This window comes from Cebidichthys violaceus, unplaced genomic scaffold (genome assembly GCF_023349555.1).
Source record: "Cebidichthys violaceus isolate CVI_PGR_0920_01 unplaced genomic scaffold, fCebVio1.0.p SCAF_22, whole genome shotgun sequence".
NCBI classification, from domain to species: domain Eukaryota; kingdom Metazoa; phylum Chordata; class Actinopteri; order Perciformes; family Stichaeidae; genus Cebidichthys; species Cebidichthys violaceus.
The window spans coordinates 3332642-3473940 of NW_027176395.1; the positions used below are offsets into that span (position 1 = coordinate 3332642).

The window sequence follows — 141299 nt, forward strand, 5'->3', positions numbered from 1 at the left end:
GTATGCATTGAAGCTAAAAGTGGGAAACATGACAGAACCCTTCCACCTTCCACCTTCCACATAGTGGCGTGTGCCGTGTTGATGCCTGACCGGCCTCCCGGGTGATCTCGTGAACCACGGTGGGGATTGCGTAAGGCCTCTGGTGTTAGGTTGGGTGACAGCTCGCCTCTAAACAAACGGCAGCACCTCCAGCCAATGTGCTCTGCCACGGTCGACGCTGCCGTCCAGGGGTTGAGTCAGGTTGTTTATCGCCACTCGGAGCAGCCAGAAATCTGCTTAAAAGGTCATACCCCACAGTAAATACACGACACAGAGATGTTTGGTTTGCTCTGGCTTGGCAAAAAGTCAAATGTTATTTGACATTTAGTAATTGCTAAATCCTGTAGACTTTTAGTTTCCTTGGGTCTGAGGCGGACTTCGTGGTCAGGGTCCTTTTAAAGGATTAGTTTGAAAGCAAATACACTTATTTGCTTTCTTGCAGAGAGATGGATGAGAACATTGATGACACTCTTGTGCGCTGAAATATGATGCTACAGCCAGAAGGTGATTAGCTTAGCATAAAGACTGGAAATGAGGGGAATAGTTAGCCTAGCTCAGTCCACAGGTAAAAAAAACAGATCAGTCAACCAGCAAGTCAAAAGCCTACTAATTAACTTTCCTTTTTTTACCTTGTTGGTTCAATCAGCTCAAAAGTGCAAAAATGACAAGTTATTGTTTTACGTGGGATTACATTGCCGGCACTATTTCTCGAGTCTTGTCATCGCCGTGTAGTTGCCAGGCAACCAGCGGAGAATGCTGGTCCTAATAAGATAGGATTTTTTACCTTTGAACAGAGCCGGTCTAGCTGTTCCCTTTTGTAATATGCTAAGGTAAGTAAACCACCTGAACACCACATATATGTATGTGTGTGTGTGTACGTTCTTGTACTTGCTCCATAGTGAGGACCGAAACAAGTTTTTAACCACACAGCGGGGACGTTTTGGAAATCACTCACTTCTCTAAAGGCCTTTTTCAAGGGTTAAGACTTGGGTTTTAAGGTTCAACGTTAGAATTAGGTTTAGGTTTGGGGTCAGGCATTTAGTTGTGATGGTTATGGGCATGCATTATGTCATTGAGGGTCCTCTCAAAGATAGAAAAACAGGGATGTGTCTATGAATATGCATGTGTGTGTACAAAATACTATGTAGGGGGGGAAAGCAGAATCTTCAGTTGCTGGATATTATTTAATCCACACGAAAGTGATCAGGTTTCACATCTGTAACTAGACTTTAAACATAGATTAGCTCAGAAACTTCTCTACCTCCACAACACAAGAGAACAATAAACCGTGTACTGTATGTTTTAATGATGGCAGCATTTGCAATGACACTAAAGCTTCAGGTATTCCTGTTGAGCTCACCATGGTGTGACTTTTTTCACCAACTGCGCAGTTTTCAGACTTAGCCTCAAGGGAAGGAGATGCAGGATCCTGGAAAGTAGAGGATAAAGAGTCTGGTTTGTATTAGAGGCGGGAGTATTAACCACTTTATCACCGGTCAAGCGCCATGCGACCTAACAGCACCAGCAAGGAATACTGCGACATCCAGTCCAGGCCAAGAGAGAGCACCAGAACCCGATGACCGCCTGTAATAAGAGGGGCTGGACTTCAAAACATATGTAATGTAATCACCTGGTAAATGAGAACAGGGAGGCAGTGATCAGATGATGAGGATTCAGAGCCATAAACAGGTCATTATTGGAACGGCATGGGAGACAGACCGAGCTCAACGTTAATGAAAATATTCGGCATATTGTGATAACTTCATGATAACTGGCATATTTAAAGCTTTTAAATGCCTTGTCGGCTCAGTGGAAATGTGTTTGTAGAACAACACGATGCTAAAATGGCCATAAAAGATAACAATTACCCCTAATTCAGCGTTCCTTCCTTGTTGCAACATCGTACAACCGTGTTTATAATTACTTTAAATGTTCATTATCCTGAGTTAGGCTCAAAATATTGTATCATGTCAGCTGCACTCGCGTAACTCAAGCACATTTGCGCGTGCCTCAGAGGAGCAATTAAACGACAAGCAAAGCCAATTTGCCGCCGCACATGAAATTCACACAACCCAATCCTTTACACTGTCTTGCACAAATGCACATGTTTGGAGAATTACTGAGAGATAACAACCATGAATAAGTGACAAGTGGCTCCGAGGTGGGCGTTGAATAGTTGGAAGGCTGCATCAGTCGGTGAACGCAAGCCGAGTGCACTAAGGTAGCGACAGGCTGCAGAGTACTCCAGGCATTGAAAACAAGCAGCACAGGAGAAAAAAAAAATGTTTTAAATGTGATTGTCGTCAAAACACATCAAGCTGTAACTGAAAGGAAAACGCCTCCATGTCACCCATGACTGAATAACACACTGATTACTGGAAAGAAACAATTTAAAGGACATCCATGCTTTCTCCACAACAGTAGCGATACCATCCCTGAAGTCCTTTCAGGCCAGTAGTGGCATCAAGGATAGATAATCTACAATACCGTGGCAGACAGCAGAATACGCTTTCCACCTTTTTATTGCGTGCAAGCGTACAGTGCAACCTTAGTGCTTTAAAGGGCCACACCATTTCTTCATTTTATACTAACTGTTGCAACCTTTTGTTTATTTTTCCGTGAGTGTCTTGAATTGCAGCTCAGAGGACTTCTTGTATCATTTTAAGCCAAGTGGACTATATTGGCTGTGTCCCAGTAGACCTTTTACACAGTGGGTTTTTTGGCTTGTCATAGTAGGAAAAGCACAGGTTTAATTAATTCCATTTAGGCGAGCTGGTTCCAGGTTGATGGCATTGTGCATGCTGGCTCGCTGTCACTCTCCCTGAGACTCTCCATCGTTAACGAGATTAGTTTCTCCTGCGTTGCTTTCCTGCTACGACAAGACAAAGTCTGCAGTGAAGAGAGTCTATTCTTTGATTCATATTCACGGTATACACTATGCACCTTATGCCTATTGTCTTAGTAGGCCTATCACGTTTTTGCAGCTAGTATAAAAGAGTTTGCAGTTTTGCACTGACAATAAATAATTGGTGCGCCGACAGATGTCAATCAAACTGCAACTGTCAATTAAACTTCACAAAGACAAGGCAGATTTAATACGTACCTTTTGTTTTCCTACATATTTTATATTTCATGTTTTATTTGCACATTTAAAAAAAGAAAAGAAAGATCAGACAGAAAAAAAGTACATAGATATGAAATGCATGTGCAGGAAACTCACTTCAGGATTATTTAAAAACCGCACCTAAAAGATAGAACAAATATATAAAAATGAAAAAATAATAATGCAAAATAAAATGAAATATCCTTTACATGCCTAACCACATTGCAGATCATGATTAGCTGATAATGAAAAGACAGCACTATGTTAAAAAAAAAAATATATTTCTAGATATTGATATGGACATGGATAACTTGTAATTTGTCATTTCTATAAATTAGGCTGCTAGAGATAACGGCAAAAATGTTGAAGACAAAATCAAACCAAGATTATTCAATTAAATATCTTTTTGCCATCAAAGCACTTCTGAATGTTGTTTTGTACATAGACAAAGACAGTCAGTAAGCATAAGTTTATATTCCATAATTGGACTTAGCGGTATGAAACGAGTACTGTCCTAGAGATTTACAATACTTAAGAGTTACAAATAAGAAACCTTCCAATTTATGTCCCCTTCCTGCAATCAGTTAAATTGTTTGCAGCTGTGAGTGGCTTATTTTTTTTTTCCTTGTGCACCAGACTGTGAGGCACTGGCACACTCAAAGCTTTCATAAGAATGAACACTTTTCCAGAAACACACTACTCACTTAGACTTTCAATTTACACCACTGAAATCCAGGTGGTTTCACTGATTGTTGTTCTAATTAGTAACATCACCTCTTAGCTGCACTTATTAACATGTTTATCCATAACAGATCAAATGACATTGTGTGTGTGTGTGTGAAAAGGGTTGTTCGTGGTGATGAATCTACAATAGATTATTAGCCAGCTCTGCAGTTCCTCTCAGCTCTACAAGGTTTTTAGCATCCTTCGGCTCATTATTTTGTGTTTTTTTACAATGATGCTACACCTAAATTCTCTCTCCCTTTATTTTACCTCTTGGTCAAATTATACGCAATCGTGGAATTAATGTCCGGTGCTACGCTGATGATGCTCAGCTGTATGTGGCTGTGAAGGCGGAGGATCAATCCCAAATAATTAGTTAGAGGCCTGCTCGTCTGGACGTCACAGTGTTTTATGTTCCTAAATTCTGCTGAATCTGACATGCTGGTCACTGGCCATAGACACCAAGTAACGGTAACTCTCAACAACTGGGTGATTTCTCAAAATTTGATTGGCAACAATTGTGGTCTTACGTTTGATCCAACCTTCTGTTTTGATCAGCACATTAAAAATATCACCAAAATCTCCTACACAACACACTTTTTCACCTACGCAACATAGCTAAAATTGCTCCACAGCGAATGCAGAGGTCCTGCCACATGCTTAAAGTCTTGAAATGGTTCAGAAGCCTGCAGCTAAAATTTTAGGTAAAAACATGAAAATTTCTTGAAAATGAAAAAATCTTTAATTCATTAGCTCAGTATGCATATCAAATCCCTTTAAGGTGCTTTTGATGATTCGATGATTTGATGATTTTTTTCCCCCCGTTAAAGAGTTTTTTTGGGGGAGTTTTTCTTTATCTAAATCTAGGGGCTAAGGATGGAGGGTATCATATGCTGTGATATGGCGCTCAACATGTCTGGATGATGTGTAAATAGCGCATTGTATGCAAACACGTTTGCCATAGAAACATTATGACAATGTTCAGCTTGATATATTGCCCCAAAGTGGCCAAAAATAACTAATTAATACAGCTCTAAGATTTTGGTTTTAATAAAAATCTACAGACCCTCAGCACAGAAAACAAGGTTTGGAGTAATTAAGAAACAGTGTCACAATTATAAGGTTGATTTTTCAACTGTAAAATATCCTGTGCAGTATCTATCTTTTTTTTTTTTTTTTGACATAGCAAGTGGATTGTGGGTGGGAAAAATAGTATGAAATTAATTCTAAGGAAAATATTCACCTCAATGAATCGAGACAACAAATTAAATATGCCAACTGAATCTCTGGAGCTCATTTGTCACAGATGAATGAGGCAGGGAGTGCACATGGGGTTATTATTGCCAGCCAATTTAATACTAAACTGTAAGTGCAAACACTGTGAAACGTCACAAAAGGCTACGCTAATGAATCTACGGTTTGTGTGAACCCTGCCAGTTGTGACTTCACCATCCTTTGAAGGTTGGATGAATGCACAGCTCAAATGAATGAGAAATTCTTTCTTCAAGCTGCTTCGAAAGTGCTCAAACTCATTGACTGACCCACTTGCTTTCTCAGAAACCACTTTTCAAGTTTTTATTTGTTTTGTTTTTTCTAACATTCTTTTCAAAGGCAATGTTTTACATTCTGTTGTTTCACAGTCCTGCTGTTTTTTTTGTTTTTTTTTTATATATATACCAGTCACCTAATGACGAACTAATTGACACCTGCAATGCAAGGTGAATGTGATCAACTGGAATTAAGCACCTGGTAAGACCGATAACCAGCAGCACTGTGGGTCCTGAGGATTGAGAGCCACAGTATTAAAGAAACAAATCACTGTGTTAATTATCACGATGCATACTAAATGTCAGTTTTTAAATGAGGGCAAGGGGGTTTATAGCAAAAGTCAGATTCTGAAAGTCACCAAATGACGACATATCAAAGCAGTTGGGATATTACAAATGGCTTTAAGGAATAATTTGACAAATACAGTTAATTACTTTCTTACAGAGAGTATGGTGAGAAGACATACATCTTGTATTTGTTTGTTTACTATGAGGCTATAGCTAGGAGTCGGCTAGCGCAAAACTGGAAGCATGGTCCTTTAAAACCGCACAATGTTTTTCTACACTTTGACTTTGGTATGAAGTAAACAAATGAGATGCGATATGTTTATTAGTGAGCTGTAAAGGTGCTGGTATGGCATATTTGTTTTAGCTTTGGACAGAGTCAGGATAGTCTAGCTAACAAGCTAGCGTCTACTAGCTTTAGCCTCATATTTAACGGACAGAGTGCTGTTGATCTTTTAATCTCGGCAATAAAAAGACAATTACCTCATTTCCCAAAATGGCAAACAATTCCTTGGCCAGCTACTGAAATTGCAAGCTTTCAGAATGTTCTTGATTTTTCAAGAGTGTGTATTAAAACACAACACAAAGGTGGAAAGCTGCCCGAGGAACCCGGGAAGCTCCCCTCAGCCCCCAAGATAAGTTAAGAGAAATAACTAGGTGCTCCAAGATGTGCCATAAAAGTGATAAATAAAATGATAAAAAAAATCAATCCCACACTGCTCTGGGAGCCAGGAATGTGAAGCTAATACAGGAATTATACTGCGCTTCTGTCAGGAGTTGGGCTTTATATACAGTACATACATTGGCCCAGACAGGTGGACAGGGACTCCGGATCAATACTTTTTAAAACCCCACCATGTCTGCAATGACTGCTTTTACAGTGCGCCACACTGTGTCTCATGGGTCCTTCCATATGAGTTAAGTAAATGTGTCCAGGGCTTTGAATGTAATCGAAGCATTCTCGATCTCAAGGCCGCAAAGTATAGGCTAACTGCCTCTCTGATTACCCTCTACATTCATTTCATCTGGGTTAACAAATCCCGCCATTGATCCCTGTTCCACTGGGAGAGAAATGAGGCCCCAAAGGGACCCTGGGGAAATTGATCGGCCATACACAGAACGGTAAGCTGATAAAAAGCATTGAGCTCTACAGTTTTAGATCCTTTGGTTGAATTACACAATGTGACGTCGTAATTATAGCCGCTGGCAACATACACCATGTGTAGCACACGTTTCTTTGCTGTCTAGACATTGCTGTTCACCCACCACACTGCCTGTCACACTAACACATAAAAAAATTGTTCTTTTTTGGTGTTTTATGCTTTTGTTTGATCATCTGAAATTCCCTCTTCACATCCGCACACACACACACACAATATATGTTTTCATCTTGCGCCGTTGCCTAAGTTTTGATTCCTTTTTCCTCTGAATTGTGAGCCGTCACCATCAAAGCCCCAGACAGGAAATGCCCAGAAAAACAGACTACGGTGTAATCTTTTAAGTTGAAAGTCTGCGGGATGTGGATTTACGGCTGTAAACAAATCGATCCCTGTGCTGCGTACTGGCCTTACGAGCGCCAGTTTAAAATTTAAATGGGGTTGCAGCTCCCTCCAGTGTAAAGTGATGGACAGCAGTGTAACGATCATCTATTCAATCCTGCCTGGAGTCACGGCATCAACAGACTGCTGCCCCAGTGCAGCCCTAAAACAAGACAGCCGGATAAATATTCCACAGTAATGATATTTTTTTTGTTTGTTTCGGCTCTTTGTGCTTTTCAGCTTGGGTCAGAGTTCCAGCTCTAAATCGGATCACTTTAGCAATACTTTCTTCTCTTAAAAGTCTGCTCGGATTTTGGCCTTCATTTCATATTCCCCCTACTGGATTACGCCCTTCTGCCAGATTGATTTGACCGGTTATCTCACACCGAAAAAGGGTTTGGGATTTCGATAAGTGCCCCTGATTGGAATACAAGGAGGTCCTGCTTGCGGCGACCGGGGCCGACTGGAGACTGAGACACTGTGCTCAATTCAATTTACCACATTGATTGCATTCATTGCTGCCAAGGTTAGTCTGTAACCCCGTTTAATAAAGTGGCTGCGTCAGTGGCCTCGTGTTTACCTGTCTGCACAGACTGGGGAATTTGGTTTTATGACTTTTCACAACAAAGATATAAGATGCGTGTTGTATTCAGCTGTTTGGTGGACAAACCTGAATTTTGTTTTTGTTTTTAATGACTTGGTTTCATTATGTGCCACATGCTGTAGTTTTTTGTTGTCTGCTTCATTACACCGTTTATATGGCCGATTGTTGATATGACCCAATTTAACATCATCAAAAACTACAACACCTCCAACAAAATATGATCCTAATAACCTTTGTGAAGGAGTCATTTGGGGGCTGCTGTATTGGACTATATTAGGTTTGGTGTACCTAATAATCTGGCAACTGGGTGTACAGCGTGTGGACTTTTTTCGTGGCGCTCGCATGAACAGATGAATCCATTATCTGATCGTATCCATTCTTCATTCTAAATGAATGCCGATCACAAAGGATGAGCCGCATAGCGAGGCAGATGAGTTATTAGACGTCCCATCGTTTGTAATATTTACACTTTAAATAACTTACTGTGACAGAGTGATTACCAAGAGAGCACGATCAGGTCCCGAAAAATGTAATTTACTGAATTAAAACAGATGTTGGCGTTTTATTTATGCGTGTACTTTTTGGACACGCCCCCCTCGTCCTCCCAATCACAATGCTCACATGTGGTTTATTTGGCTCAACAGGCGTTAACTATAGTAATTATTTGAATTGTGTTTGTGATTCATGTTGCATTGTTAATATATAGATATGCCAAAGAAACCATTGCCTTTGTCGGGTTTCTTTTACTGGGAGGCACTTTGCGCCGTCTGCTCCAGAGAGCTGCTATAAACATACATATTAATCGCCACCGTGTTTATCATTTAAAAAAGCATCTTACACGATAGATCAGCTGGCCTTTAAAGGTTACTGCCTCGAGACTACCGCCACGGCTTCAACAAGGGCCCAATGAAGCTTCGGCAGTCACTTAACGCTTCATCAGATCAAGAAGGATCTCGTTGTAGACGCGTCGCCCGCTGACGTGAAAAATGCCGATCCTTGAGATCGTGATGACATTTTTCGTGCCGAAGTGACATTTTTAAAGGTGGCAATGGACTGAGATGGGAAGCCGGGTTGCCCAAAGTAACCTTTTCTTTCACAGTTCCTTTTTTTTTTGCTGACATTTTAAGGGATCTCGGGATGATGGGCTGGAGGTGGGCAGGTTTGGCACTTTCACTGAGGCGAACGGTGAATCTTAAGCTACTTGGAAGCCGAAGAAGGGACTTTCCTGTGTCCCTGAGATCGATTGCGTCTCCTTCAGTGTTATTTTCTACGTTCAGTGGGAACGTAGAGCATCGGTAGAAACCTATTGGATGGTCTGCTGTTAACTAAACGTCAATACCCTACAACAATACAGCACCACTGCAAGTCAAAAGTAAACCCTTTAGAACAAAGAATGTACCAGAGGTCGCAAAAAAAAAAAGTATTACGCAGTTTAACAACTAATAATTGCAAAACCAATGTTTTAATTATATTAACACTCAAATGAATATGAGTCATGAAATACTTTTCAAAGGGCGATTACGTGCAACAGTTCCAGGCAAAAAAAGAAAAGAAAGAAAAGAAGCAAAAAACAAAAGTCTAACAATCTAATCGTATGTCAGGCAAATCAAAAATAAATTAAGAGTCATTTAGGGTTACAGCAAACAAACGATGCTGCAGTAAATGGGAGAGAATATATATTTATATATATTTATATATGTCTTTTTTTTTTTTTTTTCATTTCGGGATTCCTTGACATTAAAGAGAAAAAAAATAATCAACAAAAATGTCTTTAGTAAAGTATGCAGCACTCTAAATCACCCATCATTATTTAGACCTCTCATTGTTAGTGTTTTGGGAGATTCCTGTTCATCCATTTGTCCATGTTTGTTTGTTTTTTTCAAGTGGTTCAAGTCCTGGGCAGGTTATGGAAACTTATGACAGTTGTTTTTTTTTGTATTTTTTTTTTCCTCTTTCAGATTGCATTCCGCAGAGTCTTTGCAGCAAAGTAAACATTTGAACCAACAACAAATAAGACAAGAAAATGAAAACAGAAGGCACGTCGGGCATTTCTCAAACCACAAATTTGTTCTTGGTGGTTGAACCGCTTTTGGTAGCTGTGTCTGCGTGAGACTGGTAGCCAATAGTCATCTTCAGTGGAAGCCCCAGGCGCTCCTTGTATACGCTCCTGTCGACAGGGGAAAGGACACCGTGAGAGGTTGCAGAGGATCGCCCGTATTTATCAACGCGTAGCGCTTTTGACACTGAACACACGCCTCACCCTATGTGTGTCACGGAGTCCCGGTTCTCGTAGTCGGACGTCCACACGGCTATTTTATCTCCTTTCGTGCGGATGTTGACCACCGCGCCGCAGACCTGATCGCTGCAGTCGCCGAAAGCCTCTCCGACTAAGCACAGGAGCTGGTGAAGGGACGGGGAGGAAGGAAGAGCTGCTGTCATTACATTCTACTAGAACTACAAAATCGTCCACAAATATCCAAAAACCTGTGGATGTCCGAGTCTTTTATAATGTTGAAAAGGAGGTGTGTTGCAAAACTGCCAAAGAATGCTCCTAAAACCGGAACATTATCCGCATATAACACACGTCTTAATAGGAAAATGCTCCATTAGGAATAAAAACGAATTGGGAATATCCCAATGGAATATGCCGTTTACATGAGCCATAACAAATTCTGAATATATTCAGAATAATAGCGGAATATTAGCGTGCAAGTAAATGTAGTCAAGGAGGTACCAAAATATGACATAGTGGCATTTTACAGCACTGAGAAAAATATTTAAAATTCAGCAATAATATTTGAATAGTATTCCGATATCTTTTGATCCACCCTTGTACATTTCTATATTAATTATAGTTAAGGGCAAGTCACAGCTCACACAACTGTTCATTTCCACAGTCATTAAAACGTGTACGTTTCTAGCTTAACGTATGGTCAAACAATTAGTGAGAGAAAAAAAGGAAGTGAGCCCAGAAGGACCAGCAGTTGCAGCACCGACAGTAAAGTAAGAAGTAGGAGCCGTCTGCTAACTGCCAAGCATTGCTCGCTGGACGTCTGTATCGCTGTCAGTGACCTTTAGAGAGCTCACCACAACACTGTGCGGCGTGCAGACTGAGCAGCAGGCGAGCCACATTTCACTTGCTCTCATTTGACTGTGTTGTGAACCCGTATCATCAGCTCAGCATACGGACGAGGCAACAGTATATATATATATATATATATATATATATATATATATATATATATATATATATATATATATATATATATTAAAAAAAATATGTAGTTTTTAGATAATCATAGAAGGATGACACTCAAACTATCTCATCTGTGACTCGCTGCAGGTATGAGTAATGAGGACACTGGACGGGATAGGGAGCACAGCGGCCGTAGCTGGACCTACAGTTTCCAGCCAGAAGCGGTCCAGGTCTTGTCTCCTCTGCTGCTTGTTGAGCGTGATCAGCCAGCGCCCGCCGCGCTTGTTCCTCTCGTCCTCCCACATGGGTTCGATGCCATCCTGCAGCGACGGCACAGATCGTCAGTACACGTTCCGAGCCACTGCACCGACACTCCCGACACATAAAATCGGGCTAAAGTATTGCAGCTGGAATGCTAGAAGGGTTCAGCGAGGGTAGAACCCTTCTAGCATTCTGCCCGCCTCGATAAAGTAACGGCTCTGCAGTGGCCTAGAAGTTCACTAGTTATAAAATGCAGTCATGCTTGATTATTGCTTTTCCATTTATTGTCATCACTAGGGTTGAAAAATACCAAGATTATTCAAGGTGGAAACTTTGCAACTTTGGGAATTCACAGGATTTTCTGGGAATTAATGGGAATAAATTTGAACATAAGGATTATTTGCACAGGCTGTATTTACCATGGCATATGCAGAAAGACATAATCCATTCATTTGTCAAATACATACAGTGTGAAATGTGCCATGTGAGTGAGGAAAGGTACAATGTGTGCTGTGTGCAAACGTAGGGTTTAAAGTGAACTCATTTGAAAAAAGAAATGTTTTTCAATAAAGAATAAATGGTAATAGACCCAATTAGCATGCTCAAACAAGCTACACCTCACATGGTAACAGCTAGCTAGCAAAAAACTACCGGGAAGTTTTATCAAGCTGTAACCTGTGTGCTTTGCTTTAGGCTATTGTTTTCACTCCAGTAATGGAAAACAAAATCCAAAACTCCCCAAGCTGAGCTTCCCTTGGAAATGTTCCAACCCTTTGCCACTGTAGTCATCACCTATATCTCACACGGCATCATTAGCGGCTGCTAACTGCCTCCTGCCATTTAGCCGACTGAACTTCAAAACACTCCTCTCATTGTCTATCATCACATGTGGTTAATGCTGCTGTTGTTTTGACTGAAAGTCTGTGTTGTAAATACAATCGGGTGTTCTGTCTGTGGGAGCTTCATTTGACTCGGTCGTTACAATCTTGTGTTTTTTTTTTATTTGTTATGAATAACCGGCAAAAGATGATATTTCTGTCTGAAGTCTGAATGCCGCATGTGTGGGCCTGGGCCTTTTGCTTAGTTTGCAAAAACATATTGTCTCATGATGTAAATGTGGACTTCCCCTTTGAAAGGAAGTTGGTTTATAGTCTTTAAAATTGTTCTTTTTAGTTTCATTGAGTCAACATGAGAAAGAGAAACCACCAGAGAGGATTTTGGCATGCAAAAATATTGAAAAAGCTGGCATTACCTACACTTTCATCTGTGCTTGAACTACTCACTCTGTGCTTTCACATAAATGGTAAATAAATCAAACGCACCTTGAAAAGGGAGTAATCACAGCCTGACATGAGGTTGCTTGACAATTGGATATGGTTGTAGAGTCTGAAATGCAGAGAGCACAGCATTAAAAAAAACAAAAAAAAAACATGCTGCTCAAACAGTATTTCAAAAAAGACTATCAGGACATTTTACTGCTTCAGACACTCCATAGAGGTACGGGAAAACAAAAAGACTTGGGAGGGATTTACTGCTCCTTACGCCCAGAAATCTTCCACCGTGTCAAATTTAGAGATGAGTCGCAGGTTGGCCTGCCATGTTTTGCTCTTGTCGTTCTTGAAGAACCACAGGGACCATCTGTTGGGACGAGAACAGAAGAGGAACGTGCATAAATGTAACAAGTACCCAATTAAACAAGAGGTAACCGGGAGAAACCGAGAGACAGCGATGCTTCGGAAGCCAACGAGCGACGCGTAGAAGCACCTGGAAGCTGCCGACACAAACTGCTCGGTATGTCACCGCTGTCTTTGGTCCAATTAATTGTGAACGTGGTGTCACACCCGTTTGATGCTGGATCCTCTTATGGCTCTGCAACCTGCAGCAATATCGCGTTGCGTTCAACGTTATCATCTAATCTCTGCTCTATGATCCAAATCATATCGATGACTAGGGCTGAACTGAATAGTTTGTGCTTGTGTGTTCTCAACCCACAAGTCAAAATGTAATAAAAAAAATAAAAAAATTTGATATCATCATCTCCATAATTCACAACAGGTTTTAATCTGTAAGAAATATTCTGCTTCAATCCATATATGTTGCTGTTCAGCTTTTCGGGCGGTCAAGCAGCAATTTAACAGCACCATACATTACATTTATACAACCACAATGACACTAAATCGTATTTTAAAATGTTTTTCTTATGTGTGATGACATCGTAAAATATGAAGACAGACACTGGAAACATTCAAATACCTCAATCAAAGCTGTGAATGTGAATAAAACAAAAGAAAAGCACAACGTTAACGTCTCCTATGCAGAGCAGAGCTGTGTTGAGCAGCATGTAGAGCATGGAGATGCTCAGCATCACACCCATGGAAAACAGACTGCAAACTGGTTTGTAATTAAAGAAGGGAAATTCCCTCGTCACTCGTGCTGATTAGCTGGGCCCGGGGGGGGGGGGGCGCGGACATCTCTGAATGCACAGCAGGGCCCAGACTCTAAACTATTCTAATAAATGGAATAAGTCAACTGGTACTAATTTAACGCCCTTGAATGGCATCGCAGACGCAGAACAGAAGACCTAATGAGCAAATATGACAGTTCACCGTCGGCAGGCTTGAGGTTATGGCACATTTGTGGATTCCTTGTCAACCTGTTTGGTGAAATATTGGAATGTTTGATTATCGGCCATAACCTGAGGCATGTATTGAATCTACAGGGTGTTTATTTCCCCTCTAATGCATGCTGGGATAGCCTCATGACCCGATAAAGAAACAAGCAGATCAATAAATTGTATGAATGCTAATAGGCTAATGTTCTTTGACCTGCACTAGCAGAAGTTATCCAAACTAACCTGTTATTTAAATGGTTAATTTGTGGGAATACTTTGCTGTTAGAACGCCACCGATGCATTTAAAGTCTCACAGCTGAGCTGAGAAACACCAGTGAGCTTTTTACGGCCAAACTTTTCCTTCGGCTGACTGGCTTTCTGTCGACTTTGGTTTTTCTACTTGACCCTTTAGGACATAAACATCCCTTTGGAATTTAAATATGTATAAAATATTCAATCGGTGCCCGTTTGTATTCAGCACAGAAGGGAGTTGGAATCTAGGATTGAGAGGAAAGCACGGAGAACAGTCTGGACGGGTCACCGGACCATCACAGACAATAAAAAGGGGAAATAAAGACTCCCATCCAGCAGACTGCCTTCGTGTGGAATGTGAGAGAAAACCCATTTTAAACACACAGAGAATGTGAAAACACAGAGACAGGACCGGGACCACAGGCATATAATAATCAACCATATATAATATGTTCTTATATACATCATTAAATAACTCACTAGAACAAGCCCAGAAACTAAGAAATTATCAAAACATAATCAGTCAATCAACATAGATTTGTAGATTCAAGTTGAATATGAATTCCTCTGAATCAACCGCTTAATCTATTTTTATTTGACATGTTTATACGCTGCGCTGTGCCGCACACCAGTTCTGTGAATTGTTCGGCTTCCTCCTGGTGAACACAGCGGTCGTTGTGTTTGGTGACTGGTCCATTCATGTCTCGCTCTCGCGTCCATTCAGTTGTGTGGAGGAAGGGTCGCTCGGTGCCCGAGCTATGCTTAAGGATCAAACAATAATGTGGACCGAGCTTTTCACTGAAGTGGTCAATGCAGACATTTTTTTTTTCCAGCTTCTCGTTTATACAGTGCAAACACTCACATGGAAACCTTCTCCTTTCAACGGGCACACCGCTGCTATCACCACAGCGTTATTACAGCTAAAAGCATTCACTTTTATTACCGATGAATCTGTCACTAATTTCTTTAATTAAGGTCCAAAAATGTGTGGAAAATCCCCGTGACAAGTTCTGAAAGACCATGGTGATAATCTCACACAGAACCCAAATGTCTTTTAACATTTTCAATTAGACAAAGCTGAGAAAATTATTCAATATTGAGCGTTGACGCCGATTCATTCTCAGTCATTCCTGTCACTGATTAACTGACGAATTGTGTAAGTTCAATAAAGTTGGCATTAAAACATAGAAAGTTCTGCAGACCTGAAACTTGAGTCTTTGCTTGCACAGCTTTAGAGAGGGATCATTAGATGTTACACTCACAACATCATTTTTGAAAAATTAAAACATGCGTGTTCTAATGCGTCCATCCATTTAACTCTCTAATACATCTTAAATAGCGGACCCTCACCTGTTCTGGAGGGGGTGTTTGATGTAGGACTCTGGGTTCACAATCTCTTTTCCAGTCTCCTCAGCTCCATCTTCATCAGGCTGGGTTGGACTTGGGCTGGTTTCCTAAAAGGCAGTGAGGTATAGGTGAGATACATATAAGGGTATATATATCATTGTTATTAATATTATTATAATAAAAATAACTCATTATGTAACAGTAGCATGGCATCTGATCTCTGGTGTAACAACATTCCAGCTGTTGATTACAAAAAGTGAACCCTTGTTCAGCCACGGCAGCTGATGGTGGTGACGTAGGCGTTCACTTGTGAAACCCGATATGAACATCTGGAACACATCCCACCGTGATGTGTAACTAACGTTAACTCTATTGCCAACTTTTACCCCCCGGTAACGTTACGGGTGACAAGTTACTTTGGACAGCGTTCACGTCATGCGTTTGGCACCGCTGTATCAATCCCCCAGATGTTTGCTGGTGACACGTTAAGAACGCCACGCGATTTCCACTCGTGTAACCGATCTGCCACTTTTTTTAAAAAAAGTAACGCTAAAGTGAACTAGCTAGCTACTAGCTTAGCACAAAGTATCCGCGGTGACATGACACCAACCAGCTGGACCCGGTCTTGAATTCGGCGTGCAATTCATTAAGCACATGGTGTTATTTGAGGGGGAAACTACTTTTAAAACGGCCACTTTAGCTTTCTTACCATCATCTACCGATAACTAACGTTAACTAACTAGTCAGCCAACACTGCATCGTAGAGGTCAGCAGTGAGCAGCGTCAACCAATTTTGACAGCTGCAATTTGTAGTTACAAAAACAACGTGGTGTTTATATTTGATGGCTTGTGTCATATGCCGAATTCACTAGTAGTTCACAATAGTCGTACCCGTCTTGGATAATAATTAGTCAGGTGTGTACTATTGCGGTTAACCTCAGTAATAGTTCAGTAACTCGTTTTGTAATGGCTCTCTCGCGCAAAGGTGAACGGCACGTCGGTTAGCTGTAACGTCAGCTTTCAAGTTGGGAGATCTCCACGCGAGCGTTCCTCTTTTACGCTTCGGTCGTGGCACAGCAGACCGACACACTTGAAACTAGTCAAAACAAGCAAATGTGATCGTAACAACTCTCAATTTCCTTTTAGAGAGCCCTGTTTAAAGTTATACACAAACTTTAAATGTGAACTCGGCCTGTAATTACAGCGAGAAGCCCCCTAAACGTTTAGATATGTTCAGTAGTAAGAGTACTCACCGGTTCGGCGGTCGCCATCTTAAAAAACCTCTGTTGGAAAAGTTCCTGTTGATTGGGCCGAGCCGTGCAACGTGACGGCCCCACCGCGCACTTGCGCAGTGTGCCGTCGCTGGCTGTGGCTGCTTCTACGCGACTCCACCCCTCCGGCAGACGAAGGCATGGCGAGCACCGAGGCTAGAAGGGAGTGTGAGACAGAGGGCTGCAGCAAGGACGCCAAACTCCAGTGTCCCACATGTATCAAGCTCGGTATCCAAGGCTCCTATTTCTGTTCCCAGGTACTGCTGCATTTTCGGCTTGTCCAGCCTGAACGTCGGCTGTAGCCACACACACACCTAGGCCTTCTGTATCACGAGGCTGCTAACTGTCAAGCTAGGTAGACATGTGTAACTGTGAGGTGCTTTGTAAACCGCTAATAACGCATTTGGATAACGTTAACGAATGCTTTTCTGGGTGTGGAATACACACATTGCAGAGGATGAATAATGCATGCGTTCAGTGAAACCCATCCTATACCCGCAACTGTAGGCCGAGGGGTAAAACGTTTAAGCTAGCTAACTGATGGCTGATTAGCTAAAGTGAGTCCCGGTATCGTCCCTGCTCCAAATGAAGAAGGAGAAAAAAAAAAATAGCCTATTGTGTGGAGCTCGTTTGCTGACAGCGTACAACGGTATGACATGATGTATATTTTGTTGGCACAAGGCATTTGAATAACGCGTTAGACTGACAGGAATGATGGAATTGTGGACGTGAAAGTGCCACAGAGGTAACGCTGCGTGACAGAGCATTTGTTGTCACGATGTTTGACCCTCAGACGGGTATTCTCTCTCTCTCTCTCTCTCCTGCGAGACCAAACCGCACTCACAAATCTGTCGGTTTAAAGATGGCTTTTCCAAACGACAATACCTCACACTTGGATTAAGAGAAGTTGCTTCTTTATACAGACGCGCAGCTGACCCATTGTCAATACATCTGTCTTTTCCCTTAAATACTAAGAGTGTTGTGTGACAGTTGCTGCCTTTTTTTGGGGGCAATATATTTTTTCTTTTTTTTGCCGACACAGCATTGGAAAAGTGTCTGCCAACAAAGCATTACACATTAAACTACAGCAACTGCTCTCTCAGCACAAGAGGCTCTGCAATGCTCTCCCAGTCAAAAGCTTTACATTTATAAATAGTTGGGTTGGGTGGCAGTTTGCATGATCTTGCGGGTGCCATGGTATTTGACCCTTGGAGATCTTTGCTGCGGTTGCATTTGTTTGGCTGCGCAACCTGACCCCTGCTTTCTATATTTCCCGTCTCTCTTTCTCCGCTCTTAAATGTCCGACAACATAAGTCCATTGGACGGAGCAGTACATGGTGGAGTGGGAGCTGAATTTGCACTTTGTCATTGCACATCCCCATTGAGGGTTTCTGCCTGTGTTTTCTTTTCCAGGAATGTTTCAAAGGGAGCTGGGTGTCTCACAAGTTGCTGCACAAAAAAGCAAGTATGTACGACCGACCGGCCATTCTCAGTTCTGTGCGCGAGGCTTGACTCGTCCTCAATGTATGAATAAGTTGCATGTTGTCATGACACCGAAACAAGACAACGTCATGACACCCCTTGACTGTGAACTAACGCGGCGGTGCCAGATGCTTCAGATATTCTGTGCTGTGTGTTTCTGTCAGAGGAGGACAAGAACCAGAATGAATCCCAGAACTGTGTGGAGAATGACATCAACATGGACCCATGGCCCGGCTACCGCTACACGGGGAAGCTACACCCTCACTACCCGCTGGTAGGTTCTCGCTGTTCATTTATTCAATGAAACTGGGCAAGAAGGCCCGAGTGCAGACATGCATAAGAGATGACGCCCTTTTCGTTTCCAGTCGGATGCACTCCGTGGCGCCAAACTGATTTGCACATTTTTAAAAAATTTTTGGCCTCAGTTTTTCCCGATCATTAACCGGGAAGAGATCGTGACCTTTTTTTTTTAAAAAAATGTTTCACTACGATGTTTTAAATGTCAGCTTTTCCCTTGCGACACAATTGTTAACTGAAAGGAAATAATGTCCTCGGACAGGTTACATCAACTCCCTTGAGTGGAGCTGAGGAACAGTCCCTGCTACACATCGCACCGTATAGTTAAGACAATGGAAACATCTCAGACCATATGCCATATGCTGATACCTGTCGCTGCGTATTAGTTTTAAATGTGCCGGAACAAATTGTAACACCAACTTGCCTCCTATAAAGAATGGAGGACAGCCCTAGGGGGGGAAAAAAGGAAAAGACAGAGAGTAACGGAATTATAATGAATCAATTATTTCCTTATCCATGTGCTGATTTCTGTGACTTGCATAACGTTTCTGTCGTCCCCTCGGCTCCGGCTGTAGACTCCCATGAGGCCCGTGCCCGGTGACATCCAAAGACCCGACTATGCGGATCACCCCAGAGGTACCTGTGCTTCTTCCTCAAGGAAATGTGTTTTCAGTTGATCACATTGACTCATTGTCCACTTGGTATTTTTTTTTTAAAACTGCAATTTTAGTGTTTAGTTTTGTTTAAATACATAAGAAACGCACTGGTATTGGATTGGTACAGTTCAGTTATCGAGGGAGGGAAAGAATGGCGAGCACATTCTGAGCTGTCTCAGTTTATTTCAATAGTAACAAAGTGCTCACCCATGCATGCGTCTTCCATCTTTTTTTTTTTCTTTTTTTTTGTGCATGAATACACAGATAAGCTGATACGTGTTGCGCTGTGCAAACAGGACAGTCACACATTTGCACTCTTATTGTGTGGTTTGAGCGATCGGCTGACAGCACAGCTGCAGAGTAAGATGTGTATTTTTCGGTAGGATTCGTAGTACTAGTATCATTTCACTGGATTTAGTCGGATTCAGTTTTACTACGAAATATGTTACGTGATGTCTTTGTTTTATTTAGAATTGATTTCGGAGGAGTTCTTTGTACGTACATTATGTTTTCATGCTGTTCCTCTTTTAGTATTTTAACTGTGATCGACGTCGCTCTGTTAAACAGTTGATAACGCCGCTCCCTCACACGCTGCCCACCGGCGCTTTGAGATTTATTTCAGGAGAACCTAAGCCGCTCTGCCGTCACACCGTTTTGAAGACCAGGTGTTAATTATCAGACTCCTATAATTGTAACCTGGCTTATTTACCTGGTCTGTTTCTCTGGGAGAGACATTCAGTGTGCAACCATGGCAACCTCGTCATCCCTGTCGTCTGACTGCATAGATCGGTGCTCAGGTAGTCATGGTTACGGTCTCCTTTCATTCCTCCCGTGATGCCTTCTTCTCGGGGACCGCAGCACAGTCGTTACAGCCTAATGTTCTTCAACGTGGCGCTGTTACTGAGTCAAATCTGGAACAGTTTTGTTATTTCTTTTAATTTAAATAAGACATAAAAGTGTTTTTTTTTGTTTTTTTACCTCTACTGAGCCAGAAAGGTTCTGAGGACATGACAATGTGCACACCCTGTGATTCCCTCACACCTTTTCTTCTTTCTCGAGCAGCTGTATCAAAGCGTAAGTAAGTCTAATTGATTGTTGCGCTCGCACTGTCGGCTCTGCGGGTCAGGAGGAGGGCTGTGTTTCACTCCAACACGCACCTGTCGAAAGTCCGCGTTGCTAGGCAACTGTTCGTGTTCATCCAGCGATCGTCTCGTTGAGTCCATGAATTATAGATCAGCGAAATTGTTGACGACTCCAGCGCTTTGAACAATATCTAGTTAAATACTATCCTCAATGTGCTTTTCAGTCCAGGAATTGTGATCCTGTGTAATCTCTCTTAAACAGTCCAGCGTGACGCTAAGCCGACTGCACTGACACCACCAGTACCAGTCCGGCTCCGTCCCTTTGAGTCGGCAGTGCGAGTGTCATGGTAGTCTCTGCTCAGGTGCTGCTGTAGGATCTGTGTAGGAGCAGCTAGTTAGTTGTCCATAGTACCCCAGCAGAGATGTTACCGCTGGTTTAGAAATGTGGGATTGAAGCTGAAAGGATGTCGTAACAAAAAGAGCGTTTGATTCGTAAACCATTAGAAAAAAGACCTTAACTTTTCACTGCCAAGGGACGACGGATTCAAATTTAAAAAATAATATTTTGAGCGGTCTGTGTGGGTGGAATTTATGCAGAAGTAAAATACAAAAAACATGATGTGATGGTATTTAAGTCTCTTTATTTATTTAAATTTGGAAATTTGAATACTGGTTGTAAATAAACCGTTAGTTATCACCTGGTTATTCCTCAAAGGCTCCTTAATTCTGTTTGAGGAGGAACCGGGAGGAGGCCTCCACTGACACTGCTGCTGTAGAGTCATACAGTCAGATATAGCTTTTATATGTTTGCACAGTGTAGATAATGAATAACCGAAGGCTGTATGTACAGAGTATAGTTTTCTGTTCATCACCTTTTCAGCAGGGTTGCGACTCTGGATTATTTTCATTATCAATTATTCTGCTTATTATTTTCTTGATGTCCCGTTTTGAGTCGGCTGAAAATCGCCGCGCGACTGACGCCGGGCGTCTGTCCCCGTTTCCTTCACACAGGGATCTCCGAGTCCGAGCAGTTTCTGAAGGGGACGTCGCAGATCAAGATCCTTTGTCCCGAGGACATTGAAGGCATGCGGGTAGTGTGCAAGGTAACTTTGCAGGCTGCCGCTGAATGTCACCATGTCGCCGCGGTTTGCGATTGTTTTTTTTGTATCTTTCCACCCATTTTAACGCCCGCGTGTCATTCGCAGCTGGCACGAGAAGTCCTGGACATCGCAGCCGTGATGGTGAAAGCTGGCGTTACGACGGAAGAGATCGACCACGCTGTGCACCTGGTACGCACGCACTCCAACACAATACGATCGTGACTGCGTGAAGCTTTAAGGCGCCTACACGAGGGGGAAGGGCTCCCTCATCTTCAGTACGTTCAAGCCTTCCTTTGCTTTGTCTGTTCAGGCCTGCACAGCCAGGAAGTGCTACCCTTCCCCTCTCAACTACTACAACTTCCCCAAATCCTGCTGCACGTCTGTCAATGAAGTCATCTGCCACGGCATCCCCGACAGAAGACTATTACAAGAAGGAGACATTCTCAACGGTACGCTCGCTGCACCACACGCTACATGATTTAGGGACCCTAGCTTTGTTGTTGCGTCTTTGTATTCGTTGGATTTAACCAAACAAGTTTTTAGAGTTACTAGACTTTCTTGACCGTTTCATCCCCCCAAAAAATGCATAGATTCTTCCCTTAGTTTTTAAACACCACAGCTTTTCTCACTATATTTGTATTCTCAATTTCAAAAAAAGTCTCTTGAATGTTGAGCTGAGTTTGGATGCAGGGAAATGTTTTATTTAAGAGAGTGAAGTAGGAAAAAAAAGTTCTCCTCCGTGACAAATGGTTGTACCAGCATCCTGAAATGGTGTCAGCGGGAGTTTGGCCAATTTTAGTCACTTTTATGAATATTTCCGCTAAAGCGATGTTTTCCATCCGCCACTCCCCTCAGAGCGTCTGATGGAGCACTCGCCAACAACTCATCTCTCGCTGCGTGGTGCAGACAAGACAAATTGTTTCATTAACCTTTAGCAGTGGGGATTTGCCTGTCAGATCTGCTGCTCTCCATATTTCTTCTTCAGTGGGAGAAGTCCCAGTTTGCCCACTAGCGATTCCAATTGAGACTCATTTAGTTTGGCCTGGCGAACGGGTCCGACATTTTGCCCAAAACTTCCCCCGCGATGTTTCAGGTTCTTCATGACGGTGCCCTTCTTTGTGTTAGACACAATAGCATCTAGTGTCATGCGAACACAATGGCTCTGACGCATTCACCGTCTCCCTCTTGCACAGTGGACATCACCGTCTACCACAACGGTTTCCATGGTGACCTCAATGAAACCTTCTACATCGGGGAGGTGGATGAAGAGGCGAAGAAGCTGGTTCAGACCACATACGAATGCCTTATGCAGTCCATTGACTCTGGTAAGAATCCCATTTCTTTCATTGTTACCGATGTTAGTCATAACCACCGTCACCGTCTTTGTCTAGGGTGTTATGCTCACTTACCTCATTGTATGGATGATCATCATCATCTACCTTATTGTATGGATGATCATCATCATCTACCTTATTGTATGGATGATCATCATCATCTACCTCATTGTATGGATGATCATCATCATCTACCTCATTGTATGGATGATCATCATCATCTACCTTATTGTATGGATGATCATCATCATCTACCTTATTGTATGGATGATCATCATCATCTACCTTATTGTATGGATGATCATCATCATCTACCTTATTGTATGGATGATCATCATCATCTACCCTATTGTATGATTGTATGGATGATCATCATCATCTACCCTATTGTATGATTGTATGGATGATCATCATCATCTACCTCATTGTATGGATGATCATCATCTACCTTATTGTATGGATGATCATCATCATCTACCTTATTGTATGGATGATCATCATCATCTACCTTATTGTATGGATGATCATCATCATCTACCTTATTGTATGGATGATCATCATCATCTACCTTATTGTATGGATGATCATCATCATCTACCTCATTGTATGGATGATCATCATCATCATCATCTACCTTATTGTATGGATGATCATCATCATCTACCTTATTGTATGGATGATCATCATCATCTACCTCATTGTATGGATGATCATCATCATCTACCTTATTGTATGGATGATCATCATCACCTACCTCATTGTATGGATGATCATCATCATCTACCTCATTGTATGGATGATCATCATCATCATCTACCTTATTGTATGGATGATCATCATCATCATCTACCTTATTGTATGGATGATCATCATCATCTACCTCATTGTATGGATGATCATCATCATCTACCTTATTGTATGGATGATCATCATCATCATCTACCTTATTGTATGGATGATCATCATCATCTACCTCATTGTATGGATGATCATCATCATCTACCTTATTGTATGGATGATCATCATCATCTACCTTATTGTATGGATGATCATCATCATCTACCTTATTGTATGGATGATCATCATCATCTACCTTATTGTATGGATGATCATCATCATCTACCTTATTGTATGGATGATCATCATCATCTACCTCATTGTATGGATGATCATCATCATCATCATCTACCTTATTGTATGGATGATCATCATCATCTACCTCATTGTATGGATGATCATCATCATCATCATCTACCTTATTGTATGGATGATCATCATCATCTACCTTATTGTATGGATGATCATCATCATCTACCTCATTGTATGGATGATCATCATCATCATCATCTACCTTATTGTATGGATGATCATCATCACCTACCTCATTGTATGGATGATCATCATCATCTACCTCATTGTATGGATGATCATCATCATCATCTACCTTATTGTATGGATGATCATCATCATCATCTACCTTATTGTATGGATGATCATCATCATCTACCTTATTGTATGGATGGGCTAGTTGGGGTATAATTTGATATCTGTATCAGCATTAAGAATTTCCGTACAGAAATGCTGAATATTCATTTGAATTAATTAAGAAACTGTGTCGGCATTACACAGTTTGTCCACCAGAGAGCATGAACTTTCTATCTCAACTTTGAATCTAACGTGGATGAAGTTGCAGTATTAATTCTGTAATGGGTCCTCTTTTAAAAAATGTATACATTTTGTATTAGAAATTTCCCCAATAAGTCATGATCCGATTTTTTTCAATATTTTTTACTCAAATATCTGCCCCAGAATTCCAGTGTCCATCAGACTATAAACTAAAGTGACTAAATCCGCTGCATATAACCCTCATGCTTCCTGTTATTACAGTGAAGCCTGGCATCCGCTACAGAGAATTAGGTAACATCATTCAGAAGCACGCTCAGGCCAACGGCTTCTCTGTGGTGCGGAGCTACTGCGGCCACGGCATCCATAGACTTTTCCACACCGCGCCCAATGTGCCACATTATGCCAGTGAGTAGCCGCACGTCTAAAATCTCTTGAAAGTTGACAGTTCTGACATGCTCTCCTACAACCGCATGATTTCTATGTCCATTCACCAGAAAACAAAGCAGTTGGAGTAATGAAGCCTGGCCACGTGTTCACCATTGAGCCCATGATATGTGAAGGTGAGTGCAACTGCACTTTTGTATGAATAGTGTGAACAACAATAGTGATAATTATAGGGATGATAGTCATTTTAATTGATATGAATATGACATAATTGCCTCAATCAAACAAAAGTTGTGGCAATTATACAAAACAAATCAAAAGAGAGTAAAGCAAGGCTGGATTGTAAAGTACTATATCAGTGTAAATAATAGCTGTCTATAAAAAAAAAAAAAAAAATTCAGCTTCATTGCATTCACCAGCTAATTTAAATGGTTTATTTGCCTTAAAAGTAGGTTGTGTTCTCAACCTATAAAATTGGTTTATTGATGTGTAAGTCTTAAAAAGCCGCTCTTGACGGGTGTCCAGTGACGCTCGTCCCTACAGCTCCGTTTAATTGACGCTCTGTAAGCCGTTGTCCGCGTGTCTCATCCTCAGGTGGCTGGCAGGACGAGACGTGGCCCGACGGCTGGACGGCGGTGACCAGAGACGGGAAGCGCTCGGCTCAGTTCGAACACACCCTGCTGGTGACGGAGACCGGCTGCGAGATCCTCACCCGCCGCCTGGAGGACAACGGTCGCGCTCACTTCCTCAACCAAATGTAGGCCGGACTTGAACGCACCAAGGACTGGACTTTCCAGACACTGACACCCAGCACCTCTGGGCCTCACACACACACACACACACACACACACACACACACACACACACACACACACACACACACACACACACACACACACTCGCACACACTCGCACACACCTCAAACAAGAGGCACCATCCCTTGAGCTCAGTTTCACTGCGGCTCTCATTGTTCTTTGAATTAAATATCGGTTGCTCAAATTAAATGGAAGTACTTGAATGTGTCTTATATTACACGTGGATCGCTTTATTAGTGAAAACTGTATCCTCTGAAGGAAACATGAACGTAATCATGATGGTTTAGCTTAGTGCTCGGGCTCGACATCAGGCCTGTTTTCGACCTCTGGGTCGTGTCACCCAGAGTTTCTTACTGGCTGGCTTGTTGTTGTCTGTGTGTGTGTGTGTGTGTGTGTGTGTGTGTGTGTGTGTGTGTGTGTGTGTGTGTGTGTGTGTGTGTGTGTGTGTGTGTGTGTGTGTGTGTGTGTGTGTGTGTGTGTGTGTGTGTGTGGTGCTCAGGGCAAATCCGACTAGTACGCCATGCTTTGCGTCTTTTCTCCCAACCTCTGCTAACTTCATCACAATTCTTATGAATTTCCCAGAGACGGATCGAAAAGAATCAGCAATATTAAACACAAGAAGGATGGTTCCTGGAAACTGGTTCAACAAGTCTCACAGCCTCAACAACTAGCAACTCAAAACTTCTTTCAGATCTAGAAAATAGGTTGGAAAAACGGTTCTTAAGTTTCAGCCAACAAAAATCATCCTTTGGCACTTCTTCTGCAACAGAAGCAGAGTTCACCAACAGACGTATCTAAAGGACTAGTTTGATATTTTAGGAAATACTCTTGATCGCTTTCTTTCCCATTGTTTAATGAGAAGATCTATCCCACTCTCGTGATCGTCCCTTCTATATTTAACTGCAACCAGGAGACAGTTAGCTTAGCTTAGCTTAGCATAAAGACTGGAATCAGGAGGAAACAGCTAGCCTGGGCCTTGAAAGCACAGTATTTAACACATTATACCTGAATTTTTTTATTTGACACAAAAAAATTGAGTGAAAAACATAACTCCTTAAAACCACAATTTGCAAATTTTACTTTACACTTTTCTGGATGGATTAAACAAAGACGATTTGTTGTAATAAATGTTAATAACCTGTTAGTTATTGAGCTTTCGGTGTGCAGGAAGGTGGATTTTGTTAGCTTTGGACAGAGCCAGGCTAGCTGCATTCTGAGCTATGCTACGCTAAGCTAAACTCTCCAGGTTGTAACCTCATATGTGATGCACTGATATGACGGTTGTATCACTCTTATCAATTACTTCTTAGAAAGCAAGCAAAATTGGCACATTTCCAATGATGATCTAATTTCTCTACAGGTTGGTAAATCAAATGAATCCATTGATCTAGTCCATCATGTTAGCCTGTTGGCTAATCACAGCAACCGGGGCTACTATCACTGTCCACTATCTACCTGGTGACGTGTTCAGTAGTAGCACTCTTAACTCAAGTGTCACATCCTGAATGTGGCTATTATTAGTACACAGTCATGTTTTCCAGTCGTCAGCCGTTGGTTGCTAGGAGAATCGTGACGCAACCGCAGAGCATCTGCAAAGATATCCAATATGAGAGTAACGTCACCGAGAGGGCTGAGCTCGTTGATCCGGCTTCGAGGAAGTGTCCCCTGGCGTCTCACGTTTCTGATAGCCCTGGTGTAGCAAATTGAGCCTTAATGTGTGAATCTAGTTATCAAAACATGCCGGATATCTCAATGCAGGTTAAACGATGTTGACCCCCCCCCCTCCCATCTCGATGGTCACCTTTTACCCTGACGTGGGGATTTTCCCGGTGTGAGCAGCGTTTCATTCTTTTTATTTTCAGAGGACTAATGTGATCACCGCTTCTCTGCCATCTTTGTATCTCTTCTAATGGAGTAATAAATGACTCTTCTGTAGCTCTGTGTGGGCGAGTTTGTCCTTGGATACACTGGTGATCCAAATCCCAAAAGTGGTCTAATTCACCAGCCTTTTATTACCTGGAACGACTGTCTGGCTACCTGGGAGCCTTAAAGCCTTTGTAAACTAAGTGGAGTACAATGATGGACGAAGCTGCATCTGAGATTTGATTATGACGCTGTTAGTTTACTTCAAGCTACATTGAGTGTGAATGTATCGGTAGACCTTCAGCTTCAGAAAGTTACAATGTAGGTTCTCTGCTTCTCTAAACATACATGGCTCTATTATGGGCCCATAGACATGACTTCATAGTATTGACTAATAAATGGTAATTCATGCTGTGGATAGGTTGGCAGGAGTTCAACAAGAAATTAAGTACTTAATTAAGTGTTATTGGCCATAGCGCATCAACAAACAATGGTACAAATTTGAGAATGCTTTTTGTTCTTTTCTTTTTTAGGGCAGCCATTTTGAATTGTCATGACTGAGAAGGTGCAGGTGTCATTACCAGTTTGTAGGGTGAATTCACGAAGAATGGATTGCAGCCGCTGCCCCGTCTCATGGTGACATTACAGGGAAAACACGCCCATGAAGTTTTACAGCAGTGAGCAATATGCCCATTTTTTAAACAGAGGGAACCATTCATTTGTTTACATAATAAACGTATAATATTTTTTTTCTTCATGTATTTTCAAAAATGACATGTAGGAGGGTTTTCTATTTTTCGTGACACACCTGTTATTACACCCTGTCACTGCATTCCTAAATAAATGCTTCACTGTAACATGTAATATCTTTGTGAATTGGACTGTTTTTGCAATGGGGCTCATCTGCATAGAGCGGGGGGACAGTGTCCGAAATGTGTGCTTTGTAAAAAGGCCCATCGAGAAGCAGAAATAGTTTAATGCTAATTAACCTCATACTGCTAAAAGGTCCACAGTCCTTTTTGAACCATCCATTTCAAGATGTGTCCTCAAAAGAATCATCAAAGACAGTAGAAACACTGAAGGGGAAAAACAAAATAACTTTTAGCTTCTGGGTTCCAGCTGTACTGAGCTGTTGGGGAAAACATGGCCGCTGACATGTTCCGCCTAACCGAGTATGACACAGCTGAGCGCAAGCAAGTTGTCGTAATCCTCTCAAGTCCGCTCCAGTTTGGGTCAACTTTTTTTTTTTGGGGGGGGGGGATGAAGGCGCATCACCCGAGCCCGAATACAGACGCTTGCGTTGACGGTGGAAAACTTAACTTGACAGACTAAAACCAACCTTGTTCTCCAATCCTTCAGGGAGAATAATAAAAAGGATATTTTGCATGTGTTTCCAGCAGACTTGTTTCACTTCATCTCCACTTTCAACACGCTCTCCCAACAACTTCACCGGGCTGCTCTCAAAAAGAAGCACTCGAAATCCTCGCCAATTAACGCCCATCCAGCCATGGTGCCATCTGGGTGTTCGTGGTTGTACTACCTCATTATTCATTCAGCATAGATCAAAGAATATTTCACAATAATCTTGTTGTGGTTCCTCTGTTTTTCCTTCCTTCACACGGTGTTCTCTCTGCGGTGTACGCACGTTCTTTCAGGGGGGGGAGTGAAGCGCTGATCAAAGAGGTATCTGGTTGTGTATTGTTAAAATAAAACACACTCAAACAGGGAATTGAAAGATTATTTATTGAACTGAGCAGAGTAAATGAGGAGTGAGATTCCTGTGCTCCGCTTCTAGAGCTGAAGGACGACACGGATGCTGGAAGATGAAGATCGGATTAGATTGGTCTTTTTGTTTTTTTACAGACTGAATTAGAGCTCCTATTTGTGGAAAGACCTCATAAGACCTCTGGTGGTGCACATTATTATGAAACCCTGACAAACTCATCTCAGCTTTGTCCTCAACAGAGGGCAGCAGTGACGCAAAATGCCTTTAACAGGCCGAACCCAGAGGGACACTGGATCACTGCGCACATTAACAAAAAACAAACTTCAAATATGTATCTTAAACGGAGGCTTACCATTTCCCAGCATGCATGAGATCAAAACCGTCAGTGATCTTCTCAAAGGGCAGAGTGTGAGTCACAAACTCGTCCACTTTGAGCTTCTTGCTCATGTACTCCTCCACCAGTTTTGGAACACTGTCGACACTCTTGTAGCCTGGGAAAAGTGTAAATGAGCTCATTAAAGTAGAGGAAAGTAGTGGTTGCACACAATGAAATTTTCTTTTTTGTCCATACTTGCAAGGGCACACGGCAGAATACTGAAGAACAAGCCTTTACAAAGTATAAGTGTGCATATGTGGGTTTCAGCTCCTTTCATTTTTACAAAAGAGCTTTTTTTGATGTTTGTACATTTAGATATCCAGTTTATAAAAGTTTAACTAGACTGAGGAGTGTTTGTGTGAGTGACGAGTGAATACTTACGTTACGGCCTGGCTTCAATCCAGTGTCACAAAGCAGCTATTGTAGAAAACTATTGACTGGTTTGCTCTGTGCGGTTTATGTGCTCGTTATGGGCAGTGTATCTATGCTCCCAGGGCTCTATGCTCCACAGCTCAATATCCTAAATATGACACACATTAAGGAGGCCTTTCATTTTCCTTGGTCACATGTTCAATGTATGTTTGCCTAGGCTAATATGTTGACGGCTTATAGCCTGCTGATGTTATACTCCCCAATATGCCCTCACATTAATAAATCCATAGTTGATTTTTACCATTCAAACTGCATTTTAAACGTTCTATTGCAATTTGAACTGCGAAGATAACCCTTACCAATCGCTTACAATGCAAGTCTTTATCAAGAGACTCGTGATCTCATGATGTGCCATCAGTTTGGAACTCGGTCAACACCGTTTTATTCATATTAATCAGCGTGACACCCACCACAAGAAAAGATTCAAGAGTTTACGCTACATTTATGCTAGCAGCCCCGCGAGGCTCTACTTCGGAACAGCTGTGCTTTGAGCTAAATGCTAATGCCGGCATGCTAGCCTGCTCACAATGATAACGCGTTAGCGTTTAGCAGGCATAATGTTCCCATGTTCATCGTCTTGGCTTAGCTTGTTAGCATGCTAACTTTCGCTAACTGGGGCTAAACAAAAAGGGATCGTTGTAAGTGTAGCTAGCAGGTATTTGATAGCATTGATCAGGTTACATGTTTGACTTGATGCTGGCGCAAGGTGAAAAGTCCTCAATTCATCCCGACAAGGACGTGCGCATGGCACATGGGAGAATTTGGCCTTCCTTTCTACTAGAAATCTAACTTAGGTTTAGGCAACAAACCTAATGGTTAGGTTTAGGAAAAGATCAAATGAACTGTTTTTCTGGTAGAAAGACCTGAAGGCAACCTTCTCCTGAGGGTACGTGAATGTCTGAACCAAACTGTTTAACATGGTGAATGAGGAACCTCCTCACATCAGCGTCCCAAAACAAAGCATTCTTCGGAACAACTAGCTCGTTACCTCCAAAGGCAGTGCCTTTCCAGGTGCGTCCGGTCACCAGCTGGAAGGGCCTAGTGGAGATCTCTTGTCCGGCTGCTGCCACTCCGATGATTACGCTGGTGCCCCATCCTTTATGGCAGGCCTCCAGGGCTGCCCTCTGCCGCCAAGAGACAATATCACATCAACTAGATCTAAACAGCACCTGTACTCCACCACAACCTCACCCTAATATATTTGGACTTTGCTCAATTGTGTTTATCTTACATTTATTCTTTCTTAAAGGCCTTTGGCCAGGATTTTAAGTGGAGTTGAGGTGGTTTTACCATATTTATTGGGGTCATGGGATTATTCAGCTTGCACAAGTGAATTGTTGAGTAGTGGAGCTGGTCAATAACATGGAATTATTAATTCCCCACTCACCATGATTGCCACATTGCCCACACATTCAAAGGAGTAGTCCACGCCGCCATCGGTCATCTCTACCAGGACCTCTTGGATTGGCTTGCCGTGGTCCTTTGGGTTCACCACTTCTGTGGCACCGAACTCCCGAGCGGTTTCAAACTTATCAGGGTTGAGGTCGACTCCAATAATCCTGGCTGCCCCGGCTGCTTTACAGCCCATGATTGCTGCGAGGCCCAGCGCCCCCAGGCCAAACACCGCGCAGGTGGAGCCGGCCTCCACCTGGAGGGCGAGCGACAGGAGCGGCAGATACAGGTCAGCACAGCAGGGAAAATAATAAGTCTGATGTCAATTAAAATACCCGAAGTTAATACTACATAATGATTAGAAAAGGAGCCCACACTTTTTGTATGTGCTTGCTCCTGCATGCTTCAGCTGTGTTTTTCACTGGCATCATTTAAATAATATAGGTACATGTTGGCTTATATTAAATCCATATTAAAATTGATCTCAGCAGCTCTGTGAGGCTGTACTTATGCACAGGGGTGCTTTGACCTAGTTGCTATCATCAGTATGCTAATAATGTAACATGCTGATGGTGACTAGGTATAATGTTTACCTTGCTCATCATCTTAGTCGGGAGTGTTAGCATGCTAACATTTCTTAATTAGTACTTTACACACAGTACAGCTGAGGCTGATGGGAATGTTATTAGTTTTGCAGGTACATGGTCAAATTAAGATTTGGAACTGATTAGATGAAGAGTTAATGAATCACTAATGTTATTGCATAGCAATCAATCCAAAAGTTATTTGTTACAGTTCATGGTGGCACCAAAGGAAATGTCAGCAGATCACCAAAGTCATTAGATTATGTATTCTGGGGACCATAAATGTCTGTCCATTACGTTGGTGCCAATTAATCCAGTAGATGTTCAGATAATTCACTGGGTAAGTTAAAGTTTGACTTGCTGGTTGCACTAGAGGAAAAGTCAGGGGATCACCAAAATCATTAGGCTTCATCCTCTGGGAACCGTGAATGTCAATATCAAATTTCAGGGAAATGCCTTTCATAATTGTTGAGATATTTTGGTTTAAAGCGTTGGACCGACCGACTCATCCGACTTTGCCATCCCGAGACCAAAAAAAAGTCTAATCATAATAGCAAAGCTACCGTCAAGTGACTGCAATTTTTCTATTCTTCAATCAAAATTTAAAAAAAATGGTAGCCCACCAAACCACAGTACACTACAGCGTGCAATTTACAAAGTGCAGACGTTCCTATGTTTGGTTGCTGATGAAAGGATTCAGTGAGTTTTGCGTTGCTCTGGCGATCGGCTGAGAATCCCGCCTACACTGAGGGGTACGATGACTGATCGCAGCACAGAGACATAAGGGGCGCCAGACTCACCTTGGCAGTGTTTAGAGCGGCTCCATAACCCGTGGTGATGCCACAGCCCAGCAGACACACCTTGTCCAGAGGGGCCCTGACGTCCACTTTAGCCAGGGAGATCTCAGCCACCACAGTGTACTCAGAGAATGTGCTACAGCCCATGAAGTGGAAGAGGCTCTTGCCTTTGCAAGAGAAGCGTGTTGTCCCATCTGGCATCAAGCCTTTGCCCTGAGTGAGCCTGGAGAACAAGACACAAGCGCAGATCTGACAGTTGATCAGCTGCACCAGGCAAAACTACGTTTTTTTTTAGGTAGAAGCTTTAACCCAGGACATTTACCTGATCTTTTGACACAAGTTGGTTTTGGGATTCTTACAGAACTTGCACTCTCCACACTGTGGGATATACAAGGGTATGACTGCGTCCCCTAAAACAAAAAAAATGCATGTTTCAGTTGAGCATTCACATCAGATGCAGCAACCCTTTAATGAAGTGAAAAGAAGAGAAGAGAGGGGGAACCTGTCTGAAACTTGGTGACTCCCTCTCCGACGCTCTCCACGATGCCGGCTCCCTCGTGGCCCAGCACCACAGGGAAAACTCCCTCGGGGTCGGACCCACTGAGAGTGTAGGAGTCCGTGTGACAGATCCCTGTGGCCACAATCTGAAATAAAGGGCTGTGATCTGATCCATGCTCGATGCGTTTATTACATGCTCTTAACCAAAGACAAAGATTTGCTGTAGTGTGGGGAAATCAATCAGTTTCATGAATCCAATGTTATTAGTAATTAATTTATATCCTCTGCTTAATTGTTCAGGATCGTTGATTTGTGAGAATTTCTTTAAGTAGAGGTTATATTACTTGTGTAAAGATTGTGTTAATATAAAGAGAATATATTTTTGTTCATGGTAAATTATGAATACAGTAACAATAAAGCAAATTCTTCTCTTTTCCAACATATAACCATAAATAACTAAAGGTGCAAAGTACACCATAGTGTTTGACTACACATACAATAAAGGAGGGAAAAGTGAGAAGTTATGAGCTTTCAGGTGGAGCTGGTTATCATATGGGGCAGTTTATAAACATTATGCTGTGTACTAAAGGTGTAATTACCTTTTTTTTCATAGTTGCATCATTGCCTTTAACTCATTTAAATGACGAAGTAAGAACACATTAACTGAAGAGTTTGCAGCAACATAACGGTTTTAATTCATCTTTATTAAACGAGTGTCCATAGCGAACACATCAGCCCTGTTTCATTACCTTGAGGCGAACTTCCCCGCTTTTCGGAGGTGCCACCTCCACCTCCTCCATCACCAGAGGTTTCCCAGCCTCCCATGCCACGGCGGCTTTGCACCGGACGACCTACAACACAACATCCGCGAGCTTCAGCTGGCTGATGACAACAATTCTGTGGACATTTAACGTGTTCGGTGCTGTAGTGGAGGCAGCCTTGATTCAAAGGCTGGAGGAAAACACCTTGATACTTTATTGTATTGCAGACTATAGAAAAGATTGGATCAGAGTCCATTCGCCATCAGCTCTTCTCTGTTTCTCAACGGGCTGAGAATAACATTCCCATGAAAAATAATTCTTCAAGGCAAACTTTGACCTTTCTCACCCAGATTGTGCAGACATGTTGCAACGACAGGAAGCCTCAGCTAAAGCTCAACAAGAGCCCTCCAAGAAAAACACAAAACTAGATTGTGCAACAGAGTGCGAGAGGGTTTTCTCCTTTACAGTTAAATGAAAACTTATGTTCAAAATAAATAGCAGTTTCAACTCCACCCTCCATACACCTCCCCTTGTACTCTTAACATTCCCTCTGTTCTGTAAACGCTTGACTGAGCAGAGGAAAAGTACTGGCAACCTTTGCAGCGTTTGTGTTTGTAGAACAGCTTTAATCCATTAAAACTTTTGCAGAAGTTCATTATTCTGATGTCACGGCGTGTGAGGAGAGGATAGCGTGCTTACCTTCCCTACAGTTGCCATGCTGTTTCACAAGTGCTCTCACCCTCACAAGGTTAGGTAAGAGTGCATATCTTATCTCGGTCCAGAGTAATCACCAAGGAGGGTCCTGCATGTGTGGGCTGTGGGGCTACAATCGTCATTTCCTCTTTGTAGTTGCACGTCCGTGTGTCTGTGAGAGAGATCACTCCGATAGGCTGTTCAGCATGAGCGAATCAGTGGACGAGAAGAGAAACGGAAGTGAGGAAAGATTGCGAACGAGTAAAGTCAAGAGGGCACACACAGAAGTCCCTTATCATTTTCACCTCACCTGATAATTCCCATACAGAAATATCTTTAAAACAACACAAGCGAAGTGTTGAGCGAGAGCGGTGTGAAAATGGTAGGCAAACCCTGCTTTGTTTTTCATGTATGTATCAGAACAAAGGCTTGTATATCCCCAGTCCTAGGTCTTCTGGTTTCCCCTTTCTGAAAGACGAACACCGATGATCACCCCCTGCTGGTAGGGAGAGTTATTTCCTCTCACGCTGGCGCAGAACGAGCGCTCATTGGCCGTTGGCTCTAGTCAGCTGCGATGTGTTCCAATTTATCTTTTTGGCCCAGACGCAGACGATGTGAGGGGAAACGACCGTCTGCATTTGTCGGGAATAAGGTTTCTGTATTTATTTTATTAAGAGTTGGATGGTGTCATGTACTAGGTTTGACTAGCTCTTTTGAATCTGTTGACGATGTGTGGTTCAGTTTTAAGTAAAGTGTACCTTTAATTTGTGATTCAGCCCAGGTCGTAATCATTTTTATATCATGACAGATTGCAAGACTAATCAATCACAGTGAATCTAGTGTGTAAACCTAAACGAGGGCATACACTACAGATCATAATAAGGATGAATAATTGGATAAAACCATTCGCTGAACAATCAGTGCCGCTTCTAGTGCAAACAGAGAGCAATCGTGAACTGTAATTTCTTCTCTGTAAAATCACACAATGCCAAACAACAGCTGTTATTATATGTACTTTTATGGTCTCATATAATTTTTCATTTAGTGCCCCTGTTGTTCAACTGCAATATTGTATCCTTTATTATAAATTCTTCAAGAAGCAAGCAGAAGCACTGCTCTGGGACAAATCCTGGAGCCCATCCTAGCAGAATAATCACAGTGCTGTCTGCCAAGTTAATTAAACAAACAGTGATACAATTCGGCTAGTCTGAGTAGATCTCAGGGAAAACTGACACTTTAAACAAAGTTTAATCAAGCATTCAGAGGCATGACGGGCAATGCTGTGGAACCGTAAATGCTGGGCCTGTGACACAATAAAACCAGAACAAAAACAAGAAAGCAGAAGACAGTTTCTGTTTATACCATTTATTTTGCTCTTTAAACACTTTCATATGTTTAGCTTTTGCTTCTGAACACTGCAGCTGATTCTCACAATCGAATCGAATAGTATTTTGTGCTCATAGTCAGGCATATATAGTGTGCATGATTAAAAGATCAGTTAATAATGTGCAGTGCATTATTTGTGTGACTATTATGTAGAGATTTTGTAGAATATATAATGGTAAATTACCAAATTACTTTGAAAGCAACAGTGGTCTCATTGTGGAGAAACATTCAGGACCGTCCGGATGCTGTGGAACAAAAGTAAAAGAGAAATGAGGAGACCTGCATCTTTTAATTGATCTGTGTTGTTGTTGAGTCATGAATGGAGGAGAAAGACTGGGAGTGTACATCTACCATTTGCCATGCTTCATCAGCTCAATGGCTTCATTGACCTGGTCCAAAGTCATGTTGTGAGTGATGAACTCATCCAGCTTCACCTTCTTGTCCAGGTAGGCTTTGACCATCTGAGGCACCGCATCCCTACCCTTAAAGCCTGAGACACACAATCACACATCTAGAATACAACTAACTAACTATAGAGTTGCAGAACATAAGCCCACACAGCCATTTAGTTACCAGAGTGATGGTCATATTTGTCTCACCTCCAAACAGAGAGCCCTTCCATGTGCGTCCAGAGATGAGCTGAAAGGGGTGAGTAGCAACATCATTCAAGCTCATCCCAACTATCACGCTGACACCCCAACCTCTCACGCAAGACTCCAAGGCATCGCGCTAGATGGAGAAACAGCATGGATCTTAAATATAATGAGCCAATTTACCTAAAATCTTGATGAAAATCCTTTCTATCTGCCTCACCACGACTCCCGCTTTCCCGACACATTCCACGGAGAAGTCCACTCCTCCGTCGGTCATCTCGGACAGCACCTCGCTGATGGGTTTACTGTGATCCTTGGGGTTCACGAAGTCGGTCGCGCCGAACACCGTGGCCTTCTCAAACTTCTCTGGATTGATGTCAACTGCGATGATCCTCTTGGCTCCTGCAGCCTTGCAGCCCATGACTGCAGCCAAACCCACAGCTCCCAGACCAAACACAGCACATGTGGAGCCTGGTTCTACCTACGATACAACAGAGTTCAGTCAACATGGCTCTTTAGGTCAGACATCTTAGTTCTTTAAACACTTGTTCTCCCTAGATACTTTGGTACCACTGACAATATGTTGCATTTCAGATGTCGGATGTTGTACAGAGCGGTGTGTGTACACAAACACACCTTAGCAGTATTAACTGCTGCTCCGTATCCTGTGCAGATCCCACAGCCAAGGAGACACACTTTGTCCAGAGGGGCAGCAGGGTCGATCTTAGCCACAGCCATCTGGTTAACCACAGTGTACTCAGAGAAGGTACTGGTTCCTGCAAACTGCAGCACCTTCTTTCCCTTACAGGTGAACCTGGAGTCTAATGGTGACATTTCCTGCAGACGACCAACGGACCTGAACAAGACAATGTTTTGATGTGAAAAAAACTGTCACGTATTAGAAGGTTCAATGAATATTTGCAACATGACTAAAATAATAATAATAGAAAAACCAAGATCTAAATCAGGGGTCACTAATAGGCGGACCGCGGTCCGGATCCGGACCCAGGCGCAGTTGTATCCGGACCCAGGACCTAAAACCGGTAAATAATTGAGAATTATTACATTTTGACGGAGCGCTTTTATTTTAACCGGTGCTTCTTTTCCAGCCTTTACGGCACTTGTTCAGCGGCGTAAATCACATCATGTGATGTAGCTCAGCCAATCAAATATGGGTATTCTGACAAGTTTCCTGACTCGAGTGAGATGTACACAGACGGGTAAAAAAAATATAATATCGTGGCTTTTTGACTGACATCACTTCACACCTGAATGAACTGAATTGAAAGCTGCAGGGCAATTCAGTGAAATACATTTTTCTAAAATTGAGTTTGAGTTGAAATGACATTGTAACAATGCACCATTTCCTCTAAAATCTAATCTGAAATTAGACAAATTGTCTCATGATGTGATTTGAAGTTAGCTCATGCATGTGATTTTGAAGGGCTTTAATTTTGAAATGCTACATCAGAATGTTCTGGTTCTCTCTGAGTGACACCTTGAGGTGGTCTGCTATTAAGATGCACATTTTACACAAGCTTTCTGTTATGTCAGTCATTCTTTAATCCAGCCCTTATTTTACTTGAAATGAGAAGAACATTTATTTATGTATGTCTATGTATTATTTATAATCCATCCAATTAAATTTGAAAACTGAGAATAATAATTGTTAAAATATGATTGATACTCTCTACATTTGATTTGACAATTGTTGGCTACACTGAAACGTTGTTACTACTACTAGGCTTCTTGAATATATATATGTATATATATATATATATATATATATATATATATATATATATATATATATATATATCACTAAATAGCGCAAGTTAGATATTATTGTAATGTTCCGGACCTTTTCCGAGGAGATTTTCTCTATCTGGACCTTTTGGAATGTTAATTGAATACCCCTGATCTAAACTATTTGTCCTGTGGTATCAGTCAGAAACTGAAGTTGCTACTTTCACAATCATTTGTTGCATTTTGGCAATATTGTGTTCTATCTGCCTGTTACCTGCATGCAATTTGGACTCTATGTCAGCAAGCCATTTACAATAAATTAATTATTAAATTAATTTTGCTGCCTACAACTGTTTGCCTTTGGCTCCAATCCCCGTTCTCCTGTATAACAACTGTAACAGCTATACTGATAGAGAACTGTTGAATACAATGTTTGTCTAGAAGCATTTGGACATACCTTTTGAACATACCCAGCAGGAATGAAATCAATAGTTGAGACAGAAGAGTGAATTAGTGCTTATTGAGCTCACCATCCTTTCTCACACTGGTTGGTCTTTGGACTCTTACAGAAGCGACATTCTCTACACTGGGAGATGAACAGAGGAATGACCTTGTCTCCTGAAAGACAAAAACAATGTTATAGTCACATTAATCTTCAACTTTCATTATGTTGTAAAACAATGGCACAGAGTGGCCTCAATTTACAACCCTCATACATTTTCATCAATACCTGTGAAACTGTTAATGTACGGATTAAGGAGACATATTGTTAATAGTGAACTTAAGAGGTCTGTTTCAAAAAGTCAAAACATCTTTGAACAAAACGTGACAGCTATGTCCCTTTATTCCTGAACTTTGGACAGAGTCAAGCTAGCTGTTTCCAAACTTTACGCTAAGCTAAGCTTAGCTATGCTAAGCTAAACACGTCTGAGCTCCGTACTAAACACAGACATGAGACATATCAATCTTCTCATATCACTCTTGGAAAGAAAGCAAATAAGCATTTATTCCAAAATATTGTACTATCTGAAATTGACCTGGCTGATATTCAGTGACTCCAGGTCCAACACTCTCTACGATGCCGGCTGCCTCGTGACCGAGGACTACTGGGAATCCGTCTTTATGCATACTCTCCAACAGGTGGTACAGGTCAGAATGGCACACCGCAGTCGTCACAATCTGCACCAAAGACCGAAAGCAAACAATGAAAACACAGACAGACTGATGATAATTCACTCTCTCTGGGTTCAGCAGGACTAGCAACACTTTCACATTATATTGTAATTTTTATGTAGCGTTAATATAAAACATATCATGAAATGGACCTGGTAAGTTGCATTTAGCAGGATTTTGTGATTACGGGACAATCCACTCTACATTCAGAGCCACAGCCACCCCGAAGTAGTGATAGTTAGTGGACGTCTCTCACCTTGATCCGGACCTCATTGTCTTGGGGCGGAGCTACCTCAATCTCTTCAATCACCAAAGGCTTGTTGGGCTCCCACGCCACTGCTGCCTTGCACTTGATGACCTACAGGGCAGTGAAACCGCATGAACTTACTCAGCAATGAGATATGACAAATATTTCTGGGGACTTTTAAACCATAGGGTTTAAAAAAAGCTCCAAGGGCCCAACCTTTGTTGAACTCTGAACACTGGAACTCGGAGGGTTAGGGTTAGCGCGCGCCAGAAAATAACGTAATTACAGGTCCTACAGTCTTTGGGCATATCTATGGGTTTCACTCGTTGTCTTTGTGATTGCTCACAGTTCATTTTGTTTGTACGCCCTCTGGCGTTTCGGAGAATAATGCAGCTCACAGCGCATTGAGTAGAAACGTTCTTGCTCGGAGCTTGCGCGCTGTCTGTGGAGGATTGCAGTACGGCGCCATGCACGAGTATAGACAGAACTTTTAGGAGACTAAAAAGAAACATGCTACATTAGCAAGAACAGGATATTATTTTGCAATCCTATAAGTGTTATAATTTAAGGCAAGCTTTCACCTAGAGGCCCATTTCAATGTCAGATCAACTGACTGACTGCCACATTGCAAATTAGTTTGGGTTTCATATAAAAAACATTTTTCTTATGTTCTAACAGCTAGTGGTTCCAATGTCTCTGACACAGCTGCTCCTCTAAAAGCAAACATAAAAAGCAACAGTTTAAAGTCCACACAAGTTATGTGTTATTTGAAAGATTTTTGAAGTGAATTTTGAGTTTTAAAAAGCTTCTGTGGCCATGTTATCAGTTCCTTGAGTTGCTATCCAGCTGTCAAGGCTTAAGGACTTAAGAGAGAAGTTGAACAGAATAAAGGAATGAAAGGTTAACAAGCACCACTGAGTAAATCAGTTGCCCCAGACACTTATAAAGTGATTAAATATTTTTTTTTTACATTTTGCCGAACTATTTCCTCGGCCTTGAAAACAGTTACACAAAATGGATGCTTCAAAACTGTGCTAAGTCAAAATAAGACAAGATATTTTACTAAAGCAGAGGTGACAGAGCGACAGATAGAAAGTAAGAGACAGAAAGACAGGTACTTTATAGATAACCCTCTGAACCCCAAAACGATGGAAGTGAACGGAAGGAAAAGCATGATTTCTTTAAACAAGCCCGAAAACTACACTGTTTATGTGAGCCAGATGCTGTAAAAACCGTCACAATCCATTTGAAGTAACCAGATCCTGTAAAATTGCAAAAAATAAATAAACAAAAACTAATAAAAACACCATAAAATATGTTGGATTGTACTCACCTTACCAGCTGTGGTCATTGTTGCTGCAAATATGAGAGAAAACCAGGAAGACAGGACTTAAGAGCAGCTGCAGGACAGAAATAGGGAGGAGACAACAAGAGACTCTGGTTTTGTGGTTTTGCATTACAACAGTACAAAACTATTTGGCAAACCTTCAGGGGAGATCAACTCTAAGCATCTTAACTGCCCTGGCTGCTTTCCCACTACACGTCGAGCCGGCCTCTATACCTCACCCTACTTAAACATCCAGAGGAGACATTAAGGTTCTAGATTGTTATTCTTTTGATATCCTTTATCTTCTTTGCCTTTCATATTATCCAAGACTCTAGCAAAACTGTGGACTGTGTTCAGCACAATGAGATGGAAATATGTAAAGATATAGCAGAGAAATGGCATCCCGAGCAGAGTTTGAAGTCACTGTCCTTCAGTGTGTGTTGTAATCCGAGCTTCTGTGTTTTGTCGACGTAGCCGGTCTGGCAGTGAGTGCATGTTACTCGTTAGTGCACGTGAGTTCCAGTGTGTGTCTCCCACTGGCTAGCTAATGGCTAATTTGGAGTCAATAACCTTCCAAAATTCACTCCCGCCTGCACAACGAGGACTTTCTTGCCCTGTCCAGTACCGACGCCTCAGAGAGTCAGTTTGACATGCCGAGGAGCAATAGGTTAGCTATTTGACAAGTTGGGGGTTAGAACAGGCTTTTCAACAAATGCTGTTCTGGATACATTGTTTTTTTTTAACATTGTGAAAAGACACTTCCCAACTCCTACACATTGCAAGAAATGTGTAATCATCTCAACATCTTATATTTATCTTTGACACGTCACTTTTATTGCTCCAACTCTGTCACTGTTGTGGTACATTTTCTGTCCCAGAACCTGGGAAATTAACTACCTGCAAAGAAAATGTACACAAGCATGCAGAAATACAACTTAACTTTGCACTCTGGTACATAACTTGCATAAATGATAAACTTACTCAAATCCTGGATCCCATTCTGTCCAACTGAATCACATTTAGTTATGCTTGTGTGCAGATTTTTTATTACATTGTTCATAGATTTTGTTTGGAACTGAAAAGCCCTATAAAATCTGTCCCTGACCTACTGAGCAAGTGGTGAAGTTACCTTGGTTGCCCCAGTGTGGTGGTTGCCCCATTGGCCATTGCTCCTTTATAATGAACAGACATGAAGAGTCCTCAATTACATCCTTGGGGGGCTTTTGCACAATCCATCGTTCTTTTACTTCACATTTTTATAATTATTTACTATGATCTCCACAAAATGCACCTTGATTGCCAGCCTCCAACTTCCCCTCTCAAACATACAGTCTCACATGCACATAAGATAGGACACTGACATTATTGCTTTATGCAACATTTGATTGCCTGTGTTGAAATAAGGTCTCCATTTCTGGAAATAGATAAACAGTGTTCCATCAAATTAATGCAAAACTAGATGGATGGTCTCTCTCCCTCTTGGAATGTTAGTTGAATACCCCTGCTGGAGACAGTTCAGGAACACTATACATTGTACACACTGTAGTGGACTGAATGAATAAAACTGTACCATTTCATTTAAGCAAAAGGCCACTAGAGGTCATGTTTTACAGTGATTATACAACAGCTAAGGAGCATTGTGTGGCATATAAAGTCAAACAATATATCTCAGTAGCTGGCATTGTACGATCAGTAGTAGCCATCTTGACTTTCTTCACACAGGGGCTGCATTGATTAGTAAAAATATATATATCTATATATATATATATATATATATATATATATATATATATATATATATATATATCTATATATATATCTATATATATATATATCTATATATATATATATATCCTTTCCTAGATATTTTTCCTTGAACTTTAAAAAAAATAAATAAAAAAAGACCATTCAACTGCTGAGTCTTAATTAACTAGCACCTGATTTACTGCAGTGGCACCTAGTGGTATAAAGTAGAAGACAAAACAATAGACCACAAGAGACACTTTATCATCAGCATACAACTCAACACCAGGACACAAACAAGGAAGCCATTCAGATGCTGAGACCATTTATTTTGCTCTAGAAACACTTTGACATGTTCCAGTTTTCACTTTTATGAACACGGCAGATAATCCACTGAAGAGCATCATTGAAAGCAAAACAGTGGTCTTATTGTGGAGAAACAGTCATGACCGTCCGGATGCTGTGGAACAAAAGTAAAAGAGAAATGAGGAGACCTGCACCTTTTAATTGATTTGTGTTGTTGAGTCATGAATGGAGGAAAAAGAATGGGGGTGTATATCTACCATTTGCCATGCTTCATCAGCTCAATGGCTTCATTGACCTGGTCCAAAGTCATGTTGTGAGTGATGAACTCATCCACCTTCACCTTCTTGTCCAGGTAGGCTTTGACCATCTGAGGCACGCCATCCCTACCCTTAAAGCCTGAGGCACACAATCACTTCAGCAAAGAGTATCCAGAGTAAAACTAACTATAGAGTTGCAGAACATAAGCCCACAGCCATTTAGTTACCAGAGTGATGTTCATAATTGTCTCACCTCCAAACAGAGAGCCCTTCCATGTGCGTCCAGAGATGAGCTGATAGGGGCGAGTAGAAACTTCTTTCAAGCTCATCCAGCCAACTATCACGCTGACACCCCAACCTCTCACACAAGACTCCAAGGCATCGCGCTAAATGAAGAAACAGCATGGATCTTAAATATAATGAGTCACTTTACTTAAAATCTTTAGAAAAAGAAAAAAAAATCCTTTCTATCTGCCTCACCATGACTTCCACACTCCCGACACATTCCAGGGAGAAGTCCACTCCTCCGTCGGTCATCTCGGACAGCACCTGGCTGATGGGTTTACTGTGATCCTTGGGGTTCACAAAGTCGGTCGCGCCGAACACCGTGGCCTTCTCAAACTTCTCTGGATTGATGTCAACTGCAATAATCCTCTTGGCTCCTGCAGCCTTGCAGCCCATGACTGCAGCCAAACCCACAGCTCCCAGACCGAACACAGCACATGTGGAGCCTGGTTCCACCTATGATACAACAGAGTTCAGTCAACATGGCTCTTTAGGTCAGACAGCTTAGTTCTTAAAACACTCCCTACTTTGGCACCACTGACAGTATGTTGCATTTCAGATCGGATGATGTACAGAGTGGTGTGTGTCAGAGTTCAGCCTACAACAATACATGTAACACCATCCCTGACAGTCAAGCAGACACACCTTAGCCGTATTAACTGCTGCTCCGTATCCTGTGCAGATCCCACAGCCAAGGAGACACACTTTGTCCAGAGGGGCAGCAGGGTCAATCTTAGCCACACCCATCTGGTTAACCACAGTGTACTCAGAGAAGGTACTGGTTCCTCCAAACTGCTGCACCTTCTTTCCCTTACAGGTGAACCTGGAGTCTAATGGTGACATTTCCTGCAGACGACCAGCGGACCTGAACAAGACAATGTTTTTTTGATGTGAAAAAAACTGAAAAACTATTTGAGTGTTGCTCTCACGTATTAAAAGGTTCAATGAATATTTGCAACATGCCTAAAATAAAAAAAAACAACAAGATCTTAACTATTTGTCCTGTGGTATCAGTCAGAAACTAAAGTTGCTACTTTCACAGTCATTTGTTGCATTTTGGCAATGTTGTGTTCCGTCTGCCTGTTACCTGCATGTAACTTGGTCTGCAAGCCATTTACAATAAACTACTAAATTAATGTTGCTGCCTACAACTGTTTGCCTTTGGCTCCAATCTCTGTTCTCCTGTATAGCAACTGTAACAGCTATACTGATAGAGAACTGTTGAATACAATGTTTGTCTAGAAGCATTTGGACATACCCAGCAGGAAGGAAATCAATAGTTGAGACAGAAGAGTGAATTAGTGCTTATTGAGCTCACCATTTTTCGTCACACTGGTTGGTCTTTGGACTCTTACAGAAGCGACATTCTCTACACTGATACATGAACAGAGGAATGACCTTGTCTCCTGAAAGACAAAAACAATGTTATAGTCACATTAATCTCCAACTTTCATTATGTTGTAAAACAATGGCACAGAGTGGCCTCAATTTACAACCCTCATACATTTCCACTAATACCTGTAAAACTGTTAATGTACAGATTAAGGAGACATATTGCTCATAGTGACCTTAAGAGGTCCGTTTCAAAAAGTCAAAACATCTTTGAACAAAATGTGACAGCTATGTCCCTTTATTTCTGAACTTTGTACAGAGCAAAAATAGCCGTTTCCAAACTTTACGCTAAACTAAGCTTAGCTATGCTAAGCTAAACACATCTGAGCTCCGTACTCAACACAGATATGAGACATATCAATATTCTCATCTCACTTTTGTAAAGAAAGCAAATAAGCATTTATTCCAAAATATTGTACTAGTTGAAATTGACCTGGCTGATATTCAGTGACTCCAGGTCCGACACTCTCTACGATGCCGGCTGCCTCGTGGCCGAGGACTACTGGGAATCCGTCTTTAGGCATACTCTCCAACAGGTGGTACAGGTCAGAATGGCACACCGAAGTCGCCACAATCTGCACCAAAGACCGAAAGCAAACAATGAAAAGACAAAGGATTAATACAGACAGACTGATGAGAGTTCACTCTCACTGGGTTCAGCAGGACTAGCAACACTTTCACATCATAATTTTTCTGTAGCGTTAATATCAAACTTATCACTAACTGAACCTGTTAAGTTGCACTAAGCAGGATTTTGTGATTAAAAGGACGATTTGCTCTACATTCAGAGTCACAGCCACCCCAAAGTAGTGATAGTTAGTGGACGTCTCTCACCTTGATGCGGACCTCATTGGCTTGGGGCGGGGCTACCTCAATCTCCTCCATCACCAAAGGCTTGTTGGGCTCCCACGCCACTGCTGCGTTGCACTTGATGACCTACAGGGCAGTGACACCACATGAACTTAGTCAGCAATGAGATATGACAAATATTTCTGGGGACTTTTAAACCATAGGGTGTAAAAAGAAGCTTCAAGGACCCAACCTTTGTTGAACTCTAAACGCCAGAAACTGACGTAATTATGGCCGGCACATGGTGCCTTTAGTGCGCCTCTCAATTTTTTGTACCTTGGCGCGTGCGATCACATGACGTTCACAAAGCTAATTGATAAAAAACACCATTTACATGTCTAGGGATCATACAAAGAAAGTCAAATTGTTTTTAGATGCTTTAGAAAGAGGTGGTATTAAAAGTCTTCATTTGAGTAGATATTTTGCCAAATCAAATTGTTTACAGGATATTAAACTTTTGTTTCTTTGCAGGGCTTTTACAAAGGCAATACAATAGTCCATGAATATGAGTTTACACATTGCAAATTAGTTTGGGTTTCACATAAAAAAAACATTTTCTTGTTATGTTCTAACAGTTAGTGGTTTCAATGTCCGACACAGCTGCTCCTCTAAAAGCAAACATGCATAGCGACAATTTTCAAGTATACACAAGTTATTTATTATTTGAAAGATTTTTTTAAGTGAATTTTGAGTTTTAAAAAGCTTCTGTAGCCATGTCATCAGTTCTTTGAGTTGCTATCCAGCTGTCAAAGTTCATGGACTTATTGAAAGAAGTTGAACAGAATAGAGTAAAAGGTTAACAAGCACCACCAGTAAATCAATGGTCTCAGTACTTATTATTTTGTTTACATTTTGGCTAACAATTCCCTCGGTCTTGACTATATACAGTTACACAAACTTCAAAACTGTGCCAAGTCAAAATAAGACGAGATATTTTACTAAAGCAGAGGTGACAGAAAGAACGAGACAGAAAGACAGGTACTTTATAGATAACCCTCTGAACCCCAAAACGATGGAAGGGAACGGAAGGAAAAGCATGATTTCTTTAAACCAGAGGTCTTCAACAGGGGGTCTGTGAATTTTATTTATAATTTTTTCCAAACATGAATCTGTCCATTATTTTAATAGTTCAGTATTGTATGCAAGATAACAGGTATGTTTATGCATGGCAGTGGCACCAATAGGCCATCACTCACTTTCATTTCCACATTTGTTTAAAATAAAAACATCAATTTGAATAGTTTGTATGCATGATTATCATACAAGGTATGTTTCTAAATGGCAGTGGCACAGTCACCCTACTCACTGTACCTTGCACGTTTAAAATAAAAACATGAATATATGAACCTGTGTATTATTTTAAGAGCTTAGTATTGAATGCACAATAAAAAAGGTATGTTTATACATGGCACTAGGCCCAGTTTAATATTAAACACAATTTTATACAATATAATGTATATAGTAGGGGTCCCTGCTCCATCTCTATCAGTTTGGGAGACATTGGCCTGAAAAACGTTGAAGACCCCTGCTTTAAACAAGCCCTAAAACTACATTGTTTACCCGATCCAGAAAAAAAACCCGTCAAAGTTAAATTTTTCCATCCCGTTTGACAAAAGCTTCAGTCAGAAAAAGTAACCAAAGCTAAGCTTAAAATTGTGATATTTCATCATTTTATTTTAATGTTTTATTAAAAATCTCACCCCAAATAAACCATTTGAAGTAACCAGACTTATTGCAAAAAAAATGACCAAAAAAACCCCCCAAAAAAACCACCACAAAATATGTTGATTGTACTCACCTTTCCAGCTGTGGACATTTTTGCTGTAAAGATGAGAGTAAATGAGCAAGAGAGGACTTAAGAGAGCAGTTGCAGGACAGAAGAAAGGAGGAGACAATGAGACTTTGGTCCTGTGGTTTTATATTGCAACAGTACAAATATATTTGGGGAACCTTCAGATGAGATTGACTCCAATAATCCTAACTGCCCTGGCTGCATTACAGCCCATAATTGCTGCGAGGTCCAGTGCCCCAAAGTCAACCACAGGGCGAGCCGGCCTCTATACCTAACCCTACTTAAACATCCAGAGGAGACATTGAGGTTCTAGATTGTTATTCTTTTGATATCCTTTATCTTCTTTGCCCGTTATATTTTCCAAGACTCTAGCCAAAAGGCACAACTGTGGACTGTGTTCAGCACAATGAGATGGAAATCTGATTTTTAAAACAAAATTAAATAGTTCTTTCCGACCAACACATTCTCACTCAACTCGTGAAATACCGACACTTCTGTGTTCACAAGAAACGTACAGTTTCAGCTTGTTATGAACAGCGGTGTAACGGGTGAAAGTCTTATCTTTGCTAGAGGTGCTGAACTCCAAACTCCGAGCACTAATTTAGCAGCAAACAGCTATTTTCTATGTAAAGATATAGCAGAGAAATGGCATCCCGAGCAGAGTTTGAAGTCACTGTCCTTCAGTGTGTGTTGTAATCCGAGCTTCTGTTTTTGTTGACGTAGCCGGTCTGGCAGTGAGTGCATGTTACTTGTGAGTGCACGTGAGTTCTTTAGAAGCAAAAATTAAGAGAAGAGACGGAGTTCTTGGAGTAGCAACCAGTGGGAAGTTTTAATGAGCACAAGGCAACATTCAGCAAAAATCCACTGTACCAGTTGTTACAGTTTACCCTTATAGTCTAATTCACCCCCCTTAAGTCACGTTCCACCAATCAGATCAGTCGGCCGAATCACAAACAAAGCATCCCTAATTTCTAATACGGGGCCTTGCTTAATACCTAGTTTGGGCATGTTCTTTCGAGAACATTGTACCCAACCATGTTGACAGAATGCTCTGCTCGTTGACCGGGAGTTTTCACTTTCAGGTCGCTGGCACTCATACTTTCTGAGAAACATTTGTTCATTCAACTGGATTGAGATATCAGAATCAGGCTATGGCTTTAGTTTAATTCTAAGTTATATGATGATTTTCTTCAACAGTTCCAGTGTGCGTCTCCCACTGGCTAGCTAATGGCTAATTTGGTGTCCCTACCATCCAAAATTCACTTCTACCTGCCCTACGAGGACTTTCTTGCTCTACATCAATTGCTCTGTCCAGTACCAACGCTTAACGATGCCTCAGTGAGTCAGTTTGACATGCCGAGGAGCACTACATAAGCGGCGGTATCTGACAAGTTTGGGGTAAGAACAGGTTTTTCAACCAATGCTGTTCTGGATACAGTCATGATTTTTTCATTAATGATCTTGTGCTAAATCGGGGGATCGCTGAGCCCATAGGGGAAGCTGCTGGGGTCATGCGGCTTGTGGAGGCCACAGCCCCACAAAGAAAGTTACCTGGCTGCTGAGTTCCTCTTCCTGGTCTGATGAAAGAAAGGGTTGAGGGTGGTGCCTGTTTTTATGCAAGAGGCCTGAGCCAAGGACCAAACCAAGAGCTCTGACAGCATGGGGGGATCTGGGCAGTTTTGTGTTACCTTGTGGTTCTTGTCTTTGTTGTCCTCCCCTGTATGCTTTCGTTGGTTTGGTCAGCCAGTATATAGGTTTCCCTCAGTTTCATTTTGGAGGTTTTTTGTCAATGAGTTAACGTCTTGCTTTGTTAACCTTATTCTTTAAGAGTTATGTTTTGTTGTCTTCTTTTATAGGGGCCCAGTGATGCGTGGTGAGGTTGGTGGCTGGTGAGGCACTGACTATTTCAGAGTCAGATTACAAATATATGAACCCAATAGAGTAGCTTAAATCACCATTCAATTGGCAGCTTGCACTACTGGTTGTTTTTCATATTTCAAATCAGTATTCTTCACACACACATAGGTAAACTACATAATTCCACCGGGAGCGTGTGTGCCGTGATCCGGCTGCACATGGTGTTTTATTTTGAAAAATGGCCGGATGCTCTATCCCTTTTCGGTGTCTGACTTCCTGTCTGGGTCGATCTGCTCTGTGCAGCTTGACGCAATAAACCCGACCCGTGGGCTCTCACACGCCCCCTTCTTTGAGGCAGAGGTAGTGTTTGCCTCCCCTCTGTGAATTTTCACTGCGGTTTCTGTCAGATCAGCAACACTAAATATGTTCTACACACACGTGAAATACATTACCTATTCTATGGAAAGAAAGGACATGTAATAAAAGTGTCTACAAATATTACAGTGGTGACAAACAATGAGAAAGCAAAAAGCACGCGCTCAACCCAGTTTGAGAGGGATTGCGCAATCTGAGGTGAGGTTCAGCTCGTCGCTGCCTCACCTCACATGTCTCCTCTATTTGAACAGGACATGTGCTAATTCAGCGATTTTGATTATAAAAATGATTGGAATCATACACAAATTACATTTATAGCACAGATCAGTAGAGAAATATAATTTTTTATTTTATCATTATTTGTTTTTTACTTTTCATGATGACAGGTGAGGCTCTGCCTCCCCTGACTGCACGTCCCTGTAGGGGCCCTATAACTTTGTTAATTCATTTCTTTGTAAATTATTGTTATTGGATGATTTTTGGGAAAATAAACCCACCTTTTCAATTTAAAGCCTGTTTCCTTGATAGATAATTGAGAATTATTACATTTTGACGGAGCGCTTTTATTGTAACCGGCGCGGCTTTTTCAGCCTTTATGGCACTTGTTCAGCTGCGTAAATCACATCACGTGATGCAGCTCAGCCAATCAAATATGGGTATTCTGACAAGTTTCCGGACTTGAGTGAGATGTAGATACACGGGGGAGACGAGGAAAGAGAACGAGGAGGAGGAGAATTGTTACGTGAGTCAGAGAGTTATTTCACATGACGTTCTCCAAAGAGAGAAATGTGATTTTGAAAAGCTTTAATTTTGAAAAGCTACATCAGAATGTCCTGGTTTTCTCTTAGAGAAACCTTGAGATGGTCTGCTATCAACCTGAGGTGAAATGATTTTGTAACTACGCACCATCTCCTCTAAAGTCCTACTGAAATTAGACAAATTGTCTCATGAATGTGATTTGAAGTTAGATAATGCATGCGATTTTGATGAGCTTTATTTTTGAAATGCTACATCAGAATGTTCTGGTTCTCTTAGAGAAACCTTGAGATGGCCTGCTATCAACCTGAGGTGAAATGATTTTGTAACTATGCACCATCTCCTCTAAAATCCCATCTGAAATTAGACAAATTGTCACACCTTGAGGTGGTCTGCTATTAAGATGCACATTTTTCACAAGCTTTCTGTTAAGTCAGTTCTTTAATCCAGCCCTTATTTTACTTGAAATGAGAACATTTATTTATGTATTTATAATCCATCGAATTCAATTTGAAAGCTAATAATAATTATGATATATATGGCACTCAATAGCACAAGTTAGATATTATTGTAATGTTCCAGACCTTTGCCCGAGGAGATTTTCTCAATCTGGACCTTTTGGAACGTTAATTGAATACCCCTGCCCTACACTCTGAGGTCCTTTACACATCTGACTAAACAGTTTACCAACACTTTTGTCACACTAAACAATGCTGTAGACAATTCAGTAACACGATACATTGTACACACTGTAGTGAGCTGAATGAATAAAATGCTGTACTGTTCAAGCAAAAAGCAATTAGGTCATGTGTTAGTGATTTTACAACAGCTAAGGGGCATTGTGTGGCATATAAACTAAAACAATAGATCTCAGTAGCTGGCATAGTACGATCAGTAGTAGCTGTCGTGACTTCACACAGGGGCTGTGTTGATTAGTCAAAAAAATAATGTCCTTTTCCTAGATATTTTTCCTTGAACTAAATTTAAAAAAAAAAAAAAAAAAAAGTCACGGGATCAGATGTGAAGGAATATTCATAGAGACTTCGGAAAAGGCAACCATGGTGCTGAGAGAATACCACTTCACTTACACTATGTAATTATGTGATGGCAGATGTTATTGATGTATGTCACTTTTAAATTGTGCTGCCAATAAATTATGGGACGTTATCTCTTTTACTTTCCTAAAGGCTGGTTCAGTGTAGTCTATGCTGAAGGAGATGAGAAAGGCAGCATTGAAGCACCTTTCCTCAGCATTTAGAGAAGTCGAGCAGCTCTATTTACGGTTGCCGCTTCGATACTTCCGGGTCATTTCACTCAGTTAGGAACTTTACCAAAAAAAAAAAAAGACCATTCGACTGCTGAGTCTTAACTAGCACCTGATGTACTGCAGTGGCACCTAGTGGTATAAAGTAGAAGACAAAACGATAGACCACAACAGACACTTGAACATCATCAGCATACAACTCAACACCAGGACACAAACAAGGAAGCCATTCAGATGCTGAGACCATTTATTTTGATCTAGAAACACTTCGACACGTTCCAGTTTTCACTTTTATGAACACAGCAGATAATCCACTAAAGAGCATCATTGAAAGCAACACAGTGTTCTTATTGTGGAGAAACAGTCATGACCGTCCGGATGCTGTGGAACAAAAGTAAAAGAAAAATGAGGAGACCTGCACCTTTTAATTAATTGATTTGTGTTGTTATGTCATGAATGGAGGAAAAAGAATGGGAGTGTACATCTACCATTTGCCATGCTTCATCAGCTCAATGGCTTCATTAACCTGGTCCAAAGTCATGTTGTGAGTGATGAACTCATCCAGCTTCACCTTCTTGTCCAGGTAGGCTTTGACCATCTGAGGCACGGCATCCCTACCCTTAAAGCCTGAGGCACACAATCACTTCAGCAAAGAGTATCCAGAGTAAAACTAACTATAGCGTTGCAGAACATAAGCCCACAGCCATTTAGTTCCCAGAGTGATGGTCATATTTGTCTCACCTCCAAACAGAGAGCCCTTCCATGTGCGTCCAGAGATGAGCTGATAGGGGCGAGTAGCAACGTCTTTCAAGCTCATCTAGCCAACTATCACGCTGACACCCCAACCTCTCACGCAAGACTCCAAGGCATTGCGCTAAATGAAGAAACAGCATGGAACTTAAATATAATAAGCCAATTTACTTAAAAATTTTCGAAAAAAATCTTTTTATCTGCCTCACCATGACTTCCACATTCCCAACACATTCCACGGAGAAGTCCACTCCTCCGTTGGTCATCTCGGACAGCACCTGGCTGATGGGTTTACTGTGATCCTTGGAGTTCACAAAGTCTGTTGCGCCGAACACCGTGGCCTTCTCAGACTTCTCTGGATTGATGTCAACTGCAATAATCCTCTTGGCTCCTGCAGCCTTGCAGCCCATGACTGCTGCCAAACCCACAGCTCCCAGACCGAACACAGCACATGTGGAGCCTGGTTCAACCTACAATACAACAGAGTTCAGTCAACATGGCTCTTTAGGTCAGACATCTTAGTTCTTAAAACACTCCCTACTTTGGTACCACTGACAGTATGTTGCATTTCAGATGTCGGATGATGTACAGAGTGGTGTGTATGTGTGTGTGCGTGTGGGAGGGATTCATTACAGCAGAGTTTAACCTTCAACAATACATGTAATACCATCCCTGACAGTCAAAGAGACATACCTTAGCAGTATTAACTGCTGCTCCGTATCCTGTGCAGATCCCACAGCCAAGGAGACACACTTTGTCCAGAGGGGCAGCAGGGTCGATCTTAGCCACACCCATCTGGTTAACCACAGTGTACTCAGAGAAGGTACTGGTTCCTGCAAACTGCAGCACCTTCTTTCCCTTACAGGTGAACCTGGAGTCTAATGGTGACATTTCCTGCAGACGACCAGCGGACCTGAACAAGACAATGTTTTGATGTGAAAAAAACTGAAAAACTATTTGAGCGCTGCTCTCACATATTAGAAGGTTCAATGACCATTTGCAACATGCCTAAAATAATAAAAAAAAACAACAACCAAGATCTAAACTATTTGTCCTGTGGTATCAGTCAAACTAAAGTTCATACTTTCACAGTCATTTGTTGCATTTTGGCAATGCTGTGTTCTGTCTGCCTGTTACCTACCTGCCTGTTACCTGCATGTAATTTGGACTCTGTGTCTGCAAGCCATTTACAATAAACTACTAAATTAATATTGCTGCCTACAACTGTTTGCCTTTGGCTCCAATCTCTGTTCTCCTGTATAGCAACTGTAACAGCTATACTGATAGAGAACTGTTGAATAACATGTTTTTCTAGAAGCGTTTGGACATACCTTTTGAACATACCCAGCAGGAATGAAATCAATAGTTGAGACAGAAGAGTGAATTAGTGCTTATTGAGCTCACCATGCTTTCTCACACTGGTTGGTCTTTGGACTCTTACAGAAGCGACATTCTCTACACTGATACATGAACAGAGGAATGACCGTATCTCCTGGAAGACAAAAACAATGTTATAGTCACATTAATCTCCAACTTTCATTATGTTGTAAAACAATGGCACAGAGTGGCCTCAATTTACAACCCTCATACATTTCCAGTAATATCTGTAAAACTGTTAATGTACGGATTAAGGAGACATATTGTTAATAGTGACCTTAAGAGGTCTGTTTCAAAAAGTCAAAACATCTTTGAACAAAACGTAACAGCTATGTCCCTTTATTTCTGAACTTTGTACAGAGCCAAGCTAGCTGTTTCCAAACTTTACGCTAAGCTAAGCTTAGCTATGCTAAGCTAAACACGTCTGAGCTCCGTACTCAACACACAGACATGAGACATATCAATATTCCCATCTCACTCTTGTCTCATCTTTTTCATCTCATCTTCAACCGCTTATCCGGGATCGGGTCGCGGGGTAACAGCTCCAGCAGGGCCACAACAGCCAGCCCTGACTGGGGGATCCTGAGGCGCTCCCAGGCCAATTTGGAGATATAGTCCCTCCACCTGGTCCTGGGCCTCCCTCGGGGTCTCCTCCCAGCTGGCCATGCCTGGAACACCTCACTAGAGAGGCGTCCAGATGGCATCCTTACCAGATGCCCGAACCACCTCAATTGGCTCCTTTCCGCGCAAAGGAGCAGCGGCTCTACTCCGAGTCCCTCACGGATGACCGAACTTCTCACCCTATCTCTAAGGGAGATGCCAGCCACCCTCCTGAGGAAACCCATTTCGGCTGCTTGTACCCGCGATCTAATTCTTTCGGTCATGATCCAGTTTGCATGACCATATTTAAGGGTAGGAACAAAGATTGCCCGGTAGATAGAGAGCTTTGCCTTGCGGCTCAGCTCTCTTTTTGTCACAACGGTGCGGTAGAGCGACTGCAATACCACCCCAGCTGCTCCGATTCTCCGGCCAATCTCACGTTCCATTGTTCCCTCACTCGTGAACAAGACCCTGAGGTACTTGAACTCCTTCACTTGGGGTAAGGACTCATTCCCTACCCAGAGTGGGCAATCCACCGGTTTCCTACTGAGAACCATGGCCTCAGATGCTGATCCTCATCCCAACCACTACACACTCAGCTGCGAACCGATCCAGTGAGTGCTGGAGGTCACAGCCCGATGAAGACATCAGGACCACATCATCTGCAAACAGCAGCGATGAAATCCTCAGCCCACCAAACTGTAAACACTCCTCCCCACGACTACGCCTCAATATCCTGTCCATGAATACCACAAAAAGGATTGGTGACAAAGCGCAGCTCTGACGGAAGTCAACCCTCACCGAAAACGAGTCCGACTTACTACCGAGAACCTGGACACAGCTCTCGCTTTGGGCGTACAGGGATTGGATGGCCCTCAGAAGTGGCCCCCTCACCCCATACTCCCGCATTGTTCCTCTTCAATCTGAGGTTCGACTATCGGCCGAACCCTCCTTTCTAGCACCTTGGAGTAGACTTTACCAAGGAGGCTGAGTATTGTGAAACCGCGATAATTGGCACACACCCTGTGGTCCCCCTTTTTGAACAGGGGAACCACCACCCCGGTCTGCCACTCCCTAGGCACCGTCCCAGACCTCCACACAATGTTGAAGAGACGTGTCATCCAAGACAGCCCCTCCACACCCAGTGGCTTCAGCATTTCTGGATGGATCTCATCAATCCCTGGGGCTTTGCCACTGTAGAGTTGTTTGACTACCTCAGTGACTTCCACCAGGGAAATTGATGATGCTCCCCCATCAGCCTCCAGCTCTGCCTCTACAGTAGAGGGCGTATTAGTCAGATTCAGGATTCCTCAAAGTGCTCCTTCCACCGCCCGATTACCCCCTCAGTTGAAGTCAACAGAGTCCCATCCTTACTGTATATAGCTTGGATGTTTCCCCGTTTCCCCCTCCTGAGGTTCCGGATGGTTTTCCAGAAACACCTTGGTGCCGACCGAAAGTCCTTCTCATGGCTACTCCGAACTCCTCCCACACCCGCTGCTTTCCCTCCTTCACGACGGTGGCTGTAGCCCTTCGGGTCTGTCGGTACTTTGCAACTGCCTCAGGAGTCCTCCAGGATAACATATCCCGGAAGGCCTCTTTCTTCAGTTGGACGGCTTCCCTGACCACCGGTGTCCACCACGGTGTTCGAGGGTTACCGCCCCTTGAGGCACCTAAGACCTTGAGACCACAGCTCACCACCGTAGCTTTGGCAATAGAAGCTTAGAACATTGTCCATTCCTGTTCGATGCCCCCAACCTCCACAGGGATGCTAGAAAAGCTCTGCCGGAGATGTGAGTTGAAGATCTCCCGGAAAGGGGCCTCCTCCAGACGTTCCCAGTTTGCCCGCACTACCCGTTTGGGCTTACCAGGTCTGTCCAGAGTTTCCCCCACCCTCTGACCCAACTCACTACCAGATGGTGATCAGTTGACAGCTACGGCCCTCTCTTCACCCGCCCAAAACATGCAGCCTCAGATCCAATGATACGATCACAAAATCGATCATTGACCTTTGGCCTAGGGTGCTCTGGTACCACGTACACTTATGAGCATTCTTATGCTCGAACATGGTGTTCGTTATGGACAATCCATGTCTAGCACTCTTGTAAAGAAAGCAAATAAGCATTTATTCCAAAATATTGTACTATTTGAAATTGACCTGGCTGATATTCAGTGACTCCAGGTCCGACGCTCTCTACAATGCCGGCTGCCTCGTGGCCGAGGACTACTGGGAATCCATCTTTATGCATACTCTCCAACAGGTGGTACAGGTCAGAATGGCACACCGAAGTTGCCACAATCTGCACCGAAGACAGTAAGCAAACAATGAAAACACAAAGGATTAAAACAGACAGACTGATGAGAATTCACTCTCACTGGGTTCAGCAGGACTAGCAACACTTTCACATCTTATTATCATTTTTATGTAGCGTTAATATCAAATGGACCTGGTAAGTTGCACTCAGCAGGATTTTGTGATTAAAGGACTATTTGCTCTACATTCAGAGTCACAGCCACCCCAAAGTAATGATAGTTAGTGGACGTCTCTCACCTTGATGCGGACCTCATTGTCTTGGGGCGGGGCTACCTCAATCTCCTCAATCACCAAAGGCTTGTTGGGCTCCCACGCCACTGCTGCCTTGCATTTGATGACCTACAGGGCAGTGACACCACATGAACTTACTCAGCAATGAGATATGACAAATATTTCTGGGGACTTTTAAACCATAGGGTGTAAAAAAAAGCTCTAAGGGCACAACCTTTGTTGAACTCTGAACACTGAAGCGTAGCTTATACCCGGCGCGAGGCGCGCGGCAGAAACTGACATAATTACGGCCGGTGCGTGGTGCCTGTAGTGGTCGCGGTGCTTATTCGTGCAACTTGGCACGCGGTGTGCGCGATCACATGACGTTCACAAAGTTAATTGATAAAAACACTATTTACATGTCTAGGGATCATACAAAGAAGGTCAATTTATTTTTGGATGCTTTAGAAACAGGTGGTATTAAAAGTCTTTATTTGAGTAGATATTTTGCCAAATCAAATTGTTTACAGGATATTAAACCTTTGTTTCTTTACAGGGCTTTTACAAAGGCAATACAATAGTCCATGAATATGAGATATGAGTTTACAGATGATAACAATCCCTCCTCATCATTGGTGAGATTCTTTTATGGCGTTTTGCCAGTTTCACCAATACAGTCTATGGGCATATCTATAGGTTTCACTCGTTTTTTTGTTTGTACGCCCTCTGGCATTTCGGAGAATAATGCAGCTCACAGTGCATGGAGTAGTAACATCAGCAAGAACCAAGACATTATGTTGCAATCCTATAAGTGTTATAATTGAAGGCAAACTCTCACCTAGAGTCTCATTTCAATGTCAGATCAATTGACTGACTCATTGCAAATTAGTTTGGGTTTCACATAAAAAAACATTATTTTTCTTGTTATGTTCTAACAGCTCGTGATTTCAATGTCTCTGACACAGCTGCTGCTCTAAAAGCAAACATGAATAGCGACAATTTTCAAGTCTACATAAGTTATTTGAAAGATTTTTAAGGTGCATTTTGAGTTTTAAAAAGCTCCCGTAGCCAACCCTCTGAACCCCAAAATGATGGAAGGGAACGGAAGGAAAAGCATGATTTCTTTAAACCAGAGGTCTTCAACAGGGGGTCCGTGACCCCCTAGGGGGTCCGTGGAGGTACTGCAGAGGGTCCGTGAATGTTTTCATTATTTTTTCCCCAAACATGAATCTGTCCATTATTTTAATAGTTCAGTATTGTATGCAAGATAACAGGTATGTTTATGCATGACATTAGGCACAATTTTATACAATATCATGTATATAGTAGGGGGTCCCTGCTCCATCTCTCTATCAGTTTGGGAGTCCTTGGCCTGAAAAACGTTGAAGACCCCTAAAACTTCATTGTTTACCTGAGCCAGACGCTGTAAAAACTGTCATCATCAAATTTTTATTTTTCCATCACGTTTGACAAAAGCTTCAGTCAGAAAAAAGTAACCAAAGCTAAGCTTAAAATTGTGATACTTCATCAACAATTTATTTTACTTTAATGTTTTATTAAAAATCTTGCCCCAAATTGCAGATGACACAACTCTGGTGGGTCTCATCACCAAGGATGATGAGACCCACTATAGGAAGGAGGTCAGCCTTCTGACCACGTGGTGGAGAGACAACAACCTCCTTCTGAATAACAGCAAGACCAAGGAGATTGTTGTTGACCTCCGGAGAGGCCACACTCAACACCCACCACTGACCATCAATGGTGCTGATATAGAGAGAGTGAGCAGCACCAAATTCCTGGGGGTGGACATCAGTGAGGACCTCTTGGACAGCCAACACAACATCACTGGCAAAGAAAGCCCAGAGGCATCTCTACTTTCTCCGCAAATTAAAGAAGGCAAGAACACCCCCACCCATCATGTGCACTTTCTACCGAGGCACCATTGAGAGCATCCTGACAAACTGTATCACTGTGTGGGGCGGAAGCTGCACCGACTACAACAGGAAAGCCCTGCAGCGCATAGTGAACACAGCTGGAAGGATCATTGGTGCCTCACTCCCCTCCCTACAGGACATATATGACACCCGCCTCACCCGCAAAGCAACCATGATTGTGCGCGACTCCAGCCACCTCTCACACAGTCTCTTCAGCCTCCTGTCCTCTGGGAAAAGATACCGGAGTCTCCGCACCACTAGACTTTCAAACAGCTTCGTCCACCAGGCTGTCAGGAAGCTGAACTCTCTCCCTGCTCTCTTTTAAGACTCCCTATGTCTGACTGCTGCTAAATATCCTATCCTATGTCTGACTGCTGCTAAATACAGAATGATAGTTTTCTTAATATATATGTTGTCTCAATGTCTTTTCTATTTTTTGCACTTAATTATCTGTATTCATTTTACATGTTGGACTGGAGAGAAATGTTTTTTCAACTCTTCTGTATGTTCGGTACATTGTGAAATTGACAATAAAGCTGACTTTGACTTTGATTTTATTTAGCCAGACTTATTGCAAAAAAATAAACAAAAAAATAATAAAAACACCACAAAATATGTTGTATTGTACTCACCTTACCAGCTGTGGTCATTTTTGCTGCAAAGATGAGAGTAAATGAGCAAGAGAGGACTTAAGAGAGCAGTTGCAGGACAGAAGTAGGGAGGAGACAACAAGAGACTTTGGACCTGTGGTTTTGTATTGTAACGGTACAAATATATTTGTACTTCAGATGAGATTGACTCCAATAATCCTAACTGCCCTGGCTGCTTTCCAGCCCATAATTGCTCCGAGGTCCAGTGCCCCAAAGTCAACCTCTGCACAGGGCAAGCTGACCTCTATACCTAACCCTACTTAAACATCCAGAGGAGACATTGAGGTTCTAGATTGTTATTCTTTTGATATCCTTTATCTTCTTTGCCTTTCATATTTTCCGAGACTCTAGCCAAGAGGCAAAACTGTGGACGGTGTTCAGCACAATGAGATGGAAATCTGATTTTTAAACCAAAAAGAAATAGTTCTTGCCGACCAACACATTCTCACTCTCAACTCGTGAAATACCGACACTTCTGTGTTCACAAGAAACGTACAGTTTCAGCTTGTTATGAACAGCGGTGTAAAGGGTGAAAGTCTTATCCTTGCTGGAGGTGCTGAACTCCAAACTCCGAGCACTAATTTAGCAGCAAACAACTATTTTCTATGTAAAGATATAGCAGAGTAATGGCATCCCGAGCAGAGTTTGAAGTCACTGTCCTTCAGTGTGTGTTGTAATCCGAGCTTCTGTTTTTGTTGACGTAGCCGGTCTGGCAGTGAGTGCATGTTACTCGTGAGTGCACATGAGTTCCAGTGTGTGTCTCCCACTGGCTAGCTAATGGCTAATTTGGCATCCCTACCATCCAAAATTCACTCCCCCCTGCCCTACGAGGACTTTCTTGCTCTACATCAATTGCTCTGTCCAGTACCGACGCTTAACGATGCCTCAGTGAGTCAGTTTGACATGCCGAGGAGCACTACGTAAGCGGCGGTATCTGACAAAGGCAGAGCCTCACCTGTCATCATGACAAGTATTTCTCTACTGATCTGTGCTATAAATGTAATTTGTGTATGATTCCAATCATTTCAAGCATTTTTATAATCAAAATCGCTGAATTAGCACGTGTCCTGTTCAAACAGAGGAGACACACGAGGTGAGGCAGCGACGAGCTGTGCCTCACCTCAGACTGTGAATCCCTCACAAACTGGGTTGAGCGCATGCTTTTTGCTTTCTCATTGTTTGTCACCACTATAATATTTGTAGACACTTTTATTATATGTCCTTTCTTTCCATAGAATAGGTAATGTATTTCACGTATGTGTAGAACATATTTTGTGTTGCTGATCTGACAGAAACCGCAGTGAAAAAGCACAGAGGAGGCAAACACTACCTCTGCCTCAAAGAAGGGGGCATGTGAGAGCCCACGGGTCGGGTTAATGCTTGTTCTGTCGTTGCTCTTCTTCTACACTTCTCTTCTTCTTCTTATATTTTGCTTTGACCACAAAAATGTAAGATTCTATATCCAAGCTTAAAAATGTCTCAAAAAACAAGGAAATATGACCAAATCAACAGCAATTCAACGTTGGACAGGTAAAGCAACCTTTTATGTGTTTGTTGTTCTCTTTATACATCCGTGGTTGTTACGCAGATTATTGCGGAATCTCACAATTTTTGCGGGTGGTGCCCACGAGCGCTCCGCTTCTGAAACGCTCCCGGTGGGGCAGGTCGGTGGGGCAGGTCGCGGCGCACACGCTCCCAATGTAATCAAATATGTACCTTACCTATGCGTGTGTAAATAATGCTGTTATGAAAAACAACCAGTAGTCAATGTGCAAGTTGCCAATTGAATGGTGATTTAAGCTACTCTATTGGGTTCATATATTTGTAAATCTGACTTATGTAGTGTCAGTGCCTCACCAGCCACAAACCTCACCGCACGTCACTGAGCTGCTGGGGTCATGCGGCTTGTGGTGGCCACAGCCCCACAATGAACGTTACCTGGCTGCTAAGTTCCTCTTCCAAAAGAAGTTAAAGTTGTCAATAAAACCAACATTGTGAGCCCTGCAAGCGGACTTGAAAAGACACTTCCCAACTCCTACACATTGCAAGAAATGATCTCATTGTTTTATGACATTTATCTTTGATACATAACTTATCAGTCAAACTGTCACTGTGGGGGGTACATTTTCTGTCCCAGAACCTGGGACACCTGGGAAATGAACTACCTGCAAAGAAAATGTACACAAGCATGCAGAAATACAACTTAACTTTGCACTCTGGTACATAACTTGCATAAATGATTAACTTTATTACTCAAATCCTGGTTCTCATTCTGTCCAACTGAATCACATTTAGTTATCCTTGTGTAGATTTTATATTACATTGTTCATAGATTTTATCTGGAACTGAAAAGCCCTATAAATTCTGTCCATGACCTACTGAGCAAGTGGTGAAGTTACCTTGGTTGACCCAGTGTTGTGGTTGCCCCATTGGCCATTGCTCCTTTATAATGAACAGACATGAACAGTCCTCAATTACGTCCTTGGGGGGCTTTTGCCCAATACATCGTTCTTTTATCATTTTTAGAATTATTTACTATGATTTCCACAAAATGCACCCTGATTGCCAGCCTCCAAATTCCCCCCTCAAACATACACACATGTACACAGTCTCACATGCACACAATAAGATAGGACACTGACGTTATTGCTTTATGCAACATTTGATTGCCTGTGTTGAAATAAGGTCTCCATTTATGTAAATGGTTACTTAACAGTATTCCATCAAATTAATGCAAAACTAGGGTTCACCATCATGTGACTAAAAAAATATACATTTCTCCCTTTTGTTTTTCTATTCTTCCTCAATGGAGTACAAGTGATTTACAGAGTAGATATGCATTTTGTAGCAGCCCCCCCAAAAATAAGTAAACAATCATATAACTTAACTTCTGCGAGTACATCTGACTAAACTGTTTACCAACACTTTTGTCACACTAAACAATGCTGTAGACAATTCAGTAACACGATACATTGTACACACTGTAGTGGGCTTAATGAATAAAATGCTGTACTGTTTAAGCAAAAAGCAACTAGGTCATGTTTTACAGTGATTTTACAACAGCTAAGGGGCATTGTGTGGCATATAAACTAAAACAATAGATCTCAGTAGCTGGCATAGTGTGATCAGTAGTAGCCGTCGTGACTTCACACAGGGGCTGCGTTGATTAGTCAAAAAAATAATGTTCTTTTCCTAGATATTTTTCCTTGAACTAAATTAAAAAAAGAAAATGTCACGAGATCAGATGTGAAGGAATATTCATAGAGACTTAAGAAAAGGCAACCATGGTGCTGAGAGAATCCCACTTCACTTACACCATGTAATTATGTGATGGCAGATGTTATTGATGTATGTCACTTTAAATGTTGCTGCCAATAAGTTGTGGGACATTATCTCTTTTACTTTCGTAAAGGCTGGTTCAGTGTAGCCTATGCTGAAGGAAATACGAAAGGAAGCATTGAAGCACTTTTCCTCAGCATTTATAGAAGTCGAGCAGCTCTATTTATGGTTGCCGCTTCGATACTTCTGGGTCCTTTCACTCAGTTAGGAACTTTAACAAAAAAAAAGTCCATTCGACTGCTGAGTCTTAAATAGCACCTGATTTACTGCAGTGGCACCTAGTGGTATAAAGTAGAAGACAAAACGATAGACCACAACAGACACTTGAACATCATCAGCATACAACTCAACACCAGGACACAAACAAGGAAGCCATTCAGATGCTGAGACCATTTATTTTGCTTTAAAAACACTTCAACATGTTCCAGTTTTCACTTTTAAGAACACAGCAGATAATCCACTAAAGAGCATCAGTGAAAGCAACACAGTGGTCTTATTGTGGAGAAACATTCAGGACCGTCCGGATGCTGTGGAACAAAAGTAAAAGAGAAATGAGGAGACCTGCACCTTTTAATTGATTTGTGTTGTTGAGTCATGAATGGAGGAGAAAGAATGGGAGTGTATATCTACCATTTGCCATGCTTCATCAGCTCAATGGCTTCATTGACCTGGTCCAAAGTCATGTTGTGAGTGATGAACTCATCCACCTTCACCTTCTTGTCCAGGTAGGCTTTGACCATCTGAGGCACGGCATCCCTACCCTTAAAGCCTGAGGCACACAATCACACAGTCTTCTCTAGAATACAAATTACTAGCGAGTTGCAGAACATAATCCCACAGCCATTTAGTTACCACAATGATGTTCATATTTGTCTCACCTCCAAACATAGAGCCCTTCCATGTGCGTCCAGATATGAGCTGAATGGGGCGAGTAGCAATCTCGTTCAAGCTTATCCCAACTATCACGCTGACACCCCAACCTCTCACGCAAGACTCCAAGGCATCGCGCTAGATGAAGAAACAGCATGGATCTTACATTTAAATGAGCCAATTATATCATTAAGATCTTAATGCAAATCTTTTTAATTTGCCTCACCACGACTCCCGCATTTCCAACACATTCCAGGGAGAAGTCCACTCCTCCGTTGGTCATCTCGGACAGCACCTGGCTGATGGGTTTACTGTGATCCTTGGGGTTCACGAAGTCGGTTGCGCCGAACACCGTGGCCTTCTCAAACTTCTCTGGATTGATGTCAACTGCGATAATCCTCTTGGCTCCTGCAGCCTTGCAGCCCATGACTGCAGCCAAACCCACAGCTCCCAGACCGAACACAGCACATGTGGAGCCTGGTTCCACCTACGATACAACAGAGTTCAGTCAACATGGCTCTTTAGGTCTCTCCAAATATACAAGCACTTAACACAAAAGGCATCATTCTGTTATAATTTTAAATAATGATGTAAGCAATCCCCACCAGTCAAACAGACACACCTTAGCAGTATTAACTGCTGCTCCGTATCCTGTGCAGATCCCACAGCCAAGGAGACACACTTTGTCCAGAGGGGCAGCAGGGTCAATCTTAGCCACACCCATCTGGTTAACCACAGTGTACTCAGAGAAGGTACTGGTTCCTGTAAACTGCAGCACCTTCTTTCCCTTACAGGTGAACCTGGAGTCTAATGGGGACATTTCCTGCAGACGACCAACAGACCTGAACAAGACAATGTTTTGATGTTTTGATGTGAAAAAACCCTCAATAACAATTTGAGCACTGCTCTCATGTATTTGAAGTTTCAATGAATATTTGCAACATGCATAAAATAAAAAAAGAAATAAAAAAAAGAAAGATCTAATCTGTCCTGTGGTATCATCAGTCATCAACTAAAGTTGCTACCATCACACATGTCCCTGCTTTACAGACATATTTGTCATTCCTCAAATCAAACCATTTTCTATCCATCCACTAAATAATCTGGGACTTTCCCTGCTTTCCCTGCTTTTCCCATCGTCATCCATTCACACACCTATTACCAGTTCTTTAATCATCTCTACATACCAACTGTGCGATCTGACCAGTCCTGGACCCAGCAAACACTTTTTGATTTTCTATGCGAGCAGATTTCTACCATCCTTTGCCTCAGAGATTATTGGAACAAGGCCCGTAATAATGAATCTGTGTTTCTGTGGAACGCAGTGTGGTGTCCTCAAAGCTTTCTCTGAGAAACTTTTTATCTGTGTAGATCACAGACTTCCCCAACACCCCTGATTCTCAGCCCCAGGTTCCCAGCCCTCAGCCCAAGCCTGCTACCTTCCTGTCTTGAGCTGGCTTTCCTGCTACCCGCCTGTCCAGATCCTGCTTTTTCTGAGTCAGCGTAGCAGCTGCCCACATCCTCCAAGCCTTCAAAGAACTGTTCGGGGAGCCACCCTGACATCTCACAGTCATCTGTTGAGGGTACTCGCTTGAGTCATCATTGTGGCAATGCTGTGTTCCGTCTGCCTGTTACCTACCTGCAATTTGGACTCTCTGCCTGTAAGCCATTTACAATAAACCACTGAATTCATTTTGCTGCCTACAACTGTTTGCATTTGGCTCCAATCCCTGTATAGCAACTGTAACAGCTATAGTGATAGAAAACTGTTGAATACGATGTTTGTCTAGAAGCGTTTGAACATATCCAGCAGGAATAAAATCAATAGTTGAGACAGAAGAGTGTATTCGTGCTTATTGAGCTCACCATCCTCTTTCGCACTGGTTGGTCTTTGGACTCTTACAGAAGCGACATTCTCGACACTGGGAGATGAACAGAGGAATGACCTTGTCTCCTGAAAGACAAAAACAATGTTATAGTCACATTAATCTCCAACTTTCATTATGTTGCAAAACAATGGCAGAGAGTGACCTCAATTTACAACCCTCATATATTTTCACTAATACCTGTAAAACTGTTAATGTACAGATTAAGGAGACATATTGTTCATAGTGACCTTAAGAGGTCTGTTTTAAAAAGTCAAAACATCTTTGAACAAAACGTGACAGCTATGTCCCTTTATTTCTGGACTTTGTACAGAGCCAAGCTAGCTGTTTCCAAACTTTAAGCTAAACATGTCTGAGCTCCGTACTCAACACACAGACATGAGACATATCAATCTTCTTATCTCACTCTCAAGAAAGTGCAAAGAAGCATTCATTCCAAAATATTGTGCAATTCGAAACTGACCTGGCTGAAATTCAGTGACTCCAGGTCCGACGCTCTCTACGATGCCGGCTGCCTCGTGGCCGAGGACTACTGGGAATCCGTCTTTATGCATACTCTCCAACAGGTGGTACAGGTCAGAATGGCACACCGAAGTTGCCACAATCTGCACCGAAGACAGAAAGCAAACAATGAAAACACAAAGGATTAAAAACTGACAGACTGATGATAATTCACTCTCACTGGGTTCAGCAGGACTAGCAACACTTTAATATCATATTATCATTTTTATGTAGCGTTAATATCAAACATATCACTAAATGGATATTTAGTGGACGTCTCTCACCTTGATGCGGACCTCATTGGCTTGGGGCGGGGCTACCTCAATCTCCTCAATCACCAAAGGCTTGTTGGGCTCCCATGCCACTGCTGCCTTGCACTTGATGACCTACAGGGCAGTGACACCACATGAACTTACTCAACATGAGATATGACAAATATTTCTGGGGACTTTTAATCCATAGGGTGTCAAAAAGAAAAAGGCCTGAACCTTTGTTGAACTCTGAAACTTAGTTTATACTCACAGTAGTGAAGCAGACGTGATGCGTGTGCAATCACAACTGTTACAAACAGTAGACCGATAAAAACACTATTTACATGTTTTGGGATTATACAAATGCCAATTTGTTTTAGATGCTTTAAAAACGGGTGTAAAAAAAAGAAAGAAAAAAAAAGTTAATTTAGTTCAGTAGATATTTTGACAGCTAAATCAAATTATTTACAGGATATTAAAGACTTTGTTTCTTTACAGGACTTTTACAAAGGCAATACAGTAGGCCATGAATATCAGATATGAATTTACAGATAATCCCTCCTCGTCATTGTGGAAGTTGGTCCTAACAATTCCCTCAGCCTTGACGGTTACACAGTTACACAAAACTGATACTTCAAAACTGCGCCATGCTCACTGAAGCAGACAGACAGAAAGTAAGAGACAGAAAGACAGGTACTTTATATATAACCCTCTGAACCCCAAAACCCCCAGACGGGATGGAAAGGCATGATTTCTTTAAAGAAGCACAAAAACTACACCATTTATCCTAGCCAGACGCTGTGAAAACCATAATCAGTCAGATTTTCATCTTCCCGACCCATCATGTGTGACGAACGCTTCCATCAGAAAAAGTAACTAAAGCTAAGATTAGAATTGTAATATTTCATAAACAACATTTTATTCTACATGTCTCATTAAAAATCTCACCCCAAATAAATAATTTAACTAAATGAGATCCTGTAGAAACGTAATGCAAAAAAACAACCAAAAAACGAATAAGAACACCACAAAATATGTTGGATTGTACTCACCTTACCAGCTGTGGTCATTTTTGCTGCAAATATGTGCGCTAACAAGCAAGAGAGGAGTTAAGAGAGCGGCTGCAGGACAGAAGTGGGGAGGAGACAACAAAAGACCTTGGACTGGTGGTTTTATGTTGCATTTACTTTTAGCGAGCATACAGGGTTCAGGTGGAATGGGAGGTGTAGAAACCAACAAAACACATCCCAATCACTCTATGCAATAAACCTGGGCATACCCTGGTGGTAGAGGCTCCGCCTCCTGTTAACTACAGTTTTAAAGTGCTTAATATACTAAAGGGGGTGGAGCACAGTGTACACAGACAAAAAACATATACAATCACGGAGCACCCTATAATAATATCATATAATTTCATCACACAGTAAATGGGGCTTTGAGAGGTATCAGGCCTGAGTCATCGTTAATCAAATTTCCCCAGATCTATAAGAAAAAAAGCAAGAATTAAACAAGTATAGAACAAGGGGCTATGAAGGGACTTCAGGCAGGGCATTAAAACATAGATCCCAAATTCTACAATAAATAACTTGAATTACAGCATAACGCCTATGTCTGAATTACAGCACAAGACTCATATCAAAATCTTCATTGAGGCCCATCGGCCGAAGTGTATCTAAAGTTTCAATCCAAAAAAGCTCCCTTTGGCATATCTGTCTTTCCATATCTCCCCCTCTTGGCCCCCCTTTTTGTGTTGTGTAAGTGTGGCGTCCACTTGTAAACCTTTCAGTAGTTCATTCAACACTTTAAAGCTGTAGTAAACAGGAGGCAGAAATGTATATTTTTTTAGTCACATGATGGTGCCCCCTAGTTTTGCATCAATTTGATGGAATACTGTAAAGTATCCATCTACATAAATGGAGACCTTATTTCAATACAGGCAATCAAATGTTGCATAAAGCAGTAATGTCAGTGTCCTATCTTAAAATGTGCATGTGAGACTGTGTACATGTGTGTATGTTTGAGGGGGGAATTTGGAGGCTGGCAATCAGGGTGCATTTTGTGGAAATCATAGTAAATCATTATAAAAATGTAAAGTAAAATAACGATGGATTGCACAAAAGCCCCCCAAGGACGTAATTGAGGACTGTTCATGTCTGTTCATTATAAAGGCGCAATGGCCAATGGGACAACCCCAACACTGGGCAAACCAAAGTAACTTCACCACTTGCTCAGTAGGTCAGGGACAGACTTTATAGGGCTTTTCAGTTACAAACAAAATTCATAAACAATGTAATATAAAATCTACACACTAAGATAACTAAATGTGATTCAGTTGGACAGAATGGGATCCAGGATTTGAGTAATAAAGTTAATCATTTATTATTTATGCAGGCATGTACCAGAGTGCAAAGTTAAAGTTGTATTTCTGCATGCATGTGTACATTTTCTTTGCAGGTAGTACATTTCCCAGGTTCTGGGACAGAAAATGTACCCCCACAGTGACAGAGAGTTAGAGCGATAAAAGTGATGTCACGAGATCAGATGTGAAGGTGTATTTATAGAGACTTAGGAAAAGGCAACCATGGTGCTGGGAGAATCTCACTTTAATTACACTATGTAATTATGTGATGGCAGATGTTATTGATGTATGTCACTTTAAATGTTGCTGTCAACGAGTTGTGGGACGCCATTATTTCCTTTACTTACTGATTCAGTGTAGCCTATGCTGAAGGAGATGAGAAAGGAAGCATTGAAGCACCTTTCCTCAGCATTTAGAGAAGTTGAGCAGCTCTAATTATGGTTGCCGCTTCGATACTGCCGGGTCATGTCACTCATTTAGGAACTTTACCAAAAAATATGACCATTCGACTGCTGAGTCTTAACTAACACCTGATTTACTGCAGTGCCACCAAGTGGTATAAAGTAGAAATCAAAATGATAGACCACAACAGACACTTGAACATCATCAGCATACAACTCAACACCAGGACACAAACAAGGAAGCCATTCAGATGCTGAGACCATTTATTTTGCTCTAGAAACACTTTGACATGTTCCAGCTTTCACTTATATGAACACAGCAGATAATCTACTAAAGAGCATCAGTGAAAGCAACACAGTGGTCTTATTGTGGAGAAACAGTCATGACCGTCCGGATGCTGTGGAACAAAAGTAAAAGAGAAATGAGGAGACCTGCACCTTTTAATTGATTTGTGTTAAGTCATGAATGGAGAAGGAACTATGGGAGTGTACATCTACCCTTTGCCATGCTTCATCAGCTCAATGGCTTCATTGACCTGGTCCAAAGTCATGTTGTGAGTGATGAACTCATTCACCTTCACCTTCTTGTCCAGGTAGGCTTTGACCATCTGAGGCACGGCATCCCTACCCTTAAAGCCTGAGGCACACAATCACTTCAGCAAAGAGTATCCAGAGTAAAACTAACTATAGAGTTGCAGAACATAAGCCCACAGCCATTTAGTTACCAGAAACTCGTCAATCAGTGGTGATGGTCATAATTGTCTCACCTCCAAACAGAGAGCCCTTCCATGTGCGTCCAGAGATGAGCTGAAGGGGGCGAGTAGCAACGTCGTTCAAGTCCATCCAGCCAACTATCACGCTGACGCCCCAAGCGCTCACGCAAGACTCCAAGGCACTGCGCTAGATGGAGAAACAGCATGGACCTTAAATATAATGAGCCAATTTACCTAAAATCTTTATAAAAAATCCTTTCTATCTGCCTCACCATGACTCCCGCATTCCCGACACATTCCAGGGAGAAGTCCACTCCTCCATCGGTCATCTCGGACAGCACCTGGCTGATGGGTTTACTGTGATCCTTGGGGTTCACGAAGTCGGTCGCGCCGAAAACCGTGGCCTTCTCAAACTTCTCTGGATTGATGTCAACTGCGATAATCCTCTTGGCTCCTGCAGCCTTGCAGCCCATGACTGCAGCCAAACCCACAGCTCCCAGACCGAACACAGCACATGTGGAGCCTGGTTCCACCTACGATACAACAGAGTTCAGTCAACATGGCTCTTTAGGTCAGACATCTCAGTTCTTAAAACATTTGTTCTCCCTAGATACTTTGGTACCACTGACAATATGTTGCATGTTGGAATTTGTACAGAGCTTTGTGTGCGTCATTACAGCAGAGTTTAGCCTTCAACAATACATGTAATACCATCGCCAACAGTCAAACAGACACACCTTGGCAGTATTAACTGCTGCTCCGTATCCTGTGCAGATCCCACAGCCAAGGAGACACACTTTGTCCAGAGGGGCAGCAGGGTCGATCTTAGCCACAGCCATCTGGTTAACCACAGTGTACTCAGAGAAGGTACTGGTTCCTGTAAACTGCTGCACCTTCTTTCCCTTACAGGTGAACCTGGAGTCTAATGGGGACATTTCCTGCAGACGACCAACAGACCTGAACAAGACAATGTTTTGATGTGAAAAAAACTGAAAAACTATTTGAGTGCTGCTCACATATTAAAAGGTTCACTGAATATTTGCAACAGAATGCCTAAAATAACAAAAAAAAGGAAGAGATCTAAACTACACTGCCTGGCCAAAAAAAAAGTCGCCACCAAAAAAAAAAGGTCACACACTCTAATATTTTGTTGGACCACCTTTAGCTTTGATTATGGGACGCATTCGCTGTGGCATTGTTTCAATAAGCTTCTGCAATGTCACAAGATTTATTTCCATCCAGTGTTGCATTCATTTCTCACCAAGATCTTGTATTGATGATGGTAGAGTCTGACCGCTGCGCAAAGCCTTCTCCAGCACATCCCAAAGATTCTCAATGGGGTTAAGGTCTGGACTCTGTGGTGGCCAATCCATGTGTGAAAATGATGTCTCATGCTCCCTGAACCACTCTTTCACTATTTGAGCCCGATGAATCCTGGCATTGTCATCTTGGAATATGCCCGTGCCATCAGGGAAGAAAAAATCCATTGATGGAATAACCTGGTCATTCAGTATATTCAGGTAGTCAGCTGACCTCATTCTTTGAGCACATACTGTTGCTGAACCTAGACCTGACCAACTGCAGCAACCCCAGATCATAGCACTGCCCCCACAGGCTTGTACAGTAGGCACTAGGCATGATGATCCAGGTGGCAACTTTTTTTTTGGCCAGGCAGTGTATTTGTCCTGTGGTATCAGTCAGAAACTAAAGTTGCTAGTTTCAGTCATTTGTTGTATTTTGGCAATGTTGTGTTCTGTCTGCCCGTTACCTGCATGCAATTTGGACTCTGCCATTTAGCCATTTACAATAAACCACAAAATTAATGTTGCTGCCTACAACTGTTTGCATTTGGCTCCAATCCCTTTTCTCCTGTATAGCAACTGTAACAGCTATATTGATGGAGAACTGTTGAATACAATGTTTCTCTAGAAGCGTTTGGACATACCGTTTGAACATATCCAGCAGGAATGAAATCAATAGTTGAGACAGAAGAGTGTATTAGTGCTTATTGAGTTCACCATGCTTTCTCACACTGGTTGGTCTTTGGACTCTTACAGAAGCGACATTCTCTACACTGGGAGTTGAACAGAGGAATGACCTTGTCTCCTGAAAGACAAAAACAATGTTATAGTCACATTAATCACCAACTTTCATCATGTTGTAAAACAATGGCACAGAGTGGCCTCAATTTACAACCCTCATACATTTTCATTAATACCTGTAAAACTGTTAATGTACGGATTAAGGAGACAACTTGTTTATAAGGTCTGTTTCAAAAAGTCACATTTTTTTTTAACAAAACGTGACAGCTATGTGCCTTCATTTCTGAACTTTGTACAGAGCCAAGCTAGCTGTTTTCAAACTTTACGCTAAGCTAAGCTTAGCTATGCTAAGCTAAACACGTCTGAGCTCCGTACTCAACACACAGATATGAGACATATCAATATTCTCATCTCACTCTTGTAAAGAAAGCAAATAAGCATTCATTCCAAAATATTGTACTATTTGAAATTGACCTGGCTGATATTCAGTGACTCCAGGTCCGACGCTCTCTACGATGCCGGCTGCCTCGTGGCCGAGGACTACTGGGAATCCGTCTTCATGCATACTCTCCAACAGGTGGTACAGGTCAGAATGGCACACCGAAGTCGCCACAATCTGCATGGAAGGTAGTAAGCAAACAATGAAAACACAAAGGATTAAAACGGACAGACTGATGAGAATTCACTCTCACTGGGTTCAGCAGGACTAGCAACACTTTCACATCTTATTATCACTTTTCTGTAACGTTAATATCAAACATATCACTAAATGGACCTGGTAAGTTGCATTTAGCAGGATTTGGTGATTGATGGACGATCCGCTCTACATTCAGAACCACAGCCACCCCAAAGTAGTGATAGTTAGTGGACGTCTCTCACCTTGATGCGGACCTCATTGGCTTGGGGTGGGGCTACCTCAATCTCCTCAATCACCAAAGGCTTGTTGGGCTCCCACGCCACTGCTGCCTTGCACTTGATGACCTACAGGGCAGTGACACCACATGAACTTACTCAACATGAGATATGACGTCTATTACTGGCAACTTTTAATCCATAGGGTGTCAAAAAAAAAGGCCCGAACCTTTGTTGAACTTTAAAACTTAGTTTATACTCACACTAGTGAAGCCGACGTGATGCGTGCGCAATCACAACCGTCACAAATAGTAGACTGATAAAAACACTATTTACATGTTTATTTAGGGATTATACAAAGGCCAATTTTTTTTAAAAAGGGTGTAGAAAAAAAAAGTTAATTTGAGTAGATATTTTCACAGCTAAATCAAATTATTTACAGGATATTAAAGACTTTGTTTCTTTACAGGACTTTTACAAAGGCAATACAGTAGGCCATGAATATCAAATATGAGTTTACAGATCTCGTCATTGTGGAAGTTGGTCCTAACAATTCCCTCAGCCTTGACGGTTACACAGTTACACAAAACTGGTACTTCAAAACTGTACCATGGTCACTGAAGCAGAGAGGACAGAGACAGACAGAAAGTAACAGACAGAAAGACAGGTACTTTATATAGCGCGAAAACTACACCATTTTTCCTAGCCAGATGCTGTGAAAACCATAATCAGTCAGATTTTCATTTTCCCGACCCATCATGTGTGACGAACGCTTCCATCAGAAAAAGCAACCAAAGCTAAAATTAGAATTGTGATATTTCATAAACAACATTTTATTCTACATGTCTCATTACAAATCTCACCCCAAATAAACCATTTGACTCAATGAGATCCTGTAGAAATGTAGTGCAAAAAACCCAATGAAAAACGAAGAAGAACACCACAAAATATGTTGGATTGTACTCACCTTACCAGCTGTGGTCATTTTTGCCACAAAGATGTGCGCTAACAAGCAAGAGAGGAGTTAAGAGAGCGGCTGCAGGACAGAAGTGGGGAGGAGACAACAAGAGACCCTGGACCTATGGTTTTATGTTGCATTTATTTTTAGCGAGCATACATAGGGTTCAGTTGGAATGGGAGGTGTAGAAACCAACAAAACACATCCCAATCACTCTATGCAGTAAACCTGGGCATACCCTGGTGGTAGAGGCTCCGCCTCCTGTTTACTACAGCTTTAAAGTGTTTAATGTACTAAAGGAGGGTGGAGCACAGTGTACACAGACAAAAAACATATACAATCACGGAGCACCCTATAATAATATCATATAAATTCATCACACAGTAAATGGGGCTTTGAGAGGTATCAGGCCTGAGTCATCGTTAATCAAATTTCCCCAGATCTATAAGAAAAAAAGCAAGAATTAAACAAGTATAGAACAAGGGGCTATGAAGGGACTTCAGGCAGGGCATTAAAACGGCTTTGATATGGGCGACGGCTATGAATGTTTTTTTACTTTAGTTGTAAATCCCACATGTTGGGATGTGGGAAAATCAATTTCTTATAAATTCCTGCAGCCATGTCATCAGTTTCTTGATTTCCTACCCACATCTGGACAGCAGATGTGGAGCCTGTGTGAAATAAACTAGCAGCTGTCGAGATTTATTGACTTACATAAGAGAAAAGGAGTTTGGGACTTAGATGATGAGATCTATTTCACTCGAGTCACACATTTCTGAAACAACTTTTTTTTGAAAAAAAATTTCCTCGGCGGGCAAATCATTACAAAATCCCATCTCAGCTTTGGAGGGCAGCAGTAAGACAGACAAAACCCAGAGGGACAGTGTTCACGAGATGTCTCGAAGGGCAGAGTTGAGTCACAAATTCATCCAATCCCAGCTCCTAGTTCATGTTCTCTACCACCAGTTTGAGAACGCTGTCACCTCTTGCATCCTGGGTAAAATGTAAATGAGCTTATTTATTCAGCAAACACATTTGAAGTGACTTGAAGTTTAGATTTTGGACATCATGCAGTGGGGGATCAAAAGAACCCTAACTCGGTTGAAGCGAGCTTCAACTGAATTTTTTTTGTAACACACATCTTAAACAAAAGTTTGTCTTCTAGACGTATGCAAAATGTACCATTTGGGGACGCAGGCGCAACATTACCAGTCCACAGGGCGTGAGCGGTATACTTAACTGTGAGAGGAAGAGCCACCTGACAATCACAGAGCATCGAGAAACCAGAACACATCTGTGGTGAGTTTCATTTGAATATGAAAAACAAGTGCTTTTTGACTAATTCAAATTTTTGCTCTGTAATTCCTAGAAAAAAACGTAAATGTAAAAAACAGCACGTCTTGTTGTGGGACAAACAAGATATAGGGTTAAGGTGACTTTATCGCCTCCCATGAGATAATATTGTCTTGGGTTTGGAGGAATACGTTTACTTCACTTTACGCTCTTTGTACACCTTTTGGCGTCAGTTTTGGACGCGTCAAGGACGCCGCGTCAGTTTCCGCTCGTTACATGCATAGTATCTCTTCAAAATAAACGTCCTTCATCACAGGAAGTTAGTTCAGGCAAAAGAAGAACAAAATTGCCTCGACAGTCGTTTGGATTACATGTAAAATAAAATGTAGTGAATGTTTCATTGTGATTGGAGTAGACAGATTGGTTTAGTTAGTGGACTCATTGATGGGTGGATAAATTGGAGGAAAGACCCTGAGGAGCGCATTTGACACACATCTTCATTGATCCTTTGTGTTTTTCAGGAATGGTTAAATACAAAAAATTAGTTTGATTTAAGAATAATTATGCTTTAATGGGAGCAACTGTGTGTGTTTAATGCTGCTATGATCAATATTTCTTACAATAAGAATGGTTCACATGACTACTTGTATATGAAAAGGGGTTGCTCATTGTAATAAACCCACAGAAAAATGATGACCAAATTCTCACATTCTGACAACTTCCTCAGAAGGTTGATTCAGGTTACCACCATCTGGTAAAACCATGTAATATCACATGTTACTTCCAGCCCAGTATTGTGGCAGGTTGGGAAATAGTTCAATGCAATCAATTGGTTTGTGTACAGGGACACAAATTGTCATTGTTTCCCGTGATGGTCAAGACGAACGCAATGTCAATGGAGAGTTAATCAAGATACTTTTTCGTGATGGACACACAAAATAAAATGCATCCACAGGACTCTCAACCTGGTGTCCAACACCGTATTTGGTTTTGTTGTTGTGGTTTTGTTGCATAAACCTAACCTTAGTGACGATTTTACCAATAACCCAACTACGTGGTTTTGTTGCCTAAACCTAGCATTCATTTTGTTGCCCAAGAATAAGTGTATGTAGTTATTTTTAGCCCAACAACAATGTTTTTCTGAAACCTAACTATGTGGTTTAGATCAATCAGGAGAGACAAGTCAGATAAAGAAAAGATAATTGTTTATTGTGAACAAATGATATGTGATGATAAAGTCTTCAGAGTCTTTGGTGCTTAGACTCTACCGGGAGATTTGTAATGGAGAGGAGTCTGCCCTGAGCAGCAGCAAGACAAATCCCCCCGTGGAGTCCAGACATTGGTGGTGGTGGTGGCTGATGAGGCTGATAGAATGATGAGTTGGTGAAGATGATGGATCTGCAAAGATTGGGCAGAGATGGGTAAGGTTGCGTAACAGCAGCATGAACGTACTGAAGGTAGAGAGACAATCATATTTAAGAGAGACAGCAGCTGATGATAGGCCAACGATGTAATTGTGTCGTTGTGCTATTGGATACAAGAGACCAGATGATCAAGACAGCTGATATCATGATCAACAGCCCCAAACAATAACAACAAGGAAATAGTGTGCATGTGTTAGGAGTGATTGGCAGATATGGGAAATAAACTATGAGTTTAGGCATGCAAGAGTAGAGTCTTCCTGACTGAACTTACGCTAGAACTTCATTTGCCTAAAGCCTAAACTTTTGTGTAGCAACGTAATTTTGTCCAAAAAAAAAGTTGTTCCAAGCGACACCAAAAACTTTGTGAACATGAAACCTATAGATTGCATTTCGTGATTTCGTATTTCACTAACGGACATGGGGCTGTGTAATGTCATGTTGATATGACTGAATCCAATCCGGGATGTTTTTTGGAATCCAACTTCATGTCACACAATTATTTCTGTCACAGTACTGCAATGGCAGGCTCTCGATAGTCCCATAAATATCTTACATATCTGATACATTTTGACGAATGCTTCTTTTAACTATTGAGAGACATTTTTGAGAATCAAACCTGCAAACTGATTGATGCATGCAGTCTGTCAATAGCAGCTTTGGGGTGTTGATCACAAACAGACCTACTCACAAACAGCTGGCCTTTATCAAGTTGACATGAGGAATTTAAATAATGCCTGCATGAGGCCCATCATCTGCCAGCTCAAACCCAAAGTAAGATTATTCAGTATAAATGCTGACACTGTGTGAAATAATCCATTGAACCAAGTGACTGGTTTTGTACTGAATGACTGATTAGGGAAGTAAGAACAGGTGAGCAGGAGGTGAAGCGTCTCTAGGATTAATGAGGGACAGGTGAAACTAATCAGGGTGGGGCAGGCAATCAAAACTTGCCTGCCCAAAAGCAGGAAGTGAAGTGCTCTGTGAATAACAAAATAAAACAGGAAACATTAAACGTGTGTGAATGACATGAAACAAAGGAAAAACATAACGTAAGAGCAAGGAACACTGTTGCGTTGGGTGTCGTGGTCCTTCATTACCATGAACACCACAAACTGTAGTTTATTCTGTTTAGGTTATATTTACAACTCGTCCTGCTGCCAGAATGAAATAAATAAAGAGCACCAAATGTGGATGAAGTGGCCAATGAAAATGGTACCCAACACATGTTCTCTCCTCTTGTTTGAGTAATCTTTGCTAAAAGCTACAGTGTCCCAACTATTTTAGGAAATGACTGATCCTACTAGTCATCCTCATCAACACAGATTATACATGTTATATGTTATATGTTTATATCAGTGGTGGACTCATGCTGTCAGAGGGGCAGGAAAAATGTATAAAGTGGCATGTGGTGGAACACGCCTGGGTGACAAAATGATCACATTGCAAGTGACGAGTTCTCTTCAACTATATTTGTAAACCTACAAAACTCTTAATTGGTGAATGTAAATGAATTCTTTAAGTTACGGTGCACCTCTCAGCCTCCCATGCTACTGCACCTACAACACAACATCCAAGAGCTTCAGCTGGTCTGGAATCAGTTCGATCCATTTATTGCCAGGGGAAAGTTTACATAGTGGAAAGAGTAGGCTAACAGAATTATGATGTGAACACATGGAAACAAACATTGAAGCGTAACTTAACAGTAAATTCACCGTTTTCAAATAGTTAATTACAATTACAGTCACTTTATTAAACAATTGATGCTTTGCAGAACCCTGGGATACTGTCAGCAGTGAGGACAGTATGGAGTATGACAGATTGCCAGCGTGCAGTAGCAGTAGTAGAAATACCATCTCTACTACTTGTAAGCTTGTCATTGACAGTGTTGAACAGTGTTTGTGGTCAATTTACACCTTCTCTACTGCTCATTCAGTGAATGCACTTCTTTTGAATTTGTGAAAGAAGCATGTTGAAATTTTAAAAAGTGTTAAGTTCTTATTACGGTAATATTGTGTCCCTGTGTCGATTGTTCTCTTATATGCAAAATATCCCAAATTGGTCTATTTATACAAAAAAATATTTAAAAAAATCGCACTTTTACCGGCGCCCCATCCACATATTTCACTCAAACCTCATTCTGTCCAACTGGAAATCACATTTAGTCAGCCCTCTATGTAGTCAAATACAAAAGGTATTGTTCATAGTTTCTTATTGTTAAAAAGGTAGAGAAAAAAACGAGAAACAAAGTGAACAAGGAAAACGCCCAAAAAATTAGGAGTTCATTTTTTTAAAGATATCATACGAACCCGTATGAGGATGTGTTGCATGGCAGACAGGATGCTGTTAGTGGTAATGAGGATTAAGGACCACATCAGCTTCTAAATGGACCAGTTAACAAGCTAGGAGCAGCTAATCAGCTTCCCAGCCAAGACTACAGTTGGACATATATTTGAATAATAATTTAAAATACTGGATGCCAAGTTGAAGTAGTTGACATTGATATAACTGAGATGGTCTGTTCAAATTTACCTAAAACTGTGGTCGCACTAAACACAATGAGTAGTAAATGGACCTGCATTCATGTAGCACCTATAACATGATAGTTTTGACATGTAGATATACACAACAAAATCACATCACAAACAAGAAAGCTGTTTATACCATTTATTTTGCTCTTGACATGTTTAGCTTATTGTGGAGAAACATTCAGGACCGTCCGGATGCTGTGGAACAAAAGTAAAAGAGAAATGAGGAGACCTGCATCTTTTAATTGATCTGTGTTGTTGTTGAGTCATGAATGGAGGAGAAAGAATGGGAGTGTACATCTACCATTTGCCATGCTTCATCAGCTCAATGGCTTCATTGACCTGGTCCAAAGTCATGTTGTGAGTGATGAACTCATCCACCTTCACCTTCTTGTCCAGGTAGGCTTTGACCATCTGAGGCACGGCATCCCTACCCTTAAAGCCTGAGGCACACAATCACTTCAGCAAAGAGTATCCAGAGTAAAATTAACTATAGAGTTGCAGAACATAAGCCCACAGCCATTTAGTTACCAGAGTGATGTTCATATTTGTCTCACCTCCAAATGCGGAGCCCTTCCATGTGCGTCCACCGATGAGCTGAACGGGTCGGGCAGAAAAATCTTCTTTGTCTGTCCAGCCTACCATCACGCTGACGCCCCAACCTTGCACACAAGACTCCAAGGCACTACGCTAGATGGAGAAACAGCGCAAAGTCAGTGGGCTTTTTACCAGAAGGGCGCTGGTCCAAATCTTTGGACTAGCTAAGGAAATGTGGGCTTGGTGAATTCATGAATGGAAGGAATGGGTTCAGTTTACTTTGATTAGATGAAAGGACCTGTTTTGATAGTTAAGTCACACCTCTTCAATATATCCTTGAACTATATGGAATCCCTACCATGACTTCCACATTCCCGACACATTCCAGGGAGAAGTCCACTCCTCCATCGGTCATCTCGGACAGCGCCTCGCTGATGGGTTTACTGTGATCCTTGGGGTTCACGAAGTCGGTCGCGCCGAACACCGTGGCCTTCTCAGACTTCTCTGGATTGATGTCAACTGCGATGATCCTCTTGGCTCCTGCAGCCTTGCAGCCCATGACTGCAGCCAAACCCACAGCTCCCAGACCAAACACAGCACATGTGGAGCCTGGTTCCACCTACGATACAACAGAGTTCAGTCAACATAGCTCTTTAGGTCAGACCTCTTAGCTCTTAAAACACTTCCTAGATACTTTGGTATCGCTGACAGTGTGTTGCATTTCAGATGTCGGATGTTGTACAGAGTGGTGTGTGTACACAAACACACCTTAGCAGTATTAACTGCTGCTCCGTATCCTGTGCAGATCCCACAGCCAAGGAGACACACTTTGTCCAGAGGGGCAGCAGGGTCGATCTTAGCCACAGCCATCTGGTTAACCACAGTGTACTCAGAGAAGGTACTGGTTCCTGTAAACTGCAGCAGTTTCTTCCCCTTACAGGTTAACCTGGCGCCTGGGCCTAACAACACGTTGTGACGACCAACCCTGAATAGAGAATTTGTTGAAATAAATTGCAACTGCAGCATTATTTTTTTCATTATTATTTTTTGCAGCAAATAGTTGTAAGAGTAAAATAGATCATATTTTATGGTTGGAATGAAGAACAAAATAAGAACAAAGATCTCAACTATCTGTACCATGGTATCGTCAGACAACATCTAAAGTTGCTACACTGACAGATATGTGTTGAATATAATGTCTTGTCTGTAACCGTATGAACACACCCAAGAGGAATGAAATGAAAAGTTAAGACTGAAGAGAAACGGAGTGCAAGAGAGGAGATGAGTGCTTATTGAGCTCACCATGCTTTCTCGCACTGGTTGGTCTTTGGACTCTTACAGAAGCGACATTCTCTACACTGGGAGATGAACAGAGGAATGACCTTGTCTCCTGAAAGACAGACACAATATTGCCATGCTGCCATTTCAAATTAATTTAGGCCAACTCTTAGAATGGTGTTAAAAAACATTGGCTGAATGGCACAGTTCGGCCTCAATTGACATCCCTCATACACTTTCACTAACATCCCAATTAGACATTTTTACATTTTTGTTAATGACTAAATTATCAAGATGCAACTTGCTAATAGTGAGCTTTAGTAGTTTTGGTCACGTGGGCCAAACGTATTGTTCACTATATATATGAATTTTGGAAAGAAACAGGCTAGCTGTTTCCAGTCACGCTAAGCTAAGCTAAGCTAGGATCAGCTAAGCTCAGCTAAACTTGTCTAAGTGCCGTACTCAACACACAGACATGAGACATCTCAATCTTCTCATCTCACTCTTGGAAAGAAAGCAAATAAGCATTTATTCCAAAAGATTGCATCATTCCAAACTGACCTGGCTGATATTCAGTGACTCCAGGCCCGACGCTCTCTACGATGCCGGCTGCCTCGTGGCCGAGGACAACTGGGAAGCCTTCTTCATCCATGTTCTCTAAAAGGTGGTGCAGGTCCGTGTGGCACACGGCAGTCGCCACAATCTGCACCGAAGACAGTAACCAAACATTGAAAAGACAAAGACGAGTAACAAGAGAGTGTTTACTCTCAGTGGGTTCAGCAGGACGAGCAAAACTTTAACATTATATTGCTACAGCTATTTGGAATATCAAATATATAACTTTTTATACAACATTGTAACACATTGGCAGTAACAGGGAAGTGTGACATAAAGAAGTGCCGTAACACACCGTGGATATGTGGGAAACATGGCGCCGTATCCTCAACTTCAGACTTTTCATCTTTAACTGTGATATTTTTTTGTTATTAACTTTCTCTTTTTCCAATCATGTACATTGCCCAAGCAAACCCTATAATATAATATGATAGAGAACAACTTCTGCACATCGTATCCTTGGTGGACAACATTTTCAACAATTATTAAGGAAAGTCAATGGCTTGGATTACTTGTTGTTCAACCCAGGAATGTAGGACAAAGGGGTCACTGGATAACCCAGGAGCAGCTTTTCAATGTGACACTAAGAACTGTAACGTTACGGGTTTCATGATCCCGGACTCAGCCATTGTTTCGTTGGGTCTCTCGATTCAACCGCCTGGACTGGACAACAGCATCGGCTATTGGCTATATCGGCAAAAGCATCAATGAGGCTGTAGCAAAGGTTCCTGTACAAAACACTTCCAAATCCGAAGCCCAACAACTGGGTAATTTGGACGAATACAGGAAATCCAGGTATGCACGTAAGTAATAGAAGTTGGAGAGGCCCCTCCACCCTGCCACCTCCCAGCTGGGGGAGAAACACATAAGAGAATGCTGTTCATTGACTTGTTCAGCATTCAATAGCATTGAATAGCTCTCCAAGCTCCTCATCAAGCTCAGAGACCTGGGACTGTCAGAGGCCTAAACACCAAACGGCAATGAGGTGGCCTTCAGAGAGGAGGTCAGCGCCCTGATAAGTTGTTGCTAGGACAACAAACTCCATCTCACTGTCAGCAAAACAGAAGAGTTGATCGCAAACTACAGGAAACAACAGAGAGAAGAACACGCCTCCGAAATGATCTCAAAGACAGCAGCTCTTATTGTGGTTCAAACTGTATATGAGTGGAAGGGAAAATCAAAAAAGCATATCATCGAGATATTGGCAATATTGTTTCGATGCAAGTATCGATGTATTAAAATAAAAACTATTAATATTGCAAATACAAACTAAACCTTTTGGAAACAGTTGCTTCCAAGTCAACTACATGGTGGTGAGTTTCTTTCTGGTGCAGTCATGGGTAAAGTCAGCGGGATTGGAGTGTGTAGACTGTAATACAAACAGTCCAGTTTGTCGTGTGCATGGTGCAACATTTACGACAGGTTTTTATGGCAGTGTTGGTCAGTCTGTCTGCTTGAGTGACTAAACCCATTTTGCTGCTGATTTAAGTGAGATGAACGGAGGGATAACGTCATGTTATTAGATACAACAGATGTTGACAAACTGCATAGTTTGCAGTTGAAAAAAGGTAATACATTGCAATACATCACAATATATAGCACTACTTAGCATATTGCAACCTTAACATGAACCGTGTGTGTACATATGTGTGTGTGTGTTCTGATAGTGGACGTCTCTCACCTTGATGCGGACCTCGTTGGCCTGGGGCGGGGCTACCTCGATCTCCTCAATCACCAAAGGTTTGTTGGGCTCCCACGCCACTGCTGCCTTGCACTTGATCACCTACAGGGTAGTGACACCACATGAAATTACTCAGCAATGAGATATGACCAATATTACTGGGGACTGTTAAACCATATTAGGAACGGTTTCAAACTAAGGATCAACAGTGCCACGATTCTTTGATGAAAGGTATATGGTAAAGCAACATGTTGTCAGCTTTTCACCTTGACTGTATGTCACATTGAGGAAAAACAAATGGGTTTCACGTCCTCACTTCACTCCATTTTTTTGTATTATCTTATTACTTGTTCATGTTAATGGTAAGTGGTTTCCATATCTCTGATATAGCTGACCAAGCAAACATAAAAAGGAACAGTTTAAAGTCCACACAAGAGTTATTTGACGAACATAATTTTTGATTTGCGCCTTTAAACCGCAGAGTAATTCAGTTTGTGTCAGATTTGATGAATCAAGCGGTTTGTCTTGAATTCAGAAGTATTTTCTTTAATCTGCTGAGGACATATAATGAAATCTTGGTCTTCCACTAGAATGTTTTATCTGACTGGATACTTTCAAACTGTGCCAAGCCAGGACTTGAGACATTTCACTGAGACAGAAGGGACAGAGAGACAGAAATGGAAAGTTAGAGACAAAAAGAAAGGGCACTTTAGGGTTAAGATACCCTCAAGTTATTAAATAAGGCTATTACGTAATATGAGTTATCTGTAACCCGATATGCTGGGAAATACTGCACAGGAAAGCACACTCCAACCCCCTGAATCAGCCTCACACATGTGAACTGCACTACATACATTCTGCACATTCCAATGCAAAATATTCTTCATGAAAATCGGGTTAAATGATCATTCACTAATGAGATACAGTTTCATTGATTTCTGATGTTTTGCTATATCGTGAATGGCACTTTCATTTTAGTGTGAGTGCTTAAATACACAGAACATTGCCTATGTCACATATCATGTAAATATTGCGAAAAAACAAAGAACAAAAAGAAGAAAAACACTGCATACATATGAGCGGCCACATGTTAGATTATACTCACCTTTCCAACTGTGGCCATTATTGCTGCAAAGATAAGGGTATACAAGCCAGAGAGGAGTCAAGAGAGCAGTACAGCTGGAGGAGTGTGGAGGAGAAAAGTCACGCTGGATTTATTGATAATGGGAAGAAAACAGCTTGACTTCATGATCAGGCAGGGGCTTCCTGAAATGAAGCATCGCGTTAGTTCATGCAGGACATGGAAGTCATACGCCCCCAGCTGTAACCAGCTGACAGGGAGCCAATCACAGCCCACTCTCACTACAAGGAGGTTAATTTAAATATGACTAGCTCCTCACCGATTCATTCTACACCTACGCTGTTACAGACCGTACTGCTGGCAAAGCTTTGCCTCCTCCACCCCAGCCACCACCCTTTTTTAGTTCATCTTTCTTGGCAAATGGTTGAAATGTATTTAAAAAATGTACTTCTGGCTCATTCCTGTAAACCCTTGGGGGTTGTTGCTTGGTGTTCTCTGTTTTGGCATGGTAGCTGCTGGCTAATCCGGGGAGCATTCAAAAGAGCGGAGCCATCAGCGCCAAGTTTAACTGTATTTCCATTTGTTGCAATGAATGGTTACAATCTATGACGAAAGTGTTCCTGACTGAAATGACCACGTACGCAGTTCAATATCTCCACTCCCTCCCAACCCACATTAACCACTTTACAGCTTTTGGACTACAAGTACATTGTCTCTGGGCACACCTGGGTTCAAACCGGGGATAATGGGTGAGCCATCTACAGAAGAGAAAGGTATTCTGATTTTCCAATATTTTGGGAAAAGTGTAAATGAGCTTATTTACTCAGAAGAGAGAAGTAGCGATGTCTGCAATATCAGGTGGCCTCACAAAGTGATAACATCTGAACAGCGTCTGTTGGGCAGGGCAGTGTTCAAAAATGCATATTTCACACCTCACTTCATGAGGACACTTAGAAAAAAAAGGCATTGTGCAATCTTGAGTTAGATATTCATGAACATCTTTCATAACATAAACCTGGAGTGAACCCTTGAGTGGAAATGCATTGCTGTAGGGCAGGGGTAAGCAACCTTAGACGCAAGTGCTTTGATCCGCGGTAGCTTTACCAATAGTACACTCGCAATAAGTGTGCTAGAGTTCTTTGGATATGTGACCTCTCATCCACAAACACCACAAAGACCCGCCCTACTCTGCCTCTGATTGGCTAGCACTCATTGCCTTCTTCTCACAGTTTGCCAAGTTTATTGCTGAAGATTGATGGGAGGTTGGTGGAGTCAATGATTTCAACTCAGATGTTGAAGTTTACATAATGATCACAGCCTTCATGTGTAGTTCTCTCTTTTATGATTACAATGTCCTGGTTATGAGAGAAGAATGTTTTTTATTCATTTTGCTATGCACGTTGCCGATATGGATGAAATACAAATACAGATCCGTTGGTGATTTCAATTTTTTGCCTGGTGACATGATTAAACATAATGCTATCCTATTAAAAGGGTTGCGACGTTCTCACTTAGTTATATATTACAGTCAAATATCACAAGTTAAAGTATTAACTTTAAAGTAGAATAAAAAAAAAAACCTCTAAACATTATATATATATATATATATAAAAGTCTTAAATCAGGAACAACTATGAGTGCAAAGTACATAGTGTTGGACTGTGAAGAAGCCAAATAAGGAAAAGCTGACCTTAAATAACTTTTTAATAGAAGTGGATCTACACGCTGTAGATTATTAATATAATTGTCCAAAGTCCAAAGTCTGCGTTTTGTAGCAGGTTGCTGTCTGGGTTGAGTGTGTGTCTACTTTGCTATGACAGGATGCAGATGCTATATACTGTATATCTATACTGCTAGCATCGTATGAATTTCTTTCATTTTTCTTAACGGAGAACAAATCAGATATGTACAAATGCAATAATTTAATAATAATCACAATAATAATAATACATCTGACCTAAAACTATTTTGACTGACAAGAACAGCAACAGGAAAACCACTGATCTGGTGTCCTTGTGTGAACTCTGCACATGATTCTCACAATCTCCAGGAAATCCCCTGAATAGTGTTGAATGTTCAAAGTCAGGCACGTAGACTGTGCATTATTTGATAGATCTCTTTATTATGTGCATTGTATGCATACAGTGTTGAGATCTGGTACAACATAGCTGCTCGCCATGAAATGATTTTTTGCGTGGCTGGAAGTGACGCAGTGGTCTTATTGTGGGGAAACACTCAGGACCGTCCGGATGCTACAGAGCAAAAACAAACAACATTCAGACCTGTCTAGCCGGTTAGTAAATCCTGAATGGCGGAGAAAGTATGGGAGTGTACATCTACCATTTGCCATGCTTCATCAGCTCAATGGCATCGTTGACCTGGGCCAAAGTCATGTTGTGAGTGATGAACTCATCCACCTTCACCTTCTTGTCCAGGTAGGCTTTGACCATCTGAGGCACGCCATCCTTACTCTTAAATCCTGAACCACAGATAACACACTTAAAATAAGAGCAGAGATCCACATGCCGTTAACTGTCACTGTGCCAGCTACTACTTGGCCATACATGAGAGGTATAACCTTGGTTGTCAGTCAAAGAGAAAAGGATGCAGGCCTTACCTGAGACCCAAATGAGGTCGACTCACTTTGGCTGCCACTCATACTACGATTATTACTTTTAAGACCCACCTTTTTGAGATGACAACCATTCAAAAATGACAACCTGTCACTTTGACAATATTTGACTGACAGGCATCTCACCTCCAAACATAGAGCCCTTCCATGTGCGTCCAGAGATGAGCTGAATGGGGCGGGCGGCAAAGTTGTCCTTGTCCGTCCAGCCAACCAGCACGCTGACGCCCCAACCTCTCACACAAGACTCCAAGGCGCTGCGCTAGATGGAGAAACAGCACAAAGCCAGTGTGCGTGTCACCGGAAGGGTCTCAAATCTGGAGAGGAGCTAAGAAAAATAAGGGTTTTAAAAGCTACTCCCCATGACTCCCACATTCCCAACACATTCCAGGGAGAAGTCCACTCCTCCATCGGTCATCTCGGACAGCACCTCGCTGATAGGTTTACTGTGATCCTTGGGGTTCACGAAGTCGGTCGCGCCGAACACCGTGGCCTTCTCAAACTTCTCTGGATTGATGTCAACTGCGATAATCCTCTTGGCTCCTGCAGCCTTGCAGCCCATGACTGCAGCCAAACCCACAGCTCCCAGACCAAACACAGCACATGTGGAGCCTGGTTCCACCTACGATACAACAGAGTTCAGTCAACATGGCTCTTTAGGTCAGACATCTTAGTTCTTAAAACACTTGTTCTCCCTAGATACTTTGGTGCCACTGAGAGTATGTTGATTTCAGATGCCTGAACAGAGCAGTGCAGGGGAGGGATTCCCTAACGCAGGTTTTAGCCTTCAACAATACATGTAACACCATCCCTGACAGTCAAACAGACACACCTTAGCAGTATTAACTGCTGCTCCGTATCCTGTGCAGATCCCACAGCCAAGGAGACACACTTTGTCCAGAGGGGCAGCAGGGTCGATCTTAGCCACAGCCATCTGGTTCATAACAGTGTACTGAGAGAATGTACTGGTTCCTATAAACTGCAGCACCTTCTTTCCCTTACAGGTGAACCTGGAGTCTAATGAGGACATTTCCTGCCGACGACCAACGGACCTGAACAAGACAATGTTTTGATGTGAAAAAAACCTGAATAACAATTTGAGCACTGCTCTCATGTATTAGAAGGTTCAATGAATATTTGCAACATTTCGCTTTTCCCATCGTCATCCATTCACACACCTGTTACCAGTTCTTTAATCGTCTCTACATACCAACTGTGTGATTTGACCAGTCCTGGACCCAGCAAACACTTTTTGATTTTCTATGCGAGCAGATTTCTACCATCCTTTGCCTCAGAGATTACTGTAACAAGGCCCGTAATAGTGAATCTGCGTTTCTGTGGAACGCAGTATAGTGTCCTCAAAGCTTGTTATCTGTGTAGATCACAGACTTCCCCAACACCCCTGATTCTCAGCCCCAGGTTCCCAGCCCTCAGCCCAAGCCTGCTACCTTCCTGTCTTGAGCTGGCTTTCCTGCTACCCGCCTGTCCAGATCCTGCTTTTTCTGAGTCGGCGAAGCAGCTGCCCACATCCTCCAAGCCTTCAAAGAACTGTTCGGGGAGCCACCCTGACATCTCACAGTCATCTGTTGAGGGTACTCGCTTGAGTCATCATTGTGGCAATGCTGTGTTCCGTCTGCATGTTACCTTCCTGCAATTTGGACTCTCTGCCTGTAAGCCATTTACAATAAACCACTGAATTCATTTTGCTGCCTACAACTGTTTGCATTTGGCTCCAATCCCTGTATAGCAACTGTAACAGCTATACTGATAGAAAACTGTTGAATACGATGTTTGTCTAGAAGCGTTTGAACATATCCAGCAGGAATAAAATCAATAGTTGAGACAGAAGAGTGTATTCGTGCTTATTGAGCTCACCATCCTCTTTCGCACTGGTTGGTCTTTGGACTCTTACAGAAGCGACATTCTCTACACTGGGAGTTGAACAGAGGAATGACCTTGTCTCCTGAAAGACAAAAACAATGTTATAGTCACATTAATCTCTAACTTTCATTATGTTGCAAAACAATGGCACAGAGTGGCCTCAATTTACAACCCTCATATATTTTCACTAATACCTGTAAAACTGTTAATGTACAGATTAAGGAGACATATTGTTCATAGTGACCTTAAGAGGTCTGTTTCAAAAAGTCAAAACATCTTTGAACAAAACGTAACAGCTATGTCCCTTTATTTCTGAACTTTGGACAGAGCCAAGCTAGCTGTTTCCAAACTTTACGCTAAGCTAAGCTTAGCTATGCTAAGCTAAACACGTCTGAGCTCCGTACTCAACACACAGACATGAGACATATCAATCTTCTCATCTCACTCTCAAGAAAGTGCAAAGAAGCATTCATTCCAAAATATTGTACTATTCGAAACTGACCTGGTTGAAATTCAGTGACTCCAGGTCCGACGCTCTCTACGATGCCGGCTGCCTCGTGGCCGAGGACTACTGGGAATCCGTCTTTAGGCATACTCTCCAACAGGTGGTACAGGTCAGAATGGCACACCGAAGTTGCCACAATCTGCAACGAAGACAGAAAGCAAACAATGAAAACACAAAGGATTAAAAACTGATGGTAATTCACTCTCACTGGGTTCAGCAGGACTAGCAACACTTTCATATCATATTATCATTTTTATGTAGCGTTAATATCAAACATATCACTAAATGGATAGTTAGTGGACGTCTCTCACCTTGATGCGGACCTCATTGTCTTGGGGCGGGGCTACCTCAATCTCCTCAATCACCAAAGGCTTGTTGGGCTCCCACGCCACTGCTGCCTTGCACTTGATGACCTACAGGGCAGTGACACCACATGAATTTACCCTCTGGCATTTTGGAGAATGCGATTATTGCATGCGAATAATCTAGAGTAGAAACGATCTTGCTCGGAGCTTGCGTACCACCTGCATAGGCTTGCGCCATGCATGAGTATAGACAGAACTTTATGAGACTGTAAAAAGAAACATGCTACATTAGCAAGAACAGGATATTATTTTGCAATCCTATGTGTTAAAATTGAAGGCAAACTCAAAATTCAACGTCAGATCAACTGACTGCCACATTGCAAATTAGTTTGGGTTTCACGTCAAAAAACTTTTTTTTTGTTATGTTTTGACAGCTAGTGGTTTCATTGTCTCTGACACAGCTGCTCCTCTAAATGCAAACATGAAAAGCGACAGTTGTCTCAGATACTTATTAATTAAGTGTTGTTTTGTTTTTTTACATTTTGGCTAACTATTCCCTCAGCCTTGACTGTTATACAGTTACACAAAACTGATACTTCAAAACTGTGCAAGGTCAAAATAGGACGAGATATTTCACTGAAGCAGAGAGGACAGAGACAGACATGAATAAAGAAAGAGACAGAAAGACAGGTACTTTATATATAACCCTCTGAACCCCAAAACCCCCAGACAGGATCTAAAAGCATGATTTCTTTAAAGAAGCGCGAAAACTACACCATTTATCCTAGCCAGACGCTGTGAAAACCATAATCAGTCAGATTTTCATCTTCCCAACCCATCATGTGTGATGAACGCTTCCATCAGAAAAAGTAACCAAAGCTAAGATTAGAATTGTGATATTTCATAAACAACATTTTATTCTACATGTCTCATTAAAAACCTCACCCCAAATAAACCACTAAATGAGATCCTGTAGAAACGTAGTGCAAAAAACCCAACTAAAAACGAATAAGCACACCACAAAATATGTTGGATTGTACTCACCTTACCAGCTGTAAGAGAGGAGGCTAACAAACAAGAGAGGAGTTAAGAGAGCGGCTGCAGGACAGAAGTGGGGAGGAGACAACAAGAGACCTTGGACCTATGGTTTTATGTTGCATTTATTTTTAGCGAGCATACATAGGGTTCAGTTGGAATGGGAGGTGTAGAAACCAACAAAACACATCCCAATCACTCTATGCAGTAAACCTGGGCATACCCTGGTGGTAGAGGCTCCGCCTCCTGTTAACTACAGTTTTAAAGTGCTTAATATACTAAAGGGGGTGGAGCACAGTGTACACAGACAAAAAACATATACAATCACGGAGCACCCTATAATAATATCATATAATTTCATCACACAGTAAATGGGGCTTTGAGAGGTATCAGGCCTGAGTCATCGTTAATCAAATTTCCCCAGATCTATAAGAAAAAAAGCAAGAATTAAACAAGTATAGAACAAGGGGCTATGAAGGGACTTCAGGCAGGGCATTAAAACATAGATCCCAAATTCTACAATAAATAACTTGGATTACAGCATAACGCCTATGTCTGAATTACAGCATAACACTCATATCAAAATCCTCATTGAGGCCCATCGGCCGAAGTGTATCTAAAGTGTCAATCCAAAAAAGCTCCCTTTGGCATATCTTTCTTTCCATAGATCCTCCTTTTGGCCCCCCTTTTTTGTGTTGTGTAAATGTGGCGTCCACTTGTAAACCTCTCAGTAGTACAATCAACACTTTAAAGCTGTAGTAAACAGGAGGTGGAGCCTCTACCACCAGGGTGTGCCCAGGTTTACTGCATAGAGTGATTGGGATGTGTTTTGTTGGTTTCTACACCTCTCATTCCACCTGAACCCTGTATGCTCTGATGAATGTCCTTTAGACCAAAAAGTGTTCTCTGCAGAAATTTAAGTGTGCGGGTATCTACTCTACCAGTTTGAATTTTTTTTTTTTGAGAAAAGTTTCTTCATCTCATCTCATCTCATCTCATCTTCACCCGCTTATCCGAGATCCGGTCGTGGGGGCAACAGCTCCAGCAGGGGACCCCAAACTTCCCTTTCCCGAGCCACATCAGCCAGCTCTGACTGGGTGATCCCGAGGCGTTCCCAGGCCAGTTTGGAGATATAGTCCCTCCACCTGGTCCTGGGCCTCCCTCGGGGTCTCCTCCCAGCTGGTCGTGCCTGGAACACCTCCCTAGGGAGGCGCCCAGGTGGCATCCTTACCAGATGCCCGAACCACCTCAACTGGCTCCTTTCCACGCAAAGGAGCAGCGGCTCTACTCCGAGTCCCTCACGGATGACCGAACTTCTCACCCTATCTCTAAGGGAGATGCCAGCCACCCTCCTGAGGAAACCCATTTCGGCCGCTTGTACCCGCGATCTAATTCTTTCGGTCATGACCCAGTCCACATGACCATAGGTGAGGGTAGGAACAAAGATTGCCCGGTAGATAGAGAGCTTTGCCTTGCGGCTCAGCTCTCTTTTCGTCACAACGGTGTGGTAGAGCGACTGCAATACCGCCCCAGCTGCTCCGATTCTCCGGCCAATCTCACGTTCCATTGTTCCCTCACTCGCGAACAAGACCCCGAGGTACTTGGACTCCTTCACTTGGGGTAAGGACTCATTCCCTACCCGGAGTGGGCAATCCACCGGTTTCCTGCTGAGAACTATGGCCTCAGATTTAGAGGTGCTGATCCTCATCCCAACCGCTTCACACTCGGCTGCGAATCGATCCAGTGAGTGCTGGAGGTCACAGCCCGATGAAGACATCACGACCACATCATCTGCAAACAGCAGCGATGCAATCCTCAGCCCACCGAACTGTAAACACTCCTCCCCACGTCTACGCCTCGATATCCTGTCCATGAATACCACAAAAAGGATTGGTGACAAAGCGCAGCCCTGGCGGGGGCCAACCCTCACCGAAAACGAGTCTGACTTACTGCCGAGAACCCGGACACAGCTCTCGCTTTGGGCGTACAGGGATTGGATGGCCCCCAGAAGTGGCCCCCTCACCCCATACTCCCGCAGCACCTCCCACAGTATCTCCCGGGGGACCCGGTCATAAGCCTTCTCCAGGTCCACAAAACACATGTAGCGTGATGGGCGTATTCCCAAGCCCCCTCCAGGATCCTTGCGAGAGTGAAGAGCTGGTCCGTTGTTCCACGGCCAGGACAGAATCCGCATTGTTCCTCTTCAATCCGAGGTTCGACTATCGGCCGAACCCTCCTTTCCAGCACCTTGGAGTAGACTTTACCAGGGAGGCTGAGTAGTGTGATACCGCGATAATTGGCACACATCCTGTGGTCCCCCTTTTTGAACAGGGGAACCACCACCCCGGTCTGCCACTCCCTAGGCACCGTCCCAGACCTCCACACAATGTTGAAGAGACGTGTCATCCAAGACAGCCCCTCCACGGATTCAGGAGTTCCTCAAAGTGCTCCTTCCACCGCCCGATTACCCCCTCAGTTGAAGTCAACAGAGGCCCATCCTTACTGTATACAGCTTGGATGTTTCCCCGTTTCCCCCTCCTGAGGTTCCGGATGGTTTTCCAGAAACACCTTGGTGCCGACCGAAAGTCCTTCTCCTTGGCTACTTCAAACTCCTCCCACACCCGCTGCTTTGCCTCCTTCACGGCAGTGGCTGTAGCCCTTCGGGTCTGTCGGTACCTTGCAACTGCCTCAGGAGTCCTCCGGGATAACATATCCCGGAAGGCCTCTTTCTTCAGTCGGACGGCTTCTCTGACCACCGGTGTCCACCACAGTGTTCGAGGGTTACCGCCCCTTGAGGCACCTAAGACCTTGAGACCAGAGCTCACCGCCGTAGCTTTGGCAATAGAAGCTTTGAACATCATCCATTCCTGTTCCATTCCCAACCTCCACAGGGATGCTAGAAAAGCTCCGCCGGAGACGTGAGTTGAAGATCTCCCGGACAGGGGCCTCCTCCAGACGTTCCCAGTTTGCCCGTACTACCTGTTTGGGTTTACCAGGTCTGTCCAGAGTTTTCCCCCACCCTCTGACCCAACTCACAACCAGATGGTGATCAGTTGACAGCTCCGCCCCTCTCTTGACCCGTCTAAAACATACGGCCTCAGATCTGATGATACGATAACAAAATCGATCATCGACCTTCGGCCTAGGGTGCTCTGGTACCACGTACACTTATGAACATCCTTATGTTCGAACATGGTGTTCGTTATGGACAATCCATGACTAGCACAGAAGTCCAACAACAAATGGCCGCTCGGATTTAGATCAGGGAGGCCGTTCCTCCCAATCACGCCTCTCCAGGTATCCCCATCGTTGCCCACGTGCGCGTTGAAATCCCCCAGCAGAACTAGAGTCCCCCACTGGAGCCCCATACAGGACTCCAGTCAGAGCCTCTAAGAAGGCCGAATACTCTGAACTGTTGTTCGGTGCATATGCACAGACAACAGTCAGAGTTTTCCCCCCCATAACCCGCAGGCGTAGGGAGGCGACCCTCTTGTCCATCGGGGTAAACTCCGACGCAGCGGCACTCAGCCGGGGATTTGTGAGTATCCCCACACCCGCCTGGCACCTCACACCCTGGGCAACTCCAGAGAAGAAAAGAGTCCAACCCTTATCCAGGAGTACGGTTCCAGAACCGATGCAGTGCGTAGAGGTAAGCCCCACCAAATCTAACTGGTAGCGTTCCACCTCCCGCACAAGCTCCGGCTCCTTCCCCCACAGAGAGATTACGTTCCATGACCCCAGAGCCAGCCTTTGCCTCCCGGGTCTGGTCCGTCGACGTCCCTGGCCTTCACTGCCACCCATGGGGCAGTGCACCCGACCCCAGCGGTTCCTCCCGCAGGTGGTGAGCCCACAGGATGGAGAGGAGGGGGGTGTCACGTTGCTGCTTCGGGCTGTGCCCGGCCGGGCTCCGTGGCAAACCCGGCCACCAGGCGCTCGCTGTCGGGCCCTCCGACTGGGCTTGGCTCCAGAGGTGGGCCCCGGGCTTCCTTCGGGCAGGGTCTCCTCAACTCTTCTTAGTTTTTTCATTGGGGTTTTTTAACCATTTTTAGTCTGGCCCTTCGCTTGAGACCAATTTGCCATGGGAGACCCTACCAGGAGCTCTAGGCTCCAGACAACATAGCCCTCAGGGTCATGGGGGCACTCAAACCTCTCCACCATGTGAAGGTGATGGTTCCCCAGAGAAAAAAGTTTCTTATATAAGAAAAAGCTGGGTGAAGCGGTGGTTATCCTGCATTTATATTGCAACAGTATAAACCATTCAGATGAGATCGACTCCAATAATCCTAACTTCCCCGGCTGCTTTACAGCCCATAATTGCTGCGAGGCCCAGTTCCCCAAAGTCAACCTCTGCACAGGGCGAGCCGGCCTCTATACCTAACCCTACTTAAACATCCAGAGGAGACAGAATTGAGGTTCTAGATTGTTATTCTTTTGATATCCTTTATCTTCTTTGCCTTTTATACTATCCAAGACTCTAGCCAAGAGTCAAAACTGTGGACTGTGTTCAGCACAATGAGAAGGAAATCTGATTTTCAAACCAACACCAACGTGAATTGTTCTGTCCAACCAACACATTCTCACTCCCAACTCGTGAAACATCGACACTTGGTCAGTGACCCTGAGCTTCGAAGTCTGATGGTTTAGAAACTCCTCTTGGGTCAATTTTGAATGGGTCGAGGACGGTGTGTTAATTTCAGGTTTTTAGACGCGTATCTTTTCAAAATAACTTCTGTGTTCACAATAAACATAAAGTTTCACCTCGTTACATGCATACTGTGTCTCATTGAAATTAACTTCCAACGTCGGTTCACTTATGTAGTTAGGTTGACTTATGCCACAAAACTACTTGGTTAGGTTTAGACAACAAAAGTACTAAGTTAGGCTTAGGAAAAGACCGTGGTTTAAGGTCAGATTTATTCAGACCAGTTAATTTATATCAATGTTTACTCTCTTTTTTTTGGCTGATACAGCATGTATATCTGCTCTATAAATCACTTGTTGAGGAAAAATATAAAATATATAAAGGAGAAATTTATATTTTCTTAGTCACATGATGGTGCCCTCTCGTTTTGCATCAATTTGATGGAATACTGTTAAGTACCCATCTACATAAATGGAGAGCTTATTTCAAAACAGGCAATCAAATGTTGCATTAAGCAGTAACGTCAGTGTCCTATCTTATTGTGTGCATGTGAGACTGTGTACATGTGTGTATGTTTGAGGGGGGAAGTTGGAGGCTGGCAATCAAGGTGCATTTTGTGGAAATCATAGTAAATAATTATAAAAATGTAAAGTAAAAGAACGATGGATTGCGCAAAAGCCCCCCAAGGACGTAAATGAGGACTGTTCATGTCTGTTCATTATAAAAGAGCAATGGCCAATGGGGCAACCACAACACTGGGTCAACCAAGGTAACTTCACCACTTGCTCAGTAGGTCAGGGAGACTTTATAGGGCTTTTCAGTTCCAGATAAAATCTATGAACAATGTAATATAAAATCTACACACTGATATTACTAAATGTGATTCAGTTGGACAGAATAGGAACCAGGGTTTGAGTAATAAAGCTAATCATTTATCATTTATGCAGGCATGTACCAGAGTGCAAAGTTAAAGTTGTATTTCTGCATGTGTACAATTTCTTTGCAGGTAGTACATTTCCCAGGTTCTGGGACAGAAAATGTACCACAACAGTGAGAGAGTTGGAGCAATAAAAGTGATGTCAAGAGATCATATTTCATAGAGACTTAGGAAAAGGAAACCATGGTCCTGAGAGAATCTCACTTTACTTACACTATATAATGATGTGATGGCAGATGTTATTGGTGTATATCACTTTAAATATTGCTGTCAACGAATTGTGGGATGCCATTATCTCCTTTACTTACTAGTTCAGTGTAGCCTATGCTAAAGGAGATGAGAAAGGAAGCATTGAAGCACCTTTCCTCAGCATTTAGAGAAGTCGAGCAGCTCTAATTATGGTTGCTGCTTCGATAGTAGAAGACAAAATGATAGACCACAACAGACACTTGAACATCATCAGCATACAACTCAATGACACCAGGACACAAACAAGGAAGCCATTCAGATGCTGAGACCATTTATTTTGCTCTAAAAACACTTCGACATGTTCCAGCTTTGACTTATATGAACACAGCAGATAATCCACTAAAGAGCATCATGTAAGCAACACCTTGGTCCTATTGTGGAGAAACATTCAGGACCGTCCGGATGCTGTGGAACAAAAGTAAAAGAGAAATGAGGAGACCTGCATCTTTTAATTGATCTTGTGTTGTTGTTGAGTCACGAATGGAGGAGAAAGAATGGGAGTGTACATCTACCATTTGCCATGCTTCATCAGCTCAATGGCATCGTTGACCTGGGCCAAAGTCATGTTGTGAGTGATGAACTCATCCACCTTCACCTTCTTGTCCAGGTAGGCTTTGACCATCTGAGGCACGCCATCCTTACTCTTAAATCCTGAACCACAGATAACACACTTAAAATAAGAGCAGAGATCCACATGCCGTTAACTGTCACTGTGCCAGCTACTACTTGGCCATACATGAGAGGTATAACCTTGGTTGCCAGTCAAAGAGAAAAGGATGCAGGCCTTACCTGAGACCCAAATGAGGTCGACTCACTTTGGCTGCCGCTCATACTACGATTATTACTTTTAAGACCCACCTTTTTGAGATGACAACCATTCAAAAATGACAACCTTTTACTTTGACAATATTTGACTGACAGGCGTCTCACCTCCAAACAGAGAGCCCTTCCATGTGCGTCCAGAGATGAGCTGAATGGGGCGGGCGGCAAAGTCGTCCATGTCCGTCCAGCCAACCAGCACGCTGACGCCCCAACCTCTCACACAAGACTCCAAGGCGCTGCGCTAGATGGAGAAACAGCACAAAGCCAGTGTGCGTGTCACCGGAAGGGTCTCAAATCTGGAGAGGAGCTAAGAAAAATAAGGGTTTTAAAAGCTACTCACCATGACTCCCACATTCCCGACACATTCCAGGGAGAAGTCCACTCCTCCATCGGTCATCTCGGACAGCACCTGGCTGATGGGTTTACTGTGATCCTTGGGGTTCACGAAGTCGGTTGCGCCGAACACCGTGGCCTTCTCAAACTTCTCTGGATTGATGTCAACTGCGATAATCCTCTTGGCTCCTGCAGCCTTGCAGCCCATGACTGCAGCCAAACCCACAGCTCCCAGACCAAACACAGCACATGTGGAGCCTGGTTCCACCTACGATACAACAGAGTTCAGTCAACATGGCTCTTTAGGTCAGACATCTTAGTTCTTAAAACACTTGTTCTCCCTAGATACTTTGGTGCCACTGAGAGTATGTTGATTTCAGATGCCTGAACAGAGCAGTGCAGGGGAGGGATTCCCTAATGCAGGTTTTAGCCTTCAACAATACATGTAACACCATCCCTGACAGTCAAACCGACACACCTTAGCAGTATTAACTGCTGCTCCGTATCCTGTGCAGATCCCACAGCCAAGGAGACACACTTTGTCCAGAGGGGCAGCAGGGTCGATCTTAGCCACAGCCATCTGGTTCATAACAGTGTACTGAGAGAATGTACTGGTTCCCATAAATTGCAGCACTTTCTTCCCCTTACAGGTGAACCTGGAGTCTGGGGCTGACATCACATCAGCTTCCCTGAGTAGAGAATTTGATCGAATGAAAATATTGCTTGAGACTCGGTGTTTGCATTGCTCCATGTTCCATTAGAGGGTGCAATAAATATTGATTGCCAAAAGATAACCAAAAAAAATCAAAGCCCGTAACAAAGTGTTCTGTGCCACCATCAGACAACACCTACAGTTGCTCCTCTGACATAGTGAGTACTATGACATATGTAGAGACACAGTGAATTTGCACCATCAAATGGGTCTATAACCTAATATGAGCACATGAAATGAAGAGATGAGAAGAAAAAGATGAGCTCACCAGGCATGCACACACTGGTTGGTTTTGGGACTCTTACAGAAGCGACATTCTCCACACTGGGGGATGAACAGGGGGATGACCTTGTCTCCTGAAATTCAAATACAGTGCCGCCATGTCCAAGGAACTTTAGGCCAACTAACAAAACAACAAATCCAATGTAAAACAGGTTTGTTGGGATGAGTAGCACAAACATGCCTTGGTGTTGTCGTTGCTAGCATTGCTGCCACAAGGTTTGACAGGGAAAGAAGCACTGAGCCGTTAGACAAATGAAAGTGTTGAGGTTGTAAGCTTTGACTGACCCGGTTGAAACTCAATGACTCCAGGCCCGACGCTCTCTACGACGCCGGCTCCCTCATGGCCGAGGACTGCAGGGAAGCCGTCTTTATGCATACCTTCAAAGAGATGATACAGGTCTGTGTGGCACACTCCGGTCGCCACGATCTGCACCCAACACAAACGGCCACACAATGAAAACACCGATGAGTGTTTCTTGTCAAAAGTTGGGTATCGCGCTTCCTTCAAACACTCGCAATTGAAATCATAGCAAAGCAACCGTACCAGTGGACCAAGGAATGGATTCAATTGTGTGTTGATCTGCTCTAGCATAAGATGCCAAACATTAGCATGTCTAACTAACTAAAGAAGAACCGGGATGTTAATTCTCAGGCCAAAAGGCATTTTGTTAGCAAACTACATTTTAAAGGGTTATAGGTATCGTCAAATCAACAACCCATTGTTTCAAGACTTATTTTGCATTTTGAGTGTGGGCTACATCTGGCACATTTTAGCTCTAATTTGGTCTTTAAACACAACAAAACTACTTAGTTAGGTTTAGGAAAAGATTGTGAAATACTGCGTTAGGTTTAGACAACAAAACTCCTTAGGTTTAGGAAAAGATCGTCGTTTGGGTTAAAATAACTAGAGAAGTGTCGTTACTAAAGTATGCATGTTAAGTGTTCTTGTTGCACTCGGGGAAAGCGGCACAGGGGCCTCCAGGGTGAAAGACAGTCAGGTTCATGATTAGGTGGATTAATTACAAATTCATTTCGTGGGATATCTGGGAATTCCAGCCCATTATTTTTCATAGGTACAGCTACGAACACTGGATGAGAACAGCCTGGGCCCAGTATGAACATCAGTGGAGAGCCATCTTCTATTTATCTCCACTACATATCCAGAGGAAGGCTTTCATGAGTTGATGTCACTATGGATTTCTGGTTGGGGAAGTCTTCAAAAAATCTTCAGTTAGAATAACATTCATTCACCCTTCCTCAAATGTGCAGTAAGACATTCCCGTGTGTGTACAGGTGTGTGTGTGTGTGTTCTGATAGTGGACGTCTCTCACCTTGATGCGGACCTCGTTGGCCTGGGGCGGAGCTACCTCAATCTCCTCAATCACCAAAGGCTTGTTGGGCTCCCACGCCACTGCTGCCTTGCACTTGATCACCTACAGGGTAGCAAAATCTCAATTTACTGGGTGCTACTGCCACAGTTCCACTATTTTAGGATGGGTTTTCTGGAAAGGAGATGAAATGTTACCGTCCTCTGTGCACGATTTCAAGGCAAACACTCATCTAGAGGTGCCACATTGACTTGTACCACGCAAATGATCATCACAGCGAACATAATCAAAGGGGTTTCACCTATCCGCTGCACATTTATTCATTACATGTTAACAGTGGTAGGTGGTTTCCATTACCCTAACACTGCTGCTCCTGGAAAAGCAAACATCACGTAACAGTTTTTTTTTTCGGTCTTTCTTTTTTTAAATTCCAACGTCGACCTTCATGATGTGGTTTTTGGCTCACTACCTCCTCATCTTTGCCAGTGTCCACAGCTGCGCAAATCTCTTCAAACTCAAAGTACATGCAATATTTCACTGAGGCAGAGGGGACAGCTGTAAAAGTCATAACTCTCAAGTTGCTTTGAGTGAAAGAAACATGTGCAAAGATAGTTACATTGACACCGTTCATGAGAGCACTGAAACACACTGTCAGGTATCAGCTTGATACATTCCTCCCATCCGCATTATGAAAATATTATGATCACTGAAAAAACATATAAATACAACTTAATATTATATTAAAACTTTTTGTGCATTGTAGTACGTTTTGTTTTTCTACTTATACATACTTGACTGTACTTAAACCACTATACTTTACAAAAAATAATTAAAACATCCCAGTTGTACGTAATTACATACGTTCTTATTGAATTATATACAGTACCTACCTTACCAGCTGTGGCCATTTTTGACGCAAAGCTGAAAGCAGAAAATAAGGAAGGAGTCGAGAGAGAGAAAGAGCTGCCGGACCGAAGAGTGAGGAGGAGAGAACTTAGATGTGATATTTAACTCCTGCTGCAACAGAAAGCTGTTATGCAAACATCCAGATGGGCAGGGTCTGACGAAGTCGTTGCTGTTCAATCAGTCGTTGCTCTAATCTGGGCCGCATACTGTATATGGAAGCTGTATAGTCATCAATCATTTTTAAGATGACATTTTCTCAATTAAAGAAAGATTATCATATTACTCTCGCAACTCTGTACCCACCCTCAAGTTTTAGATAAAAGTCCACCAAGCCCCACCCTGTACTTTAAATTATTATTATCATGGCAAATCTTGACAAAGTTAAAACTGCTGCTGAATTTGATATTCAGAGCTTTGATACAGCAGCAACTATGTTCTGTGTAAATATATAGTGGTGTGTGTTGTAATCTGAGCGTCTCTTTGCTTTGTAAGTTGGCCCGGCTGCATGCATGTTAGTGCATGTGATTCCCTGTCGTTTGCTCGATGGTTAGCTAGTGTTCCCCACTCTGCGCTGCGCGCATACGGCTGATGTTTCGGCGTGGCAGTGTAACAAAAATGAGATTACAGAAAACCTGTGAAGTCTACATCCTAGACGGATACTTTAACGCACCCACTGCATCCAAAAAACTTCCCCTGGTTAAGTTTCTGTACCCATTTCTTTGTCACCACATATAACACACTTATTGATCAAATCAAACAAATTGCTCAAAGCAGCTGGGTTTTTATTGAGAGGGACACTTTGTTGAATAAAGTTTTTCCTGAACCCCTATAGAGACAAACATTTTGGGTTTGTTAATGATTTAGCCCCTATAATAAAGCCTTTTTAATATATGCTTTTTTTTTCCTTGATAATAATTATTTTCTATTGCAAAAAAAGATGCAACACATATTATATAAATGTGACAAGGTTAAAATCATATTTTCATAAATCAGTTTTTCCATTTGTGTTTGCTTTTTATGGACATACTGATATAATTATACAGTAAACTAGTGTTGAATGTGTTTCCAATGTTTGTATTTGTAATTGATCTGTTGGTACCAATTCAAAAATAGCTATGTAAAGAAATGATCTCCCAATTTATTATGCATGTTACAATTTTATTGAAGTTTGTGGAACCTGCATGGATTGCCAGTAAGTACACAAAAAACCCAAAGTCTTTCAACCACATACCCATCAGCTGTTAAAGTTGTCTTTTTTAACATACGTTGTTATTTATATGATAAAGTGCCTGTACTAAATTGGCACACCAATCTGAATAGTGGGCAGAGCGAAAAGAACGGGCTGTGTGATGAAATAAGGTATTAGTAGTTTATCAGCTTATCCAAGTGTGTTAAAGGAGTCTTACAACACTGACGGCATTTCAAAAGCGCTTCGTTTTTTATTGTTTCAACAATCTACTGATAGACGGGGGTGACGCTTTACATAATAATTTGCTGATATGTTGCAAATAGTGCATTTTCTATGATGAAATGCATGGGAATTAGTCAACACAGAGGACACATCCAGTGCCAATTATAAGTATCAGAAAATTGTTTGCTTCAAAAAGGCACTATATCAGAAAATAATCATCTCTGATGTGTTGGTAACTTGCACTAAACCGTCTAGAAATGGCGCACTGCAGCGCCGTCAACCAAAGCTGCCAGTAGCAACGATAACCATCGTTCCCAGGTCGCTCTATAGTAAACCAAATATTACCAATGGCTCCTCCAAGTTTTATCAAGCACCAATCATTGTGAAAGTACTGGGATCCAATTCATATTAAGACATAATTCTATTTTCGTATCAAAATGTGCTCTAAATGCCTGCTCTTAGTATCATTTGATGACTTTTCTGTGTGCAAACTTAAAATGACATTAAAAAGACAATCTGCATCTATATGAGTAACACTGTAAATCTTAGCTTCGAGCTCATGGAAAATCATTTGTAAATAAAGTTTTGATACGTTTTCTATGGGAACTAAATAACACAAGAATCTCCCGTATGCAGCGACAGATGAACAACTATGAAAGAGGATTAAAAAAAAAAAAGACACGTTAACGTTCTCTGGAATGAAGTGGATTTTTAAGACAACATGAAGTCTATTAGAACAGTGTATATTTCATTGAGCACCACTGGCTGTGGTGCAGAGCAGCTTCAATGACTCGTTCTTACTGTACATGCATTAGTATGACGAACGAGTGGTTACACAATACTTGTCGGAGTGCAAGCGAGTGTGAATGATGTATGTGGAAATTCTATTTTTTTTGTTCTTTTTTCTTTACACAGCTGCCTTTGTTGTCCCAAAGCTCAGTGGCACAAAGCAAAAAAAGTTTGAAAGACGGGAATGTGGAGAAAAAAAATAAAATAAGGCAAGGTAAAAGTGCAGTGACACACAGACATACCCGAAACCAAGCAAGCAAGCAAGCAAGCAAGCGCACACACACACACCCGACTCTAGTCTCACACTGGTTGAAAGTATGAATGCCTTCTAAATCACAGCGCAAAGTCAGCACTTTTACCAGGCATTAAAACAATATTATTGAGGGGTATGAATCACATCCAGACTAGTCTTGAATCAAAAGATTATTTGTATTTGTCGCACTTCTTGGGAGTAACTAAACTGACTTAAGATTAAACTTGAGCTCGGATACCAATAAACTAGACTGTACGATGGGTAGATATTAGCATTTGAATACAAACAAAAGTAGGACAATTAAGTGATATTAAATTCATCTGCAACACAAAAACTGTACAAATACACACAAAGTTGGTTGAGTAAAAAAAAAACAAAAAAAAAAAACAACATACAATCATACCGATGTCAGTGATGGTGATATAAAACATAGCTGCGGGAATGAGAGGCCAGCCAAGTGTAACAGACCATTAGGGTTTAAGTTCAACTTTAAATAGATATTTCCATTTTTTTTTTTGTTAATAGCAGTGACTTAGTCTGAATTACAATGTTGCCTTCTTATCATTTCAGAAAATTTTTATTATTTTTAAATTATATTCCATATGTTTGGAGTTGTGGGGTTCAATTAAGCTTCGTTTAAATGATATACTTAAATGTTGTCACTGGAATATACAAAAAGAAAACCTACATACATTTTCCATTTTGGCACTGTTGGACTGACCCAGAGCTGGCGTCGGCTGAGACAAATGAGTTTGTCAAGCTGTAGCTCACGACGGCTTTCATGAATTTTTCCTGAATGCTGATTATGTTAAGTAAATTAGCTGACAATAGCAAGTATTGGACATTTAACCTGACAGCCCACTGACCCGAATTTAAAAGGAAAAGTTCGTTTTTTGGGGATTTTTATTTATTTATTTATTTTCTTTGTTTAAATTTAGAGAGGAGAGCAACACTACTCTCGTGTCTGTACGGTAAATATAAAGCTAGGGCCAGCAGGTTATTAGCTTAGCTTAGCATAAAAAACAAGCGATTTGAAAATTGGCGACGTCATCACAATTTAAAGTGTATGGGCCGAGCGGGACCCAGCGGGCGGCGCCAGCGAGAGCAACTCGATACACCCATGGCAGTTACGGGCTGGAACCATTTCTCTTTGGGCTGCACTAAGCCAAGCGCTTGCTGGATGCAGCTTCATATTTACTGCACGGTAATGACAACGGTACTAATCTTCTCATCTAATTGTAGAAAGGAAGAAATCAAACAAGCTTATTTCCGAAAAAAAAAAAAAAAAAAATGCAACCGATGGCTTAAGATCAAGTCGTTGCATTTGTCAGGGTAGTTATCTGCTGCTTAACATCTTCTGATATTTGGCAACTTTTTGTAGTACTGCATCTTCACCGCTGTTGATGTACGTGCCATGCTCACAATTTCAGAGCCATTTTTGAAAGTTGGCATTTGTCCGCTCCACACATACAACCACAATGCTTAACATGACAAATGCTAGAAGCACACAACTAAAAGTCTTTGACACAAAATGATAAAAAAAAAAGAAGTAATAACCTTTATACGTTTAAGTGCCGTTTTTCAGTGTGTGCACCACAAGCTCTGCATGTTTAAGTAAGGCAAAGTAGAATTAACGACCGATTGAAGTGTTTTTCCTTTTGTTGGGGGTTTGCTTTATGGCCAGCTAGCGGCAAGGAGGCCCCTGCGCACATCTCGGTCCTCGTGGAAGACTTGTGACCCATCTTGACCCGTTCGGTAATTTCTGGGGGTCGATTCTGGTTCACGCCGCTTTGGGAGAGGAGCGGCTCATCAGTCGTCGATGTCCTCGAACACGTTATCGACGAAGGCTCGCGCCAACGACGGCTGGATTTTGTGTCGGGAATACTTGAGCTGAAGAAGGTCTCCTACCTCGCTGATGACACTCAGCGCCTGTGGAGACATTCATACATTCAGATTAGTTTCACACTAAATTATCACGATGACAAATCTATGACAAACTGTGACTTTCTTGACATGCAACATTTTCTTTTAAATTAACAAACATCTTCTGTGTTTATTCAAACCGGATGAAAACAATATTTCTCTTTCACCGTTGACTATCATACACATTTTTTCCCAAACCAAAGTCCAATGTGGGGCACTGAAAGGCCCTGGACTTTGCCTCTATATAGCACCTGAATGGCACAAAATGGCCACAGAATGCCCTAAATAAAGCAATCTTAGTCTGTTTCCACTGTTTCAAGAAGTCAGTGTAGATTAGTATGATTTGTCTAGTAGGATATTAATGTGGTCAGTGAAATGAAACGTCTTCAGAAGGACAAAAGAAAAGGAATTAAGGTTTATGTGTGTTTATGTGTGTGGGTGTGTTCGATTGAAAAAGTTAAAACTGCGAAAGCTCAGCAGCAGATAAAAGAGACACACAAATCGACATGACACATCAAAGTACCCGAGAATGATACGGCGAGGACGGCTAACAAAGAGAGACTTTAACATCATGACAGATAAAAGCACTACAGCGCTACAATACTCCCACTCCCTGTCTTCGCTTTATTTAAACCCAAAAAAAAAAAAAAAAAAAAAGGAGGAACGGGACTGGATAACAGCCCCCGACACGACAGCGCTTCCCGGAGACACGGCACACATCTGAGACGACTGAGCCACAAGGACACCCCAATTAGACGGGAGGCGGTTCAGCCACTGTGCGAACGGATCTGTGTTTATGTGAGAATGAGCGACAGGCCGAAGCTCAACGGTGACTGGAAGAGGACGAGCAGGCGGGTCTGCAGGGAGCCCAGTACAGTGGAAGAGGAGAGGAGTGGGCGGCTCACTGATGTTTTCGCCAAGAACGATCAAAGCGGAACAGTCTGCGCGAACGTAGAGCAACACAATGAGGAAATAGGAAGGTTATAGTGGAGGTGAAACACGGGGAAGGTTCTACACACACACACACACACACACACACACACACACACACACACACACACACACACACACACACACACACACACACACACACACACACACACACACACACACACACACACACACACACACACACGGCTGGGAAGGATTCTGAAGTGACTCAAAAGACATCTCCACAAGAAGATATTTGGGTTCATGACAGATCACACCTGTGTCCTTCCAATTTCAGTCAGTTGTTCCCGCCCACTAGACCGCCCTTCTTCCCTTTCAGTGGCGTCATGACCTCTTGGCTTAGATTGAAACAAATTGAAGGTTATTACGCCAACTGCCAGCTTGGAGCAGGAGAGCTGTTATTTTTTATATATATATATATATATATATATATATATATATATATATATATATATATATATATATATATATGCGCGCATTTACACCCTTTTACTACAGTGTGCTGCAGTCAAAACAGTACTTTTTTTGACGAGAAAAGCTGAAGCCGGTTTCTCACACTAAATACGAGGTGCAGCTGTGGGATATAAATGTTGGGGGGAAAAGAAACAGTGTAAAACCACCAACCAATCAGGGCCGGCTTTTTTCAATGGCCTTGATTCCTCTGGTTTTAATAATGTAGAGTAATGTGTAACAACCACAAACTGTCCTGTTGGTCTGGTTAAACAATGATAAACAGATGAAGCTACGCCTCATCTTGTTTTGCAGAAAGAAACAAAATGTTTCGAGGGCTTGTTCACCGTGTTTTTGTTTTAACAATATTCTCAGTTCTTTTACCAAAGAGAACACAAGTTGAAACCATTCAAAGTGACAAGTCTCGTTTCTGCCTAAACTGAAGCTGTTCAGCGGCGAAAGCAATTGGTTACCTTGTCGAGCACGTCTTTCGTGTGGGAGGCTGAGATGCAGAAGCGCGCCCGGGACTCGATGATGGGCGTAGCGGGGAAGCCCACGACCACCACCCCGATGTTCCTCTTCAGCATCTCCCTGCCGAACGCTCTGACGGGACGAACGGGCAGAAATCACACACACACACACACACACACACACAACACCGTCAACTGATTTTAGAGGCTCTGAGTGTGCATTGCTCTGATTGGAGGAGGACAACAGCAGCAGCTGGTCAAAGGTCGAGGCTCACCCTATCTTGGCGGGCATGTAGAGCATCATGGGCACAACGGGCGAGTCCTCGTTGCCGTAGATGATGAAGCCCATCTCTCGAAGCCTCTTGCGGAAGTAGACCGTGTTCACCGCCAGCTGATGCACACGCTCGAGGCCTTGGGTTGACGAGAGGAGATATTGAAACGCGAGTTGACCCTCTGTCGAAGTTAATGGTCGTCTCGTGTATTTACACTGCGGTGAACGTCGAGCTCCACTGAATGTCCGTTCAACACGATTCACTACTCAAACGTTAAGAGGCGATGCAGAAAAGAAAATACTGGATGGAAATAAAAATGTAAATATGAAGAGTCAAGAGTTAAACAAAGACGACTCTCCTTTCCAAACATGTCTTTCTCCTTTCCAAACATGTCTTTCCCCTTTACCAGATGTGATGCTTCTGGTACAGGGGGGGGAGGAAGGGAGGGAATTATTTATAGCTAGTTTGATGGTGCTTTGAAAGGAAGAAGAAAAATAAGGTTGACAAGCAGCTGCAAGCAATCACATTTATGAGATGTGCGTTACAGCATCCAGGCACCATGGGGAGACCAGATTTTTCACTTTCTCTGGAATGCTTGTCAGATTCACATTCAAGTTCTTTTGAATAGCTGGGTTTGCAGGACTACAAGCTCGCCTAATGATGCTTTTTGGAGTTAAAATAAATGGAACAAAAGCTCAATTCTAGCTGAGATTAATCTGGACTAGCCTTGCAATAATGGAGGCGTAGAAGAGAGACGCTATTTACTATTTCTACAATTGATTGCCTTCAACTCTTTGAGGAGGAACTGGATTCAGATAAGACTACTGTGAGCGTCTTAGATTTCACTAGTGTGCACTGACACCCGGTGGCGCCTGATGACAATTACAGTAGGATCCACTCAACACGGATGAAGCAGACAGTGACCAGGCTGGTCCGATGGTTGTCACTCTTAGTTCATTTTAAATGATTAGGTAGGAAAGTATCTGATGCTTGTCATTCATTAAGAGTCTTTGCTGGTCCTCTTCTTAATTTATTATGACATGTCACGATAAATGAAGCGCTCTCAATGGTGCCGTTTGAGCAGTAGGCTACTTGAGTTGCTTAGCAGGGCTGGTTTTTTTTTTTGGTAAAAATAGAAAGCATTAAATGCTCAATAGTTTCATTCCTGAGAACATGGAGGGGCTTACTTTTGGAGGTCGGAATAAAAAATAAAAAAAATAAAATAAAAATAAAATAAAATAAAATAAAAAAAGAGCAGGGCATTGGGGCCCAGGTAACAGAGCATCAAAGATAAAAACTTATCGACACACTCGCATTGTGTGAAAGTGCAGCGGGTGGACTTCATTCCATTTGAATCGCAGTCAGGGATCTTTCCTGAGCATCAAGTGTAAAAGGTGCCCTGTGGAGTTTTCTTGTAAACGAACAAAGGCTGCGTCTACCTTCAGTGGGAAGTCTCCAAGATGCTTCTGCATGTCCATCCTCTTTTTTTGAACACATTGAAACCTGCGTTATTTATATCTAGCTTTCCTTGCTAGCAGTCTGCCGTGGAATAGTCTGAAACCACTGGTGGGACCGTGTATTGCGTTACCTTTTCACACACGCATGCATGCGCGTCAGACAAACAAAAAGACTCATTTATTACTAAAAACTCTACAGGGTACCTTTTTTTAAAAAGAAAATATATATATATATATATATATATATATATATATATATATATATATATATATATATATATATATATATATATATATATTATAGATAGTTGTACCACTCACCGATCGTTGTTCCATCCTCTCCCATAATGCACTTCATAGAAGTGATGACTTGCTCCATCACAGGAGGAGACATGGAGGTGGCGTAGACCGCACTGTGCGAATGGGAGCGCAGGTACTCGATGAGCTCCTAAACCCAGCAGATACACAGGAGACGTAAGGAGACGTGCATGGAAAGATTGAATTAGTCTATCAGACCAGTGAGGGTTCAGGACTCTCATGCATGCCCTTTATTCCCTGCATTTGCATTAAAAAAATAAAATAAAATAGATGAACGGTTAGAATTTCAAAAGATCATGGAATGTATACTGTTTTCTACAGATTGCAAGTCTACAATAGGCTCTGGCATCCAATGCAAACTGCGTGTTGTGAAGTAAATTTGAGAAAATGTATTGTATTGTCTCACGCTACATCCAAGAAGCCGGTAAATCTGTAAGATCTTTCACAATCTCTTCACGGAGACACAAAAGCAGTTCACGTCTTGAAGTGGAGACGTCTGTGAACCGGGCCTTTTTGTTTTGATACATCGATGTAATGTTACAGGGCTAATAGGTCAGGAATGCAGCGGTCATGCGCTGCCAGGCAGAAAATCCACATTACTGAGATGACGGGTGTCTTTAACACACCTGACTTTGTCACTTGACACAGCTACCCCAGATCTTGAGAGATAGTTTGCAACTTAATCCTTAAGATTGCCGTTTAGCCTCGTTCAGTAAACCCTCTCATGTCTTGTCAAGCGCTTTCTTTTACAACTGTGCTTTGGAAAAAACAGATGACACTGCGATAAAAATCAACCTACGACCCCCCCTGCATCCTCACCCGTTTCCCTGCGATGTATCCCCCCGCGGCGCCGAAGCTCTTGGTGAAAGTGCCCATCATGACGTCCACATCACAGGGGTCCAGGCCGAAGTAATCGACCACGCCTCTCCCTCTCGGCCCCAGGGCCCCTATGCTGTGGGCCTCGTCTACGTAAAGGTAGGCCCGGTAGCGCTTCTTCAGGGCAATCACCTCTGGCAGGCGCACTACGCTGCCCTCCATGCTGCAAAAGACAGAGAGAGAGAGGAAAAAAAAAGAAAAAGTGAATTTCCTTCCTGACAACCCAGGAAACCCGAGTACTCTCTGTTCCTCACTCGAGGGCCAAGTACTAAACTGCTGGGACCTGTCAACTGGTGAGCAGACGTTACCTGAATGACAACTGTCTCAAATATTCTGCTCACATGTGCCAACTCGGGGAAATAGTGTAAGAATGTCACAGGAAAAAGCAAGATTTTTTCTTTTTTTTTTTTGCTTTGCACAGTGTTCCTGCAGATTGCGGTGCAGTGCGGCTTCCTGCAGCCGCCCTGTCTGGCAGAATAAAGTAACCCGTCAAAGTTGCTCACCGCGTGTACAACCAGTAAGAGCTAACCAAGCACCGAACCAGCCCTATCAAACAGCAATCCAGTGTTGATGCTGCTGAATTCCAATGGAACCGCATGAACCATCAATAGAAGATAAGAGCCGTTTGTGTTAAGACTCCTACTGATAAACATGCTTTGCCTTATCTTTTAGGTGAATACAGAGAACTGGCTGTAAACATGGAAATAATTGGATTCAATTTGAAAAAACAAACAAACTTAAAAGCCTAAATCTGGTGATTGAAAACAGTTACCAACTGCACAGAATCTGATGCAACTACTGCTTGCGCAACTACGTGAAGCAGTGCTGATGTTAAAACCAGGAAGGACATAATTATTTTAAAGCCGGTAACTCCTTTTGTTCCACTGCTTTTGGCCAATGACACTTTTAGCCCAGTTTCACTGTAACTGTCAAACAGCTGCAATGGTTGTATTGAAGGTATTTCTTGTGAAGGAAATGGGTAGGCTACCTGTAAATGCCCTCCACCACAATGAGGATCTTCTTCCATGGTCTGTGAGTCCTGGGCTGCCCGTGAACTATGGCCTCTCTCAGCAGTTTCTCAAGGCTCTGCATGTCTGACAGGAAAATCAAGAGAGAGTAATTGCACTAAATTAAAAAATTTTTAAATTGTGGCATCGACAGTGGTAGCAGAAAAACACCTTATTGTCAGATAAGTAATTAGCATTAGGCCGCTAAAGTACCATTTCTCAGGCCATAGCCGTCACCGCCATGGAGGCATCACAATGACAACAAACAGTGCTTGTGTGTGGGCGTAGCTTCAGAGCTAAGCTGTGGCTAGTTAGCCTAATGGCTATAACACAGTTAGTGGCTAGTTAGTATTTCTTTTTACTAATTACACATACACATTAATAATGAATGTATCTCATGTTCTATAAGAGCTATCTATGAGCTACCCTGAAGACGCACTAGACGTATGTGAGCCACCGTTAGCAGCTAGTCAGCTAGCTCTTCTCCCCTTTGCATTTGACATACAAACACAGACAAAGTGTGTTTTTGTGTGAATATAATGAAGTTCGTGATACAGGAAGAAGATACGGTTTACTGAAAGCCAATACGACTTTTCAACAGCAGGAAGAAGCACAGGTGTTAGGCTACTACTAACGTTAACAGAGGCTATTCTTCTCATTCAAGCGCGACAGTGAGCCAGCGTGAACAATAGCAAGAGGAACCGGAAACTAAAGCAGCCGTCAATCATTCTAGTATTTTTTTTAAATCCTCAGATTATGATACCAGACTTAACCCGAGGCAGACTGCAGAGCTAACTGCCCAGTAGTGTGTGTATGAAAAGTGATGAGATCCAGTGACCACAAGGTGGTGACATACAGCATATGGAAGGATACGCAAGAATTATTATTATCATTGCTAAGTAGAGTCATTAGGTACATCAATGACGTAATGAAAGCTATAAGGGCTTCTGAAGAAGGAAGCAATGAATGAAGGTAAACAGGAGGACTTACGAACACACAAAGAAACATTGACCTAGAAGTGCAGGTAGGAGACATAACGGCGACTTTATTTGTGATCACAGACTCACTGTTGTGTTTATAGACTCTGATGGTGGACCCCGAGAGTCTGGCACCCAGGACCAGAGAGGCATGGTTCAACTCATCACTCAGAATCAGACAGCCCTGCAGGACACCGGACGACATTTAGAAAAGATTCATACATGTGATTTGCGTCCATCCATCCGAGGCAGCAGACAGTGTTACACATACAGACCTACTTACAAAAATCACACTAGTACATATATTCCAGTGACTTTTATGCTTATGAAATGATCTGAGAGACTCAGAATGCTGCTTAATTGATTGCATTGCTTGCCTGTTTAGGGGAGGCCATTGAGCAACTACTACTGATGTTGAAAGTGTACAACGGTTTGCATCATTTCACAATGAACAAAAGAATTCACACCGTTGGTTTCCTCTCGCCAGTGGGAAGTATGTGGCGAGGCGTCTACATGCCGAGCAACAACGGCAGCAAGGTGACAAAACGGTACAGGTCGGAACTCTTTTGTTATTTTTTTTCACTCCGACGTACAGTCAATCCACCAGTTGCTCGTGCCAACAGGAAATGTTTTCTCCTGATATTTGAGGCCAGAGGAAGGTTTTGTGTCGCAATGTTGCGAAATGTTTTTTTGTTCAAACTAAAAAGTGCTCTGCAAACAAAAGTGCCTGGTAGGCAACATATTTCATCAAAAGGTAAATATACACGGGTGCATACGTACACTACTACAAACCTAACATTCGTATGAGGTAGAGTGAGTGACAGCGGACAGGGAGAGAGGGAAGAAGAAGAGGAAAGTGCTGAGACAACATAAAAGGAAAACCTGGAAAGGAAACAAACAGCAAGCTAAAAGAAGAATGGAGGGAAAAGTGTGCTGCAAGAATAAAATTGCAGCTCTACCAAGAAGACATCATATCACCGGTGGTCTTACCTTGCCAGTCAGTGCTGGCATGTTCATGGAGTTGGTTGCAAACCCCATCCCAAACACCATGGCTGACTCCACACCCAGGAACTGAGCCACCAGTTTCTCCATCTCCTCGTGTCGGTCTAGGTTACCTGAGATGCAGATTTACAGGACATCACCATACCAAACATATCCTCAGAGATTAGCCTCACATAGGTTGCTTGGTGAATATGTTTATTGGCTTTCTTGCTGACACCACTCTCATGTCTGTCCATTCAATACCAATCAGCTGCCAGGAGATGGTTAGCTTAGCTTAGCCTAAAGACTGGAAGCAGCTGGAAGTAAACGGCTAGCCTGGCTTCGTCCAAAGCTCACTAATCAACATGTTGTACATTGCTTGCTGAATTCGTACTGTAATCACTGTGATGCTGCCAGGACTTGTAGTTTTTACACTTATGTTTTTGTATTCACTAAACAAGCAAGACATAATGTGTTATAGTTAGCTTAATCGGTGCTAGTTGGTGGAAGCTTTTATGGAGAGAGCCACGTTAGCCGTCTCCCCCCTTGTTCCCATTGTTAACCGTTAGCCTGAAGCCAACTAGGTGCTGGCTGTAGCTCCATAACTAATGTCGTCTAACTCTGGGTTTAATATGGACTTCTGTTGAGGAGCACACGCTGGTGCACTCTCCTAATTAAAATGCGGGCCGGCCCTCTCCCTGTGTGAGCAGAGAAGAAGCGTCATTGGTTCTACTCTGTCAGTAAAAATCTGCCAACCATATGACCGCTTCCAGGCCAATCAGCAGACCGACCTCAGCCACACATTCCTGAAGTGCACACAGACTCTCGGACACACTGACTTCACACATTCTACATTGTGCTGGAATTAATTATACAATTGGATATTTATCAAAAGACACCAGTCTTCGAAATAAGGGGAATAAGGTAGCCCGGTTATTAAACAACGCTTTGTGATATCTGCACACTGCGTTGTTAAGACAGAATCTACCGTGTTAGTTTCCGCTGTGCCACAAAACAAACCGGCCCATTATTCTCCCTCTTTACTGCGGAGGATTCATCCCTCCAACATTCCTGCTGCTCAGCTCCAGTTCTAGCGCGAGTCGGAAGGCGTGTCTGGTGTTCGGGAGTGTGATTGTACCAATCTCCTGCCTGGTGCTCGCAACTCCGACGCCGTACTTCGCGGTGATCTCGGCTGCGGAGTCGGCGCACGGACCCGTGTTCTCAGCGAAGCCCAGGTAATTGTACGAGCCCAAGTTGATCACATCCGTCACTACCCGACCCGTGTAACTGCAAGGGGGGGGGGGGGGGGAAGGGGGAGGGAGAGAGAGAGAGAGAGAGAGAGAGAGAGAGAGAGAGAGAGAGAGAGAGAGAGAGAGAGAGAGAGAGAGAGAGATGAAGCTACTGTTTATGCAAGCCTATTGATTTCACAAGACTCAAATTAAATGTGATCTGATGCTGTTCTCGCTCTGTCATGTCAGTCGCATATGAAGGGAGAAAAAAAAAAAATAGATTTGGGCCGTATTAATCCGCTAAGAGACGTGTTCTGATTTGCTACTCTGGTTTTAGAGCCACAGTTTACCCCTGGCCTCATGTTAATTTACATAAGAAATAGAACGAAGGCCGTAAAGAAGCCAAGACGGTTGCAGCTGACGTGGAACTTTCTGTTTAAGCCGCTATTGCGTCAATTGGACGGTATATTCTCACTCATTCTTAAGCACAACCGGATGCATAAAAGTTGTGTTTGCCGTACTTCTGACAGGATTTGGCAAAACGTTCATATACCAGCTCATAATGTACCAGCTCGTCTCTGCACGCTGGTTGCATATTTCCATGGCTCAGCCGTTATGTTTTTCTTTTTTGCGCCGAGCCCCGCTTTAATGCGCTGTGATTGGCTGGTAGCTCTGTGCTCCGATTGGCCGTATGCACAGGGTGGACCTGGCTGCATCACACGGTAATAAAGTGCATGTTGGAAGATGAAAATCCGGTCTGGCGATATCAGGTGATACCTAAATTACTGATTAATGGAAATTAAGAGTTCAAACGAGAACATCAACCGGAGCTCTGGGAAACTCTGATGGACTTTTTGATGTTGATTTGACATTTTAAAGTCCCAAAAAAAATCAAAATCAATTAGTTTGAGGAAATAAAAGTCACGATAATCAAGAATAAAAATAGTTAGTGGCAGCCCTAGTATATTTTTAGATTTATTTTCATAAAGATAATAAACACAAAATAGACCAAATCCCTGCAGTGACTAATAATCACAGCAGTGCCACTATACAACACATTCAAAGCTCAAGTTACACTTTTGCCTAGTGCCAGTTTCCTCTTTCATACAACTTAACAACACCACATTGCCGCTTCCTAGCTGGTGCGGAACCCTGCTCTACGTTACCGCAGACCAGAAACGTTACCCAGTCTCTTTCCTAAAGTGAAATGTGTCGCTTGGTATTTGACGAGTAGTATGGTGCAACGGCTCCGCTTCATGCGTCTTCTACTTTACAGTGTTTACAGCCTTGATAAATGTCTTTCTCACTCAAAAGTCCAGTTGTAGTCGCGGGACGATCGCTCCATCAGGTCCATTTTGGCCCCCGGGACGCCGCATAGGGGCCAGTTCCAGTTGTCTCTTATGCGCATGTAGATGTTTCTGGTGTAAAAGCTCTCGAAGTCCTGGTAGAGGGGCACAAAGTCCTAAACGTGGATGAAAAGAGAGAGAGCGTGACGAGGAGGAGTAGGGAGGGGTACATTAGCCGAGGGGGAGAGAATACAAAAAAAATACCAGTAACTTCAAAGAACTATAGGCCATGTGTACTTTTTGGCCGCCATAGCTGGAAGGAAAGAAATACAGAAATATCTTAACATTCAAACACATGTCAAGGAATTTGTTTTCCTTGGTTCTCAGATAAAAACATCCTCGGGCTGATTTCATGACTTCCCCCGCGTTTATCTCAGCCGCTTCCTTTCCTCAACGTAACCAAACACTTCAACACAATGGGCTTCACTATCAAAAGTTACATAACGGGCTGAAAAACAACCTCGGCGGTCAAGAGCGCGTTTCAACAAACTGTGCTGATAACTCTACCGTTAGATGTGCGTCGACGCGCGCTGAATTGTGAAGAGAAGCCGTAACAACTTGGAAGATTCCGCTGAATGATCGGAGGGTCAATTTGGTTCTAAATGCATACTTCCTCTCCAGACGCCGAGCTTGGAGCGATGCTTAACAATACTTAAACTGTTTGAAATACGAGAGTCAATGCTTTCTAATTGGAGAGACTTTGTGGTGCGATAATAACACGCATCGGGTCTATTTTTCCACAACATAAGACAACCGGCTCCCCTCACCTTCTGCTCCTCCTTCTCCCTGGCGACGTGGCACCGTTCGATCTTCCAGAGGCGGAGGAAGTCTCGCAGGTAGCCGAAGACGGTCAGGATGCCGTAGCCCATGTAGGTGAGCACCGCCACCAGCATGGGCGTCTCCTCGAAGGACTCGACGAAGGGCCGGCCGTACAGGCCGTCATGATGCTGCGCTGCGTGGACCTGGGCGACACGGGGGAACCAGAAGTCCTGATTAAAACGACGGGGACTATGAATTCATCAAAAGCAATAGTGTCGTTCAGCGCATGTTACCGTTTCTTATAGACTTTTTGAGTTGAAACATGCACTGTGGATGTGTTATGTTAAAAAAACAAAACGTTCTGGCAAGAATATGCCAATTTTAGCTTTAAAAAAAAAAAAGAGCAAAAAAAAAAAAAAAGCATGAAAACAGACAATCTTTAAATCTTTTAGATTATTGGTTAGTTCATTAATAATAATAATAAAAAAAATGTAAAGCATAAACTTTTAAATATATATTATATATTTAAAATATACAGTTGTGGTCAAAAGTTTACATACACTTGTAAAGAACATAATGTCATGGCTCTCTTGAGTTTCCAGTTATTTCTACAACTCTGATTTTTCTCTGATAGAGTGATTGGAACAGATACTTCTTTGTCACAAAAAACATTCATGAAGTTTGGTTCTTTCATGACTTTATTATGGGTTAACAGAAAAAGTGACAAAATCTGCTGGGTCAAAAATATACATACAGCAACATGAATTAGCAATTTTGGTGACTTAGAAAGTTGTGTCAATGAAATGAGCTTCATAGCATGGCCTCTTAACTTCTTGTGAGTGATTATGAGTGACTACAGCTGGTGACTTCTCTGAGGCCATTTAAATAGGGCTCATTGGATACAAACGCCCACAAACGCTACAATGGGAAAGTCAAAGGAGCTCAGCATGGATCTGAAAAAGCGAATCATTGACTTGAACAAGTCAGGAAAGTCACTTGGAGCCATTTCAAAGCAGCTGCAGGTCCCAAGAGCAACAGTGCAAACAATTGTTTGTAAGTATAAAGTGCATGGCACTGTTTTGTCACTGCCACGATCAGGAAGAAAACGCAAGCTATCACCTGCTGCTGAGAGAAAATTGGTCAGGAGGGTGAAGAGTCAACCGAGAACCACCAAAAAGCAGATCTGCCAAGAATTAGAAGCTGCTGGAACACAGGTGTCAGTGTCCACAGTCAAGCGTGTTTTGCATCTCCATGGACTGAGAGGCTGCCGTGCAAGAAGGAAGCCCTTGCGCCAAAAGCGGCACCTTAAGGCTCGACTGAAGTTTGCCGCTGATCACGTGGACAAAGATAAGACCTTCTGGAGGAAAGTTCTGTGGTCAGACGAAACAAAAATCGAGCTGTTTGGCCACAATGCCCAGCAATATGTTTGGAGGAGAAAAGGTGAGGCCTTTAACCCCAAGAACACCATGCCTACCGTCAAGCACGGTGGTGGTAGTATTATGCTGTGGGGCTGTTTTGCTGCCAATGGAACTGGTGCTTTACAGAGAGTAAATAGGATAATGAAGAAGGAGGATTACCTTCAAATTCTTCAAGATAACCTAAAATCATCAGCCCGAAGGTTGGGTCTTGGGCGCAGTTGGGTGTTCCAACAGGACAATGACCTCAAACACACATCAAAAGTGGTAATGGAATGGCTAAATCAGGCTAGAATTAGGGTTTTAGAATGGCCTTCCCAAAGTCCTGACTTAAATCCCATTGAGAACATGTGGACAATGCTGAAGAAACAAGTCCATGTCAGAAAGCCATCAAATTTAACTGAACTGCACCAATTCTGTCAAGAGGAGTGGTCAAAGATTCAACGAGAAGCTTGCCAGAAGCTTGTGGATGGCTACCAAAAGCGCCTAATTGAAGTGAAAATGGCCAAGGGACATGTAACCAAATATTAGCACTGCTGTATGTATATTTTTGACCCAGCAGATTTGATCACTTTTTCTGTTAACCCATAATAAAGTCATGAAAGAACCAAACTTCATGAATGTTTTTTGTGACAAAGAAGTATCTGTTCCAATCACTCTATCAGAGAAAAATCAGAGTTGTAGAAATAACTGGAAACTCAAGAGAGCCATGACATTATGTTCTTTACAAGTGTATGTAAACTTTTGACCACAACTGTATAACAAAAACACAATATACTGTTTGCGGTAAAAACATGTATTATTATTATTATAATAATAAAGTTGGAAAAAAAAGACCCAAGTGAACTCTATCTCCATGTATACACATCCAGCCTGTAAAAAGTTATAACTTATCTCCCCGTGCAAACACAGCGATGGAGGTTTACAAAATAAAAGACAGTTTGTCTTTTATTACAGTTTGCTGAGGTTTCTTCACTTTAATAGTGGCTCACATGCAGTCAAATTGTAAGCAGGGAGAACATAAGAAGTCGTTAGCTCTGGTGCAGCTGGACTCCAACTATACAGGAAAGAAAACAGTGTGTAACAAATGCCTGGAGGGAGGAATTGACTGCCAAATATGGGAAGAGCCTGCACTTGGAGCTGAGTGGCCTGCAACGCGTTCATAAACGTAACCTACTTAAGATGTGTCCTAAAGACAAAAGGTCTCTTTCCTCCTCTGTGTGTGTGTGTGTGTGTGTGTGTGTGTGTGTGTGTGTGTGTGTGTGTGTGTGTGTGTGTGTGTGTGTGTGTGTGTGTGTGTGTGTGTGTGTGTGTGTGTGTGTGTGTGTGTGTGTGTGTGTGTGTGTGTGTGTGTGTCAGAAACTCGCAGATGTTACGCAATTCCCATCATGCGCGTCTCCGCGCTAACGGCTATTAGGCGCTGCATGTGACCAGTCATGCCTTTTTCTCTCACATACCTTTAACACGAGCAGCAACGCTGACATCTGCACGAACCGTAGTCAGCTGAGGTTCAGTCACCGGGCGCTCAGTTTACAGAACCATCCGCGGAAGGAACGGCCTGTTTGTGCGTCTCTACCTACTTTACTAGGTAGAGTTACGAATCACACCGTTTACTTTTTCGACTTGATAAGCAGGGCGGAAATTCAGGCTCAAAAAACATTCTAATAAAACAGTGTATCGAAACACGCCCACGTGTCAGTGCTCGTGTGCGACAGCATCTAAGCACACCGTCTCAGGGGACCGGTTAATTGGGACTGTTACAGACGGTGCACCTCAGGGGGGGGATTTCATTAGCCTCTTTGGAAAAAAAGCTGTTTCCCAGCATGCATGATTTAACTGAACCGTCGCACTGGGTCAGTGTCACCTTATGTTCCCTTACCCACTTCAAGGAAATGGAAAATGTCACCCCACACACACACCCACACACACGTGTTAACAGACAAATATTTGCCAACCCAGAAGATTGCAGCCAATATAAACTCAGAAATGATCCTTTAATAAATGTGAATAGAGCCATTTGAGGTCGAGAGGCGTAGCCAATATACTATAATTAGTTTCCACCAGAACACACACACACACACACACACACACACACACACACACACACACACACACACACACACACACACACACACACACACACACACGAATAATAGCACACTGTCAACTGAGGGGATAGGAAGCCAACCTGTAGACGTATTACTATCATCCAGACAGGAAATGTAAACTGCCACAAGTAGTTAGACTGGCTCTGAGGGTGTAGCGTCGGGAGGTCCTGTATGATGAGTCTTCTAGAAATGACTAAAGGGGTTACACCATGCCCAGTTCATCTAGCCCAATCACAGACACACAGTTTGGTTCGGATTTAGAATTCAGTGCAACGTCAACTTTCGGGAGCTGTCACGCCCGCCAGTGAAACAAAAAACCTGTGGGGCCAGTGGGGAGCATTATGAGCCCATTCATAAAGTTGAGATTTTAATATATTCAAATGTTGCTTAGCGCAAAAAATGATTGCGCCGAATCAAACAGCGTCTCGTTATGACACGTGGGAAGCATTTGATTCATGTTTTGGGGAAGCGTATAACATTAAGAACGTACGAATACTCTTTAAACGAGGGTGTTTTAAATGGAATTCGGCGTTTTGTAGTCTACGCGAGAGAATCCTAGCTCGATGGCAACAAACTGTCAGATAACGGACAGGACGTGACACGATAACAGCTTGCCTGTTTCCTGCTAACAAAGCACGAGTTGGTGGAAGTGACTGTAATGCCAGCATCGCCCCGGGCGTTTCCGGGTCCACATAGGAGACGCGTCCCCCGGCTACAACAGCCTCTCCTCCCCGTCCCATCCCGGGCCTCACCTCCTCCACCTCCGCCTCGTCCTCGGGGTGCCAGTGGTGCTTGGGCTGCCGCTCATGGTAGCGGTGGAGGCTCTTCGCTAAGCCGTTTCTCTCCGGCTTCAGTCCGTTCTTCGCACGCGGACGCACATCCCCGTCGGCCGGCTTGGTCGCGGGGCTCTCGGTCATTGCTGGCCAACGGTTGTGGAGCCGCGACGGTAACTTACATGTAGGAACACGGCGCCTGCCTCCGGTGCAAGGCGGTGACGGTATCCGAGCTGGGGACGTTTACAACCGCACGGCCAACTCTCTCACAACTCACACATGCACACACACGTACACTAATAACAACACACTGTGGAAACCTAAAAAAATCCAGACGCAAAATACCGGAAATAAACGCCCACAATAATATCTGAGGAGGCGGGGCCATCTGTTTCACAAGTATGGAAGGGCGCGGCTTGACGCACATGAACTTAAGTCACACTTTAATTGTTTGATCATGTTTATGGCGCTTTCAACAGGGACTATTTAGATAGTGAAGTGGTGCACTTTGGTCTTCACCTTTAAAAAGAAGTTCCACAAGAATCAAATAATGCAATATTAAAGGGCACCACATACTGTAAAGATGAATTCTCGATATGTGAGAAAAGTCCACATTTTCATATCTCAGAAAGATCATATTCTTGTTAAATGCTCAGATTGAATTCAAGCAGAAACTAAACTAAACTACTAAACCTTTACACTGCGTGTGAAAGTTATCAGATATCATGATAGTGCGGTTCTTAAATTACAGCAAGCTTATTTTTCAATGAATTGATTTGCAATTATTTATATCGGTTGCATTCTAGTAAATTATTTAAAGTGTTAACACAATGTAAAAAGTAATTTGTTTTCTCTCATTAGTGCAAAAATAGTAAGCATTAAGGGGCTCAAAAGTAAAACCTTCTAATGTTTGTGAAACATGCAGTGTTTGTCTCTGAGAATCACACAGTGAAAGTTTCATTCTAGACTCTTTGCAGTGCCAGACGACACACTTTACGGCAAGTGAAGTCCATTGCGGTATTTGAATGTTGAATGGAAGTTCAATACACCTTCGTAATACTGTCATGATGTTGACTTTACTTTGCAGCCGTGGCCATTTCTTGTGGAAATCACAGTTCAGCCGCTCTCTCTAGTGGTTTGAGGTTGTACTGCCACCAACATGTGCACATTTTCTTCAAACCTTAAGTCAAATATTCACCATCATGCATGTTGTTCACTATAGACAACATCAATGAGTTCTCCTTACATTGACTCAGTGTATCTGTCTTACTTCCTTCATTTAATTCATTATGCTTTATTGGCATGGATGTAATGGGGAGAATATTTTCAATGGTCAATAAGGCTTAATAATTTGATTTTTCTTACTGTTGGTGGACTCGTTTTCTGAGAAGAAATACATAACTACATCACTGTATTTGTTGTACAGCCAGCTGTCGGTACTGTACTTGTTCTCTTGTTTGACCAGACTTGACATGTGGATTCACAGTTGTATCCACAGTGACGGTTTGAGGCCTGCACGGGGTTCTGGGCCGCGCACTGAACCATGTCGGATTATTCTAAGAACTTTTGACTATAAGCTTCATTATCGATTTAATTTTTTACTGTAAAACATAAATATGAAACACTAAAAACATTAAAATAAACACTTTCCAGCCAAAGACGATACAAGCGGTTAATCCCACAGTACGTTCCTTCCCGAGAGGTTTTTAATTTCTGCCAACTTTTTTTTTTTTTACAAATGAGGAAAAAAATTAGCTCTAAACTTGTGTGTTCGTCTAGAGTTGTAGGAGATGATGAGACCACCTGTGGTGCTCACTTATGTCCTCCTCATCGTGAGTGAAGGCCTTGCAGAAAGCAAACCCCGCAGGAGCGTTTCCTTTCAAGGCAAGGCATCTAATAGGCTACACTTTGACTATATGGCACTTTGAAGTGCAATATATAGACTTTGACAACACAATGAGAGATAATGTAAATCCCAGCATGCAGCGTCAGCAAAGAACACTCTGATCATAAAAACAATGATACAGGCTATACACGATGAACAAAACACATTGAACAACTGAAATGTAATAAAACATGGATTTTCACAATCCCGACTTCTGATGAATGCGGAGGGATCAGTTCTTGAGTTTTCACAGACTCAAGCACATAGGCTACAAAGAAAGATAAACAACATTTTTGAAATGTAACACGAGTACAGTTTTTATATGAAAAATAGCTGTAAGAACTATTAAACTATTGGCCGTCAGATTTATTTTTTAATACCATACGACTCCTTTATCTCCACTTACAGTATAAAGAGGGTTATTGCTGATTGTCTTTTCTTCCAGGCCGAATGGACGGTCAATTCAGCAGACAAAGCCCTCTGTCAAATGAAGGGCAAGGACACAAAGGTATAGTAAGAAGAATTACTTGTGAAGCTGTATTTTTTATTATTACATTTTTATTCATTTAAATCACATTTTGTCTTCCAATAGGAATGTGATGACTTCATCCGTAGACATTACATTACATTACATTACAGTCATTTAGCAGACGCTTTTATCCAAAGCGACTTACAATAAGTGCAATCAACATTGGTAATCAAAAGAACTACTAGTCACCAGAAGTCATAAGTACATTTCCTTTTCCAAACAAGCATCTAAGAGCATGAAGCAGAGCATAACTCAGAGCCAAAGTACAGGGCAGAAACAAGAAAAACAGTTAGTGCTATAAGTAATACGAATACAATAAGTGCAACAAGCTAGTATGAAAACAATAAGTGCTAAGTGGAAGGCTCACACACAACGGAGAACGGCAAAATGCTAGTGTGTAGGACACACACTTTCAACCCTGCATGTGACAACATGGGGAGTCACATGCTCGCTGTTTCATCCAGAGATACCAAATACTGCAGCATACTTGTGAAGGCAGCTGCTGTGTGGTGTGCTTTATTTGTTCCAAAACAATTCATGGTAAAACAAGCGGATATATCTACTTAACTTCCATTTCATGTAAATGTTAAAACAATTTTAATGAGTTTACAACGCCTAGCTGGGGAAAGCAGGTACAGAAAATATGTGGAACGTTGTTGTACGAAGTGGGGAATCATATTTTATTTTTTTTATAAGTGTGTATCTTGTTAATGGGGAAATATTAGAGGAATAGTTATTTTTGTGAAGTACGCTCATTCACTCTCTTGCTGAGAATTTGATGAGAAACTTGAGACCACTCTCATGTCTGTCTGTTGATGTAGCTAGAGCCAAGCTTAGCTTAGCTTAGCTTAGCTTAGCACAAAGACTGCAAACAGGGGGAATCAGCTAGCGTGGGTCTGTCCAATGGTAACTGAATCCGCTTACCAGCTCATCTAAACCTCACTAATTAACATGCTATTTCATGCTATAATAATCAAAATATAGTGTAAAATCTGCTTCCAGTCGTCATGCTAAGCTAAGCTAAGTTAACCATACTATTTGCTGGCTCTAGCTTCATATTTCTCTTTCAGTTAGAAGAGTGGTATCAAACTTCTTATCTCACTCTTGGCAAGAAACGGAAAAAGCATATTTCCCAGAACTGGTGGATTAATTAAGTCCCACATTCATGCTCATTCAACAGACTTTCACAAATGAAAAAGTCTCCCTGGAAAGAAGGAAGCAGGTGGGTAGGGTTAAAGTTGTTTCCTTCCCACTTGGCAGGAAACACTTTGTACTCGGCCGCTTCCTCCAACTTTCTGGGCACGGAGCTGGTGTTTCAGAGACATGGACTCTCAAGACCGAAGTGAAGCGCTCCTGGTTCAACGGTAAGCTGCTCTTATGTGGGGTGACGGAGCCCACCATGATTTCCATGAGCCTCGTCAAAGCAAGCAAAACCAGCGAGGGCGGTGAAGACGACGGCGTCTTCAATTCAACAATGCGAAGGCGCTTAATTTCTTCCTCAGTGAAAAATAAACCTGCCATCGTTCACCTCGTCACGCATATGGCGTATATGCCTTGATCCCCTACAACAAACCTCCCAGTTACCCTCCTATTCGGGTAAAGTGCACCGGCACTAAAAAGCACTAAGATGCTTTAAATGCCAGAGAATGGGTCATACTGCCAGCCAGGCAAAAGAACGATGTGCTAGTCGTGGAGGTAATCATGCTTTTGGGAAGTGGGGGAAAGATGTGCCAATTAAATGTTGTAACTGTGGAGGAGATCACAGTGCAGCTTTTTGGGGGGATGTGAAGTACAAAAGCATGCTAGAGAAATACAGACATTTAAAGTAATAAACAAAGTTTCGTATGCAGAGGCTGCTAAAGGAGTTAGCAACAAAGGAAAACACCTCTGAGAAGAATAACACAGGAATCAATAGCAAACCTCCTAGTTCAGAAAGCAGTCAGACTCCTCAGACAGTTAGACAAGAGACCTCCCTTAAGTGCAGAGTAAAGGAGGGAACCATGCTAGTGGTAAAGTAAAGTCAACTTTGTAGCATTCATATGCAAAGTGGCTTACATTGGGTTGGAGCAAAATGATAGGAAAGAGAGAATCGAAGCAATAGTAGAAGCAGCAAAAGAGTACGTTGGTGTCTCAAATACAGAATGTAAAACCATACAAGAAATGATGAACCCTTTCACTTATGATTTGTCAAGTGATTCATGGTACTTAACATCTTTCAGTGGAATGCCAGAAGCTTGATAGCAAAGTCATAAAGGATTTAGAGGATAAACCAGACATTGTATGCGTTCAAGAAACATGGCTTCGACCACATCTAGATTTTGTTATGGCAGGATACGACTCAGTCAGACATGATCGAGCAGGTAATCAAGGAGGTGGTTGTGTCACATTGAGTAAAAAAAACATAGCATACAGAAGAATACATCCTTTAGGTGGACATGACTGCACAGTTGTTGAGGTGTACAGAACACAAGACTCATTCAAATGAATTCACTTTTACAATCCATGTCAAACATTAACGTCAGCAATGTTTAAAGAAAGCCAGATGTGGTGATTTCAATGCACATAACAGTCTATGGGGAAGTGATCACACTGATAATAATGGTACAGTGGTTGAAGAAATGATTGACACAAGACATCTTGTATGTATAAATAATGGTAGAGGAACAAAACTGGATATATAGGTAGAAATAAGATGTCATGTATTGACTTGACATTGGTTTCTGCAAATATTGCCAACCTATGTGAATGGAAAATATGCACTGATAACATAGGCAGTGATTATTTTTCCATCATATGTAATATAAACATTGATAAATACATTCAAGAAAAAACCCATATATAGATGGTGCTTTAAGGCTCAGTGGGAAATATTTAAGGAATGCTGCAGGGAACAAGCTAGCAATATTAAAATGGATGGGAATGGGATTTGGAAGTATACCAAAAACTGTGATAACTGGGAATAAAAGAAATGGTGCCATGGTGGAATGACGAGTGTAGCTTGGCAATGAAAAAAAAAACCAGTGCTCTTAGAAACCTCAGAAATAACTTCAGTGTGGACAATTTAATAGAATATAAAAGAAAGAGAGCCATAGCACGCAAAATCAGTAAAACAACTAAAAAGAATACTTGGAGACAGTTTTGTTCTTCAATAGGAAGAGAGAGAGAGAGAGAGAGAGAGAGAGAGAGAGAGAGAGAGAGAGAGAGAGAGAGAGAGAGAGAGAGAGAGAGAGAGAGAGATGTAGGACAGGTATGGAATATGATTAAAAAGATGAGTGGAAGAAGGATAACCAGTCCTAGTAGAAGGAGAACATTTAGCAAAAACAGATCTAGAAAAAGCCAAACTTCTAGGAAGAGTCTTTGTGTCCACAGTGGAGATCACCTTACAGGCATACATAAATAAAGGAAAGAAGAAGTCGTTATGATAAAAAGGTAGATATTAGCTCAGCTCTGGATATGGAATTTACTTTCAGGGAAATGAGAAGGGCACTAGAGGGCAGCAAATATATATATATATATATATATATATATATATATATATATATATATATATATATAAATAGGGAGCTCTAGAATCAGTGGAAGATAGCAGTGATCTTACCATTTGTTTAACCAGGGAAAGATGCAGCCAATGCTAAAAGCTACAGAGCTTTAACCTCCTACTTATGAAAAAATGATTCTTTATAGGTTATCGTATGTTGTAGAAAAAAGAAAGTCGTTAAATGAATATCAGAGTGGATTTAGAAAAAAAAAGATCCACAGCTGATGCTCTAAAGTAAGCAATGAAATAGAAAAGAAACATGAAAGAAGTGATGGCTTTAGTCTTCTTTGACATTGAAAAAGCAGATGATTCCATGTGGAGAGATGGACTATTAAGTCAAATGAACAAGCTAGGCATAGGTGGAAGGTTATATAAGTGGACAATGGACTTTTTTATCAAACCATGGATATTTCCACAACCCAAGGTAAATCTAGAGGTATTAGAAAAGAGAACGGACTGAGAGGAACGTTAACATCGGATACTTGGTTCAAGACTTCCTGAATAACAGCTATTGTAATTATCTAAATATTTTTACAGATGGATCAAAACACTTAGATAACAATCATGTAAGGAGTGTGAGCATATACATTCCACAATTCAACAAAGGAATTGTTAAACAGAATTTCAAACAATGTTATCAGTGTGCACAGCCGAACTGACAGCAGTAGTCATCAGTCTTCAGTGGGTGGAGGAGGTTAAGCCAATGAATAGAGTGGAGGAAGTTCAGTGTGGAAATAGAGAGGATGAAGGGCAAGGTGATAGCTTTAGGAAGGGAGTGGAGCCTCAAAGGACAAGGGACAAAGAAGTTCAGGTTAAAAGGGCTTTATTTCATTCTTTGAATGGAACGGGTTTAACATCCAGAATAACTTCTATATGAAGTTTTCTAATTTATTTTCATATAATAAACTGAAAGAAGAAGAAGATGCGAATACTGTCATGGCGCTGGGGACGTGAAAATGGACAGGAGTCTGGGAAAGAAACGGAAATTAATTGTGCAACAAGTCGTGACCTTCATGGAGGAGAGAAGAATGGGCTCCAACAGGAGAAATGAGTGAGTTGAACCCTCTGTCTGTCTCTCTGTGCTGGCTGCTGTACTTCCTGTTGGCTGTGTGTGTGTTCAACTCCCTGCTGTGTTGTTGTCGGTGTTGTGCAGATTGTCTGCAAGTTGCTTTGCATCGGCTTATTTTATGCCAGAAATGCAACTGATTGGTCTAAGAGTGCTTTTGGCATATATTTGTAACATTTATTGGTACTTTTTTAAAATGTTACACCTGTGACTGTGTAGTGTTGTACTGTCTTTTCAGTATTTAAAACTGATCCACCTGTATCAGAGTAGTCTATAAGACTTTTTTATATGTACTTTTGTGAGGCAAAAGAAAATAATAATAATTTGCACAGTATCCTTTGCTCCCACAAGGAGCGCCTTTCAAGCAGACGGTCGGTGGTTCGATCCCTGACTCCACTAGTCTCATGTCAATATGTCCTTGAGCAAGCAAATAATCCCAAAATGGCTCCCCTAGCTGTGTCTACGGTGTGTAGATAGATACTGTATTGTAAGTCGCTTTGGATAAAAGCGTCTGCTATATGACTGTAATGTAATTTAGCTGTCGGTATGACAATAACTTCATCAACATTATCTTTTAAAATATACAAAAATAATTATAAAAATGAAATAAAAATCTATTAGAACAATGGTGGACATGTCCGGCTAGCCCAAACCAGGATTTGAATCCAATTTTCCAATCAAGTTTTCCGTATAAAATACATATTTTGTGGCGTATTCAACCAGTCCACTGACTAAAGTAGCGCTTATTTTCAGAGTGACTTCAACTGGCCCCGCTCTGGCTCCCCTGTGGTTCTAAATGGCTGATAGGGTGTGCGGGAATTCAGGAAGCCCAGGTGATGAACACAATTAGGGTCAATGGGAAACAGCTGGGGAGAAGAACAAGAGGCCGGAAGGGCTGATGAGGCAATCATCAACAGGTGTGTGAAGCGTGAGCAGAGCACGCTGAGGGCACCCGGTGAACAGGTAAGGAACGTCAGCCAGGTGACCACATCTTCAGATGTTTCTCTTCAAACCCACATAAAAAAAAAAATAAAGACAGTTAAGTTCAAATCTACAACTTCACGATGGCAGTCTGCTGTAGCACCACATTAGCTGACGTTTGTGGGAACTACAGCACATTTCCAGCCAGAATGGAGGGCTGCAGCAGTATACAACTGTGCAACATTCCACTACACATACTGTACATGTACAGTTGATGAATTGCATATATTTCCTCCTACGGGCCGGTAGAATCCATGCTCCACGCTGGACGGCAGCATGGGATGTATGTGGAGAAGCTGCGTGCGTTTTTGTCTGCAGTTGCAGCGAAAGTGCAACACTGGTTATTTTCTTTTTCTTTTCAAAGTGGCATTGAACTGAGCTCTGTGGTGATGTTATAATTAGTCCTCGGGGGGGATGAATCTGCTCTCCTACTGTCTGCTGGTTCTCCCTTTTCCTCCTCCCTTTGCTCTCGTCCTCTGCGTCTTTCTCTCTTTCTTTGTCTCGTCTCTCTCTTTCACCGCTTTTTACTTTTTTTTTTTTTCCTTTCCCTATTTTTTTTTTAGTTTTTTTTCCGGTGCCTCTCGCTGTCTTTGCCTCCCCGTCTCTGAGGCAGGAATAGCTGCTCTTTCCTATGGGAGCATTTTGTGGAAAGTCACCCAACATGTCAGATGAATTGGAGAGAAAAAAAAAAAAAAAGAGACAGGCCGACAGACGTGTTGAAAGAAGAGCGACAACGCGAAAAGAAAAATCAAAAGACCGCAAATTAGAAAATGGTAGGAAAAACATGCAGTTAATTGACAGTCCACACACACACTGGACATGCACACACACACTCCCATATTACCTCGGGCATGTGAGTACTGACCACTTTGATCCAGGTCTCTGCTCCAGAGTCTGGTGTGCTGGTGTGTCGGCCCAGAGGCTGGGAAGCATGATTTGATCAATATCCGCTTTGAAGGCAGATACCTACACCAAACTATTAGCAGTGAAATGTTGAATCGGCATTAATTATGAATAGCCATCTGTCATTAGTGAAAACAGATGAGAGGGTGAGAGAAAGCTGTGTTAATTTGTTCAAATAAAAGTTTGGACAAAGTCAACTGGTAAGATGTTGCCAAATTCATCAAACTAACTGACTAAATAATAAATAAACCTGGAAGGTTCTTTTTAACCGTCTTTGAAACAGAAAAGTAGGGATCAGGGATTCCTGTTGATTTACAGTTCTAGACAACATACACGCATCTAAATGTATTGAGAGCATTTTTAAGGCCGATGTCACCTATTGCCACAAGGTGGCAGTCATGTATAACTAATAATTAACAGCGAACGGCAAGCTGAAAACCTGAGGCTGTGGAAAACAAATGTATTATCTGGACAGGCTTTACAATGTGCTCAATAATGTTCAGAAGGAGTTGTATCATCTATCAGACTTGTGACTGTATCTATTCATCAAAGCCCTAGATGCTTGTCTCTGTTTTTTGTGTTTCAACTAAGAAGAGGGACAATGAAATGAAAACCCTTTTTTTGTGCTTTGGTAACTGAATACGGATCCGTCAGTATGATTGTACAAACTTAATAGCATCTCTATTTTGGCATTATCACCTTTTTATTTGACAGAGGAAATGGGGCAGAGAGGTACACTATCATGAAGATGAGTGATATACTGTATACATGTCGGGCAAAAGGAAAATGCACTGAATTCGGCGAATAAGAAAACTATGTTAAGATTTTCTTTTTATGCAAGTTTGTAAATTAACAGGCATGTAGCGCAACGTTGAAAGTAAAAGCAGTGCTCTGTTGAGTTAAGTTTCGGTAAGAAATGTAATTTTGCTGCTAGGAGATGCACTGTGAATGAGAATCAGTCTTATTTGCACATAAGCAGGAATGCAGCACAACATGGAAGTGAAAGCAGTGCTCAATATAACACTATATTTATTCCCTACAGTGAATGAAGGATTAATACGATAAATAGTTGCGATTATCATTTTGGCCATCATGTGCACAACACCGGCACCCTGTGACTGAAGCAGCTAAATGGAATTCAGCCATAAGTCACATTGCCTCTGGCATGAACTATACCCTTTGTAAACAAACCGACTAATTGATCATGAGAAGCAGCTGGTGGGGGGGGGGGGGGCAGGTATCCAGATCAGGTGATCTACACTCAGAGGAGGCAACCAGTGGGCAGAAGAGGAAACAGGAGGAGACCATTAGAGAAAGATTAAAGCTGTGTTTTCAGTTCTCAGACTGAAGAGGAAAGACAGGGAGACATTACAGGAGGCCCCATGCAGATGGTTAGAAACAATGCTGCATCTTTGTGCCACGCGCCACCTTTTGTTGACGAGGACGGCGTTATGGCGCCTCCGTAATGAAAATGGGAATGGTACTACCTTGTCTTGCTGTTAAATGTGGTCACTATATTTCGGTAATGGCTACAGTGTAGCAGCGTTGTCCCGCTAATTAGCGTGTCGAGTTTATAGAGTTGTGAATGTCGATGAGAGTGCCACTAAGGCGTCTTCGCAGTAAAGAAAGGGAGACTTTCAAAACAACAACGCCTGGTGAAGGCATGAAAGGTTTGTTTGAATCACAATCTCATAACCCAACACTTCTTAAACCCAGCAAGAGAACATGAGGCGAGCACAGGGAACAGACTGGCCTGACGACACAATACAATGAGTGAGCTTACAGTTGTGGGTAACTTATCACAAATAAAGTCCCTGTGTTTCTATACGTCGGTGACATTTTGGAAATGATCTCCTGCGAAACGAGTCTCGCTACAGCATTCCCGCTTTCTGCCGAGCACTTGCTGTGGTGTTTTGTCATGTTCCCTGACGTTTATCCATGCAGTTGTGACAGGAGCGTTTGGTCACTATTCATATCCGTCCAGACAAGCCAGTGAAATATGACCGATGTGGAATTAACGGATTTCTTAACCCTAAAGCAGCTCAGCTTGGTGCGTGGTACAATATGCCCGTTTTTAAAGACACTTATTTCATTCTATTTAAAAAAAAAAAAAAAACGTTTTTCAGCTTGCAGTTGAGATGTGTGTTCTTAATATATTTATGTTACCATGTTTGCATTATGAATAATTTAACGGTTGCTGATTTATTTCAAATCAAATTGGACCTCCAGAGGAATCAGGCCTCTGAAGCTCCTTGCTCCCTTCCCTCCTTCCATGCCTGTCCCTCTGAAGCCCTTTAACTTGCTAATGAGGGCCTATACTGTCCATCCTCTATCAATGATAGATTCCAGCGATAACTGTATTCAATTTTAATCGTCCGAACGTTACTGATATTAAAAAGCTGATCTCTGCACCTATAGCACCACCGAGAGCAGACCTTTTAGCTATTCAAGAGACAAAAGGAGAGTGTAGCGAAAGTATAAAGACCTTTATGTCTCTGTTCCTACTCCACAGTGGGGCCTATATAAGGGAGGCTACATTAATTATAACCTGGTTTAATCCCATAGGCGGCTCAGGATGGCAAAACTCCCAGAATGACCCTCCCTCCTATTGGGCATTACACCCAATATATGCAGGCATGTCCCTGAACGGCGAAGACCCCAGCCCCGTCAGAATGACCCCTTTTGGATATCGCATCAGTTTTATACAGGCATGTTGTGGGACAGCCTCTGTGCGACCTCTGCATTTATTAATGTTATGGTCCCTAAGTCAGGCAAGACCCAAGGGCAGCTTTTTGTTTGCTTCTGGGGGCCACGGGGATGTTAAACTAATTCTAATCAGGCATATCCAAGGCCAGTCTTTTTACGATCAATGTCAGCGTATGGTTGAAAGTAGACCACTTTTATTCAGGTGTGACCTACAGCAGATGGCCCCGCGTTAAGGCACCCGGTGCCTCCGAAGACCCCTCAGGATAGCGCATTAATTAAACGCAGGCATGTCCGACGGCAGCCTTTTTGTGGCAGCTTAATCGGCCACTCCTGAAAAGCTATGAGATTATTGCACCTGTGGCCACAATAGGTGACGCGTACGAGAGGAATCTTTCGCACACTTGGCCAGCACCGGGCAAAACATCAATTCTTATTTTTCAACAGGGGGCCCCTGAGGGAATGTCAAGGTAGTGGAGTTGTCGCTCTTCACTTTGCTAAGTGGGGGACAGCGAATGTGAGACGGGGGAAGAAAGAGGCAGTGACAGTAATGGGGAGGAAAGAAGGGAGAGAGGAGGGCAGATGGAGAGGTAGAGGGGGAGGGGGGGGGGTTATGAAACCTAAGGAGAAAAGGGAGAAGAAAGAGAGAGGCGGGCAATCAAACACTGTCCACCGGCCTCTTCCACATGGCAACTGTGTGTCTACAGTTACACCCTAAAATGCTTTGTTTAGTCCATTTTCTCCAGGTAAACTTTTTCTCATTTGCTACTATTGTGTATAGGTAGACTTTAATGGATGTAAACCCGTCCCCTAGCATGGAAAACATGCCCCTCAGGACTGTGTTGTTGCTGCACTTACCGAGGTCCCAAATCCGCTACTGCCGTCAGCACCGCAGGAGCTGTCCAAGGTTCTGAGCCCAGTTTGCACCGGCCGGGGTTATTTGGTGTTAGCGGGAGATATTTGGGCCGGTTTAATTATCAAATGCACTCGTTGAAGTGGTTATACAGCTCCCTTATCTGTACTCCTGCTTGATGAGTCATTTTCTACGGAGATTTGCCAAGTCGTGTTGTTCTGTTAGTTTTTCCTGCAACTTAAAAAGTGTAGACTTGTCAAAAATAATAATACTAACTTTTGAATTCTGCATTTTCTGCTTTGTTTCTTGAAATGAGCAAATATTTTAGTTGACGATTATCTGCCATACAAATACGTGCAATTTAATTGTCTGTTTCTGTTACTTTATGCCTCACAGCGGTGCTGTAGAGCTAGACCTGAATCTGTGTCGTTCATTTCAATGGATGCTCATTGAAATGATCATTGGCTAAGCGTGTCAACTAATCTGCATATGTAGATTTATTTAAAAATGATGCTAAACGATCACAGGCGGTTCTATAATAATAATTGCGACAGACCTACCTGCACATTGTTTACACTTCCTGATCCAGCTTTCTTTGTTTCAGGATTCCTTTAGTGTCCTTATCTTGAAACTATACAGAATTAGGCTCCATGGACTTATCGGTGTTTCCAGCTGTGCTCATTTCATATGTGAAGGAAGTGTACAGGAGATTGCTGTAAACGCATTAGGGCGACGCCCAGAGCTACTGAGCACAGACAATGTAGAGAGTAGAAAATACAAAAGTGTGCTTCCAGCTGTAGATCAAACCAAAGAAAGTCAATTAAGTAGATAGTTTTGGCAGTTTTGATCCTAAAGATCAAACGCGCTTGTAGCAGCCTGTTGATGCACCTGGTTCTGGAACGACATGCTCAACATTCACTCATCGCATTGGACCGTCCGTATACTTTTGGCCAAATAGTGTACATATTTATCAAAGCACTCTTGAACTTCAAAAGCGGTACTCTCATCACAGCTAGGTGCTGAATGTTACACTCTCACTTTGCGTCCTCTTAATTTCAACGGTCCTTTCTTCGCCTCGTCCTTCCGCCTCTTGCCTTGATTGCGTCGCCCTCCCTCTGTCTCGCTTTCTTTTTCTTTTTCAAACGGACATGCTCGGCGACTTTGATCCTGCACTTGCAGTTCTGGTCGTCCACTTCAACCAGCAGCTCTCTGAAAACCTGTCTCTTTTTAAAAGATGCTCTTAATTCCCCAAAGGGGAAAAAAAAACCGTGTGCTAACCGCCCTCCCGACGGGAAGTCGAAAAAGGTCAACAATAGCAACAAAGAGCAGCTCAAGAAATGGTAGGGACTCTGTATTTTTGTCAAGGGCTCTTGCGGGAATAAGCGCTGTCATTTTAAGTGCTTGGACTTGAAGGACGGCCCGTTGAAGGATGATCTCTCCTTGTTCATTACCCAATGCAATACTCTTCCTTTTAAAGTTTGTCCTGCTCATGTCTATAATAATGTTTATAGAAGATATATAACAATGCAGATAGTTTTTTATTTTCCTAGGTTTTGAGAAATTGCCGTCTGTTAGGGTTAGGGTGCATAGCTGGATACCACTCGTCTCAGAATGACACACTGAGGCCAATCGATACTCTGTATTATTTAAAAAATCAATACCAAAGTCCACAGATGAGACTAATCTTTACATAAATGGTAACGTTTATGATATAAGCTTAGACAATGTTGTAACTGCTGTAACTACAGGAGGTCTACTTGTTCCAGCTAGATTTCTTGACTACGTCCTGAATCACTCCCACTTGTTACCAAGTTCTTACTTACTCATTGCCATTTTATTCATATGGAATACATTCACAGTATAATGTCCCCAAAAACCAATGGCATGTACAGTACTTTTACTTTAACACGCTGTAATAACTCATACGTTTCCCAAAAGGAGCTCATTATAAAGAAATATGAGTGAGAACAGGCAACAGGAATTGCGTGTACTGTAACCTCCTGAAGCCTTGTTGTCTCCAATACGTTGCCATGTTTGGCACCATCGTACCTGAACATACTAAAACTCTCGGAAAGAAAGCGAATAAGGGTATTTCCAAAATGGTGAACTATTCCTGTACATTAGCTATAAGAGGAACGTGACGTGTTTTGTGGTCCTTAATCATTTTGCAAAAGTAGATAAAGTATACATAACATGGTGACTTGGCTTTCTCACTACATGGGCTTTGAAACAACAGGTTGGTGAGATGCATTCATTCATCGTTGATTATGTTCAGTTACTGGCCAATTACAGGCCTCTGATGAAGCACAGCAGGAAACCATGACACCGCCACCGTGATTAAAGAGCCGTGTTGCTTTTTTATCATCCATCTGACGGTCCCAATGGCTACCCCAAACTAACATTGGGCTCATAGTGGTGATGTTGGCTGTATCCTGGAGCATAAATGTTTTTAAATATTTAAGGAGTGTAAAAATACAGGTGCTACAAACAGCCCAACACAGTGAATCCACTTGACATCCTGTAAATGAAACTTTAATGGCTGTGAGTGAAAGAGGGAGATATGAGGTCTGTGTCTGCGTCTTTGTACACTTGTGTGTGTGTGTGTGTGTGTGTGTGTGTGTGTGTGTGTGTGTGTGTGTGTGTGTGTGTGTGTGTGTGTGTGTGTGTGTGTGTGTGTGTGTGTGAATCCGTTGGACACCCGGCGTATTAAACTTTCATGGACGCTTGCTTTGAGCTGGCTCTTTCTCTCGCAAGCATGTGAATGATTGCAGTATTGTACGTATGTATGTGTTTGTGTGTGTGTGTGTGTGTGTGTGTATGGGTGTGAGTGGGTGGGTGGGTGGGTGGGGGGGGGGGGGGGGGGGGTGCGTTCAAGTGCATAAGACAGAGGGGGGGGCGGGGGGCGAGCGTGTGTGCAACTCTTTCTTTTTTTTGTCGGGAGTCCATATGAATGTGTGTGTGTGTGTGTGTGTGTGTGTGTGTTGTGTGCTATGAATATTTGATGTGCTACTCAGTATGCATGAGGCTGAAAGATAGAGAGAGAGGAGGAGATAGAGAGGTAGGGGAAAAGGGGATGATGGGAGATTTAAATCATCCGACAACAACATATGGTTACTATGGCCATAACACTGTAGTCTTTTTATGTGATTATGGGCACAATGGTGAGCCTGCCCACCCTTCTATCCAGCACTGTAAAAGACATTCAGGACGCAGCCAGGCAAGGGAGGCTGTTCTTTACTACTGTTTTCCACTCGTTTTTATCATAGGGGATGTCCACCATAGCTGGATTTCATGTCATTATAACAATGAATAATTCATTAAACAAGTTGATGGCTCAGCACGATCGGCTTAATGAATCATGTTTTCACAGCAATATAAAATAGATATTAGAGAGGGAAATATGATATATTTTTTTGGATCTTTTATTTTTAATCATTTGAATTGTGTTTTAAGGCTATAGGCCTATTAGAATATTCTGATTAACAATCATGAAAACATACATTACACGTGATATCAACATTTCATAGCGCTCTCGAGCAAAGAGTTTTACCCAAGACGTCTTGCCCACGTTTCCCCCACGTCTCCCCCACGTCTCGCTCACGTCTCGCCCGCTTCTCCCCCACGTCTCCCCCACGTCTCGCTCACGTCTCGCCCGCTTCTCCCCCACGTCTCCCCCACGTCTCGCTCACGTCTCGCCCACGTCTCCCCCACGTCTCGCTCACGTCTCGCCCGCTTCTCCCCCACGTCTCCCCCACGTCTCGCTCACGTCTCCCCACGTCTCGCCCGCTTCTCGCCCGCTTCTCTCTCACGTCTCGCCCCTTGTCTCGCCCACGTCTCCCCCACGTCTTGTCCACGTCTTGCCCACGTCTCCCCCACGTCTCGCTCACGTCTCGCCCGCGTCTCGCTCATGTCCCGCTCACGTCTCGCTCACGTCTCGCCCACGCCTCCCCCACGCTACACAGAAGCCGTGCTTCTGTGTATGTAGTAGTGCAGTTCTTTCAAATGGTAGGTTCAGCATGCTAACTTTCTCTCAAAGTCATTGCTCACATGCTGATGTTAAGCAGCAATGTTTAGCACGTTCTCCATTCGTTGTGAGAGGGATATAAATGTCTGAACCAAATGTCATGGCAATCCATCTCATACTCGTGGAGACATTTCACCCTGAACCATAAGCGTCAACCCCGTGGTGGCACTAGACAGGGTTCCCACACACCTTGGAAAACCCTGGAAAACAGTTGACCGAGTTATTAAAAACACACAGAAGATGAGACGCCAATTAAAGTATTTTTGTTGTTCTTGTACATGATGTCAACTTTCTCCTATTTTCTTTTAGCTGAGAAGGATCATATTAACATTGACATGGTTAATGGACGAGAGTATTTTGGTTTTGGGAACGCAGTGAACACACCGCCAAGTGAAATCACATAGTTGTAAATGTAGGTTGGATGACATTACGTTGTCTTTCCAATTTGTTTTTAATGGTTTAATAATGTGTTTTTTTTTTAGCATGTTGGGTTCAGTTGCTAAAGTTGACGTGCTTGCTACCATGTGCATACATCTGCAGGTGTGTTTGGATAATTCTGTAATCAGTCTGTCATCATTTCTCGGCATTTAAAAGACACATATTAGCGTATGGCACAATCCCTGTCTGTCACAACAGTTGATCATCACTAGAAAAGAGTGGAAACTCTGCTAGAGGATAAACCAAAGGCACAAGGATTCATCTCCACTGCACCAGTTAGTTATCTGTACAAAATGTCATGCTGATCCATCAAACTGTTGAAATGCATGGTGTTAACAAGGTATATATAGCGTCCCAGAAGCTGTAAGTGTCAATACTGACTGCACCTGAGTTGTTCAGCAAATCAACATATTGAGACCCGGCCCAAACTGTGAGGCGTACATGCGGTGTAATGGCTATATTCCATTTTAACCTCCCTCTCCCAGAAATGTAAGAACCTCCTTCAAGAGTTCTGCTTTAATGTAACTGCAGTAAATGTCGCACTCACATTAGTGCTGCTGTCTGGTTTCATTATGCAAACAGGATAAAGGAGCCTCACATTCACTAAGGGGAGCTGTTCACAAAGTCTGTGAGTGAACACAGCCTCGCTCCTTTAGACGGTGTGAAACCCAACTGCTGTTATCTGGCAATTAAAGTATTACTTTGCAGCTTTGTGAAATGATTTTCTGATTATTTTTTTCTCAATAACTGACAACAATTCATATTTTCTTAATACTTAATGATATGTTGTTGAGTGTGTGTGCCTTTTCGTTCTTCCTTTTGTTTGCTTATATTGCCAAAAAAAGCAGTGTCTGGACCAAATCGGCAACCTGTGTGTGTGTGTGTGTGTGTGTGTGTGTGTGTGTGTGTGTGTGTGTGTGTGTGTGTGTGTGTGTGTGTGTGTGTGTGTGTGTGTGTGTGTGTGTGTGACGGCACGGAGAGCCGACTGTTGGTTCAATCGACACAATAATGGCGGCGCCTAAAGGGTTTAACGTAGATGTTGGAATAGCCTCAGTTATATCAGAACTTGAGTGTTTCTTCATTGATATAAGAGCAAAGAAAGGCACTGGAGGCTTTTCTCAGTGGAAAAGTTGTTTTTGCTCTCCTACCGATTTTGGATTTGGCAAGCGTTTTGATTGACAGATGGTTCATCGAATCACATGCCCGGTATGTTTTTTAAACTGCCTGCACTTTTCTGGACCGTTTCCAACGACAGCTTCTCAGATGCGTCTTTGTGTACCAAACCATCTGGCGGGTCATGATGGGCCTGCTTTCCACACAAACATACAAAACGATCGTGTGATGTGTAACGGTGTCCTAGTGGATAAATGTGTTGCAGACACAATAAATATCTATGAAGTGCAACCGGCTTATTTTTAAGTTACAGGCACCGTTACTTGGCTAAATAACGGAGCTAACAGCTAATGTCAATGGAGGTTGCATTAAGATGCGGTCGAGCTCGATTCAGTCAAATTTTGAGTTTTGGGCAAAGGTAAATTATGACCCTAAATTCTGCCTTTTGCTTGTTTATTGCCATTTTACATCAGAATGACAGCACACATGGACATAGACAAGTTGCTGTGTGTGTGTGTGTGTGTGTGTGTGTGTGTGTGTGTGTGTGTGTGTGTGTGTGTGTGTGTGTGTGTGTGTGTGTGTGTGTGAGACGAGGCCCTAAGCTAAGACTCTATGCACTTTGTTGTCCATTGTTTTACCTCAGTTGTCAAAGTCTGGGAAACTGACACCACAACACAGTGAATAAAGACATACTTCCTGCTTTTTTCTGTTGCCTTTTTAGGGGTATTTTTTCCTACTAGTCTATATTTGGAAAAGTTCCCACATCGTGACGTACGACTGACCTCCCATGATCATCCTTTGGCTCCAGAAACGTGACACAAGAATGTAAAGAGACAACAGAGGAGCACCACTAACATCCACCCACGTGTTTGGGCTCCAACACGCTTTAATTGCATCTGTCTATATGTGAATAGAGAGCATAAAGAAATGAATTATGAACAAATGAAAAGTTATTGTTCCCCGCCGGGGTGATTGAGTTACTACAGCAATAAAGTGGACAGGGGCTACAGCAAGGAAATTGTGTAGAATATAAACAACAGTTGAGCAAATTGGATATGGGCATTAAGTAAAAATATGACATTGTACTAAACTACAAAATATTTGCACAGCAAGCATGTATAAGGAATATTAGATTACACAAATAATACAAGGAAAACAAGGGTATATGTTTAATGTTAGTGGCTAAGCCATATTGTGTAGCAATCTAGACGGTCATTATCACAGAATTAAGCCCAACTGGGTAAATGAATTGATACAAAGTGGACCTCATGGCCCTGAGCAGCAGCCTGTGCATCGTCCTACTTATTACACAGTTACTTACCAAAATCCATTCATCTTTTGGCAAGAAATATCGACGCGGAATAACTTCATTACAAGCTCAAGACATTTACGAGCTTTTTTTTTTTTTTTTTTTTTTGCCAACGAGCTAATTCAACACGTCTGCAACCAAGCAAACATTCGTAGCTAACGAGCTCGCTGTGCGCAGACGGATGCTGAGGACTTCATGGTCGGAGCGCTCCTAAGTAGCAGAGAGGAGAACTCATTTTTTTTTTTTCTTCTTCCTGTCAGACGAGATACCGGGACAGGCGACAGGTGTTGGACATCAGTCTTCTGAGAGGCACAGAACGAGACCGGCAGTGATGGGTTACATGCGTACCTGTTCGAGGACAAGGTGCGCTTCACCTGAGCGGGTCTCAAAACAACTTGCCCGAATTATTTCAGGTGTCGTGCTGAGACAGACGCAGGGTTCCCGCAGTGTGAAGGCTTGCGCAGGGGAAAAGCTCTCAGTGGGCCTGGAAGGACTTTTGGAAAACACAGTATGCTTCACTGTTAAATCATACACTAAGTCACTTGACAAAGTCAAACTGTCAACTCCAGATCTGATGCCTGCTCATAATGGGATTTTTAATTAATCGTTGCTTGTTGCCATGGAGGTAAAAGCTGAAAAATATCGGCGATATCATCTTTCTTTTTCCGTATCTCCTTCTTTAATTATTTTCCTGAGTTATTCAATCAATAATACACTTGCTTTCACTGTAATTAGACTTAATACATATCTCTCGTGTGCGTACATTAGGATATGATATGCTCCTCCGTGCCCTTGTGATTGAGTTTCTGTCACATTAGTATGAAAGACGTGAATGACTATTCGTTGTGTGAATCAAATGCCTGTTTCCCGATGACTAAAGACGAGGTTTTCACTTAATTAAACAAAGACGACTACTTTGACTACCCTCGGGTTCATTTCACTTTCGCTATAGATTCTAAACATACGAGACGTTTATGTTGTCACAGGTCAGAGACATTTATTAAATAGAGACCGTTAAACACATTCATGCATCAATAATTCGTAAATATGTTATTTGAATAAGCATAATAAGTATACTTTCACTTTTGGTACTTGGGTATATTTTGATGCTAATACTTTTGTTCTAGTTTTCTACACTGTAAATCATAAACACAATGGCGGTAT

General features: G+C 42.3%; 12 protein-coding genes across 14 annotated transcripts; 1 reads left to right on the plus strand and 11 right to left on the minus strand.

Annotated features, from left to right (window-relative positions):
- Window positions 1–9282: 9282 nt before the first annotated feature.
- On the minus strand, window positions 9283–16859 carry eif4eb (eukaryotic translation initiation factor 4eb). Its single transcript, XM_068717623.1, has 7 exons — window positions 16760–16859; window positions 15510–15613; window positions 12839–12934; window positions 12619–12682; window positions 11242–11355; window positions 10100–10239; window positions 9283–10006 (listed from the first exon to the last, which is right to left on the minus strand). The coding sequence occupies exons 1-7, from the start codon at window positions 16775–16777 to the stop codon at window positions 9892–9894; spliced, it is 651 nt and encodes a 216-aa protein (XP_068573724.1). The 5' UTR covers window positions 16778–16859; the 3' UTR covers window positions 9283–9891.
- A 14-nt stretch (window positions 16860–16873) lies between these two features.
- On the plus strand, window positions 16874–27489 carry metap1 (methionyl aminopeptidase 1). The gene is made up of 11 exons (XM_068717622.1): window positions 16874–17034; window positions 18191–18242; window positions 18424–18533; window positions 19132–19192; window positions 21306–21397; window positions 21500–21583; window positions 21705–21843; window positions 22588–22719; window positions 24616–24759; window positions 24849–24914; window positions 25333–27489. Exons 1-11 carry the CDS (start codon window positions 16918–16920, stop codon window positions 25497–25499), a joined length of 1164 nt encoding a protein of 387 aa, XP_068573723.1. The 5' UTR covers window positions 16874–16917; the 3' UTR covers window positions 25500–27489.
- A 1654-nt stretch (window positions 27490–29143) lies between these two features.
- LOC137877838 (alcohol dehydrogenase class-3 chain L) lies at window positions 29144–34823 on the minus strand. Its single transcript, XM_068717991.1, has 9 exons — window positions 34683–34823; window positions 33972–34073; window positions 33227–33368; window positions 33047–33134; window positions 32728–32947; window positions 31339–31599; window positions 30940–31075; window positions 29496–29634; window positions 29144–29233 (listed from the first exon to the last, which is right to left on the minus strand). Exons 1-9 carry the CDS (start codon window positions 34698–34700, stop codon window positions 29209–29211), a joined length of 1131 nt encoding a protein of 376 aa, XP_068574092.1. The 5' UTR covers window positions 34701–34823; the 3' UTR covers window positions 29144–29208.
- Window positions 34824–36025: 1202 nt separating this feature from the next.
- LOC137877825 (alcohol dehydrogenase 1-like) lies at window positions 36026–41235 on the minus strand. Its single transcript, XM_068717976.1, has 9 exons — window positions 41155–41235; window positions 39831–39932; window positions 39439–39580; window positions 38932–39019; window positions 37292–37511; window positions 36876–37136; window positions 36662–36791; window positions 36414–36552; window positions 36026–36307 (listed from the first exon to the last, which is right to left on the minus strand). The coding sequence occupies exons 1-9, from the start codon at window positions 41170–41172 to the stop codon at window positions 36274–36276; spliced, it is 1134 nt and encodes a 377-aa protein (XP_068574077.1). The 5' UTR covers window positions 41173–41235; the 3' UTR covers window positions 36026–36273.
- Window positions 41236–43199: 1964 nt separating this feature from the next.
- Window positions 43200–49346, minus strand: LOC137877620 (alcohol dehydrogenase 1-like). 2 transcript variants are annotated; one of them, XM_068717624.1, is made up of 10 exons: window positions 49324–49346; window positions 47779–47801; window positions 45966–46067; window positions 45565–45706; window positions 45058–45145; window positions 44385–44604; window positions 43935–44195; window positions 43708–43840; window positions 43455–43593; window positions 43200–43351 (listed from the first exon to the last, which is right to left on the minus strand). In XM_068717624.1, the coding sequence occupies exons 2-10, from the start codon at window positions 47794–47796 to the stop codon at window positions 43318–43320; spliced, it is 1137 nt and encodes a 378-aa protein (XP_068573725.1). In that variant the 5' UTR covers window positions 47797–47801; window positions 49324–49346; the 3' UTR covers window positions 43200–43317. The 2 variants fall into 2 exon arrangements, with proteins under 2 accessions (XP_068573725.1, XP_068573726.1); XM_068717625.1 differs by lacking the exon at window positions 47779–47801 and having other exon boundaries at window positions 49324–49336.
- A 2956-nt stretch (window positions 49347–52302) lies between these two features.
- On the minus strand, window positions 52303–59905 carry LOC137877621 (alcohol dehydrogenase 1-like). The gene is made up of 9 exons (XM_068717626.1): window positions 59839–59905; window positions 57300–57401; window positions 56907–57048; window positions 54179–54266; window positions 53468–53687; window positions 52984–53244; window positions 52766–52898; window positions 52513–52651; window positions 52303–52405 (listed from the first exon to the last, which is right to left on the minus strand). The coding sequence occupies exons 1-7, from the start codon at window positions 59854–59856 to the stop codon at window positions 52842–52844; spliced, it is 888 nt and encodes a 295-aa protein (XP_068573727.1). The 5' UTR covers window positions 59857–59905; the 3' UTR covers window positions 52303–52405; window positions 52513–52651; window positions 52766–52841.
- A 3665-nt stretch (window positions 59906–63570) lies between these two features.
- LOC137877733 (alcohol dehydrogenase 1-like) lies at window positions 63571–67879 on the minus strand. Its single transcript, XM_068717796.1, has 9 exons — window positions 67756–67879; window positions 66737–66838; window positions 66415–66556; window positions 65932–66019; window positions 64688–64907; window positions 64292–64552; window positions 64074–64203; window positions 63826–63964; window positions 63571–63722 (listed from the first exon to the last, which is right to left on the minus strand). Exons 1-9 carry the CDS (start codon window positions 67771–67773, stop codon window positions 63689–63691), a joined length of 1134 nt encoding a protein of 377 aa, XP_068573897.1. The 5' UTR covers window positions 67774–67879; the 3' UTR covers window positions 63571–63688.
- A 1830-nt stretch (window positions 67880–69709) lies between these two features.
- Window positions 69710–74129, minus strand: LOC137877625 (alcohol dehydrogenase 1-like). Its single transcript, XM_068717632.1, has 9 exons — window positions 74038–74129; window positions 73098–73199; window positions 72693–72834; window positions 72195–72282; window positions 70914–71133; window positions 70449–70709; window positions 70231–70363; window positions 69962–70100; window positions 69710–69861 (listed from the first exon to the last, which is right to left on the minus strand). Exons 1-9 carry the CDS (start codon window positions 74053–74055, stop codon window positions 69828–69830), a joined length of 1137 nt encoding a protein of 378 aa, XP_068573733.1. The 5' UTR covers window positions 74056–74129; the 3' UTR covers window positions 69710–69827.
- A 5266-nt stretch (window positions 74130–79395) lies between these two features.
- On the minus strand, window positions 79396–84654 carry LOC137877810 (alcohol dehydrogenase 1-like). Its single transcript, XM_068717949.1, has 9 exons — window positions 84487–84654; window positions 83382–83483; window positions 81647–81788; window positions 81110–81197; window positions 80576–80792; window positions 80166–80426; window positions 79828–79960; window positions 79575–79713; window positions 79396–79468 (listed from the first exon to the last, which is right to left on the minus strand). Exons 1-9 carry the CDS (start codon window positions 84502–84504, stop codon window positions 79435–79437), a joined length of 1134 nt encoding a protein of 377 aa, XP_068574050.1. The 5' UTR covers window positions 84505–84654; the 3' UTR covers window positions 79396–79434.
- A 1908-nt stretch (window positions 84655–86562) lies between these two features.
- LOC137877626 (alcohol dehydrogenase 1-like) lies at window positions 86563–90903 on the minus strand. Its single transcript, XM_068717633.1, has 9 exons — window positions 90827–90903; window positions 89789–89890; window positions 89475–89616; window positions 88967–89054; window positions 87924–88143; window positions 87453–87713; window positions 87221–87353; window positions 86803–86941; window positions 86563–86714 (listed from the first exon to the last, which is right to left on the minus strand). The coding sequence occupies exons 3-9, from the start codon at window positions 89563–89565 to the stop codon at window positions 86681–86683; spliced, it is 966 nt and encodes a 321-aa protein (XP_068573734.1). The 5' UTR covers window positions 89566–89616; window positions 89789–89890; window positions 90827–90903; the 3' UTR covers window positions 86563–86680.
- A 5996-nt stretch (window positions 90904–96899) lies between these two features.
- LOC137877664 (alcohol dehydrogenase 1-like) lies at window positions 96900–101045 on the minus strand. The gene is made up of 9 exons (XM_068717702.1): window positions 101013–101045; window positions 100126–100227; window positions 99080–99221; window positions 98781–98868; window positions 98279–98489; window positions 97808–98068; window positions 97576–97708; window positions 97158–97296; window positions 96900–97050 (listed from the first exon to the last, which is right to left on the minus strand). Exons 1-9 carry the CDS (start codon window positions 101028–101030, stop codon window positions 97017–97019), a joined length of 1128 nt encoding a protein of 375 aa, XP_068573803.1. The 5' UTR covers window positions 101031–101045; the 3' UTR covers window positions 96900–97016.
- A 1120-nt stretch (window positions 101046–102165) lies between these two features.
- LOC137877622 (serine palmitoyltransferase 2-like) lies at window positions 102166–121094 on the minus strand. Of its 2 annotated transcripts, none has more exons than XM_068717627.1 (12): window positions 120773–121094; window positions 116506–116700; window positions 115700–115854; window positions 114302–114450; window positions 113173–113297; window positions 112273–112366; window positions 111187–111292; window positions 110142–110361; window positions 109326–109452; window positions 107551–107686; window positions 107279–107408; window positions 102166–105410 (listed from the first exon to the last, which is right to left on the minus strand). In XM_068717627.1, the coding sequence occupies exons 1-12, from the start codon at window positions 120935–120937 to the stop codon at window positions 105291–105293; spliced, it is 1722 nt and encodes a 573-aa protein (XP_068573728.1). In that variant the 5' UTR covers window positions 120938–121094; the 3' UTR covers window positions 102166–105290. The 2 variants fall into 2 exon arrangements, with proteins under 2 accessions (XP_068573728.1, XP_068573729.1); XM_068717628.1 differs by lacking the exon at window positions 120773–121094 and adding an exon at window positions 119370–119409.
- Window positions 121095–141299: the final 20205 nt, after the last annotated feature.

Coding starts and splice junctions, on each gene's coding strand:
- LOC137877625 (XM_068717632.1), bottom strand. Junction 72,283..72,692: donor AGTCACTGAATATCAGCCAG/GTCAATTTCAAA, acceptor TTTGTCTTTCAG/GAGACAAGGTCATTCCTCTG. Junction 71,134..72,194: donor AACCAGTGTGAGAAAGCATG/GTGAACTCAATA, acceptor TGTCTTGTTCAG/GTCTGTTGGTCGTCTGCAGG.
- LOC137877825 (XM_068717976.1), bottom strand. Junction 37,512..38,931: donor AACCAGTGTGAGAAAGGATG/GTGAGCTCAATA, acceptor TGTCTTGTTCAG/GTCCGTTGGTCGTCTGCAGG. Junction 36,308..36,413: donor CTGATGAAGCATGGCAAATG/GTAGATGTACAC, acceptor TTTGTTCCACAG/CATCCGGACGGTCCTGAATG.
- eif4eb (XM_068717623.1), bottom strand. Junction 12,935..15,509: donor AAACACCCCCTCCAGAACAG/GTGAGGGTCCGC, acceptor TCGTCCCAACAG/ATGGTCCCTGTGGTTCTTCA. Junction 10,007..10,099: donor GACTCCGTGACACACATAGG/GTGAGGCGTGTG, acceptor CCCTGTCGACAG/GAGCGTATACAAGGAGCGCC.
- LOC137877626 (XM_068717633.1), bottom strand. CDS start 89,565: ATGCCTAAAGACGGATTCCCAGTAGTCCTCGGCCACGAGGCAGCCGGC. Junction 88,144..88,966: donor AACCAGTGCGAAAGAGGATG/GTGAGCTCAATA, acceptor TGTCTTGTTCAG/GTCCGTTGGTCGTCGGCAGG. Junction 87,714..87,923: donor CAGCAGTTAATACTGCTAAG/GTGTGTCTGTTT, acceptor GTTGTATCGTAG/GTGGAACCAGGCTCCACATG.
- metap1 (XM_068717622.1), top strand. CDS start 16,918: ATGGCGAGCACCGAGGCTAGAAGGGAGTGTGAGACAGAGGGCTGCAGC. Junction 19,193..21,305: donor CTATGCGGATCACCCCAGAG/GTACCTGTGCTT, acceptor TCCTTCACACAG/GGATCTCCGAGTCCGAGCAG. Junction 24,760..24,848: donor CAATGTGCCACATTATGCCA/GTGAGTAGCCGC, acceptor TCCATTCACCAG/AAAACAAAGCAGTTGGAGTA.
- LOC137877622 (XM_068717627.1), bottom strand. CDS start 120,937: ATGACCGAGAGCCCCGCGACCAAGCCGGCCGACGGGGATGTGCGTCCG. Junction 113,298..114,301: donor GAGCACCAGGCAGGAGATTG/GTACAATCACAC, acceptor TCTGCATCTCAG/GTAACCTAGACCGACACGAG. Junction 107,409..107,550: donor TACATGCCCGCCAAGATAGG/GTGAGCCTCGAC, acceptor TCGTCCCGTCAG/AGCGTTCGGCAGGGAGATGC.
- LOC137877838 (XM_068717991.1), bottom strand. Junction 33,135..33,226: donor AGTCACCAAGTTTCAGACAG/GTTCCCCCTCTC, acceptor TTTTTGTTTTAG/GGGACGCAGTCATACCCTTG. Junction 29,635..30,939: donor GAAAGGCACTGCCTTTGGAG/GTAACGAGCTAG, acceptor CACTTTTCCCAG/GCTACAAGAGTGTCGACAGT.
- LOC137877620 (XM_068717624.1), bottom strand. Junction 44,196..44,384: donor CAGCAGTTAATACGGCTAAG/GTGTGTCTGCTT, acceptor GTTGTATCATAG/GTGGAACCAGGCTCCACATG. Junction 43,841..43,934: donor TCGGGAGTGTGGAAGTCATG/GTGAGGCAGATA, acceptor TTCTTCATTTAG/CGCGATGCCTTGGAGTCTTG.
- LOC137877733 (XM_068717796.1), bottom strand. Junction 66,557..66,736: donor CCAATGAGGTCCGCATCAAG/GTGAGAGACGTC, acceptor TCTTCGGTGCAG/ATTGTGGCAACTTCGGTGTG. Junction 64,204..64,291: donor TTGGAAATGCGGGAGTCGTG/GTGAGGCAAATT, acceptor TTCTTCATCTAG/CGCGATGCCTTGGAGTCTTG.
- LOC137877810 (XM_068717949.1), bottom strand. Junction 81,789..83,381: donor CCAACGAGGTCCGCATCAAG/GTGAGAGACGTC, acceptor TCTTCGGTGCAG/ATTGTGGCGACTGCCGTGTG. Junction 79,961..80,165: donor TCGGGAATGTGGAAGTCATG/GTAGGGATTCCA, acceptor TTCTCCATCTAG/CGTAGTGCCTTGGAGTCTTG.
- LOC137877664 (XM_068717702.1), bottom strand. Junction 99,222..100,125: donor CCAACGAGGTCCGCATCAAG/GTGAGAGACGTC, acceptor TGTTGGGTGCAG/ATCGTGGCGACCGGAGTGTG. Junction 97,297..97,575: donor GAAGGGCTCTCTGTTTGGAG/GTGAGACGCCTG, acceptor TCTGTGGTTCAG/GATTTAAGAGTAAGGATGGC.
- LOC137877621 (XM_068717626.1), bottom strand. Junction 57,049..57,299: donor ACAATGAGGTCCGCATCAAG/GTGAGAGACGTC, acceptor TCTTCGGTGCAG/ATTGTGGCAACTTCGGTGTG. Junction 53,245..53,467: donor CAGCAGTTAATACTGCTAAG/GTATGTCTCTTT, acceptor GTTGTATTGTAG/GTTGAACCAGGCTCCACATG.